The sequence below is a fragment of the Podarcis melisellensis genome (genome assembly GCF_964234715.1).
Source record: "Podarcis melisellensis genome assembly, chromosome: 7".
NCBI lineage: Eukaryota > Metazoa > Chordata > Lepidosauria > Squamata > Lacertidae > Podarcis > Podarcis melisellensis.
In genome coordinates this window covers 32,777,192-32,921,370 of record NC_138539.1, presented here as the reverse complement: position 1 = coordinate 32,921,370, position 144,179 = coordinate 32,777,192, and the positions used below count along the sequence as shown (strand labels likewise).

Here is a 144,179-nt window from a genome sequence, read left to right as displayed (position 1 = left end):
GTCTCTCTGTTCTTTTGAAGCCTGGGAAAGTACATATCAAAGTATTCTAAGTGCCAGAACTTCACACCCGTAGACACTGCTGCTGTCACAGAGAATGCAGACAAGTGGAAAGATGTCTGGTGCTTAAAATCGCACCATCCCTTGAGCTCTTCTTGGGACTTGAAAGGTAGTTTGTATGAAGGTAATGATTACAACCCCCCTTCCTTAAAAAAAAAGAAAAGGAAAAAGGATGGAAGGGGTGGGGGAAGGTGACTAACCTCTTTGACTCTTTGTCTCTAGTCTCTTTCAGTTTGGGGACCAGCAACCTCAGGTAACTCACATGTGACAGTTTATTGTAAATACAGGAAGCACAGGAGACTTGTTCTGTGAATGGTTTTTATTTCCTTTCCAGTGCAGTATTGTTCCCTACACAAAACATTATGTGGCCGAAGAGTGACAGGTCTGAGAGTTTGGCCTTAAATCGCACTTCTGCTTAGAGACATATTCCTGGAACAGACTCTGGGAATATTCTAGTGCAGCTTGTTTGTTTTAGAAATGAACTCAAGGGGGCTTCATCAGCACAGATGGAATATTATCTAAAGACTGAAAACCAACACTTGGGAACAAACCCCATTGAAATCGTTGGGACTCACTTCTTAGCTAACACGTGCCTGTGAGCAGTGCAGCTCCAAGTGTAGGGAAGGGTCAGAGCTCAGTGGCAGACCCCATGCTTTGTCTGCAAAAAGTCAGGGCTGGGCGAGACTCCAGTCTGAGAGTCCAGAGAGCTGTTGCCAGTCAGTGAATGCAAGGTTGAATGAGATGGACCAATGGTCTGACTTGATATATGGCTGTCTTCTCAAGAGAACTGAGGGGGTCTGACGTGACGTCCTGACATTGTGCAATGTCATGAGGAGCCAGGGATAGAGCCAAATGCCCGCTGAAATTTGAGGGGGCCCAAACTCCTAAAAATACATGGGGGGGTGCCTCTGCCCCCAGGAGCCGGTACCTATGGTGTATGGTAGCTTCCAATGCTACTCATTGAAACTCTCATCCTAAACAGGTTCACTTGGAAGTATATAGTCAATCCTGAGCAACCCACAACTATTGGATGGGAAGGATATGATGGTAGAGCATCTGCTTTGCAGGCAGAAGGTCCCAGGTTCAGTCCCCACCATCTACAGGTAGGGCTGGGAATGTCCCCTACGTGGAAACCCCGAGAGCCACTGCCAGTCAGTGCAGATAACTGAGATAGATGGGCCAATTGTCTGACTCAGTATAAGGCAGCATACTGTGAACCCAAAGAGCCACTCCTGCCATAGCCTACACAGCCTGAGGGGGTGGCTCTTCCCTCTTCCTCAGATTTCAAGAATGCCATTTTGGAGCCCACAACAGAGCCAAAGTTCAAGTAGCTCTGCTGGAGTCAATGCTTGAACTATTGGGCAGCGCTCCCTAACTATGTGCACTCCAGATTGTGTCTGCAGCATCAACTGAGCCTCTTCTGTTTGGATCCTCATCTCCAGCTTGGAACACCGCCTGACTTACTTTGGAGCTCTCCGAGGTCCTGCCTGAATTCCTGCTCTGCAATTCTGGCTCCACCTATGAACTCTTTGTGAATCAGGATACTTCCTACAGAGCAAATTGGGCACTGCTGGTCAAATATAAACTCTCATTGAATCAGCCTACAAATGTGTTGTGCCAATGAATAAATTGTATACTTCTGAATAGGCTGACAAACCCCCATGCCAAAATCACCCACAAGCCATGATATTACAGAGATGCTGTTGGAATGGTGTTTTGGCATTAGAAAGACACTAGTTTCAAGGCCCAGGGCTGGGGGGGGGGGGCAAATTTGCATTGTATTCCTTGCATACTTGATTTTCTTCTGTCTGCAACAGATTGCAAATATATGTATTGGATAATTTCCACTGAGACTTGTAATAGGGTATTTGTAAAAAGGCTGTCATTTTAACGCAAGTCCTCTAAGTCCCAGCAGTACAAAAATAAATTTCCTCCCCACTCCTAATTTTTTTTAAATGCGTGTGAACCAGTTAGTTTTTTGTCTTTTAAAAACCTATCCTGCTCATCAGTCTAAATATTCCCTTACTTCCATGCTACCAACTTCTTAACTAGGCAACCTGGACAAGGAATCAGTATTTCTTGATGATGAAATACTGCACTCTTGTTTCTTCACCCAGCTGCATGCTCAGAAAGTCCTATTCAGGATGAAAAAGTCATCATTAAAAGTACACACTTCATTCTCCTCCTGTCATAGAGATTGTGATGATAGAGCTTTTTAGATGAAAGGCTGATATACATGGCCATCATGTTTCTGATGGCTCAGTTGTTTTCTTCTGACCTTGTTGACTCACTGATTATTTGTTTGCAACAAGGAAAACCTGCAACTCTGAAAATTCTGCATTTTATTCAACAGTTACCTAGAAAGACTTTCCCTTTTTCTTTTCTCAACAGCTGTAATGGTTTTGCTATCTTGGCTAACCGCAGAATCTGTATTCCGTAGCAGGCGAACGCTGCACAAAATTGCATGTGGCTGTGAGCAGCTCAGGAGCTTGCCAATCTGATGCCATCCCCGTTTTTATTCTCCAGTGGAAATTCCCTCCTCGCTGACTCGGTGCCAGAGTTCGGTTCCCCCTTTTTTCGAAAGAGCTCATATTTCTCCAGCTTCAGTTTCTAATTGGCACTCTTTGGTTTATCACAGGCCATCTGTGGAAGTAGCAGTTCATGCTGCAGAGTGGGGCAGGATAGGTTTTGGCATGCATCAAAGTTATCAGCAAGGCATAACAGAGAAACTGAAAGGAGGAAGGGAGGCAGCACAGTTTCTGGAAAAGGTAGCAGCAGCCTGACTAAGTCAAAAGCTATTAGTTTAAACTTTTGCATCACAGCTGAGCTGAAATAATAAACGCTTCTCATTTGGATCTACTTTTTCCTAGCTGGGAGAAGCAGCTGAAAAGTGAAAGTGCCTAAAGCCAAACAGTGACACCCAGCAGAGTTAGTCTGCAGCACCCGATAGCACCCGTTTTACAGGGCCAAATTAAGATCTTCAGGGGCCCGGAGCACAGAAAATACTATAGTGCCCCATAAAACCCAAACCATAAAATAAAATTGTATTTTTCAAACTGACACAAAACTTACATGTATGCTTAGATGTACCGTATTTTTTGCCCTATAGGACGCATTTTTCCCCCTCCAAAAATGAAGGGGAAATGTGTGTGCGTCCTATGGGGCGAATGCAGGCTTTCGCTGAAGCCTGGAGAGCAAGAGGCGTCGGTGTGCACCGACCGCTCTTGCTCTCCAGGCTTCAGGAAGCTATCTGCAAGCCTCGCATGCCCGGCGGGAGTTCCCGCGGGCTCACAAGGCTTGCGGGCAGCAGCCTGCAGCCCAAAGCACGGGCACCCTCCAGAGGGTGCCCCGTCCTTTGGGCAGGTGTCTGCAAGCCTTGCGCGCCTGGGGGGAGTTGCCACCGGGCTCGCAAGGCTTGCAGATAGCAGCCTGTTCTGGGGGCTGGGGGGGGGAATTTTTTTTTTATTATTCATTCTCTCCCCAAAAAACGAGGTGCGTCCTATGGGCCAGTGCATTCTATAGGGTGAAAAATACGGTACTTGCAGGTATGACAGGGCCTGATTTCCTTGCATTATTTTGATCTTCGTTAGTAGGACACCCCCACATTTAGGTGGGAATAATTAGTAAAAAGAGAGCAGGAAGAAATGGGGGAAGAGTGTGTAGTGCAAAAAGTCCTGATTTCCCCCATGATTACTACTAGGATGCTTTTTTTTGAAATATCAAATGTCATTCCCCTTTGCTGCCCCTAAGTAAGTGCTTGACTCTCTTATGAATATGGTTATTGTAATATTGATTGATTGAATTTAATATGTGCATTGTGTTGCAATATTTATGGAATTTTTATGATACATGCTGTACTTTAATGCATCTTGGCTCATTTTGTATATGATTTGCATTTTGACACATCTACATTTCTGAAATGAATCTTCCTTGGAGATATTACACTTTCATCCTACACTTCTTTCCAGTGCCTCAGAGTCACTTACGTGGGTTCCCTCCCTTCAGGGCAATGACCTGGCAGAGATCTGCCTAACTTTAACAGTGTATTAACACTATGTGCCATAAGCTTACTGTCTTAACCCGAGTCTGCCCATGTTGCAACAAGTCAAAGATAAGAGCACCGGCAGTTAGCTATTGTTATGATTTTGCATGTTGTCCTGCTTAAGATATTACCTCATGAAAGCAGTTTGCCATTGTGGTTTGGCTCCCTGGAGGCCACTAATTCACTTCACAACAAAGCATATATTTCAGCAAGGCATGTCCTGAATTCCTACCATCTAGAGTTGCAGGTCCTCTTTACTCATGTCTGTTACAGAGCCCTTAACCACACTCAACTCTGTATGAATTATGAATCCATCAATTAGTCCCAAACCACTTAGTCACATTCTTGAGGTCCAGCTTTAAAGCTCATCTTTTTAGTGTGCCTGATCTTGGAATTCCTCTTATCTTTCTTCACCAGCAGCTTAATTCCTGTTGCAGCTGGCCTAGGCCTAGAATTCAATATGTATTTCATAGGCTTCGTTAACAAGCTGGTGCAGACCTATGCCATCCATGTGACTAATCCAGCACATAACAAGAGAGAAACCCAGTGTGATGGAAGAACATCAACTAACAGGGCTTTTTGGCAAGAGGTGGAGAGGGTGATAGAGTCACAGCTCTCTCTTTTTTGTCCCATCTTAAGACCCATCAAAGCCTCCAAGTTCCTGCAAAGCATATCTCCGACATTGCTTGTTGACAAGTGGTCCATATTTGTCCTACTCTCTTCCTGCTTCACGTAGGATACTGTGGTACCTAGGATGGTAAACCTCTGCTTGTGCCACAATGGTTAGAATTTATGGTCGGATCAGGCTGCATATTGAACAAGAAAAGTCATGCAACTGCCATGCACTCAGAATGCTGTGATATATTTTTGGCAAGACCTCAGGTTGCTGTCAAGATCCCACGTTCAATCTCTGAGATGCCAAAATATGGCTGGGAATTATTCCTCTCTAAAACCCCAAGAGCTGTTGCCAGTCAGTGCAGGCAATACTGAGGTATATAGTCTGGTCTCTGTAAGGCACTTTCCTACTTTCCTAGGTTAGAGAGTGTTCTTTGGGCCAAAGCACATCAATCTCAGGATGCAGGGATGGGAAAGAACCTTGACCCCGAAAAGGATGAGCAGTGCCAGGCTAGAAAGGCCACCATATATTTTCATGCTTCATTTTTCCCCTTAAGACAATTGTTATAATGTGTTTAACACATTAGAGGACAATGCCTACAACCCTTATTTGTAATCACATCAAAATCCAATGTGGTGTTCACTAGTAAAACATGCATAGGATTGCAGGGTTGAAATACCTCCATGTATTTAAGCCTCGGCTGTATTTCTCAGCATTGAAAGCACTAAAGCAGACATGGATTTACATGACTGCATCTGTGTAAATTGTGGCTCTGGATCTCATATGATCTTCCACCCACTGGAGAGGGAAACACAATCCATTCCGTTAGGCTCGTTAAAGGTGGCTGGATGCAGCAATTCAACAGTACTTGCTTGTGTAATGGTTACACGCAGGAAAAACGAGGTGTTAAGCTGGGAAAGCTAATGTGCCTTAGCCTTACCATCTGGAAATGGGTTGGAATGGACACTGTTTTTGATTCAAAGGGAAGGAAATGGTAGCCTATCGGAATGACGTTGCTCCACAATATCATTATCCCACCTCAGCTCAGGAGATGTCACGAATAAAATGCTGTAACCATCTTACACATGTACAGGCCGAATCCGAAAACCAGCACAAATGCAGCTTGAAAGTACATAGCTTCCAACCACTTCAAAAGGAGAAGCGGTGAAGGGAGGGTGGAGGTGGGGAAGGGGTGGTGGTGGTCCAAGTTAGGGAATTGTTTGAGTTGCTTGATTTAATAGCTCTCAGTGATTGAGCTATAACAAAACCACTTTATCCCTGAGACAACTGAAATCATGAAGTAAACTCTGGAAACAAACCAAGGATTTTTGTGGGGAACTCATGTGGTCCCACAGAGCTCAAGGACTTGTAGGAAATGTCTTTGAAATCAAAGTTTATGAATCACTAGTGCCTATAAAAATTGCCTGCAGATGTTCTAAAGTGCCCCTCTGGTTATGGTTGCCAAAAAGGTAAACCAAGGGTGGAATACAGTAGATGTAAAATGAAGACCTGTAAGAGTGATCAGTTTCGTGAATGCAGTGCAGAAAAATGGCTTCATTACTTTCCCCTTTTGGGTTCTTGTTTTATATAATGAATATACAACAGTATATGCTCTGTTCAAATTACTGTGTGCTCTTCAGTGCAGTAGGCAATGTAGGGGCCATGGTCTGGCCTAATCTACCAGAGGCTGTTACACAGAAACTCCTCTGTTTATTCTTCTTCTTAATTTATTTATACCCTGCCCTTCTTCTTGACAGGGACTCTTGGCAGCTATTCCCCTTTATCCCATAACTGGTGGCAGCACTTGGGAGACTAGAAGCTGTGATGGTTTCCTTTGCCAAGCCAGATCTGCAGGTGTTGATGATTTCTTCAGTAATGTTGACCTCCAGATTTAAACTCCAGAACTCATGATCTTATTGTGCATAAGTTCAAATAATCATTTTGACGGCCGCTGATTCCCAGCTAGTGGAGTTTGTTTCAACAACTGTGAAACTGACTGCAATATCACTGTGACTGAATTGTCCTGCTTCTAACAATGCGAGTTGGAGTCATCAATTTACCTCTATTAATTTACACCTCAGGACTCACTATCCCTAGGTGCTCTGGAAACTCTCCCACAGCACCCACAAAACTCTGTGCTCCCTTTTATTCAATGCTGCTGTTTTGAGAAGTACAAAACAGACCACCTGTTTGTATCAAATCTTGGTATATTTACTTGCGGAAAGCCCTCCCTAGGATTTCTTGCAATTCCATGGGTATCAGTCAATGAAAGAATAGGACAGGAGGGAATAATGCAGGGTTAGCTACCCTGAACCACAAAGATGGGGTAAGCTATAAGTTGAAACTCCACACATTTTATTTATTTATTTATTATACTAAAACTTCTAGCCTGCCTTATTTTTCGAAGAAACTCAAAGCACCTAACTGATTAAATAACAATACATTTTTATCCTGCTCTTCAACCTCAAGGGTTCACAGAATGTCCCCCAAATCCTAAGGTTAAATAAATAATAAATCCATCAACATACTAAATAATTATAACATGCTAAATGCCTGCAATACACAGAATAATCACAAAGCAGCAGAACAGTGAAGACAACTATTAAGACCAGAGACAGGTAAGGTTTAAAACCATTTGTTATATAGTATCTAAAAATGGAGGGAATTTTTAGACGTTTTAGTCTTCACCTGATACTGAAAGGACAGCTTTTTCAGCACCAGCCAAGGTGTCCTAGGATCCTTTGCAAGGAAAGATGGGAAAGAAATTTAATAAATGAATAGATAAATTCCAAAGGCAGGCCACCATCACTAAAAAAAGCCCTGTATTGGCAGGGGAACCCATAGAATCAAATTCTCCAATATTTCTCCAATGAAAATAGGGATGTCCCATTCCATAATGATAATTTTACTATTTATACCTCATACATCATACTACTGGATTGCCCCAGCCACTCTGGGCAGCTTCCAACACATATAAAAACATAATAAAACATTAAACATTTAAAAAATCTCCCAAACAGGATTGCCTTATGACAGCTCAGGGGTCAGGTAACTCCATACCCTCCAACATTTCTCCAATGAAAATAGGGACGTCCTAAGGAAAAGCGGGACATTCTGGGATCAAATCAGAAACCAAGATGGCTTCTCTAAATAAAGGATGACCCTGGAAAATAGGGACACGTTGAGGGTATGTAGAAGGATCTGTGAGAAAGATCTAAACACTCAAGTAGTTTCATGCAGGATCAAGCAACACTTGAGGTAAATGATCTTTGCCCACAAATAGCTTTAAATATGAAAATCTGGGGAAATATGAACTATGCTTGGAAGCAGATATACATATATACACAATGATATAGAAGGGGTTAAAATTAGAATGATCTAGTAGCTTTAAAGAGAAAGAAGAAGGAGCCTCTTGAGGAACAACTGTAAATGAAAATAATTTTGTTCACAAAACTGTGTTTTATGCAGACGCCACATTTGAATAACAAGCTCTTTCACAGTGGTATCACATCAGGAGTTCAGAGGACTTCACTGAATTTACTTCCAAAATAATTAACATAACAAAGAGGGTCTTGATCGTTTTCTGCGTATGGCAAGAAAAATACAGATGAGAGGCAAACTTGTCCTTTGTACTAACATTGGACAAATGGCTGCATACATCTGAAAGTAAAATCTGGCTGGGAAATAATTTACTGCGTTTAAGTGAGTGATGAAACAGCATGATGTAAAGTCTTAACCAAATTGATTAGGCATGTGCACATGACGCTCAAGATATGCAGTGAGGTGCTTAGGAATCTGGATCAGTTGGTGTATTGAAAAAACATGGTGCAAGTTACTAACCACTCCCTTGAGCATCCATATCAAAGGCAAGGCTTTAACTGTCATTTTCATGTAGGCAACTGGATGTTGTGCAGCCAAGCAAGACCAGGGTGGGGATGAGAGCAGGGGAAGAGCAAATGAAATATATTCCGGGTTCCATTATTTTTAGGAGGTGCATGCATGGCAATCATTTGTTATTTGTAAGAAGCGTTTTTATTTGAGGCAGTTGCAGTGTTGGGCAAACACCATGCTGTGCGTGCACAAGTTCCCAGGTCCAAACCCCAGCACTGGGAATGTTCCTCATCCCTGGAGACCTTGGAGAGCTGCTGCCACCATTGTAGACAGTACTGGGTTGGATGGACCAATGGACTGGACACAGTATAAGGCAGCTTCCTGTGTTCCTTGGAATGGGAGGCAGGGATAACACAGCTAATCTTGCACTGCTTTGTTTTCTGGTACAACAGTCCCATTTGACAAAACTTTTCCCATGGCTGCAGCCTATATTGCCCAACTACTGACTCTACCATCAGTCTGCAACTCTGCAACTATCGTATTTTTCGCTCTATAAGACACACCAGGCCATAAGACACACCTAGTTTTTGGAGGAGGAAAACAAGAAAAAAATATTCTGAATCCCAGAAGCCAGAACAGCAAGAGGGATCACTGCACAGCGAAAGCAGCGATCCCTCTTGCTGTTCTGGCTTCTGGGATAGCTGCACAGCCTGCATTCGCTCCATAAGACGCACACACATTTCCCCTTACTTTTTAGGAGGGAAAAAGTGAGTCTTATAGAGTAAAAAATATGGTATCCCATTGACAATCATTTCATTCTTAGCTTAAACTTTAGAGGCTTCCTTCAAACTATCCTGGGAATTGTAATGTGGGTGAGGAGACTAAGAATTCTCCGCAAATATATTAATAACTCTTCTCAAGAACTACAATCCCCAGGCGTGAGCAAATGGCTGCTAACAGGTATGATTCTGTAGTGAAGATACATCATGCAAATTGGTTCAGACTTTATTTTTTAAACTGGGCGGGGGGGTGTGTGTGTGAGGGGTAGGGAGAAGTGCCTAAATTCAATGGCAAAATCAGTTGTGAACAGCATATGCATTCTGAAATGTGTAGGTTTTCCTGCAATCAACATGGAGCTGGTAGTCAGGAAAGTGCTGTGCCCTGTTTCCTTCTCTGCTGCGATAGAACCCAACCATTTAAATGTGCCATTCACTATTGAAGGTCTTGTTTACAACTAATCCAGAATGCGACAGCTAGACTGGTGACTGGGAGTGGCCACCAAGACCATATAACACCAGTCCTGAAAGACCTTCATTGGCTCCCTGTACATTTCCGAGCACAATTCAAAGTGTTGGTGCTGACCTTTAAAGCCCTAAATGGCCTCAGCCCTGTATACCTGAAGGAGTGTCTCCATCCCCATTGTTCTGCCTGGACACTGAGGTCCAGCTCTGAGGGCCTTCTGGCAGTTCCCTCATTGTGAGAAATGAGGTTACAGGGAACCAGGCAGAGGGCCTTCTTGGTGGTGGTGCCCGCCCTGTGGAACGCCCTCCCATCGGATGTCAAGGAAATAAACAACTACCTGACTTTTAGAAAACATCTGAAGGCAGCTCTGTTTAGGGAAGTTTTAAATGTTTTATGTATTTATCATGTTTTTAATATTCTGTTGGGAGCTGCCCAGAGTGACTGGGGAAACCCAGCCAGATGGGCGGGTTAATAATAATAATAATAATAATAATAATAATAATAATAATAATAATAATAATAATGTCATTTAAACAGGAGCACATTGGGTGCCTGACTTTAAAAAAGTAAAGTGTGAGTTCTTCAGCTGTGATAAGCAAATATCAGAAGAGCTCATGAGATGCTACTCTGTAGTTTGGGCCATTGTATTGCCAGAACTACCAGAGCTATTTCTTTGTAGGTGCTTCAGTGGTTCAAAGTCAGAACTTTTAAAAAGTCTCCTGGAAGTGCTTCTTCTAGAATTTGTTGCTAGATGGAGATATCAGACCTGTTTATGTTGTGATAAAGTTCTGTTGTGTTTCAGAGGCCTACCTTGTTGCTGTGTGCTCTCCTGCATAACACATGCATTATGGACTCACAATCTCTTACGACACAAACAGCTGCAACTTTGTGTTTTGATTTCAGGATCAGCAGGAGCTGGAAAAGTGGGAGGGGATGTGCACACAATGCTTTTCTAGCTTTTTACAAATGTAGGGGTGTATATTCTTCTGTGACCCAATCCATCAGACTAACCTTCATGTCATGTGCAGAATAGCATGAGGAAGGAAGTTAGATTCTTTCAGTTTAATGACTGCATTTAAGTACCCTCAACTATAATTCACATGGTGGGTGGATTCAGGGTTGTCAGTTTCCATGTTTGCAGCACCTTGAAAAAGGTCACAGGATGCAGTGCGGACTGTTCCTCTTCCTTACATGAAAAATAGTATTGAATTGCATGAACAACTACCAGGCTGGCTGTAGCCCAGTCATTTGTCTACTGATCTTTTCCAAGGTCCACTGAGTCTACATAGAGTGACTTCCCCAGAATAACTGGTCCCATGGGTGTGGGTGGCTGGCTATGTACACACTCCACCCCCACCACAGCAATGTTTAATTTTATGCTCTATTTGGTGTGGGATACCACATGAAGCTCTAAGAATTCTAACAGGATAAACTGCATGAGTGTCTTTGCAGAATCAAGGACAAAATTGTTGGTGGCAGGAAAAATATATATATATGGAAAGGAGAATTCCCTGGATGCCAAGATCCAGGTTGGGGGTAAGTTGGTGAGAGACCCCTGACAAGAGATTTACGCAGCTAAGTAATGTGTGGAAATGCAGGCTGTTATACCTTTAAAATATACCGTTGTGATTTCCAAAATGGTCCCCTCTTCCCCCATCATAGAAAAAGACCACATGTTTGGTAAGTTAAAAATGATTTACTTACAAAAATTTCCATGGTCTGGTTGATGTGCTTTTCCATTCATCAGTCAGAAAACTCAGGCAGTAAAACTTGGCTTAGTTAGAGTGATGAAAGTTTATAAATCATTAGTATAGAAACTCAAGGAAGGCTTGTTGGAGCCATGCGGTCTGAGCTTGGAGCAACCAGCTCAGACCTCACATGTTGAGCTTCTTGGGTACACTGAAGGGGAACAATAGGCTTAATTACCCTCCTTACCAAGGTGAGGTGGTGTGACCTAGCTAAGCGGTTCCCAGACACGTATACAAATCTTCTTCTTCCAAAGTGGTTCAAATGGTGTAGTTAGGAAAGGGCCATAGCTCAGTGATACAGTACATAAATCCCATGCAAAATATCCCAAGCTCAATCATGGTCATCTCTTGAGAGGGCTGAGAAGAGCTTCAATCAAAAGCCTTTAAGAGCTGTTGCCAGTCAGTGTAGACTAGGCAGTCCCATGCTAGATAGACCTGGCGCCTGGCTCAGTATTAGGCAACTTTCTATGACTGTAACCGAATTCTCAGTACAGGGAATTCTTCTTTTGTGCGGGGTTATGTTATGGACCCCTGCATGCATCAGTGGAGCCTGCGTAAAGTGTTCCACACGGCTCCTGCCCTGCCCCCAATCTACCCTTCTATTGACATTTTTGGATCACTTCTGGGTTCGGTGCAATCACACATCATTTGGACATGTGTCAATCAGTTATTGCCTGTATGGAATAAAAGGCTCAATATCTCTTTAACATTTCGGCCTAATGATGAGGCTTTCCTGTCAATGTTATATGGTGTCTCCCTACAAAGTAGACCCCAAAGCTTTGCTTGTGGGCGCTGCTGAGATCCATAACTGTGGGGCCACCCAGTGCCCAAGCTCATATCAAAGACATGCCTGTGTGACTCAGTGCAGCTGGCAGCAGACAGACGCAAACATTTCCCTTGTCTTAATTCCCCCATTGACTCCTGGGCGTCCATTTTGAAAGGTTTTTAATTTGAACACTCTCGATGGGTTTTCATTATAAACCCATGCACATAATACAGACCCAACCTTAACCTGCCACCCCAAATCTATGTCAAATGTTTCACTTAATTTAAGTGCCACTCAGTCAGCAGTGTATGATAGGAACTCAAAAGAGATGGCTACAGACTAATTGATGGGTAATCCCCATTCTGGAGTGCATACAGAGCCTCGGAAATGAGGGTGGAAATAGCCTTTGCTCCTTCTAATCCACTCCTTGTCTTTTCTTAAGACAGCCTATGTTCTGTGCCTCAAAGTATTTTCTTGTTTGCACCTTTTCTTGTTTGCACCTTTTGTCAGATGAGTCCCATTTCCTAATTACCTTTTCATTTGAAAAATAAAAATAAATCTACTAATATCCCACCTTAACCTTTGACTCCTCATTTCCCCCTCATTCACTTCCGATTTCCCATCAGAATCAGATCTGAACCATAAGATTTGAATCTTATAGGTCAGAAGATTGATCTACAGAATGTGTTTTAATTTACTATGCCAAGATGGGCCACCTGGAAGGTAAACCTTGTGATATATTGGAAATGGGACCCCTCTGATAAAAGATGAAACTGCAAACAAGAAGATGGTTCAAGTCAGCGAGTAGAGATCTGGTTGGCAATTTAATTCATTGAAATGGTAAATGCTTGTCTGCACTCCTATGTGTTTAAATTAAATTGGTTGGTAACTGAATTCTGGAGCATTCTCTAATAGTTCTCATGTGATTGGCTAACGTTGGACACATGGGAGGTATCTAGTGAAAGAGACACTCTATTTTATGTGAGGCAAGATGACTGTGTTATGGAATCCACTGTGAGTACTGCTAAGTTGAATAGAGTGTTGGAGTGCTTCTTCTCCGCTTGAAAGAAAGAAAGCAAAACTTTCGGAGAAGGTAAAAGTAGAAATCTCTCATAGGAGTTGCAAGGCATGGCCTAACTGAGCTCCAGAAGGCTGAGTGCTGAGCTTGTGAAAGAGAGAAAAATACAGTTGTTTGGAAGTTAGAGGAAGAGGCTGTAGGCCCATGCTTGGAGAAGCATGTGACTGTAAATCACACCTCAACGTTCTTAAGATATTTACTTTGATGCATGGCCAAAAGTTTTGAAATGTAGAGGTGTAGTACACTGGCCATGAGTCCTAGTGCCAGGTATCTTCTTGTTCAGATGCTAGCATACAGGACCCCCATGACATTTCTGGATAGTTGTTGGATGATTTTTGGATGGCAGCCAACATAATGTAGTGGTTTTGTATGACAACCAGTGCCAGATTTACGTATAAGCTAAACAAGCTATAGCTTAGGGCCCCACTCTCTTGAGGCCCCTCAAAAATTTTAAGGAAAAAAAAACTTTGATAATATACATATTTTGTTATGTGCAAATGGCTTTAGATACCTATTAGGCCCATAAATTACCATATAGCATATATTCAACGCAAAAAACAGTGATAATTTGTTGTTGACAAAGGACAGCTGGACATATAAAGGGCCCCATTACCTTCAGTAGCTTAGGGCTTCATCAAACCTAAATCCGGCCCTGATGACAACTCCATCGGTCCCGGCCAATGGCCAGGGATGATGGGAATTGAGGACCAACAACCTCTGGACAGCATCCCATTGGTTACCCCTAGTCTACTGTATCTTGGACCTTTTCAGAGCATTCAGTAAGGTGGGGATGGAGAGGTTAGAACTCTTATTGTTACAGCCTTCCAGAAACAGAAGAATATAGCCTCGGAATACAAAGTGTGCTTGTGAGTGACAAAGCACAGCTGCAGGCAACAGAGATGGCTGCTCAGTTTTAACCTAGCATGAGCACCACAGGAAGCAAGTTACCGTCTATTATGGATTATCGTATGAGCCAAACAAAAATCAATGTGACTATTTCTGTTGAGAATTACATACAGATTTTTATGCATTTTCAAAAATCGATACCTTATGGGTGTTTTTTTACTTTCACCAGATGTATATTATCCAAAGACATTGACATAAAGTTTCTGCAGGCTTTCATTTTGAACCTTTCTATTATAGTCTCTTCTTAACAAAACGTCTCTTCATTAAGTGATTCCCAGAAGTACCCAAGCTGTGTGTAATGATCTGAAAAGCCTGCATTATACATTGACTTGGAGCTTCCATTATTAATAGGCCCTTCTCATGCCCTTCTTAGCTGATTGACATCTATTTGAGACAATTAGATACCTATAAACTGCCTTAACTTGGCATTGTTATCTGAAGGTCTAGGAACATAATTATGGGGCTGCAAGTAACAACCCACTGGAGCATGTGAACGGAAGCCAGGGGAGCCCCATTAATGTCAATGGAACTGGGGCTGCAACCCTAGGCTCCATCTGCACCATACATTTAAATCACTGATACCACTTTAAACAGTCATGCTCCCTTCCACAAGAATCCTGGTTTTGGTAGTTTGCTAAGTATGATGAATTGTTAGGGGACTCCTTATTGGCCCCATACAAAACAGCTTGCGTCTGAGCACCTGAGCTTAGACTGCAAACCTATGCATAAATACTTGAGGGTTAAGTCTCAGTGAACTCATTGGGGCTTACTATTGAGTAGACATCTATAGGATTGTGCTGTTGGTGCATTGGTCAGTCTAGCTCTGTTCTTCTACATAAAGACGCATGTGAAAGCTGCACATAAATATTTTATATTTGTAATGCTTGATGCAAAAAAGAAAAGGAAAACAGTGGATTGTAGTCCACAATATGTCACAAGTGAGCTGTGCTTGCATGTTATGTAATAATTTTTTTTTTTAAGGCTGAGGAAGTTGAAGAGAAAGTTGCATTATTATCACAATTTTCTAACACTTATTCCTGAGAGCGCCGTGTTTTTGAAAGAGAAACGGCATTATTTGTAGAGAATCTCATTTCAAGGGACAAAAGGTTTGCTCTGCAATATTCTCACCTCTATTCTATGATAAGGAATCAGGCTCCAACACACACACACACCTGTGCAACTTTGTCACTACCGAAGTTGCCTTCACAATATATAGTATGTCAGTCAACACAGCTGAAATCTGAGATTGGATGGGAGAATGCATCTGCCCAAGAGTGCGGTATCAAAAGCTCTCTGTTGAAGTCTTCCTTGCATTTCACTGTTTTCTATTCAAGGTGCTGCTTTGACCTTCCTGTTAAACCAGAGACAAGCCCCTTAGTCCAGAGGTTCATGAGAGCAGCAGCACTTGTGGATAATCTCCCTCCCCTTTCCACCAATGAACATAAGATCAACGGGAGAAAGGGAAGGGAGCTTTCACCTCCCTTACCATGGTGGGATCTTCACAAGTGGAGCCTTTCATCACTGTATGAACAGAAATAGGTGGGATGCCGGCTGCATACAGCAGCTTTTGCACTAGCAAAGGGAGCCACCCACATGCACACCTATGCTGAGTTAGGCTTTGTGTGTGAATTAATGGTGCTCATTTACTTTATAACTCAAAGTGGATGGGGACAGACCTTTCTTCAATGGGCCTTGCCTTTTGCACTCATTATGTGTTGTTGATGATGATGAAGGTAGGGATGGGAAAGAAATTAAGTTCAGTTTACATTTCAAGTCGAATGTGCTTAATTCACACTTTGCAAAACAATAGGTGAACTTAACTGCCACTATCTTTCCAAATTTGCACACCTCTGAAATTTGCATTGCAGTTCGCCGGCCAGGTAATGTGTACAAAAAATGCCTATACTGGGGTAAAGTGTGCATAAAAATGCAAATGTGATTTGGGGAAAACGTGCAACAATTACATTATGTTAGGGAAAAGAACCTTTAAAAACCCCCACACCCCTAATATTCTTAAGAGGGTCTCATCTCCAGTCTTCAGAGAGTGGCTGGAAGTGGGGACGAAAAGGTCCTATATGACAAAATTGAATTTTAAAATGTGCATATTAGGAGAAATTTGCACTAAAATGCTGATGGATTTTGATATGAAACATGGAGAACTGAACTTAAGACTAGAAAACTGAGGAAGCAAGAGAAACTGAAACCGATAGATTTATCCATCTCAAGTCTGAAAATACTTCAGTGTTAGCACAACTGCTCTAATGAAAGTGCTTCTGAATGGGGGCTTGCTAAAATGCTGGCAAGAGCACACGTTTCCTAATCATATAGCCATTTGAACTATTTGCACCCTCGGATTCAAGGTCAGTTGTTACAAGGCTTGGTTGGGCGGCTCAGTAGACACTGCTGTGTGTTTCACTTTCTGCTACACCTTCTGAGCCAAGAGAGATGACAAGAAAGGGCATTGCCTCTCTATAGCAAATGCTGCAGGGAACCTCAGTTTTATTTCCAGCTAATTGTGAAAATGTAATAACTACGGGAGTGTTAAATAGTTCTAGATATCTATGCTAGGAAACAGTGCATATTATTTGCAGCATAAGCCTAAACCCCACTCTGGATATAGGAACAGCTATGATTCAGTATAATACTGTACTGTGAAACTTATAGTACAGTCGTACCTTGGATCCTGAACGCCCTGCAACTCGGACATTTTGGCTCCTGAACGCCACAATCCTAGAAGTGATTGTTCCGGTTTGTGAACATTCTTTTGGAACCCAAAAATCCAACGGGGCTTCCGCAGCTTCTGATTGGCTGCAGGAGCTTCCTGCAGCCAGTCAGAAGCCACGATTTGGTTTTTGAACATTTTGGAAGTCGAACGGACTTCTGGAACGGATTCTGTTCAACTTCCAAAGTACGTCTGTATTGTGTTGTAGTATCACCTAAAATGCACAGGTCTTCCTTGCAGAGATTCTGCTTGGGTAACCCCCTCTCTCTGATGGAAAGAAGAGCACACATGGAAGCCAGTTGTTTGGCATACCTATATTGGACCACGACTCTCATCAGCCCAGGTGTGTAGCAGATAACTGTTTCCAAATGCAGAATGCTGTTGCTGAGTCGGGGCACTTATGATGAATTAAGCTCCAGTGATATAGATAGGGATGGCTACAATGAAATGGGATGTGGCTCATCATGCCAAAGAAGCAAATGTTGTTGATAGTTGGTGAATTGTGCTAATTTGTATTGAAAATGTTTTCACTATTCCCAATGCAATGGCTTGCAGAAATAATGTTATGCTTTGACAAAACAGCATTGAACCATAAATTTTAGCCATTTGAGCGAACACAGGTTTTTCATATGAGGCATGTCGGCTTATGTCCTAGTTTGTATGCAGACTATAAGGATTTGCATAGGAAAATATATATGGTGGCTCTGAAGTTAACCAATTACTTCAGCTCACCTCCCAAAGGGCACTGTAGAGTTGAAAAGGGTTCAGGAAAGGACAACCAAAGAGCAACTTTTTTAATGAGAAAAGGTTGCAGCATTTGGGATTTCCTCAACCTGGTGGTCCTTCACATGTTCTGGGCTACAGTTCATTAGCTCCAGCCATCTGAGCTGTAGTCCGAAACATACGGAGGGCCTCAGATTGGGAGGGGCCATCCCTCAGGCTCACCATCCAAAAAGACGTGACACCCAAGGCAAAAGGAGTGGGAGGGAGGAGGGAAAGCAAGCTCAAGCAGAAATTCTGAAAAGTTGTAGTTCTCAAAGGTAACAGGAGATTGTCAGTGGCAGTTCTGCCTGCCTTGCCCTTGATAACTCTGGATGCAGATCCAGGAAGTGAGCTGGCAATGACATACAGGCTAGGAGGACAAGGCAACCCTGCTCCACAGTTCTTCCCTTAGACAGCATAGCATGCATATTGAGACCACTTAAAACCAGAGGAACACACTGGTTTGAGAGTCTCTCTCACACATACGGCCACCAAGCACACACCACAAACTCTTATACTGGCTACAATAGAGAGCTGCTTTCAAGCCTAGTTTCAGCAGGGGGAGGAGGGACAGGAACCCACGGGCACCAGAGAAAGCCTTTGCGGGCACCACACTGGTAACTCCTGCCCTAAAGCAATATTAAAAAGAATAAAAATGTATACAAAATGGTGTGTTCATAGAAGGAGAAGGACTTGTCACTAGTGACCATGCCCAGAGCCTAGCACCTGCCGATCAGAAGGTTGGCGGTTTGAATCCCTGCAATGGAAAGCATGTCAAAGTGAAAGTAGATAAATAGGTACCGCTCTGGCGGGAAGGTAAATGGCATTTCTATGTGCTGCTCTGGTTTGCCAGAAGCAGCTTAGTCATGCTGGCCACATGACCCGGAAGCTGTACACCGGCTCCCTCGGCCAGTAAAGCGAGATGAGCGCCGCAACCCCAGAGTCATTTGTGACTGGACCTAACGGTCAGGGGTCCCTTTACCTTTACTAACCCATTTGACTCCCAGTCAGGGCAGATGTGCTAGCTGGAGGGGTTGGCATTAGTGGGCAGCAGGGTAGACACACAGAAAATGGAATGGAAGTATAACCCTATGAAACACAGCCCCCCCCCCGACACAGCAAAACTTGGCCTGTTGAATTTTTGCCTGCCTTGCAGCTATTAAAAGCACACCACCCCTGTTTTTTTATTTTAAGCAACCCTTTTGGAGGCTATAAAATAAAGGGAAATGAATGAACTAAAATAGGTGTGAGGTCAACCTCTTGGCTCCACGGCATAGCCTTGTAATGTGGGTTTTGTGCCAGGGATTGCTAGAGGGATGGGGGGGGATGGAACGGAATCCTCCCCCTTCATTCTCAGCTATTTTGCAGCTGCCGCTGCTTCCTCAGAGCTGTCACAGCCCTGCTGCTCCTGCATATGTGCTCTGCAGGCCAGAACGACAGGTGAAGCCACATAGCTGAGGGCTCGCCCCGGCCCGTCGCACGCCACTGACAAAAATGGCCACACAGGCTGGGCTGCCTGATGGCGGCCTATCCCAACTACAGCTCCTCCTTGCACAGTGCACAGAATGGCTGGCACCAGAGTCCACCAACTGGTTCCTCTGTGGCCTAAACTGCCACGAAAACCTAAAGCAGGAGGGAAGCCTCTGTGAGAAGCAGCAGAGATTGGTCCAAGGGCAAGCTATTTGCCATTCTCAGCCTGCAGGGCTTTTGGCTGAAGCCTTCCCCTCCTTGGACAGCTATACAAATAACCCTTCTATATACTACCCTAGCTCATTTTCCGCTTCCAGCTGGCCTACCCATCACCCCGCCTCCCCAACCAGCTGGCAAGCCATCTATTAATCCAGCTGCCAGGCCGCAGCCAGCAAGTCTCCTATAGAGCTCTCCATTCCGTGTTCTGAGGAAGGGGTTCTTCACCTGAGTGAGACATTGCATACCCTCCAACATTACTTTGACAAAAATCAGGACACACGTCTTTACTTGCGGCACTCTAGTGGGAGCCAGGAGAGGAAGAAGGGGGTGTGATGGAGGCAGGTTACCCTGGGTGTCACCACTGAGGAGAGTGACAAAATGCCAGGTGGCACTCACCACAGGGCCTGCAGCGTGCCCGAGCTATGCGTCTCTCCTGGGAGTGACGTGGTGGCTTGGGAGCCCGCAGGCTCCGCACTGCCTCAAACGGTCTGCCCACTGCCTCTCCCTCAGCTGTAGGGCGGCTGAGTGGGAGGAGGTAGGCAGGCTCCTCAGAGACCCCATGGAGCATGCTGCCCTGGCTCGCCCTGCCCCGCAGGTAGCTGGCCCTGCCCCCGGGCGCAGGGCACGTGCGCCGCCTCAGGCGCCCGAACAGCTTGCTCCACCACTGGTGGGAGCCAGCTGACTCAAACATCTTTTGGTGCTGCTGATTCATGGGACATCACAGCAAGCACCGGCTCATGTTCCTCCCCGAATTTGATGATGGTGCTAGAGACGGGAAACGGGATCAAATCAGAAGCCGGGGTGGCTTCTGTAATTCCAGGATGTCCCAGGAAAATCAGGACACTTGAAGGGTTTGGCATTATGGGCAAAGTAGCCAATCAGAGTGACTGCGTTCTTGCCACATAGACAGTTACAGTACTTCCATTACCTCCCACTGGCCTGGTTTGCCTAGTCCTAGGCTTGCATGCTCAGGCTTAATGCAGGCCTAGCTGGTGTTGCCTCAGCAGCCCTAATGATGTGTCGTCCCCAAAGGCCAGACTTTTTGAGATGAGGAAAGAGATGGGGAAATGCACTGGGAAGGGGGGGGGGATAATGCTTGCTTTGATGCAACATCACTTGAACTCCCAGGAAACAATGCATTAAATAGGCAATGTTGTCTAATCTCTCTGTGAATAAATCAGGGTGAATGTTCAATAAACAGGTCATATGGAAGTACTCAGGGAGAAAGAGAAAGAGAAAGAGAGATTCTTCTTGACATTTGTCTGCTGTCTTCACAGACAGCTCCCTATTTCAGAGGTTGCTGATCCAAACTAGTTATTTATCAGAATTGGAGTTTTGCCCATTATTCCTCTTATTCTTTTCTACAGCACAGAGTTTCACAATCTAAAAAAAATCAGACTCGGTGTTATTGAATCTTGGCATGAAATTAGGCAAAATGAATTCATGCAGTTCAGTGAAAAGTGATATGCTGCAGTAGTGTATAAAATTACTAGTGATAATCATTTTCATATTATCTGTACTTTAGCTTTGCTGTGATACATTTGCTGTCTGTTCTGGCACGGATACAACAATGTTCTGTGGGCAAGCACATGCCTGACATTCCAGCATTTGTAATTATGGTTACATGCACATTCCATAGCGGGTAAGTGCCTGGATACATGGGACAAGTGCTGGTGCATTTCTATCATCTCTACGTCCTGAGTACTCAAAACGGTTTGGATATTAATGAAACACTTGCAAGGCAGATAAAGAAAGGAAAACTCAGAACCAGCATTAAAAAATGATGTAGCAAACAGATATCACTATATGCACAGTTTCTCATTCATGTGGGTCGGTGTGCATTTTTTTATTTTATTTTTTTGCATTTTCTTCTTTACTCCCTGCCCTGTTTCTAAAAATATTTCTATCAAACAATCCCCAAGTCAAATGTTATGCTTGTAAATCCATTCTAAACAATTTACATCAGTTAGCTGTCCTCTACTCTCTGTCTTAACAGATTGTTCCTCCCTAACAGGAGTTCTTATGAGCAACTTCTTCAGCTTACATCTGAAAAGCATTTAAATCAATGGAAATGAAGTGTAGGTGAACATGTGTCCATTAGTAAAACAATTCACATTTTCTGGGTCGGATTCAACGAAACAGTTGTGCTAGTGGAAGATGGTGTGATAAGTCTTGCTAGTGCAATGGGACTCTCTCCCTCTCTTTCCCTGAACCCCCCAATCAGCTTGGGGGTGTCAGGAGAACTCCTAGAATTGCCCCACTGGGTGCAGTGGGGGCAAGAGGGGAGATCATTCCATCAGGCAAGCAGGAAATGCTTGCACTGATAGAGGACTCTCCTGAGCATCACTTTGGATTCCATCCTCCGATATCATGCTCTCATAGATAAAACTTCGCATGTTCTACATTCATAAACACACACATAAATTTAGTACACCTACCATTGGTTGATGAATGGAGAACATGCAACAGAGACTGACATCACTCCATGCAGCTGGCTGAGGCTGTTCTAAATTACATGTTGCTCCTTTTGTCCCTATGGGGTCTATCCTGGCAGAGGACAGCAGTAGCATTTTTGCTAGCTGTGGATCCTACACATAGAAATGGTGCATGAGTGTGTTTCTACACACAGCGGTCTTTGTGGTTTTTCGCTGTTTGGGGCTTCAGCTTTTCATCGCTCCTGGCCATTTGACTGAAACAAAGCAGCTGTTTCATTTGCAAAACTTCACTTTCCTTCACCATTATACTGTTGTAAGAACTCCTACGGTAACCACCTGACATGCATAACTCCAGGAAGAACTTGCTCCTCTAGCTCTGGGGGCCATTCAGATTTCAATGTGTATGAGATGGACAGAGGGATTTTGGGGGGTAGGAGGGGATGAGATTTAACAAGATAATATATTAAATATTTTCATAGGAGCATAAGCTGCTACCTTATCTTGAGTCACTTGGTATTGCCCACACTGCCTGGCAATTGAGTCTTTCCTAGCCCTATGTCAGGAGCAGGTGTCAGGAACAGGTCAACAATAACTCTCACAGCATCAATTCATCACAGCATCATTCAAAGGAACCGAAACAGTGGAGGCCTAGTGAGCACAGCATCTCTTCCTGGTAGATCTTGCCCCAGTGAGGCAGTTGTGAGGACTGAATGTCCCCACCTTCCCTAAGTCTCCTCTTTCCCTGGGTCCCAAGCAATCTGAGACTCTGTTGCCTTGTCTGTATTTTCTCCAACCACTTCATACCTCTTCTGGTTTTGGGAGACATGCTGGGCTGGGGGTGGGGACACAACTGTTCTCAGCAGCCTGCCTCATCTCTGCCTCCTGCCCCCCACTCTTCGGCCTCTGCTTCTCCCTCTGATCTCTGCCCTAGACTCTTCCTGATCAGAAAACCCTGTTACCTCTTCTGCTTCCATCACCTCCTTCTCCCAGTTTCTCCCTCTAACCATTCATCATCGTCCCACCACCAATCACCTAGCTCTGGACCTTCTTCCCCTGGGGGTCCCCAGCTGGTGTGTCCCACCATTCCTCTAGCTGGAGACACCAGGGAATGATTCTGGGATCTTCTGCAAGCAAGGCAGATGTTCTACTAACACCTTCTCTCAAGCTTAAATTATGAGGGGTGGATTTTGAGAAAGTTTGTTGTTGTTTGTTGTTGTTTTAGCTTTTTATGCCTCATAATAACTAGCACAGGACAAGCAAGCAGTGGTAGGTTCCTCCACCCCTTTTTGAGAAAATGTATTTATATCCTGTATCACATACCATTCTGGCTCGGCTATGATTTATAGCAAATGCCATTACACACGTAAAACCTGTGAGCTGCTAACTTAAGTAGGCTTTTCCTGTAACGACTATTATTTGATTTCTTACATTTATATCTTACCTTTCATCTACCATGGAACACAAGGCAGCATTATGTGTGGTCCTCAGAGGGTCTTCCATCCAGACACTGACAAGATCCAGACTCACTTGGTTTCAGCAAGGTGGTTGCCTCATCTGCCATCAACCTATTCCTTGGGAATAAATTATTAAATCTGAAACAAGGAGGTTTACAACTACTCAGGTTAAATAGAATGCATTTTTAACAGCAACAGCAACTAAAAGTAAAAAAAAAAATCAAAGCACAGAAAACAAAACAAAACTACAGGAAAACAAAGTATGTCTGGTCAAATATGCCCTATCGTTTAAAGAGCTGGTCTTAACTTGGTGCCTAAAAGTCAAAGCATAGGATCCTAGCAAGCCTCCAAAGGGAGGATATTCCATAGAACTGGCACCACAACTGAATAGGCCCTGTTGTTTGTGTATACTCACCAAGCTTCATTAAATAGGAGCACATGGAGCAAAGTTTCAGTTGAACAGCGCACAAAAGGAGAACCTTGAATAAGTTTTGGAAACTTCAGTTGTTCCAAAATGCAACAGACAAATAACTAGCTAGGGTTCCATTTCCAACTCTCATAACCTCTGTTTTAAAACAGCTGCACTGGTTGCCATTTTGTTTCTGGGTTCAATTCAAGGCGCTCACATGAGTGTTTATAGTCCAAAATGGCATAGGTTCCAAGTAAATGAAAGATGCCCTTCATTCCTATAGACCCTTGTGGGTGTTTTAATCTGGGTAGTTCCACCACCCTCAGAAGTTAATGGGATCACAGCCTCTAAGAGGTGTAATTCCCTCCCTATAGAGATCTGTTTGGCACCTTCATTGTATAGCTTTCATCATATGCTGCAGACACACTTCTTTGACACCTGAAACATAGAATTTTAGGGCCCACTCTACTTTCCTGATTGCAAATTGTTTTCAAAGATTTTAATATTGAATTTTTACGTTGTTGTAGTCTGCCTGTATGGTGACCAGGGCTGGATTTAGGTTTGATGAGGCCCTAAGCTACTGAAGGTAATGGGGCCCTTTGTATGTCCAGCTGTCCTTTGTCAACAACAAATTGTCGCTGTTTTTTGTGTTGAATATATGCTATATGGTAATTTATGGACCTAATAGGTATCTAAAGCCATTTGCACATGCAGAATGTAGGCACCCTATATATAGAAATGAGCAAACCAGTGATATTTTAGGGAGCAGGCTAGCGGGCAGGGCCCATTACTTACATCACAGGAGCCTACACAACACGAAACACTGTTGCTGTATGTAGGTTTTAGTTTATTTGTTTTTTATCTTATATTTTGGAAATGTACATCCAGATTTTTTTCCTTTAATTTTTTTGGGGGCCCCCAAGAGAGTGGGGCCCTAAGCTATAGCTCGTTTAGCTTATACATAAATCCGCCACTGATGGTGACATATGGGCAAGAAATCAAAATAATAATGATGATGGTGATGACATGTATGTGTCTCTCTCTCTGTGTTACTTTGGGACAATTAATATGGTCTGAAATATTAGGGGAAGGAGAAAGCTTCCCTGCCTTTCCTAAATGGCATATATTCATATTTATGTGAAAGGTTGCAAGGCTCAGTATTAATACAATAATCTAAGATAGTATTTATTTAGCACTTTCTCGAAGTCCTTCACTTACATTATCTCTTAAGCTGGAATACTCATTCTAAGCCAGCTTGGTCCCATGAATGATGTGGGCACACAGATCCTCCACTTATCTCAACTTTGCATTTGGGCTTGCTTTGCTTTCCCTTTTTTTCTTTCAGTCATCTGTAATCATTAGACCATAGGCACATTCATGCAATGCACCTGTTCCGCTATCTATTTTTGACACAGTGCCGTCTCTTGTATAGACTGAGCTGTGGATTAGCGGACAGTGAGGCAGTCATATGATTTTGAGGCTGAACTGAACAGCGATCAAGTGGGAGAAAGAATCAGGTGGCTCTTCAGAGAGTGTCACGAGGTGACAACAGAGGCCGGGGAGCTGCTAATTCAACGTTTGGGAATTTTTAGTTTGGAGGAAAGGCAAGTAAGAGTTGGCTTGATAGAAGTTTATAAAATTACTCATGGCATAGAGAAAGTGGCCAGAGAAAGGTCTTTCTTCCTCTCTTGAACTCGTGGACACCCAAGGAAGCTGAATGTTGTAAGTTTCAGGGCAGATAAAAGAAAGCACCAATTCACAAAGCACATGGAACTCATTCCCACACTCCCAACTTGGGTGGCTTTAAAAAGAGGGTGGGACAAATTCCTAGAGGATAAGGTTATCTGTGGCTACTAGCCATGAAGGCTATGCTCTGCCTCCACAGTCAGAAGGAATATCCTTCTGAATACCAGTTGCTGGAAACCACAGAAATGGAGAGTGATGCTGTGCTCAGGTCCTCTTCACGGGTTTCCCATGGGTTTATGGGTAGTGTGGGAATGTTAAGGATAGTAGGAGAGGATATATTGATTAAATAATATCCTTCCTCACTCACGCTAGTGGCGCGTGGGTGGCGCTGTGGGTTAAACCACAGAGCCTAGGACTTGCCGATCAGAAGGTTGGCGGTTCGAATCCCTGCAACGGGGTGATCTCCCATTGCTTGGTCCCTTCTCCTGCCAACCTAGCAGTTCGAAAGCATGTCAGAATGCAAGTAGATAAATAGGTACCGCTCCAGTGGGAAGGTAAACGGTATTTCTGTGTGCTGCCAGAAGCGACTTAGTCATGTTGGCCACATGACCCGGAAGCTGTACGCTGGCTCCCTCGGCCAATAAAGCGAGATGAGCGCCGCAACCCCAGAGTCGGCCACGACTGGACCTAATGGTCAGGGGTCCCTTGGCCTTTACCTATATATAGCAGAGCTAATTCCCCTTTACACAGCAAGAAGCTAGTTGCAGATTCGTTTGAATCTCTTTAGTTAAGTAATCCAATCTGGCATGCCCAGATTGGAGTATATTCCTGGTAAGACCCCTTTGATTCCCTCTTAAAAGAATAAAGACACAAGAGTCTTCCTTATACGTAATGAAAAGTTTACTCACATTCAGTTCACAGTATCATCCCTGAAGGCAGGCTTTAGCTTGTAGTTATAGATACAGTGTGGCTTACATCCTTGTAAGGATGGGTCCATGTGCTGCTGGCAGCCAGCCAGCATTGCAGTCCAAGAGAAGAAAAGGTATCAAAAGAGGAAGGTGGCTGCGTGACTGGACCTTTTGTGGGGTCTGCAAGGGGCACACCCACCTACCTGGTCACATGCAGGGGGAGGATGCTCCAAACTAGGTGCAACAGGAAGTTCAACTAGCTGGATCAACACCCCCCTGTCTGTGTCCACTCTAGGCAAACAGGAAGTGTTGTACTTGACTGTGAGAACAGGCCACTGTGAGAACAGGATGCTGGACTAGATGGACCATTGGCCTGATTCAGCAGGCTCTTTTTACGTTATGTTCTTACTACCTTGGCACATGGCTGCTATATAACCAGCAGCACCCAGTACGGGGGAGGGGAGGGGCAACAGTTTGCATATTTTTTAAAACTCAGTCAAGTTTGGTTCACATTTGCTTGACTTATGACTACTGGTGCAGAGAAATAGTCAATGGCTGGGAAGTGGGAACACACAGGACTTGTTAGGGTTCAAAACACATGCTCAATATTGGGTATGTCCTTTTCACAAAGGCATGATTGGTGGACAGAGGACTAAGGAGGCTTAAATCAATACTGCCTGTCTGTGGACACAGAGCTAGAGCAGTGCTGTGGAGAATATGGTTTCAGATAACCTGATATGGTCAAACCAAACAGCCGTTTAGCTTACCGTAGTGCATATTTTAGTGCACCAAAATTTGAAGGTTGGTACTTCCATATTAAACCGAAGGCCTGCAGTCAAAGATTGAGCTCAAGTCAATATGTAAACTTCAGTCTTCTCCACCTCTGCTTCTTCTACTCCTCATAAGAGCATAAGAAGATCCCCTGTTGAAACAGGCAAAAAGCTTGTCTCCTGCAGCATTCTGGTCTCATGGTGGCCAACCAGAGATCTTTTGGGAAGCCAGCAAGCAGGACCTGAGCAGAAGAGCACTCTCTCCACTTGCAATTCACATCATTGGGTATTCAGCCATTGTGACTAGTAGCCACTGGTAGCCTTATCCTTCATGAATTTATCTAATCCTCTTTTAAAGTCATCCAAGTTGGTGACCATGACCATCTCCTGTGGGAGAAAAATCCATAGTTTATTTACGCACTGTGGCTTTTCTCCATCCTGAGTTTTCTAACATTCAGCATTCATTGGATGGCCTCGGATTCTAGTGTTATGATAAAAAGAGAACACTTCTCTCTATCCACTTTCTTCACACCATGCATAATACTGCACACCTCTGCCATGTTCCCTCACCTTTTCTCTAAGCCAAAAATCTTCAACTGTTGTGAACTTTCCTCCTAGAGGAGTTGCACCAACCTCTTGGTCATGGCGATTGCACTTTCCTACACTTTCCCCAGGCTCTTGCAGGAGAAACTTTCCCACAGACCACAGTGACTTACTGGGTGTATAAGGAACCCCAACTCTGGTATAAAGTGACTATAATGGCATTATTCCATCACAGAAATGTAATGTCCTGTAAAGGATTTGGACTTCTCCGGTACTTGGAAAACACAGAAAGTCTGGGTTTTCTTTTGAAAAGACCAGTTTAGAAAAATATTCTCTCTCTAAAATCTCCCATAGTCTAAACAAATGATATTCACCAAAAAGTACCAACTCTGACAATGAGCGTATCTGATAGTATAAACAAAATGCAAACATCTGCCAGTCATTTGTAAAAATGGTTTTGATTTGACTATATCAAAATAAGAAGGCTTTATTTATGTTTTTATTTTCCAGCCCAACTCATGTGGTTTTTACATATGTAGCTTTAGAAATCAAGCACCATTAGTAAAATGCAAAAGGCATGTTGACAAGGTTGCTATAATGGAAGAATAGCAACAGAGCATGTGGATTTTTTAAAAAAAGAAAACCAAATGCATTGTGTTATCATGATTCACGGTGAGAGCAAAATCTGGGCTCTTTGAAAGCCAGTGGGGATTTTGCTCAGTAATATGGAATGAGGCATGGCACTAACTCTGAATGCATCTATTACTAGTCAACAATGCTTTTCCTATATGAGAAATAAATGTAATCCTAAAATGTTATGGCAACAATGAAACTCAATTTCATAGTGCGGTCATGCTTGGATTAGAGGAAACTCAGAGAGAAACTTGCCACAGAGACACAATTCCCAGCACCCTTAACAAACTACACTTCCCAGGGTTCTTTGGGGGAAGTCCTGTGCTTTAAATGTTTGTTGGATGCACTTTAAATGTATTGTGTTGATTTGCTGTGTAATCCGCTATGTTGCAATTTCCCCCCATTAGTTCAAGCAACAGAAAGCAAGTCTGCTTCATTCTCTGCCGGACAGCCCTTCATGTATATTGTGAATGAGTCTGAGGTAGTTCTAATATTTATGGGGCAACCTTTTTAATGAAATTGTCAACAAACGAAACCCACTCTTGCTTCAGGCACCTCAGGGACTAGTTAATCCACAGTTGTGTTTGCCTGTAGTAAATCTTCACCTGCTTCAACACCTCAAAATGATTTGCTGTCTCTAGGTGTACTAACAACATTCTTTATGTGAGAACTTTATGGCTTAGGAACTGAAAAGGGGCAGCTGGCTCAGCAGTGATCAATCGGTACTCCAAACTCTTGGTCAGAATTTAAATATGCAGAAAAACCAACTGCACTTCTCTTTTTGTCATTTGATATAAAGTAGATGGTTCTCTCCATGTTCCCTGATTACTTAGGAGATTTGTCTTATACCATCAGTTGCTTTGCAAATCCCCTTTTAATAATAGAGCATGCTGAATTGGGACCATGTTGAGCACAGTGGAATGTTGAGAATGTTTTGTTTTGATTTAATCCAGCTATAAATCTGAAGGATGTGACTCTGCCCTGCATCCTGCTTTTGAAAGTGCCAACACCAAAGAAAATTAAAACGTGCTGAGCCAACTGAGATGTTAGCATTGGCAATTCGAGGTTCCAGGCCACCAGGCATGGCAAGATGCAAGTCCTGTGCAGATATTCAAATCATGTGCAGTGATCATCTACATATAGTTGTTTGGGCCACATGCCTCCCACATTCAGCCTTTGCTTTATCACAATCAATTCATGTACTGTATAACAAAACATCAGTTCAATTTCTCATGCCATGACTGTGAAAATGAATTAGAACCTGTTTGCAAATTGTATCTCAAAATGCAGTTACCCCAAGGTAGATTATTTTACAAAGTAGAAGCATAGAATCATTAAGTTGGAAGGGACCATGAGGATAATTTAGTCCACCCCCTGGAATCTTTCACCCAAAGTAGATTATGTTACTTCAGCTTTTTTTGACACTTTCCTTCACATATATGTCATTCATTCTTCTGCTCACCTTACTTCTTCCCCATTCTTCTTCCTCTTATTGTTGAATATTCCAGGAGGTATAGTCCCACTAGTTACATCCCCACTACTTATGGATAGACAGGCTAGTTAATAATAATAATAATAATAATAATAATAATAATAATAATAATAATATATTTATTTATTTATACCCCGCCCATCTGGCTGGGTTTCCCCAGCCACTCTGGGTGGCTCCCAACAGAACACCAATAACATTAATAAAAAAGTATCAACATCAAACATTAAAAACTTCCCTAAACAGGGCTGCCTTCAGACGTCTTCTGAAAGTCAGATAGTTGTTTATTTCCTTGACATCTGACAATTCTCATCATACTGTGTGGATGAAGTGTTAGGCTGGCTTATTCAAACTTGAGGGAAAGCTGGGCTTACTCCATCCTAGAAATGTTTGATAGCATTTGCATAATATCATATATACTGTTGAATAAAACTGCTAAATAAGAAAACTGTCCATTAACTGCCCTACTAATATGTGTTAATTGCCCCACTTATGTGAGCAAACATATGATACCTAATCTATTGTCAATGACCACTTTAATGCTCCGTTAAATAACAAAATGTGTTTAAGGCATAAAAATGACAGTCAGCATTGCCGAGTATCTGGGACTTGGCCCTTTCGCTTGACGAAACACAAGTTTTGCTACTAGAAAATTTGACTAAAGGAGTCTATCAGTGGTGATGCAAAACACAGTCCCTTCTCCTGATACGTTGTTTGTTTTGAACAGCACCCATAAAATTGCTGTTCACAGGGTGGTGTGATGCCTTCTCTGTGATTTACTGTTCTTGAAACCAAGAGACTACCTTGTGATTTACACAAAGAATGGGGCATTTGACATTAGAGGGACTAATTGCTTTCATTTATCATGGTTCCCAGAACTCTTTCAGGAACATTGCCTCAAGTCGTGTACCTTCACAAATGAACAAAGCCCAGGCTAAAAGGATCAGTGTGTGTTTGTGTGTGCTTTCGCACAGCACAGTAAACTTATAGTCTAACCAGAAGAGGAAAAAGCTCAAATGCAGGCCTAGGAGGTGCAAATCAGACCTGCAACAAATGCTGTTATGTAACATATTTGCCTATAACAGGAATGCTCCTGTTCACGGTTCCAGGCAGCCACCAACACCTATCATCTTCTAGTAAAAAGCCATTCAGTAAGCAAATCAGCTAGCTCTGGAAAGAGAAGATGAACATCATTTCACATTAGCAAGCAATCAGGTTATAAGTTTATTTTTTTGATACACAAATGTCCATTAAAATATTGTTGAAAGTAAGGGAAAGAGTGGAAGAGCTTGGAAAGAAGAAGAAGAAGAGTTTGACTTGATATCCCACCTTTCATTCCCTTTAAGGAGTCTCAAAGTGGCCAAAAATCTCCTTTCCCTTCCTCCCCCACAACAAACACTCTGTGAGGTGAGTGGGGCTGAGAGACTTCAAATAAGTGTGACTAGCCCAAGGTCACCCAGCAGCTGCATGTGGAGGAGCGGAGACGCGAACCCAGTTCCCCAGATTACGAGACTACCGCTCTTAACCACTACACCACACTGGCTCTCAAGGAGAGGAAGAGGAGGAAAGGGTCTTTGCCTACTGTGATGCTGATCATCCTCAGTGCTTTCCCCAAAGAATCAAGGGAATTGTAGTTTGTGCTGGAAATTGTAGCTCTGTGAGGGGGTAAACCAGTTCCTAGTATTCTTTGGGGAAAGCCACATGCTTTAAATGTATGGTGTGGATGTGAACTTTATCTACACGCCATGAAAAGCTTCACCAATGCAATTTCCACCAGTCATGCTGCTTTTTATTTTAGTTAATACTGTGGAGGGAGGAAAACAGCAATCACACACTCTGCTGGGCCTGATTTTCAGAGCAAAAGAATTTAAGATTGTCTGGAAGTTATACAATCTGACCTGACAGGCTTTGCTGTAACCCCAGATGGGATTTAATTACACATGTAAGAGGAAAGACGCCCTGGCGCATGCTCAGAGAGCCTCTCTGCTTTGCAGATTTCAGAGCTGAGCATTTGCGTGGAATGTGGGTTGACAGGAGTAAGCTCTGGTGGATCCTGGCTCCAATCAAGATCCACTACTCCACGCAGATGTGGGTGGTGACAAGAGGCCAAGCCTGTGCTGGGAAAAAACTGATTTAAATTATTAGGTTGCTTAATCCTTAAACAAATTTTGGCAATGAAGCAACAGAAGATTACCCCCTCCACCTCTGTACAAAGCCACTTAATCATGCTGGAAATTAAAAAGGAATAATGAGTCAGACTATTGGGCTGAGGTCAAGTTTCAAAAGAGCATTATGTGCTAGTAACAATTAATGTGCCACCTCCATTCACAAGAAACACAAAGCCCTGCTGGATCAGACCAAAGGCCCATCTAGCACAACCTCCTGTTCCCGCAGTGGCCTACCAGATGTCTGTGGGAAACCCGCAAACCGGTTATATAACACACTCCCCCCATTTGTGACTCCCAGCAACAGCTATTTAGAGACAGCCCTATCCTCAGTAAATCTGTCTAATCTAGAAACTAGAATAACTAGGGCCATTTTGTTTGCCTATTTATGCACATGGGGTTTGGAGATTTTCACAAAAGGGTAGAGATGAACAAGTCCCTTCACTGCAGGGATGGGGAACCCAGGAGGCCTCCAGAAGGTGTTGGATTCCACCTCCATTAGCCCCAGCCAGGACAGCCAATGCTCAGGGGTGACAGGAACTGTAGGCTGATAACATCTACAAGGTCCCAGGTTCCCCAACCCGGGTATGATCGCTTCCAGGCATAGTTACGAAAAAAACAGCCAGAACTATGGAAGAGATTCATCTCAAATTACCAGCTTAGGCTGTGCCACCTTCTTCCCATGCATGGTGTCACAACAAGTTAAATTCATTTCATCTGGTGTGGTAATGTCTTCGTTCATTCGATTCTGTGGTTTTATGTCAATAATGTTTTGTACACCAGTGGGTTACAATAGCGCAAGATACGCCCTGATCCTGTGTTCCCTGTCCAATATGCAGGGAAAGATGGAGCTCAAGTCCCTGAAATGTCATCTCCCTCCCCTTCTCTAGTTCTTTGTCTGCATCATTTGTAAACAACTCACTGTTATTTAACTTTTGGCACAGATCTGTGTCACATAGCTCCTCCTATGTGTGAGTTCTGTTGCTTCTGGCACAAAAGAAGATAGTTGTACGCTTGCAGAAATACAGCCCCACCTAAAAACTGCTTTTCAGCTTGTCTTTTGAGGGAAAACTGTTAGCCAAGGAAAGTGCAGGAGATATTTGCAGGTACCGAAGAAGGTACCAAGTCATGAGTTAATGATGTTCTCATTTGGGTTAAATAATAGAGGGACATAACTGGGACAGGGTCAGAGCATCAGGTCTAAAAGTGAATGTGCACATAGTAATTTCAAGGGGTGGGTGTTGGGAAGAGATGTACAGCTATATAAACTGAAGTATTTATTTAATTAATAGGACATGGCACAGGTTTCCAGCCTGTGCAGACAAGCCTTTTGTAGTATTGGCATACAAATGGATAAACTTCTGTTGTACCATGAACCCTTTGGGCTCAGAAGATTATGAAGAACGATTCTATGTTTAAATCTGTTTAAACTTTTATTGGATATATTAAAAATTCATCTCCTGGACACTTACTAAACCTGTTGCTTCGGGCATTCAGCTGAAACTCGGCTATTATAGTACAGGCCTGGGGAGCGTCTTGTAAAAGTTTTAATTATCACATTAAATAAAACATCAGCTGTCTCTTTATGGGGTACATCAGTTCATGCAGCCTTTCTCTTGGGTTTTAATAGCTTCATAAAAGTAGCCATTAATAGAGCGCTAGATTCTTTGTATGATTGTTTAGAGTGGGTTGGAGATGCGCTGCTGCCTTTACTAAGTAGGGGGGAAAACTATGCTTGGTAGGGAGTATCTGAGCATCACCAGTTATTTCACTGTTCCTGCCTGAGTAGACAGAACTCACAGGGTGATGTTGCTGGTACAGGGTTTCAGTGGCAAATTCCACCCCAACCTACACCTGTATGTCTACACTTTGTATACATATGAGTTTGTCAGTGTGGTAGAGAATGCTGTTTTCAGCTAATAGATTACACCAGGGGTGGGGAACCTGTGGCCCTGCAGTTGTTGCCGGACTACAATTCCCATCATCCCTGGCCATAAGCATTGTTAGTTGGGACTGATGAGAATCATAGTCCACTCTTAAGCTCAAATTGGAATGGGCCTGAGTCTATGAAACTCTGGAACAAAGGTCATCCTGTTTTCTTCTTAGGCAGGACACAGTTTCCATACCAAAGTTACCAAACACTGTAATACAGATCATATTTATTTTACTTGAGATATGAAGACCCTAGAAAACTTGGTGCCCAGTGCAAGTGAGTTTATGGTTTCTGGGGAAGACATCTTTAAAGCAACAAAACATGCTAATATGTCACTACTTAGGTGTCATGTTCTTCACTTCCTTAGCTACAATACATTTGCAGAATCCCACTCATCCCTTCCAAGTTCATGTGTATAACATAATGCATGTATATGGCACTCAAAAGAAAGCAGTGCTCCCTTTTTCTGACAGGTTTTTTTCTTAATTAGGCTATAACAGATAACAATTGCAGTAAGAGGAAAAAAGACCCATTGAAGCCAATGGTATTCGTTCTGAGTAAACCTCCATAGGATTTTGCTCGTTAGAATGTTAATTACAACTAGGATGGAGGGAAATTTGTGGTTTGTTTTGCATTTTACTGCGAACCTGCCTAATTTGTACTTTAAAAAAATATGCATCTATCCTTTGAATTTTTCACTTCTCTGAATTTTGTAATGCAGGTTTCCAACCAAAATGTGTGTACAAAATGCTTATATTAGGGGAAAGTAGGGTTTAAATGCACACAATAGTGAAAAATTACCAACAATATCATGGAAATTTGCTTGCAAATATGTGTATATTGGGAGAAATATGCAATGAAATACTGACATATTTGTGAATTTCTGCAAATTGATGAAGAAATGTGGGAAATTGAACTTTAGATTGGAAAAATGAGGCAGCAGCTACATTTCATTATGCTTCCAGACTGGAACACCTGAAGCAGCATTAGGTACTGAACATTAATTGTATTATATCTTAATTGCTGTGAGATGCTTTGTGTGGATGGATTCAGAGGTGAACAGAAAAGGGGGTACTCAGCTTCCCCTTGCCATTGAAGCTCTCTTTCATTTGGCAAACGCTCTGCTGGATCCAAGTCTCTTCCACTGTGCACATTGGGATCCAATCCTCAGTAACTCAATGACAGAAATATATATAAACCAGCTTATATAACAATGCCGAACCAGATAGCATATATTCTGTATACCGTCATGTAAAATGCAAAACATCAACTAACACCAACATTTTCTGCTGCCCATGTCATAGAAGAGAGCTTTCCATTTATGCTCTCAATATGAGATTTCTCAACTTGCTGCAAAAACAAGAAGGGTCAGTGCTGAAGGAAAGAATTTGCTGAGGTGAGTGTGCGTACCTGCTTTGCAAAAAGCTAGGGATGCTTTTTGCACCTTGGAGGGCCTCAAAAGAAGGTATATGTCAGTAATGTGGCACACGGACACATGGTATTTGAGTGCAACCCTCCATAAATAAACAATATATCTAGATATCAACCAATCTATATGATAGTATCAAATTATATATGTGTGTGGTGTGTGTTTACATATGTATATTCATACACACCTTTTATTCTTGCCAACAAAGAGTAGAAACAAAGACTGTGATCTGGTTGTTGTATCAGAGCATGGTGTCCTTGTGTTAAAACATACCTTTACCTCTGCTACTGGCTTAGAAATGCCTAAGAAATATACATGTTTTTAAAGGGCACTGTGCCCTAGGGAGTACCGCTAGTTTAGGTAACACATGAAAAGTATTTATGAGTCTTTTTTATGAGGTGGTCAAAGCAAAGACCATCGAGTATGTAACATAAGACTGGCTAAAGAAGAAAGGTTTTTCAAAACCACATTGGAGAGTTAAGCATGAATGGAATTTTATTTCAATCTCTATTTAAATTAATGATGTTTTCAGATGGGGACTTGAATGATAACACAGATCAAGGTAATCATTCCAAAGGCACAATGCACAGGTCTACTATTGAAATAGGAGTCCCTAAAACAGGAGAGAAATACATAAGCAAGGTAGTTTTTCAACAGCGAGGGAGTAAAGTTTTTTAGCTACTCTATGTGTTCAAGCTTGGCACAGAGACTTCAAGCTTTCCAACAAAGCTATAATTTTTCCAAGTAATTTATATACAGAAAAATTAAAAGTTTTATTGTTTGCTGTCTCAGCACCCCTCTAAAGTAGGGTGCCATTATTCCCATTTTACAGATGGTGACTGAATGATCGCAGTGGGTTGTCTCCAACATTAGTCAGAGTAGACCAATTGAAATTAAGGGATATGACTAACATAGGACCATTAATTTTAATGGGCCTCCTTTATTAGTTTGGATGCAACCCAGAAAGTCACCCAGGGCTACACAATAAGTCTGCAGAGAGATGAATTCTTATAAATCAATCTGCTCTCTTCCAAATTACTCTTGCTTGAAAGGAATCAAGTATATATAGTTAATGCTACTAAAACCTGGTTCCTGTGAACATAAGGGTAGGGTGGAGGGAAAGAAAGATGAAGGCAGTTATACACAGCAGTGACAGCTCTCCTAGAGCCTTTGATGGAAGAGCACAGTTTTTATCGGCACTTTTGGCAGGTGTGGCTACTTATCCTGTAGTTACTTCCTCTGGTCAGAGTCAGGTTGTGATGCCTAACCAAATGCTTCTCTGACATTCCTCACCAGTTCAAGATCCACTACAGGCACATGTACCAAGATGATAGTTGTTCAATATCCTTACTCAGTTGAGGGTCTTTGTACACTTTGCCTCACTGAAGAACTGTGTATCGTATCTACAGGAGTCCTGGAGAAAGCAGGCTATCATATAATGAGCATGTTTAACATAAAGGTCCATGTTTAAGCCTGAGTTCAAATATTTTCATTAGATGCTACAACATAATTAGACTAAACCATCAAATCAATTGTTGCTTTATTCGGTTTCAGATGTTTTGCAAACTGTTTTACTGGAGAATTGTGTTTCATTTTGTCTTTTCTACTGTGCAACAGCACAGGTGCTTACCTGAACAAGAGGAATCTTGCCTGTAAAATGGTTCCACACTGTAAAATTCACCTTTGGTGTTTCAAACACATACCCTCCTACATTTCTCAGATGAAAATAGGGACGTCCCATTCCATAATGAGAATTTTACTATTTATACCCCACACATCTCACTGGGTTGCCCCAGCCACTCTGGGCAGCTTCCAACATATATAAAAACATAATAAAGCATAAAACATTAAACATTAAACAAAACTTCCCTATAGACATATTGGGGATCAGATAACTCCATACCCACCAACATTTCTCTAATGAAAATAGGGACATGCTAAGAAAAAGCTGGACATTCTGGGATCAAATCGGAAACCTGGACGGCTTCTCTAAATCAGGGATGTCCCTGGAAAATAGGAATGCTTGGAGGGTCTGCAAACATAGTCTCTCACTTTAACCTCTTAAGTTCAAATGTTCCAGGGTCACAGTATTTAATACTTCAATCACACAATAATATATTTTGTTCCATTCTAGATGCAGTTGAATGAAGTACCTGAAACGTATAGGAAAATCTTTAACTCTGGATATTTTCCAAAGCTGCTTAAACACTCTTTCATCTGTCGCAGTATGGAGTCTAAGCTTTAAAACTTGTGTATCTGGCATGATTTTGAGCTCTAAAATTGTCTCTGGTCAGGCTTTTCTTTAACTATACGAGTAATGCTCAAAACATGCTGGCAAAAAAAGAGACTATTCAACATGACACACAGCCTTAATTCTTAGACTGTGGCTTTCCTTTGCATGTTTGTGGTATTCTTTCTAAAGAGTACAAGGACATGGAATTTGTAAGCCTCCAACTTCCTGGTGATAATCCTCCTGAGCACATGGTTTTTAAATCCAGATGACAAACTGATTAGTGATACCTTTATAGAAATGTAAGTTTTATTTGAAATAATGCCTTAACATTGTGTTAACAAGACTTCATTTTTAAAAGCTTATAGTGTAGCCTAGTAGTCTACTGTGAATGACTGTGCTAGGATGAGACCCAAAAGCCAGGGCTTTTCCGGCTGTGGCTCCGATCTGGTGGAACACTCTGTCACACGAGACTAGGGCCCTGCGGGACTTGACATCTTTCCGCAGGGCCTGCAAGACAGAGTTGTTCCACCAGGCCTTTGGCCAGGGCACAGCCTGACCCCCTCCTTCGGCAATCTTCGCGGAGCTCTGGCCCAATGGTAGCCATTGGTTTGATTTGAATTAATTTTATAATGAATGATTTTAGAGTGTTGTGTTGTGTTGTACTGTTGTACTGTTTTATTGTTGTTAGCCTGAGCCCGGCTTTGGCTGGGGAGGGCGGAATATAAATAAAATGTATTATTATTATTATTATTATTATTATTATTATTATTATTATTATTATTACCAAAGCAGTGACACAAATATAGCACCATGAGTTGACCCAAAGCACTCTAGCCGCCCAATGCTGTGAGTCAGTGCTGCTTTGTAGCTATTGAAAACACACGTAAATGTAATAGGCCATATATGTTGCCTTAGTCAGTGGTCCCATCTTATATAATACTCAGACTTACTAGTTCACCACGACTGAGAATTCATTACAAATAAGCTTCATGTAAAGTAAAGGTAAAGGGACCCCTGACCATTAGGCCCAGTCATGACCGACTCTGGGGTTGCAGCGCTCATCTCACTTTATTGGTCGAGCGAGCCGGCGTACAGCTTCTGGGTCATGTGGCCAGCATGACTAAGCCGCTTCTGGCGAACCAGAAGCAGCACACGGAAACACCGTTTACCTTCCCGCCGGAGCAGTACCTATTTATCTACTTGCACTTTGATGTGCCTTCAAACTGCTAGGTTGGCAGGAGAAGGGACCGAGCAACGGGAGCTCACCCCGTCGCTGGGATTCGAACCGCTGACCTTCTGATCGGCAAGTCCTAGGCTCTGTGGTTTAACCCACAGCGCCACCCGCGTCCCTAAGTTTCATGTAGCTGTTACATATAGTACTGGTATGTACATTCTTTATATCCTTGTATGTTACATTGGAATTTATGTAGCTATCATACTACAAAGTGTCTATGTTTATATGATTTAGAACTATGCACAGCTGATGAAGCCCCTTTGGGCAAAGCAAGGGAATATCCAGGAATCCTTGTCTTGTCTGCCTGTGCCAGCATCCATCAGTGCCAGTTTCTTTTGTCTGCCAACCCAATCATCTTTATTGGACACTTAGAAGATTATTTCATGCCACTCTTCTAAGGAATAGGTCAGACAGAAAAATACAAGAGAGATGAAGAAATTAGAAAAGAATGTACTATGGCACTGACTATACAGTGGTATCCCAGGTTAAGAACTTAATTCGTTCTGGAGGTCTGTTCTTAACCTGAAACTATTCTTAACCTGAAGCACTGCTTTAGCTAATGGGGCCTCCTGCTGCCGCTGCGCCGCTGCTACACGATTTCTGTTCTCATCCTGAAGCAAAGTTCTTACCCAAGGTAATATTTCTGGGTTAGCGGAGTCTGTAACCTGAAGTGTATGTAACCTGAAGCATATGTAACCCGAGGTACCACTGTGTAGGACTTGTATTTTGTACATACTGGACTTAGTGGTCAACCGAAAAGTTATATTTTTATTATATTATGTCACGAAGTTGGTTGTGACATTATGAGAAGTGGTATCTAATTTTTGAGAAGTAGTTCTAGTAAATAACTTTGTAATTGTTACTATACGGCCTATTACGTTTACGTGTGTTTTCGATTAGATTCGCGTAATATAGGCATTCTGGTGGGTTATGGCTTTGTAGCTATTGCCAACTGCAGCATAGCACCATGGTGCAATACTAAGTGAAAGGAAAACAGATATTGGGGACCTTAAGTGCTCCAGAGTGGAGGTGGCACATCTTGGCATTCATTGTAAAGGCATTTTGGTCAACATGGAAATAAAAACTATTATTATTAATATTATTATTTCTTAATCCCCCTTCCTCTAACCTTTGTTGAGTTGCATTCACTACTGGGTTTGCACCACATGTGCCTCTAACCTGTTTCATAGTTTGAACTCCTCAATGTACCAAGAACTTGCACCAGATCGGAGAGCGGGGGTAGATGAGCCCTCCTCATCTTGACATAACACAACAAGACTAAGGCATCAACAGGTGTGCCAGCCAAATCATTGGAAGCTCCCCAAGAGCAGTCAGGAATACCTCCTGAGCTGGACCATATTAATAGGTTCCCCATCCCACTGGCAGGGGGGAGAGAGGGATCAGCCACAGCCAATCCAAGCCTCACCAGGGAATTGTCCATGGCAATGGTATGATAACCATCTTCCCCAAAACTGGATGCTTCCCAACCCAATACGTTGTGAAGACCAGATCAATGACAGTGAAGTCCATCCTCAATTCCAGGAGGCTGGTACCAGTGCGGGTTGATCCACTGTGGTTAATGGGGCACAGGCCTCATGCTGAAAACTTCAAGCAATTTAGTAATAATAGTAATAATAATTTTATTATTTATACCCCTCCCATCTGGTTGGGTTGTCAGATTTAAAAAATTCCCTCCTCAAAAAATTCCCTCCTCAAAATCTCAAAGCCACACACTCTTTCCTGTCCCCTACATATTTTATATTGGACCTCATGGAGGTATTTCTTCCATTTTCCTGTTCTCTACATCACTCAGCAACAAGGCCTCTCCCATGAGTTGCTAAGGAGAAAAACCATATGACTTATTGGACTGGTTGAAATTCAGCCCTACTAGAAAGGCTCCCTCTCCATCTGTTGTTAGGAGGCCTATCCCGTAGAGCCACTGTAGCATATATGGGAGGACTAATTGAAGAAGGTAGCCTTAGACTATGAGAATCCTACATGGCAATTTATTACCCTTTACTATTTTGGTCACAACCATTACCTATTACACCTAAAGCAGAAGAGATGGAGTATATAAGCATATCTGTCTCCTGTTCAATTTCCAAAAACTGTCATAAATGACCAATCCCTGGTTGTATGCATAAACCATTAATTTGATGTATGCATGCTTCTTATGAGAATGTTTTATTTGCTTCTTTGAATTTCATGGTGCTGTGTACTGAAAATATTTTATGGGCTAAAATAAAATATTTATCTCATTTTGAGACACCTAAGCCAAATCACATCACTTTTAATTTCCTGTTCTATACACACATACCTCTATCCTGGTCAAACTGCCCTGACATGAGCAAAGTATTTGCTCTGAATCAGTGTGACATTTATACTTAATGCTTGCAGCTAACAAAAATATACAGATGGTTGGAATATGCAGATCATGCCTGGACTGGATGCTAAAAAGTTGGGACCAGAGCTATGCAGAGCTGGCAGGATTTGGAAGGTAACAAAGAGGTAGTAATGTGTATACAAGGGAAGGGTCAAGAAAACAATGAGGGGATATTCAAGCTCGATGGTGAGGGGCATTAGAAAAATAGGTTAAAGATCATGCCTTTGGATCTTCTTACACCTAGGCACTTTGTGTAAGCACAGATACGTTTTGTGTGGGTATATCTCACAGTATAGGCATCAGCTAAAAAAAACCCCTGCAAACGTCCTGTGAGGTCACTAGTCAATTTTTGCAAGGACAGGGAATGGAAAATTCTAGCATAAGGGGAGGAGGGCGATAAAAGGGGGGGGGTGAGAAGGTAAGCGAATGTGAACACCTGACACAATTAGGTCCAGTTGTGTCAACTGAAGGTGCAGCTTCAAAGAAGAACTCGCTGGACAACAGAGAGCAGGATGATCTGCCTGTTCCACTGATGAAGTCTTGCCTTGGGCTGATGTCATGCTATCTCCTGTTGTGGTTGAAACCTTGTGGGCATTTGTTTTGAATTGGTGTATGTAGTCTTGTAGGCATTTGCATTGCTTTCTGATTTGTGGTCTGGGGTTCTGTTTCTGATTACTTGGTATGTATAACATCGGCTAAACTCTCAAACCAACCTGTCAGTGCTTACATTGTCATTTTGTTTCGTATATTCTCAATATGGATCCAGCAATGATCTTTATTCTTTTTAAACAAACAGAAGTGAAACTAGCTTTTTAAAATGAGCAAAAAACCGTGTGTGTGTGTGGCCTTTCAAAATGAACTCCTACCAACCCTCCTCCCCACAATTTGGGTTATATACTCTGCTATCAGTACAGAAAGTTACTACCTGCTTTGAGCATCTGCACTGACTGTTTCCAGGCTCAGTTCAAATGCCATCTTTTTCATTTAAAGTCCTAAATGACTTGGGTCCTGATTATCTCAGGGAACACCTTCTCTCATGAGTCCTGCCGCCCACCACTTAAGTTCTTTTGCTGAGGCCCTGATCAAATCTCCTCCTCTAAGGAGACTAGCTTAGCCCTCAACAGGCCCTTTTCTATATGAATATTGTGCAACTCTGCCAAGAGACTCACAGCAAATGCTTGGGTTGGCCTTTGTAACTCCAAGGGAAGTTGAAATAAAACAAATTTGAAGCACACAATTCTTTTGGGGACTGAATTATGAGAACATATTTTTTCTTTGTTAATATTGTAACCTAAATTTCAGCCAGGGAACTCAAGAGCAGCATATTTTTCCTTACAAGAAAAGCTTATGCTGATAGGGTATAGTTTAACTTAAAAAATAAGTGGATGTTTGAACTTGAATTTTCTTTCAGGTGCAAATCTCTGGCAACTGTAAACAGTAGTCTGAGCAAATATGTATTAAGGGATGGGAGAAATCAAATACATCCAAGATAAAACTCTTTAATATGTCACAAATCAATTTTATTAATTTAAACACAAAATGAAGGAAGGAAAATTTCTGTACACAGTTGTGGACACAACACACTTTTTGTACAATAAGGCCCAGACAAACTTTTTTTTAGTCAGCATGTTGACTACAAAAAATTGAAACAAAGGGGGGAAAGTTCATCTCTATTTTGCTTAAAGCAAAAAAGGGGAAAAAACTAATTACAGCCCCTGTCATTAAAAGATTTGTGTATATGTGCTAAACTTTACAGACTGTGAGTAGTCCCTGAATTGGATTGCTCTTGGTACATAAAGTTATTGAAGGCTGGGGGGCCATATTTAAAATCAAACAATTTGAAACAATCCATAACATAATTATAAAGTGTAGCAGCAGTATGCATCTTCCACAAAAATAGGGTGTTTACCTCACAGTTACTATGTTTGCTTGTAGCTGGCTTAAAAGCTGGTTTATGTTGCAAAAAACAACAAGAACTTTAAGAAACGACTAAAATAACTGCTGCTGAAGTCTAACAAAGACACCAATGAAAAAAAGTACCAAGGTTAGGCAAAAAAAGGGGGGGAGCCATTTAACCACATGCAGCTGTATCAAAGGCCTTCCCTTAACCACATTTACAAGATTAGGGGCAGGTTGCAGGATCAGGTACTCCCTTTTCCCAACCCTCTGATCTGCAAATCTCACATTGCCACCGTAATAGAATCCTGTGCATGTACTCAGAAATAAATCCCACTGGGTTGAATTGGGCTTACTCCCTGGTAAGAGTGTAGGATTGCAGCCCAGTAAACCCAACTGAGGAAACTGGTTACCCCTAACCATAATGACATTGATGCTAATGTATTCCTTTACCCCAGTTACCAGCAGGAGGGAGGAATTCTCTCTGGGAAGGGAAGAGGATGTTAACCATGGTTAAGAGAATCACACTGATAATATTTAAAGAAAGTGACTAGATTTTTCATGATCTTCATATGTTACAGAAGATGGGAACAGTTCAAATGTAATAGAAGCTAGTTACAAACAGTCTTAACAAAATTGGCAATGACTATTTTTACTATGCCCATTGCCGGCAATGGACCAATAGAAAAATCTGGTTCCTGGTTAAAATTAAGGATGCACCAGACATTTGCCAGTTTCTGATTTCATATTGTGGGCCTAAAGGTAAAAGAATTGTGTGCCAAAATTCTCACACTCAAAGTTTGAAGGTTTTACAAAATCAGTGTTTGCTTATTTTTGAGCTGCATAATAATTTCAATACTTACTGTAAGCCACATTTTTTTTGGGGGGGGAAGGTACTCTCACAATAAAGGTAGGAGAGGCTGGGGGCATGAACTGTTTCAACAGCTAATGCAAACCAACACTCACAGCCATGCTTTGCCCCATCCACCTGATATTTTACTGGGTTATCACAGTGTTACATCAGTTTGCTTGACAGCTGCTCATTGCGAAACTAGAACTGTCATTACATTCTGCCCGCTTTTCAACAGATCTGTGTGAGGTTTAAAGCATTTTAAATATTCAAGCAAAAAATTATTTCTTGAGAAGAAAAGGACTGAGATGGCAATAAGTTTCTTATGAGCCATAGTTAATTTAGTATGTACTCACTAGATCTCAGAAAGACCTCTCCCTTTGCACTTGAAAATAAAGTGGTTGCATTCAGTTTTAGTTTTTCAGTGCATGAACACTTTGTTCCGATTTTTCTGTAAGTCAAGATATGTTACATGACATACTTTTAAAAAAATCCAGTCCTCTACCTTTTTGGGGGGTGGGGAATCAACAGATAAATTATTTACTTCTCCCACATTCAGTGTTTAGCAGTAAAGCCAATTAAACGAAATAGATCACTGCAAGACTATACCATTTGTACTCAGGTATAATACCTGAGCAAAAAATGACATCAGTTGAAAGTACACATGTGTATTTAAATTGCTGCTTCTTTTGGCAAAACACACTGAAACAGAGCCAGATCAAGCCTTCATAAAACATAGGTATTTTGTCAAGAAAACTGGCAATTTAAACACGTAAACCATTCTAACCTGATGTGAGGCCCATATATTTTGCACTTATAGGCAAGTACAAAATGTAAACAAGAAGCCCATGATGGGCATGGTGCAAGTAGGGGAGGTATGTTTAGATATTATAGATTTGCCAATGAAAAAACCAGAAGAAAGAACAGAAAGAATAAAAAGTGATTCCTTATTGACACTTGACATCCATGCTTTTGGTCTTGACAAATTGATCTAAAAAAAAAAATCAATTATCTACATATTTATACACAATACTTTCATAAGGCACAGCACAATAGTTTGTGCATACACTGCCTCATATTTCACCAAAAAGCCATTACTACCTTTCAATAGTATTTGCCTAAACAATATGTAAAACGTCATCCATTCATTACAAATTTACACCAAAACATTCTTCCTGTACACGATTGTCTCAGTGATGTACCTATTTGCTTAAATTAGACATACTTTAAACTACTTTGCAATGTGCTAAAATTCAAAATCAATTTGTTATCAGAAGGCAAACACTCATTACAGCCTTTCATTTATCATACATTTCCACATTTAGGTGATGGTGCCAAAACAGAGTCTGTTCATAAATAAGTAAAGATTTACAGAGTACCCTGGGTCTGAGAAACTAAAAGAGGGAGAGAGAAAGAGAGGGGTGGGGGTGGAGGAAAGTAAACCTTTTCAAGAAATGTATGCATGGGAGTCTTAAAAAGAAAAGAAAAAGCTCAGTCTTTTGTTGTGCAATCAAGTTTGTTGTATTTAAGAAGGTGTATGTGCGCCACAATGAAGAATCTAGAAACCACAAAGCACTTCCCAGTCTCTTCACAGGTATGAACGTTTCAATGTGGTGCATGTGATAAGGACACACTGTTAAACATTCTCATCATGGCTTGTTTTCATTAGATTCACAGTACTAGAATCAACAGCTGTTTCTGAAGACGAGAGACATGCTCCTCCATTTACTGCTAGGGCAAAGGTTGAGACCAGTTGCAGCTGTACATCAACATGATGAAATCACAAATTTCTGTAGCCCAGCAATGACACAAGTTGCAGGCACACTGTCCATGGGCGCAAGGGAAGTTCTGGGGTTACAAAGTGCTACTATAAGTACTCCAGTTCCAAGGCATGATGAAGGGCCATAAGGTCAGAGTGACTTGTGATCCTCCAGAATGGCATGGCATGCTGTGAAAAATAAAAACACAATGTAAGGATGCAAAGCTATATGTTATTTTGCGAGTATAGCTGTGCTTGGCCCATTTCGTATTGGAAAGCAGGCAGATGAAAATGCGAGAATGGCTGCAAAAATGTATTGATTCAACATTAAAAATACATCATAAGATTCAGAAGCAAAACATTAGGATGTTTATAGAGGCAGGACATATTGAAACAGACCATATAAAGCGAATGCAAAAAACCACAGTGCTTAGCTGCCCTTTCTTTTTTTCTACACAGTGTTTACTACAAATGCAGACCCAAATTCTCTATTAAGAATTCTAGCTGTTGAGCTACAAGTGTACAGCTGGAGCCAGGTGCCCCCTGTGGCCAGAAGGTAAAAGCTGTAGTACAAGGCAAGACATATGGCCAAAGTCGGCAGCATCAGCACCTCCACACAGGTAGCCTCTTTCTGCCAATACCCAAGGAAAAAATGGGATGACTTAACAGTGTGGTGAGAAATGTACTTATGAGATCATATTGGGAAGAAGTGTGATAAAATATTCCTCGGTTTCAAAGACATACTAAGCTGCATTATGTATTCTTGCTCCATACTAATGTTCTCTGAGACTAATTTGATAGCTGGCAGTAGCTTTGTGGTCAGACATCCTAGTTTTTTCTCTGAAAGAATGCAACAAACATTGGGTAGATTAAATCAGGGCTGTTGATGGTTACTTGGCAAAGGAAACTAAGTTTACTGGGTTGTATCCAATGGTGTCCCTCCACGAATGGAAGATTTTTTTAATTCAGTAGAACGAGGAGGAAGCTATTTTCACTGATTCACCCTCTCACTGCAGTCATTTGCATCACCTGCCAAATTGTCCATAAGGTCCTCCAAGGGAACCGATGGGGACCATGATGGGGCTACATGGGAGGAGGGAATGAATATGCAAAAGTCACCTTCCTTCCTTCCCTCCCTGTTCCACTCAGAAATTCTGCACTGCGTTAAAGAGGTTTTTGTCAACAGAGACACACAACCTAGTTTGTTTTGGTGCACCTACATATGATATGGTGTTTAAAGACCTACAGAAGGGGAGCTTCACAAAACACAACATATTAATAGCCAACATAGCGCCGTCCAGATGTTTTCAGACTCCAACTCCCATCATCCCTGACCATTGGCTTTGCTGGCTGGAGATGTTGGGATTTGGACCCCAGCAACTTCTGGTGGCTCCCATGTTGGCTACCCAACATAAAAAAGTAATAGCAGGAATCCAAACAGCACTGCAAAAGCATGGAGTGCTGCGACTCATGGGTGTGGTGCATTAGTAGCACAATGCCAGTTTTCATTTCAAATTGCACTCCTTTGCATCATGCTGGAATTCCATTTCAGAGGGTTCTCCTAACCACCAAGAACAGATTTTCAGAGGTTAAGATAAGATAAGATAAGATAAGAGGTTAAGATGCAGTAGAAAGGTGGACTGGAAAGACCCCACTGTTCATATGGAAATCCATAAGCTGTCCTTGAAACCCAGGTTAAAGGCTGCATTCCTAACCATGTCTACTTGGAAGTAAGTCCTATGAAATTCAATAGTGCTTATCCCTGTTAAGTGTGGTTATGACTTCAGAGGTTTCCTAAGTATATAATTCTTCCTGTTTCATAATTGATATTTCTTCAGCACAGCAATCCTTTAAAATCTGTACTAAAATACATAGCTGAACAGCCTCATTAAAGAAGCAAATCTGAACTGCTTTTTCTTAGAAGGAAAGAAAGAAAGCTAGTTTCTTAAACTGGAAACCTACGGAGATAGAGAAAATCTTTTCTTTGTCCACAAGACACATATTCCAAAATGATGCAGCATTTGGTGGCAACACATTTAATAGTGTATTGTTTGCTGCCAAAACATGCTTGCTTAAAACTTTCTGGCAGGTGAATTAAACAGGTTATTAAAGCAAAGAATCAAAATGTATCACTGTGTTGCCCAAATCATTTTCTGGCTAACTTTCTCCCAGTGATTCGTATTATACTAGCATTGTTCATGTTGACATTGTAACAAATTTCCCAAATGAAATATCTTAAAGATGAATGTTTACGTTTCATTCTACTAGTTAAATAAAAGGAAAATTTTGAGTTACAAGTGTGTTTGCAAGACACCTGAATAAACCAAAGATATGAACAACTGGGGTGGGGGAAGGGAGATACACAAATATCATTCACAAGGGGTGAAAATGTGATTGGGAAACCATACTACCCTAAAGCTATAAAAGCAGGACTTTTGATGTCAGTGAAATATTTTATACAAATAATAAGAAAAGATAGCCATAACCTTTCAGAGAGAAAACATTCAAGCTATCCCATGGGAAAATATTTGACATTTAAAATGTAAAGGAAGTGAAGTATGTTTTGGATTCTATTATTTTAGATGTGCACAGTTCATTTTAGAGTATGCAACAAATAGCTGAATCCTTTTTTTAAATCTTAAGCTGCTATAATATGAGAGCCTGGCTTGCATGCCACATTGCGGCAAACCATGACTTAAGTGCAAACGCGTGTGCTCCTGGAGAGAAAGCCGTGGCAACTTTGCTTCTCCGTGGTCATTTTGCTGCTGTGTTGCACCAAGCAAAACCCTGGCTTGGCTTAGGGTGTCATCCACACCTAAGTTTATGGGTTAGCTTTCTCCAGACTAGCCACAATCTGTAAACCAAGAATGAATCTTTATTACAGCATGTAGTTAGAGTTAAATCGCAAGCCTGTGTTTGGATGACACACTAAGCAAGGTTATGGCATGGCTCAGCAGGGTTTAGCAGCAAAGCAATTGGGGAGGGGTGAAGCAGGCTTAATCTTATTGCATGTTCATGCTAAGGCATGGTTTGGCTTGACCAGAGAAAGAGGCAATCTATATGCCATAAATGGGGCAAACCCTGATTTTATCTACTAGCCATTCCTGCAGCTCTTGTATTAATAGTAGGAAGTCGGAGTCTGTCTAAGAGAAATATGGAGATTTCTGGCAAAGAAAGGAATGGACTGGTTAGGGCTATGTTTTCCTCCTCCCAACGCCTTTTTGCTGTCCTTTGGCTCACCCAGGGCTTGGGCTCAAGCTACTCCACTTAGGAACCTAGGTTGTGGTCAGAAAGGGAAAGATGAAGCAGCCCAGCATAAGCCCTGAGTGACAGCAGAAGGGAAGTTGCCCAAGTTAATCCACTTCATTCTCCAGCCATATTTGTCAGTACTCCAAGGCTGGCTCCTGTTTAAGAGTCTAAGGACAAAACAAGGCTTTGCTGGGTACATCTAGTCAACAACTGCAGCTAGCCAGATGCCTGTGGGAAGTTTGAAATCAGGGCATAAAGGTAACAGCTGTTGCAGTATCTTCTGTCCCACCTACCTGGCATTGAGAGACACAGCATGCTTGGACAGCATCCATTTAGCTATCATGTCAATCCACAGCTATGATTTTTGTCTAGCTGATTTAGAAGCTGCCTTATGGTCTAGCTACACATTGCACAGAAACACATGTAACAAAACTGTGATATCAAGAAGGGGTGATTTTTCAGCAGAGAAGCAGCAGTGCGGTGCATTTGAGTTTGGGTGCTTTACCCCTGTCTCTCATCTGCCACTTTGTTAATGCAACCTCTCTTGTAGAAAGCACAATCTGTGCTGATTTCAAACCAGCGCATGTCGGTACCTTGTGTAGGAACATTAGTTGAATTCATTACAGTGTTGCTTTCAGAAAACAAATGTAAAATCAACATATTCTAGTGTGGAAAAAGCACAAAAGTGGTCTCAGCTGTGCCCCAACACATCTCTGTTTCAAGTCCTAAGAAAAAACTCGGAGCGAACCAACAGACAACAATGTAACAACAGCCACAGAAAGTGGCATAAACTTACTGATTCACTGATTGTTAGTAGTTTACACAATGGTCCTCTTTTTTTACTGTTCTACATAGAACAAAGCTCAATACTTTTTGCACACTTTGCTATTTGAAAAGTAAACATGCTCCAAGTTGTCCCATATCCCCCCTGTGGCAATTACTAATTTTATATTACTGCAAACTCATAAAAAGAACCTGAGCCCAAATGTATTTGAATCTGTTTGCAAATGAAGAAGCTGAAGACTGCAATTTGGGAATGGTTTAGGTTAATGACCAAATATTCCAGTAAACATCTACTGCTAGGTTCTATATGTAATTTTAATAGCATTTATGTGTAGGGATTTCCTAGCACAACAATCTCTCTCCTAGGAGGCAAATACAAAGACAGTGAACTCTATGCATCGTATCCCGAACTCCTCATAATCCCACCTGCATCAGCTGTTCTATGAACTAGTCCAGATACGTTTTCCCCATTTTATATTACTGCTTAGTCTGAATATTTTAATTGTCTTATAAAATGAGTCTGCAGGAAATAACAGCTTATGGAAAGGTGACAATGCCATGACTTATTCACGACAAGTGAAATATAAGAGTGTGTTGCATCCTGAGTGAAACATATTTCTTTTAATCAATCAAAAGGGATGCCTTAAAAATGGTGCATTTGAAAGGATGCACATTCTCTTTTTCTGACAGGTTTGGTTTAAGATTGCAAAAAACAAGCTCTCTGTTATGTACATCTAGTTTTTTCAACACACTACAACATGTATAATAATTTTTGTTATACATGGTAATATATGAAAAAAAATCAGTTCCTCAAGCAACTGATTTTATAGTTTGGCCCACCTAAAAGTTGCTTGGTCCAGCCCATATTTTACCAGCTTCCTTGCAAAAATACTTTGTCAAAAGCCTTACTGAAATCAAGACACACTACACCCACAGCATTCCCCCGATAGATGTACACATCCTTTACATATAATGCTCCTCCTCCACCCTTCCCATTTTGTTCTATTCCTATGAACAGGTTATACCTCTCAATTTCTACATTCCAGTCATGAGCCTTATCCCACCCTGTTTCAGTAACACATATTAGTAATGCCTATTATTTACCACCCTGTATTACCTCAAATTTGTATTGCTTGTTTCCCATGCTCTGTGCATTAGTACAGAGACAACTGAAACCACAAGTCATTCCCTCTAGCAGCTTCCTTTTTGTAGTTTTCTGCCCTTTAGCTTGTTTCTGTAGTACCACATCAGTTTCCAGTCCATCAATGCTGCTATTATCCCTAGTGCCAGTTGTTCCCCTGTTGTCTGTAATATCTGAAAGTTTTTAGATGGTAAACTGTTTTCTGACACCATCATAATAAACTGCACAGATAAGCGACTGTCATCAGAAACAGATCTGGAATAGAGTATTTGATTGGTTGGCCAGGCAGCAACTCACACAGGGAAAATGTGTTTTCTGGTGTTACACATTAAACTCTCTAAATAATTTTTTTTAAAAAAAATGTACAATGGCATTTGTCAGTCTTATATACTGACAATTTTGAATGCTTGAGAATAACTGTGTGTCATACCATCACCACCTTTCCAGTTCACTTACTCCCTCACGAAGGAATACCTAAAGGTGCACTGAGTGTTTTCAGCATCAAATCTGAGCTGGCTTTAGGCAATGGATGATGAGACATAGCCAGGAACTAGACATAGCCAGTGGAGGAGGAGCTGGCTTTTGGGAGATAGCTGCTTCGTTAACTTGACTGACAGCTGGTGGTTGGGATGGGAAACTGGTTTGACCACTTGAACCAAGGAACAACTGGGACTGTGTGAAATTAGTTTGCATAGTATGGAAAAGTAGCTCACTTCAAAAGTCAATTTCTCTTTTTTAGTTTCGGCTATTTAGCTATTCAGACTGAAAGCTCAGTCTACGTTAGAAAGGAAGCATGAAGTTCTTTGGTTATATAACTGCAGTGGTGTGCCATAGATGTGTTAAAAAGGGTGCAGCACTGGCTCCAGCTCGCCTCTCCCTGCAACTCTGTGCCAGCTTAGGTCAACAAAACAGAGAAAGTGCATTTGCTGTGGTGGGCAGAGAGCCAGCACAGTTTGTTCTCTCCCCAAAAGAACAGGAAAAATTGGAGGAAAATCTCCCTGCTGGCAGATATGGGACTAACAGAACCACAGGGTGTCCTTTATTATTCTGGGCTTGGGGCAAAGCCACAATTGAGACCTTTAAGTTAAAGGCATATAAATATAGCCACGGGGAGCTTGAAAAGTGGTATTTTTGAGGTGAGATAAGAATCTGAATGGATGTAGACACAGGAAGATGTTTTTCTTAGGCACAAATACATATAGTTAAAAAATTCCTTGTTAATATAATCCCATTGAATTCACTGTTGCTTTGCCAGGAGAAAATCTAGATGCTTCCTTCTGTCCTAAACTGGAAATTCCTTCCGGCAACAAACAACACATGAAAGGAATGCCTCCGGAGGATGTTTTGTACTATCTGTCCATTCCACAAATGTAAAAGTTTTGTGAAGGAAACTTACAGAAACTGCTTATTTAGATTAGGCACTGATATAAGTGCACAGTTGTTTTGGCAAAGGACTTTTTAATCACCAGCACATGGAATTCAGTACTATTCATAAAAAATAAGGGTGGGGGGCCTCTGGATGCTACTGAACTACAACTTCCATTGCCCCTAACAATTGGCTGTGCTGGCTTGCACTGGTGTGAGTCAGAGTCTACCAACATTTGGAAAAACAAAGCTTCCCCACCCCTGATACAGGATATAAAAATGAATCAAAATGTAGATATTTCTCTTACTTTTAGATATTAGTTTAAAAATGTAATTCATTTAGGCAAGAAGGCTTAATAAATTAAGTCATTTATATGGCCCAAATGCACATGGTGTTCAGATAATACTCCCCTCCTTTCCCTGAAATTTTCTTATCTGTTAATCTTCAGGATTTATTTGATCTTTCACACAATGTAAAAGGCACTACTGCAAATCCAGAGGAATCTAAGCACTCATTTCCATGTTAATTGCTTCCAGGAAAAAAACAGATTACAATCCTGCTAACCCAGAAAATCATGAGAGTTTTGTACAGCAATTTCCCCATGATTTTCATGGATCACAGCACCACTGCTCATGTGATGAAATTTAGGGTGGTATTCCAGAATACAGTTTCCATGGGTGAACTGAAGCTCACATGCTAAAAAAGGGTGGCAAAATGTCTATAACATCAGCTGTTGTGTCACATCATGCCCATTGGTATGAATGAAATTTGGGGTGACATGGGGGCATGTCAGCCTAAAAACCACAGTTCTGTATAACACAGGAAAACTAATAAAATCCATGAGCATGAAATCCAGAGCTACAGCCACCCCAACAGATGACTGCCCGGTCTCTACATGATTACCTCCAGCAGCAAAGATTGTGTATTAATGAGATGCTTAGAACCTGCAATTCAAAGGAACATTGCTGTAGAAATGTAAACCTTGACTTATTACCTTCTTTGATCCTTGTTCTTCTTCCACACCATCTCCTATAACAACATATACTACTTTTCTTCCAAATCTTTGAATTATGCGCTCAAAACAGCTTTCTTTTCCTAAAAACAAAAAAGCATAAACCACCAGAGGTGGTGTGACCGAAACCATGTTGCATTTTACTTTAAGAAACCAACTAGTGCAGCTAAAAACATTTTATATTATACCAATAACCCTATCCTGGCATTAGCTTAATTTTTTTTGCATGAATGGTCACTGAAAATATCACAAGGCTCTGATGTAGCCTACACTTCAACTTATTTCCCTTCCCTGGCTTCTTACTTTTCTGGTATTTTAAGCCAATGCTGGTCAAATCCACCAATTCACCATGGATATTCACTAAGGTCCCTATTTCTCACGTTGCCAATTTCTTCCAGGGAAGGGACTCAGTGGCATGGCAAGTCTACTATTTCTGCATACGCTATCCAAGTTACTGGTGTGCACCCATGTAAATATTCGGAATTATTGAATTAAAAAAACCCAGGTTTTGAGAAGAGAACTTGTGTATGTATGTGAATATGAAATGGCTAGTATAGGTGCACCCAGGGGCAAAATGAAGTGAAATGAAACAACAGAGCATGAGAATCTTATTCTGAGGGTCATGCGTTCGAGCCCCACTTTGGGCAAAAAGATCCTTACATTGCAGGGTGTTGAACTAGATGACTCTCATGGTCCCTTCCAACTCTTCAATTCTATGACTCTATGAATGGAATAAGGGAGGGTAATTGCACACATAGCTTTGAAGATAATTAGTTGGAACCAGAGTTCTCCTTCATCAAACAGAAAGGCTCCTTCTATTCACAGAAAGGACTGAGATCTAGTGAAAGCTATCTCTGAAGGAAGGGATGTGAAGGCAGTTTTTGCCAATTCCCACTGGACCCTCTGTGCCACCTCTCATGCTGATCTAGAGGAACTCCCAACCATACAAAACAGTTTTTCAGGAGACACATGACACTACAGGGGAAGGAGAACTTGGTGATAAATCACCTCACCCCCTTCCTTCAGCAGGAGCATCCTGTGAGCAGAACTCATTCATAGGAACTCTGGATCCAAGCTTATGTTTCTAGGTAGAGACTGAGCAGTGACTGGATATAAGTGCATCTCTATCAACCTAACTTTCTTCACAGGATTGTTGTAGAGAAAGTTCAGTGGCAGAACATCTGCTTTGCATGCAGAAGGTTCCAGGTTCAATCCCTGCCACCTCCAAGAAGGGCTCATAATGTCCCCTGTCTGAAACCCCTGCCAGTGCCTGACAGTCAGTGTAGACAATACTGAGCTCTTAGAGAGACTAATAGACTCAGCATAAGGTGGCTTCCTGCGTTCCTAAAATCAGAACGGTGAAGAACTTTGTACACAAAAAAAACCCACTATAAAAATGAATACTATTTTAAGGACATCGCCCAGAATGATGATATCTCTGTCTATACACAATGATTAGTATCAAAAGAACTACATGATATTTCAGAATTATGTTCCTTTAATAGTAGCTCCCAAAGCCACAGGGAAAAGTTCTATTTTTTAAAGGAGGATTCACAGGGCAGTTTCTGGTATGGCAAATCAGCTTTCAAAGGGGGGGGGGGAATCAACAATCTCAGTGGGTGTAAACAAGTTCTTGGGCACTCCTAAGGTAGCTCTTTGGATACTGGCCTATATATAAAAATAGCGCATGAGAAGCAGTTCCGGAGTCTCCTTTTGACTTAGTATTTTAGTGGAATAAGGTACTGTACAGTTAAATAAACAAGTAGAATGAGGAATTGTTTATAAGGTTCTCCTTAAGCATTGAACTATGAGCAGAGATAGATTAGAAGCACACATCACAAAATGAGTGGCAGATGGATTAATAGGGCAGACTAAATGAGATTTTCAAAATTAACTTAATCAATGTTTCTTGTTATTAAGACTTAGTTTAATAATCAGAGCCCCAGGAAATTCTGAAAGATGCACAAGTCTGTTGCATGTGTAAACAAAGCATGTGTTTCTGTATTAGTAAAGAGACACTTCTATCTCAATCATTGTGCCATCTCATTTGAAATTATAGCTTCAAGCAAATAGGCTTTGTTTGTTGTAAAAATAACTCACCTATTTTAGTTGCACTGTAAATATTTTCTATTGGAAATACTACACCTAAGCCATATAGCAAGACTTTTGCAAGAGCTGGAATAAGCTGAGTAGTCGTCACTAGAATATTCACACAATTTGTCCTAGAAGAAAGGGAAAGTATCTTTCATAAACCAAACAAAGACTGCCATTTTACAAGCATATTACTATTCTCATTTAAAACCAGGAAAGGGAAAGGTAGGAGAGACAGACTGAACCATAGTTAGAAAACGTCCACAGGCAGAGGAACAGCATTTATATAGTACACCTGTTGTTGTTGAAGCTGTTGCTCTTCTGATGAAGCATGTCAGCGCTGGGACGCTGCACTGGCAGAGCAGCATAGACAGGTGCTGCTATATTAACACATAGGCGCCGACTCCATGGGGCCTGAGGGGGCCCGAGCCCCCTCAAAAATTCGTTTGGGGGGGCTCCGCCCCCCCAATAATTTAACAAAAATCATTACCGTAAATTTCGCTCTGTGCGTGTTATTGAGCGAATGTGTGGTCCCTGGAGCTGACTCGCTGGAGCGCAGGGGCTTTCCTGCATTCTGCCTCAGGGTCTTACTGCCCACCCGCTTCTGTTGCTGCGTTTGCTCAAACTCAACAAAGAGCAGGGAATCCCCTGCCCTCCTGGCAAGCAGAGGGTTAAGGAAAGGATCGAGTCCTTCCTTCTAATTCTTTCCTAGTCACACTGCGTGCAGGCTCCAGGTGGGAGAGAGAGAGAGGGCTGGCTTGGGGGGGGGACTTTTGCCTTCCTTTCCTCCCCCCCACCCCGTTAAACTCCTCGCCTGCATTCTTAGCCAGCTGCTTCTCCGCACACCCCTCTTGTGCTTCTTGTCCCTTCTGTGTTTTTCCTTCCCTCCCCATTTAAAACGTGGTGACAAAGCACGGATCCACATGGATCCTCAGGATTTTTGCATTGGGCTACTCCAAACTCACTGTCAGATATTAAAAATCTTCATAAAATAGAGAATTAAATACATACAGAATGTTAAATTTTCAGTTTCGAAATATTAGTACTAGTTTAGTACTGTATTTCTATATTACAATAGTACTGTATTAGTTATTTTCAAATACTTAAATATTTTTAGGGTGTAAGACCCAATTAAAGCCCGTTATTTACATACAGCATTACAGTATTTACATACAGTATTAGGCATACTGTATTAACTTTATTAACTGTATTAAAGCATTAACTTTGAGATATTATTTTTATTTAATGAACCCTCAGCCTTATTCAAAGTAAGCTTAAATTAGCTATTTCACTTATTAATCAAAGTGCTATTACCGTGCAACAGCAATATTTTATGTTTTATTCTTTTAATGATAGTTTAGGATTTATTTAAATATCATTTCAGTCTTTTCAGAGCTATATATTCACTGCTCTGTAATAGTCTATAAGCATAATTGTTACTGTAAATTAAATTAGCTTTTTACGAAAATACCGTGCGTGTTTATGTTTTGTTTCTTTTTTCAAAGCCAAAAAGTGTTTCAGGCTTGTCGAGTTTCCCGGAGTGTGGAGTTATAGAGAGTTGAGTTTTCGGGGTTCTAATGTTGATCATATGACTCTAAAATACTTTTAAAAAACTTTAAAACTCACTAATTTTCATCTAAAATTTAGAAAACTTCCCGGGGCAGGACCCCGGTATGGGCCCCCCCAATATTTTTTATAAGTCGGCGCCCCTGTATTAACAAGACTAAGGGCACAATCCTAGACTGAAAATCTGCTGGCTAAAGGATTCAGTGGAAGCCGTTCTATGCCAGCAGAAATCCAGACCCTCCTCCACCATATGTACCACCTCTACCTGCAGGGCATTTCCACTGGCAAAGATATGCCAAGGAATGGTTTGTGAAATCACACTTATATAGAGTCAGAGGTGCAATTTTGTTGTCTTCTTGCCTGGGGCAAGCAGTAATTGTTCCCAAGTTAGCAGCCAAATTACAAACTGCCCCTTTCACCCCTATCTGCCTGCCTGCTCTCTCCCTTGCTGCGGACACTCCTGCTATGCCACGAGTGGGGAAACTTTGGCCTAAATCTTGCTGAACTATGTCTTTCATCAGCTTCAACCTACACGGCCAATAGCAGGGGTCAGCAACCTTTCTCAGCCGTGGGCCAGTCCACCATCCCTCAGACCATGTGGTGGGAAGGACTATATTTTGAAAAAAAAAAAAATGAACGAATTCCTATGCCCCCCCAATAACCCAGAGATGCATTTTAAATAAAAGCACACATTCTATTCATGTAAAAACACCAGGCAGGCCCCACAAATAACCTAGAGATGAATCTTAAATAAAAGGGCACATTCTACTCATGTAAAGATACGCCGATTCCTGGACCGTCCGCATTGGGCCGCATCCGGCCCACGGGTCTTAGGTTGCCTACCCCTGGCCAATAGTCAAGAGTGATGGGAGTTGTAGTCCAAACACTTCCAGAAAGCCAAAGGTTCCCCATCCCTCTGCTGCACTACAATCACATCCCTATTGCAGAACAAATACTATGTTGTTGAAAGGCAAAAGTGAAACTCTTAATATGCACTTTTAGGGCAACATCACTATACAAATATAGAAACCCGCCAGATCATTCCAATTTAATTTTCATATTCCAGGGAGCTACAATTGGGATTAAAAGATCAGCTTCCTGCTAATTACAAGCACAAGCTTTATGGGGGGGGGATGTATATTAGTGGTAAAGATACATGGTGTCATTAGCGGAAATGCCCTAATTTATATTTCATGTTACTATGTGTTGCTGCCCCAGCTTGAACCCACTTACCTAGAGTGAATTAGTGTGAGTGCTTTTAGTGCAAGTGTTAACCAAGAATCTGTAAGAGCTTCAATTTCTGCTCTAAGCTGCAACCATGCTTCTCTCTTTGCTGGACCCAGAAGACCTGCAGGGAGGAAAGGAGCAAGCACTGTAGTATTTGCATTTCAGCTAAGATCACTTACCACATCTTACAGATCTATAAAGTGTGCAGCTCTAAGTAGCTGAGTAAACACAGCCATGTTGAAAAAGATTCAGAAAGCAATGAGACTATTAAGCAGCATGCAGTATGACGGGCACTTGCCTCCAACATTATTTTTGTAGGTGTTGTAGATTTCTTTTACTCGTCTGTATCGAAAGGCCAGTTTTCTCATCCAGTCCACTCCTCCACGCACACCCGTTGCTAAGCATAAATTAGCGCTGGTAGCTGCTGCAGGGAAGCCATCTGTTCCGAAGTTATAGGTGCTGATTTAGTTGCAAGAAATTAAAAAAAACAAACAATAATCAGACTATTCCAGACCAAGAACAACTGAACATTACATGGGCAATTTAGTTGAGTTGCAAAAAGATCCAAAGGAACAACTGTACAAAAATTATTATTATTTATTTCAGTATTTCATTTTTAGTCGCCTTCTTATATAAATCAGTATGGATTTACCTTAAGTCCTGGCCATTGTCATCTGATGAAACATCATCGATATGAACTTGGTCACATTCCTACAATGAAAGAAGGTTGCCACTATGTTTACTTTCATTTGACAATTACAATACAAAAAAATATTTGTGCCAGAGGATTTTTTTTTTAAAAAGCAAACCTGCAAAACCAACAAATTAATTTACTTTTTATGTTGCTGTATTGTAACAAGCATGCTCTATTTTTAGATGTTATTCTTCAGTGGAATTGGTGGAAAATATTTGCATATTTAAAAAGGAGTGTAGTTGAAACAATTACCATGCTTAGTTCTGTACATGTTCTTATAGCCTTTCAGGTACCTTCAGACTTCAATCTACTCAAAGCTGTTTCAGGCAATGTATGTGCATAACTAAAACCAGACATTTCGGTAAATGTAACATATTAGAAAAATTAAACCTGATGCTAACCACCAATGAAATTATGACCTCTGATTGCTGTTGAGCCACACACCAACACAGCCTGAGGCCAATGTTTCAGAATACTGCAGACCAAAAAAAAAAATCTGTTACTTGTTTTCCATTCACTTGAGAATTGTGAGCTTCTTTCTCCTGGCTACCCAATCTCTTCTTAAAACATGGAATTAGCAAATCCAGAGTGCTGCAGGAACACTTTTAAAATCTACAAAGTAACTCTTTCCTTCCTTGAAACCTCTGCACACAAATTAAGCCCCACACCTTTATATGTAGGTTTATCTGCCTGAAAATTGCCACATGAGCGCATTCCATTTGCTTCAACATTGGGCAGGAAAACATCAGTTGCTACGTAACATTTGGCACTTGATGAGTAAATAAAACACCTTCCAAAATAGCACTTTCATTTGAACCTAAGCTCTGTTTCTCAGATATTTAAACAATTGTCTGTGACCTCTCTTAAAGAAGTGAAGGCCAATAGCAAAGATGGTCCTTTTTTAAAAAAGAACTAATACATTGGAGCCATGTATTTTTGTGTGGCTGGTTCCCTCTGAACAAATTTCTCTCTCTCTCTCTCTCTCTCTCTCTCTCTCTCTCTCTCTCTCTCTCTGGACTTGGGAGGGAGGGAGGGGAGATAGAAGTGGAAAGAAATTCAAAACAGCTGTTCCCTAACAGAATTAAAATCATGACCCTTAACCCCTGTTCTAAAACATCTATTTTCCAGCCAACCCTCTCCCAGCAAGCAGTGAGCTCCAAGGAGGAAAAGACTTTGACCTCATAACCTTCTTCTCCTCTCCTGAGGTCAACAACCTCAGATAAGAAAAAAAGGGGGGGAATTCTATGTGGCCTCACATGATGGCTATGAGTCTGAGTCTTTTGAACACAGATTGCCTTTTGAGAATATAGCACAGAACAGTGGAACACAGCACTGGCACCAATGTGTGTGTGTGTTAGGGGGAGCATGCAGAGAAGCTGGAAGCATTAAATATTACTGTTCAATGCAAGTTTGCTGGAAGTTTAAAATGCATACTGCCAGCAGCACAGAGTTAGGTTTACACTGCAGTAAAATAATGGTTGAAAAAAGATTAATTGAATGGCAAACATTTTTCATATATAAGTTGTTTTTACAACTCTCTGAATTTATCCTTACAGTGGTACCTCAGGTTACATACGCTTCAGGTTACATACACTTCAGGTTACAGACTCCACTAACCCAGAAATAGTGCTTCAGGTTAAGAACTTTGCTTCAGGATAAGAACAGAAATCGGACTCCGGCGACGTGGCAGCAGCAGGAGGCCCCATTAGCTAAAGTGGTGCTTCAGGTTAAGAACAGTTTCAGGTTAAGAACGGACCTCCGGAACGAATTAAGTACTTAACCCGAGGTACCACTTTATTAACATTAAAACTGTCTTACCAAATTTATTCTAAATATGAAAATCAGGAGCAATGCATAAAGGGAAGCACAGAAAATCCATTGCTAATGGCAAATTATAGAGATATATGCCATCAACACTGTGCTGAACCAAGATTTTATTTGAGGCAGGCATTTGAAGCAGCAATAAAATTAATGTGCACCAGTCTGAGGAGAACCAATTAACATATCTTGAATAACTTTACCTGTGTGCACACCTACATATATATGTGCATGCATGTACACACATACATGTATGGAGTTTGGTTACTCATTATTTTTACATACATGTTTGCAAGCAGAATAGTTCTTCATGGCATCAAAGCAAAATAACGGCAGGGAAACAGAAAGGACAATAATGCAATATGATTTATAAAAACTCTGGCAAAGCTGAAGGAAAGGCAAGAGTTAACAAGGGCAGAGCTGCTCCCATCTGTTTCACTGTTTTTAGCTGCCTGGTGAAAAGGAATAATAGTATACCTAGAAAGGGGTTAAGAGAATCTGGAACATAAGCAAAATATCAGGTTAGAGCCAAAGCTGCTTCCCTTCACTTGGAACCCGCAGCTCTTCCAAGACCCAAAACTGGATGGAGCAGATTTTGGAGTGTGATGGGGTCTCCAGAGGGAGTCAGGATCTGAGTGTGACATGTTCTGTTAGTTGCCATTCTCTTCTCTACTCCACTAACCAACTGTCACATCTAGCTAAGAGGATTAAAAAATATATGACTACCTAGGGATAATAGGATTATTATTATTACAATTTTACCTTGGAAGTCGAACGGAATGTGTTCTGGAAGTCTGTTACTTCCAAAATGTTCAAAAACCAAAGCACGACTTTGGAAGCTGCGGAAGCCCTGTCGGATGTTCGGGTTTCAAAGAACATTCGCAAATTGGAACACTGACTTCCGGGTTCGTGATGTTTGGGAGCCAAAACGTCCAAGTACCAAGGCATTCAGAATCCAATTATTCACTATTACTATTACTATTATTCAAACTCTGAAGTACAATCAGAATCCTTAAATTATATAGGCTTACAAACTGAAACATGTTAGTCATAATGATTCCCTTTTCAATCACTGGAATGAATTACTATTGGCTTGCTTATGACAGCCTATGAATTATTATTTTTGTTGCTGGGACTGATCTTCTAGGTCAACACTATAGCCTCTGAACAATCGCATAAAGATAAAATGCATTTTCCAAAGTGTGGCAATAATCCACACAACTAGGCAGTAACATCTCCCAACATTTGCCACTTTGGGAAAGTGACACTTTTTAAATTAAAAAATATATTTTTTAAATTAAAAAATATATATTTCATACTTTTTCAGGCGTTGAGTAGGAAAAGACAAGTGGGACAGATTAGAAGTGGAGTGTTCTGGATAGGAGAGAGGGAAGAATATTCAGGAACTGTAGGAAAAGCAATTCAGAACAAAAACAGTCAGAAAAGATGGAGAGAGGTAACACCAAGAAAGGAATGAAAGAGAAGTGGAGAAAATGAAAAGAGGCACCATGACCAGCTCAGTGGATGAAGGGGGAGAAAGGTAAACAAAAGATAAAAGTCTGACGGGTTCTATTTTAAATGGCCCTGCAAAGATATAAAATCTAGAGGTAAATCCCAGGTTTTCGAAAGAGAAAAATTCTTTAACTGCTGGGAGAGGTGGGAAAAAAATTAAACAGCAAATTCAGCTGATAGAATCCAATTACCCTCTAATTCTTAATGAATCTATTGTGTCTATTCTCTAAACATCCTGTGTTTGTTTTTGCCTTTTGGGGATTTTTGATCTAAGAAGGAAGCATTCAAAGCATTGTTCAATGTAGGTTAGGTATAATTAAGTGTCAACAGGTTTACAAGACTTAACTTCTGAAAGCTTTAATTTGCTGAATTGGGACAATTGGGATTTGAGTCAAATGAACTTCAGTGGAATGACTGACAGCCTGTCAATCTCTTCTCTTCATTGCTACACTTCTGAAAATTCTGATGTACTAACAACTTCAAAGGCTCACAGAAAATAAACAAGGAAGAACTGCAATGGATAACAAGTGAGGTTTTAAGATATGTATCCTGCATAGATATATACAAATAATATATGTGCTTTATTTATAATTGTAACAGGTCATTGTAACAGGTTATTACATTGTAATAATGTAAAAAAAGCATTTAGTTTTAAATAAAAACATTAAAATCTCTATGAAATTTTCACAAGAAATACAATTGTCTCTGATGTGTATGTACAACTTACATGTCTTCCAATCCATGCAATTTTTTTTGAAGATTCTTTATCTATGAACTGATTTTAAGTAGAATAGTTGAACAATGCTTACAGTAGTTTTTAATTTCTTATTAAATATGCTGTTTTAAATGTACAGTTTATATTGAGTTCCCTTAGTAATGTTCTCTTTTGAAATGTTGAAGATTTTTTTGTTAACTTTGCTGCGTTAAATGTGCATTCTGTTGTTGACCCCCTTTGCAATGTTATATTTTGAAATTTTAAAGGTAATTAACAGGAAGCTAAAATACTATGTTGCTTTGAATGTATACTTTATATCTTACTTCCTTCTGTGGTGTTTTATTCTGAATTGTTTTATTTGATGTTTTAATGTAAGTTGTAAATTACTTTGAGATTTTTTTCTTAAAAATATAAAGTGGTATCGAAATAAAATGAATAGTAACAACAATAACAACAACAACAATATATACCACAAATGATTTAGCTTTTTAACTAGAACAAGAAACTAAGACAACAGAAATTGTATTTTAAATCCATCAATTGTATCTATTCATGGATGTTGCCTTGAAAACGTTTTAGTTGAAATGGTAAATTATGTTTTACACACTATCTATATCTATCTATCTATCTATCTATATCTATCTATCTATCTATCTATCTATCTATCTATCTATCTATCTATCTATGGACTCAGACCAGGATCTTAGGATGTAATAATGAAAAGAAAGTTGCCTCTGGTAATATGCAAAATATCTTTCCTCCATCACAGACTAAGCACAAGCCCTACCACATTAATAAACCACTTTTTCACATGCTCACATGATTCACACAACTCATTGAATAACTTTTCATTGGACAGATCAGACAATTACATTTCCCAACTCTTGCTTTCAACCAATTGAAATAAACACTTTCAGGCAGGTGGCAAGTTGGTAGCTGGACATGAGTCTGTACGCAAACATTAAACTGAGGCTATTTTTGCCTATAATTACATTATTTTGGTTCTTTTTGTCATTTTTCAAGGTGCACAAGTGACATGATAACATAAAATACATTTTATTATTCAGTATACTGCAGTAAAATCAAAGGGAAGAAACCTGTAACAATGGCTCTTAACTTTGCCAAAAGCATGTCAGCTGCAATGATGTAATGGCTCCACTTTTATACTTCAAAAATTAAAAAAGTAAAATCAAGTCATTTGTAGCCTCAACGAGCAGTGTGTGTAAAGGCTTTGGACAAGTTTGCACATAATGAAAAGGGACAATATGAATAACTTTATAAATATATCCTCTGAGAATGTGAAAGCATTACAGGCCAGAGTTCCAAACCTGCTGATTACAGCTAAAATACACTTCCATGTTTGCTTAATCTTCCTAATTTACCGTGAGAAAACTAACACCATGCTGTCAACTAATTGTTTCAGTGATTTGCTTTACAAAGTAAAATGAGCTGAGAGAAAAAAACAAAACAAAACTCCTTCAGAGCTAGCTCTTTTCCTTTTGCCTTTACATCAGGGTGTCCTTTGAGACTGGCTGGATGTTGGCCAACTCACAGGAAATGATCAGTGGATTCTCTGTTCCCCTTGTATCTGTCATTATGCAATTATCCCCACTGCTTCACTTTTTTCCCTACTGAACGAACAGTAGAGAAAATTGGTCCAAATATGTGTGAGAACAAGCCGTTGAAGGTTCAAACCTATATTTGTATGTGCGTGCATTTATTTTGTTGAAAAGAAAAATACAGCATGTTTGTTCCAACAATATTCTTCCCTTTACTTGCCTCTTCATATGCTGCAATTCATTAGAAAGCACAAACTTCAAGAACCTTGTGCACCTAACTGAAACAACACTTAAGCATGTGCTTAAACATTTATCCCTTCTCCTCCTCTTCCTCTCCAGCACTCTCTGTTTTTTATTTCACTACAGTCAGCTTTTAGATGGTGAACGCCTCAGGACAGTTATAGGTATACAAATATGGCCCCATAAATAATCATAATCACAAAACGCAAACAACTTTATTTTGGAACTGTTTGAACTGTCTACATGTTTCAGTGTAGCATTTGTCTTTGATGAAGCACTTAATTTTAAAACCCATTCATGGAATATCCAAGTATCAAAGCCCTGCACCTGCAGGGAATTCCTACACAAAACTATGAAGGAAAGGATCCCATCCGCACTTGGAGAATTTCAAAGCATGTGAAGAATATTCCCTGCTTGCCCAAGGAAAACAAGGGACTTATTGCACATGTTACAGAGCCCTATCAGAGTTGTTGGAGTTGGGCTTTCACTATGATCCATGAATGAATGTGCACTTATTACCTGTGTAGTGGACCCAATCCTGATACCTTCATTGTGTTTGTGCTTCCAAGCATGGAGATGTGAGGGGATTGCTCCTCCTCCATTTCTTGTATCTGGCAATATATCTTTTCCTTAGGGCATCCATTGCTATTTTGTTCAGTGCCGACTTATCATTGGCTCACAATCTCCTTCTCTTCTTCCTCCTCTCATGTAATGAGTGAAACCATCACCTCCATGCCCAAGGTAATTTGTTAATATATAGGTATTAATTTACATAAAGAAATGAATATCCTTGGAGGATGTGCCAATGAAGAGCCTTAAGGGTACTGCCTCCTTTTCCCATTCTGTCTGCCATAAAAAGTAACTGTTTGGAAACCTGCTGGTTAATTTCCCTTCTGGTTCTGCACTTCCCTCCCCAGAGAAGCCAGTGCTGGAATGTTTATGACAACATTTTTAAATGCTGTAGACAGCAACATGGTTAGGACCTTGGAGGAACTCCCCATCAGTGCTCACTTGCCATCTGGCATGTAGGCATTACATATAAAATACAGTTGTTTTATGAGAGGGAACTATATTGAACTAATTAGTAACATGTCATGTGTCCATTAATTTCAGTTGGTCTACTTTGAGTATGAGTTAGTTGGAAATTGTAGAGTGCATTTAGTAGTGTTGGATGTAGTGCCGTAACAAAAGATGTTAGTTATTAGGAAGGATGGAAGTAGTGAACCAACTGAGGACTTATTTATCAGGCAGTCGCTGCATTTTGTAAATGGTTATTTGATGTGTGATGACACCTGTTTTGTTATTGATAACTGGAATGTATAATTTTATTGAATTTCACAGGTACTGTACTCCTCCTCAGGATTATTTTAATTTATAACCGGATAGCAAATTTCATTAATAAACAAACCTTTTTTGACATCTGTTTAGCAAAACCAATTAGAAAAAAGTAAAATAAGGTAGCTAAAATTGACTTATTTTGCATTTAAATCTCTAGTTCTTATTAGTGCTTATGCAGCATCTATTTGCTGAAATAGATTTGTGCAAAAGCCATTCCAAAGATATGTGCAAAAGCCATTCCAAAATAACTGGAAAATTATTTTTAATTGTACCTCCTTCGTCTCTATTCAGGACCACTGCTGACTTCCTGTTAGTTACTGACAATAGAAGCTTAAGTGCTTCTGCCTAACCCATCATCACAAAATTCCTGTTAACATACAACATAAATAAATCCATGTGAAAAAGGAGAGACTACAGTTCGCAGGTTCTCAATACTAGCCCTCAATTGGCAGAACCTGTCATCCCTGTCTAGTCTGCACTTTGTGACCTGGACATTTCCTCAACTTTCCCACAATAATTATTCTGTGCAAAGAGTAGGAAGAAAGGTGCAGATTACCTGTGGGACAGGCACAAGATATAGAGAACAAAGAGAGCTCTTGAAATCCATTTCATTCCGTCTGACAATTTGTGGATTAACAGTCAAGGAATTAAAACTGACCTTGAAAAGTTTCAAAATACTTCCAGTTAAATTCAGTGTAATGAACCTACACAATTTACATTCATACTACAATGCCTGTTAATGAAAGGCTAAGACAAAAATTAAATTACATGAAAAGGTTTGACCTTTTATGTAGTAAAAGGCAGGATTTTCCTTTGCAAACTGAATACATGCAGAATTTAATTTAAATTTAGGTGAGGATGGGAGAGAGTGAACGAATAAAATTTAACATAAGCAACTGTAGAAAGCAGCTATTCTCCCTGTTTTACTCTCACTCCTTCCACGAGAGGAAGCACTCCTCGCATAAAAATGACCAAAAGATCTGCTACTTTTCATTGTCTGAACTAACAGTATTCTTCATTGGACAACAAACACCATATCAATGTTCCTTTTTCTGAACAAACTGGTATGGCCATGGGCATTTTCCTGACAGATTTACAGATTACACTGTACAAAAAAATTTCTTGTGCACTCTTTTACAGCAGAAAGAGCAATCAATAATTTCCCATTGGAAGAATTCAGCAGATTTATCAGTCAAAAAAAGAGAAGATTATAGAGAAATGTTTTTCTCCCTCTCTCACAATACTAGAATCTGGGGATATCCAATGAAGCTGTATGTTAGAAGAATCAAGACAGCACCTAGATAAACTACAAAATTAGTCAAGGCCACCAACTTGGATGGCTTTAATAGAGGATCAGACAAATTTGTGCAGGTTATCAGTGACACAGTGGCTATGTTATACTGCTGGAGGCAGATTGCCTTTGAATGCCAGTTTCTGGGAACAGCATATGGGGAGAGCCTTGTTGTGCTCAGGTTATGCTTGTGGAGTCTTCTGGGCATCTGGTTAGCCATAAAGAACCAGTGACCAACTGGTTGTTCTTATCAAGGCTTGTTTTCAGGACAATTTATTAATGGACAAGCTCATCTACCTACCCCTCTAGAAACTGTCACATAAAAGTTGTTAGGAGTCATGCAAAACTTGAAATATTATATTCAGTATGGAACCCATTTTATAGTATCATTTTGCTGAACTAGTAAGAGAAAGTAATTACAGCTTAAACAATATATTTGAATATGCTTACATTGCGTAATGTTATGTTATATATGTGAAAAACTTTTGAGTTATACTGTAACCAATTAACCCAGAAGCCTGTCTCTGCTACATTAATTTGGGCATAAGACAGTTGTGGATACCTTAGTAACAGTTGCAAAGGTAAAGGATATTTCAAGGTAACAGTCTGAAAACAGCTAGTGTGAGAAGCCACTTGTTCATATATGGACCAGGTGGATGATAAAAAGCAACTGTATTGGCTGAAGGGGTCAGTAACTTTGATTGGTGTAAAAAGGTCTGTAAAGAATCAGTGATTGGTCACTAAAAGACCAATAGGTGAGAGCCCTGTCGAGGCAAGAATGTGATTGCTCAGAGGAGGTTCTGATGGGACGGGAGGGGGACCAGGAGAACAAAAGGCAATACACAGTCAGTCAGTTGTTGACTGGGAGAATATAGAACTTGGTTGGAGAAAAACCTAAGACTGGCAATCTGAAAGCAGAGCTGGTGGCTGGAGAGAGCAAGAACCTGTGGTGTGAAGTTGTGGTGAAGCTTCAGGTAGGCAGCAGAGTCCATCACCAGATGGCTTCAAGCAGAGGTCTGACCAAAGGGTGAATTTCAGCAAGCAGTCCATGAAGCATCTGGACTATCGTAGAAGTCAAAAGCAGCAGGAAGAACTATTGTACAGCATCTGTTCCTAGTTGTAAGCAATTGACTAGAGTGAAAGTCAGAGAAATCTGGCCAGAGGGATAGGCTACTGAGAGCTTATTTGACTTGAGAAGACTTTTAAATACCAGGCACTGTAACTAAATGTATTGAACCCTGATTAATTCATAACTGTACAATTAAGCAATCTTATTCTGCCATCTGAAAAGCAACACATTATTTCTTTATGTAAATAATTCCTTTAACATACCAGTCTCTCTCTCTCTCTCTCTCTCTCTCTCTCTCTCTCTCTCTGTGTGTGTGTGTGTGTGTGTGTAAAAACTTGTCTTTAGGAACCAAACCACTGGGTTTCTCTTACAGAAGGAGGGGTTGTTTAGTGGCAAAAGTTAAAGGTTTTATAGATGATGCAAAAACAACAAAGAGTCTTGCGACATCTTAAAGACTAACAAATGTATTATGGCATAAACTTTTGTGGAAGCTTAGGCCATATTGAATGTCTTACTCTTTAAGGTGCTGCAAGACTGCTGTTTTTCTTTTTTCTTTTTTTGGGGGGAACACTGCTACTTCTCTGGAAATAGTTAATGCAGCATTCCTTAACAGTGACATCTATCTGAGAACTTCATTATACACTATGGTAAGAAGTTCAATAGAGTCAGGTCTCAAAGGCATTTCAAAGGGAAAATAGGAAATCTATGATTGGCTGTATTTGTTTGTTTCATTAATTTTTTTTCCAGGCTATGTTTAGAAGTATTCATTTTACTGAAAAATTCCATATAAAAATAAGACAAAGGAAAGTATGATAAACCAAATATTTTAGGATTTCAATAAGTTTCTAACTCATTTTACATCTCACCTACTGATTATATTTATTAATTAAAAAATCTTAACACCACTTTTACGTTTAAAAATGCTCTAGGTAATTGACAATATAATAAAACAACTACAATAACAAGATTGTCTGATTTAAAAAAGAGAAAGGAAAACAGAAGTGATTAGATCAAGTCAAATGCCTGCCAAAAAAAGGGGAGAGGAACCAGTTTGCACAGAAGTGGAAGATGATCAAAGAGTGGGTGATATGGGTATTCCTTGGTAGGAAATGCCAGAATTTAGGACAAGTCACAGAAAGGCCCTCTTCAACATTCCAACGAAACACAGTTCAGACGCTGGTTGGAGGTGAAAGAAAACCTCTGCAGAAGGTCTTAATCTGAATGGGCAAGCAGTCTTGTATAGGGGAGGATGATCCTTCAGTTATCTCAGTTCCAAAGCTGTTGAAAGGTCACTCTCAGCCTTGTGGATTGGGCTTAAAAATGAATTAAAACCAAGTAAAGCTGTTGTAAAAAGGAAGTCATATGTTCTTGATAACCAGTTCCAATCAGCAGGCTGGGTGCAGCACTGCATACCTAAAGAGGTTTCTAGACACCTTTCAAAGGCAGTTCCATGTATAACACTTTGTGGTAGTCTAATTGTGATGTGAAGAAATTGTCTGACACCATGTCAGATTTGTTTCCTCTAGTGTGCATACTAACCTAAGCTCAACAAAGGTCATCTAGGTTCAGAGTTGGATCCAGAGGCACTACCAAACAGCAAGAATGTGCATTGAGAAGATGTGTACTCATATCACTAGATCAGCTGTTCAGTTAGGCACCTTTGTCTTGTCTGCAGTAAGCTTTAATTTATTTGCTCCCATCCCATCTATTACCAGCATCCAATACCAGTTCAGCACCTCTACATCTTCCCTGAAATGACAATAGAAAGGATAGCGTGGGATGCCACATTACAAATTCTTGGATTATTTCCTCCAGCAGTTTCATGTATATGTTAATCATCATAGAGAAACAAGATAAAACTCTCTGGGTGTCAATAGGTGACAACATGCTTATCTCACCTCATGACCTTCTGAAATTATCCTTCCAGGAATTATCAGAACCAGCACTAATATATATATATATTAGAACAACAGATTTTGGTTAGTAACCCTTTTCTTAATTAAAAAAACCCCCAAGCTAAACCATTCAGCTAACACATTCTGTCAAGGCCATAGCGTACATAGACTTGCTGTCTTAATTGGTTTTAAATTCTTTTAGCCCATACTTATAGACTACAGCAAGTAAGCCTGATTGATAAGACATGGGATGAATTCTCTTTCTTGTCATTCTCTTTCTAGGTTTTCACTGAACTAAATGAAACTCACATAGAGGTTTTATTGTAGTACTCCTGAAACAGAAGAAGACTCTGGGGGCCCTGGATCTAAAGCTCATTCTGGAAGCCTGAATTATACCACTCCTCTTTATTGTTTTCAGTCAACTTTGCAAATAACTCTCTCCCACTTAAATACCTAACAGCCCAACATTTCCCATTCTTTCATAAACATATATAGAAATGGAAGGTTGCCCAGAGAGTCCAATATGGTCATATTAAATTTCAAAGAGTACACTTGTCAAAAATGAGAGGTAAAGTTAAAAAGGAGAGTGAGGGGAGACACATTTATTTAACAAACTTGGGGCATTATGTCAAACTGAATCTGAACTAAGAAATGGTATAAACCTTTATTTTTTCCTGCAGACTGAACCAGCTAGTTCCTGCAGGCCTGCCAGTTACTGAATCACAACTAAACCAGAATAGTGTTATTTACAGATGAAACTAGAATTGAACAACAACAACACAAAGTAATGATCCGACTCCCTATTTAAAATTCAGCTAGAATGTATACCACAGTTTAGAAAAGTGCAAATAAGTTTAAGATGATTTGTTTAACAAGCAAGGTTACAAGATAGAAACAGGATAATGTAGCAGGTAGACCTTTTGGCCCAATCCAGAACAGTTTTCAGCCTAAGCATGGAATGTTGCAGTAGATAGCCACACTCCAGGGTTTACTACTCTACTTCTCTAGTAGTAGGTCCCAACTACTCTGTAATGCAGAACACGTCAGCCTCCAGAACTTCTTCCTCTTACAGTCACTGCAAAACACATGTAATGACTGTTCCACCCCCTCACTTGCTTCCTTCCCACAAACACACACCTATCTCATGTTTGCTTTTAATCCTCTTGAATTCTTGCTGCTCCTCATTTAGCTTCCAATTCCAAGTATGAAGATTATAAAATTCAGCAGCTGTAGCTGCTGAACAGTTCATCTGCTTGAACTGTGCACTTTTCACTCTGTTTTTGTTTTAATAACAGCTCTTCCCTTTTGTTGGGTTCTGGACTTAAGTTAGGATATGTCTGTGGACACAGTTTTGTTTTCTCTCCACCCCCTGCTCAATGCACTTCAGGTACTGATATTTGCAGTGCAATCCCAATCTCCTATCTGAGAAATTATCTCCTTCTTTCTTGGAATTCAGCGATTGCTCCACGGCTCTATGGCCAGGGTTTAGAATTTTTCTGTGGGCAAGAATGGGGAATAAAGTTTTCATGCTTCTTTCTGCAACCACAATGACTGAAAATACACTATCAAATGAACTCTGGTATTTTAGTCATTTAAGCTAATACAGTGGTACCTCGGGTTACATACGCTTCAGGTTACATACACTTCAGGTTACAGACTCCGCTAACCCAGAAATAGTACCTCTGGTTAAGAACTTTGCTTCAGGATGAGAACAGAAATCGTGCTCTGGCGGCGCGGCGGCAGCAGGAGGCCCCATTAGCTAAAGCGGTGCTTCAGGTTAAGAACAGTTTCAGATTATGAACAGACCTCCGAAACGAATTAAGTACTTAACCCGAGGTATCACTGTAAATCTATTCATTGCTAGTACCATTTGGCAACTTGGGCTGCCTGTTTGCAGCAAAAAATAAAATAAAAACAAATCTCAAAAACAAGTCATGCCAGATGAATCTCATTTTTTATTTTTCATTTTTTGATAGAGCAATTAGCTTGGTGGATGAGGGGAATGCTGTGGACATAGTGTATCTTGATTTCATTAAGACCTTTGACAAAGTACTCTATGATATTCTTGCAGAGAAACTAGTAAAATGTGGGCTGGACGAGGTAACTGTTAGATGGATTTGTTGCTGGTTGACTGGTCAAACCCAAAGAGTACTCACAATTGGTTCCTTATCATCCTAGAAAAAAGTGGCAAGTGGGGTGCCACAGGGTTCTGTTCTGGGCCTGCTGTTGTTCAATGTCTTTCTAAATGACTTGGATGAAAAAATTGAGGGGATGTTTGTGCAGTTTGCAGATGCCACAGAAGACAGAATTGGGATTCAAGATGACCCGAATACCTGGCTTGCCAGTAGTACACATGAAAAGGAGAAAGAAAGAAGCTAATGCTAGTCTAGGCTGCATCAACGGAAGTACAGCATACTGATCAAATGAAGTAAGAGTTATGCTCTGTTCTGCCTTGGCCAGACTATAGCTTGAGATTCCAACTAACAATCAGTAATAACTTTCTAATGGTAAGAGTTGTTCGACTGTGGAACAGACTTCTTTAAAAGATGATGAACTCTCTTTCCTTGGAGATTTTAAAAACAGAGGTTGGATGGTCATTTGTCATGGATGCATTAGCAGGGATTTCTGCATTGCAGGTGGTTGGACTAGATGACCCTGGTTGTCCTTTCCAACTCTACAATTCTTTGATACATAGAAAAACAACAAGCACAGTCTCCATTGATTCTAGAATAAAATGTCATGTGTAGGAAGCCTTGAAATTTGTACTTTTTTTGTTCCTTTCAGTGTCTGTTTTCACATATTTTAAAAAAGTAACTGAGGTACAGAGCTAAAAAAAAATATTTATTTTCAAATTAAATGATCAAAGCACATCTGTAAATAAAAAGCCTAAATTTCTAGCATTTGTTATGTGGACATCATGTGGAACTCCAAGCAACTATTTTACACAGACCGACAAACTACTTTGAAAATATTTTGTTAAAAAGCAGTATATCTATCAATAACATAAAAAATAAATATCTAGTATGTATCCTACAGACTGAGCCTAGCTAAGTTGTTTCACAAGTTGTAATGATTTAAATAGGATTTACTTCCAATAAGGTTTGCTTGGAATAAGAAACTTATAGTGTCATATGCATGTTTTCTCTAAAGCAAGCTTGACTTTGTCTAATGGGGCTTACTTTCTAATAAGTGAATTTAGGATTGCAGCTTTTTTTCTTTTCTTTTTTGCTTTGTATATCTCTGCCACATCTAAATCACCTAGCTCAATTACCCCATCAAAAATGTGCACAGTATAGGTATGTTAGCAGGCATGAGTAAGTATAAATTCAGTGTTGATGTAGGTGTTTATGTGTGTAGAAATGAACAAAATACAGTTATATTGGTATGTCTATATCATTTATTTATTTGATTAATTTCATAAAATTTGCAAAATGAAATAGTAAATTTTATTCCTTTATAGAAAAAAACCAAACTCCTCAAACTTATCTACTGGTTATAGCATTACCAAGAAAAAATGTTTACAAAGTAGCAATGTAAACCACTACTGAGCAATCAGATTTGTCAAATGGCTGAAGACCGCTGTTCTCAGAAAACTTAAAGGTAAAGGTAAAGGGAACCCTGACCACTAGGTTCAGTCGTGGCTGACTCTGGGGTTGCGGCGCTCATCTTGCTTTATTGGCCGAGGGAGCCTGCATACAGCTTCCGGGTCATGTAGCCAGCATGGCAAACTAGAGCAGCACATGGAAACGCCATTTACCTTCCCGCTGAAGCAGTACCTATTTATCTACTTGCACTTTGTGCTTTTGAACTGCTAAGTTGGCAGAAGCAGGGACAATGGAGCAATGGGAGCTCACCCAGTTGCGGGGATTCGAACCGCCGACCTTCTGATCGGCAAGTCCTAGGCTCTGTGGTTTAACCCACAGCGCCACTTGGAAGCAAATCCCACTGAAAACAATGGGGCTTACTTTCAAGTACACTTGGTGTTAAATGGTTTGTAAATGACACCTTATCTGGTTAATTAGAAACTCAGCTAAACAGGAACATGGAATGGCACTGGTGTTTACAACCGAATGCCCAGCGTGTTGGGAAATGAGTATCATGGAAAATGTATAATATGGGTAGTAAGTTGTTTTGAGAGGTAGAGTCATATTATGCAAAAGGAAAACTATACACATGAGAAAGTATTTGAATTTGGTGGACGTGATCTGTGCTTCTCAGCAGCTGCATTAGAAAATGCCTCGCTGCTGCCAAGAGATTGTACAGATCTGTCTGCTCCATCATACTCCAAAATGCAAAGCTCAGTACTCAGTGAGTATTTTTTCTGATGGCGGAAAGTCTAAGATATAACAAACACACCATATAGATGAAAAGAGTGAAAATTGTATTCCTACTAATGCACCATGAACACACTGTTTAGGATATTATTCCAGAGGTGTAGACATCCCGAGAGAGAAAATTAAGAAATTAAGAAAACATCTATTCATATACATTGTCACTGACTGAGAGTGTTGGTGTTTATGCCCAAGAGGTTTGCTTTTATCCTAAATGCTATCTCCGCAAACCCCCAGGCCACATAACAAGCCATCTGTGAAGCTCCCTCAACTTAAAAACAGAGTTTACAACATACCAGGTGAGAGGGAAGGCAGGCAGGAAGGGTGGGTTGGGTTGGGGAAAAACGAAAACATTGCAGGGTGGGAAGAATTAGTTGCAAGGAAGCATTTCAGGTCATGCCAGACCAGTGAGAAATGACCAGTGCAGGCAACAAATTCTCCTAGCTGAAGCCAACTTGTATGTATATGGATGCTGCTCTTACACAATACAGTTGACAAACCAAAAGGTCAGATATATTGTATTGCTAGCCCATACATAATTCAGTGCTTTCAGGCAGCCTAATAAGCTGATGCTGAAAACACCCCAGCAGCCGGGGTGTTTATTCATTGTTGCTCAGTGTCTACTTTGATCTATAAAGAAAGAAACTTATATGACCTTACAACTGGTCTGTCTCCAGAGTAGAACAGTGGGTGGCAGGGGGCAGGGAGGACACACAGTTAAATCCATCACTAAACTGAACTAAAGGAAGGTTCATCCAGTGGTGATTAAATCAAAAGTGACGCAAAGCTTTCCCTAGAACTCAATGCAGAGTGGAAACAAACCTGTTTAAGGGGTTTGAAAGGCTCAGATAACTTCCCTGCCATTGTTTTTCATTTTTTTTTCATGCCTCTACACTTCCTGGTTCTGCCTAAGACCAGATGTGCCAAAATACTCTAATAAAGAGTGTTGTCATAACCCAGCAAGAAGCCGGAAACACAGGTAATCTTGTAAGCAGAAAAAATGTTTTCATGTTCAAAACATCTGCACATACTTTTCATAATGACCAAATACTTCTCAAACCCGGTCAGATTGTCTATTCAACTATTTATAATGATCACATGAGGTGTAACTATTACTATTCCTTTTCTAGAAACTCCCCCCTCCTGAAACCTATTGTGAGGTTTTGCAGTGCAGTGCACATTAAAATATTCCACATTTTCTGAAAGAATGTTGTTTTCTGTCCTTTGGAGAGTTAAAATAAAATGTATAGTTCAGAGAATTACTGTGCAGTTGGTATTTCTATTCCAAAACCATTATCTAGAATATAAATGTCCACTCTACCACAATACAGCAGGGCCACAACTAACATAAAAGAATTACAGTATTAGTGGAATAATTTACTAAAGGCACAGCTACATATTATGAAAACAAGGGGTTGCCACTGAAAACAGCATCACCACCACCACTGCCATAATATTCTTAATCACCACCGTTGATTTCAGCTTCTAAACAACCGTCTCAAGGTGATTTACACATAAGACAATTAAAAACAGTTAAAAACACATAAAAAGCAAATGCATGCAAAACAAGACTAAAACCCTAACAAGTCGAAACTTGTGCTAAAGACCCATCTATCCAGCCAGAAAACCCTGTCAGAACAAAAGTTCCCACTTGTTTCTGGAAAGTACAGAGAATGGAAACCTGTTGTATCTCAACTGGAATGCTATTCCACAGAACAAGGGAAGCACACTAAAAGTCCTGCTCTGAACAGCGTGGGTGATCCTTGGAACTTGCAGGAGAAACTTTCCTGCACTCCACATCAATGTACTGGGTTCAACATCCTTTTTGAGGTGCAGCAATAGAACTGCACATAATATTTTTTGGAATGTACAATGTGATCACAAATTCACATGCTGAAATGGACTGACTGAAACTACTTTTGAAATGTCACCATGTTTCAAAAGCAGTTTACAGTGTGAGTTGAGAAGATGCTGCTCAGGAAACTCAGCTCACAAGCCCTGTGTGGCATACGAAGTAAATTCCAAAATTCTCCGTTAACGTTGCCAGCATTTTGTCATAACCACTAAACTTACAGTTAACTTCTATTGACATCAATTGTAGTTGCAAGAAGTTACAAGGCCCTACATATGTATACATGTAGATTTATGGTTGGGTAAAACAAAAGAAAACACTATAAACTATTGGATGTAGGCTTAGGATATGATACTATTTTTTTATAGCTTGCATAAAATTGAATGCAACCAAAAATACATATACAGCCTTGGAAAGTAAGGACCCTTGTTATTTTCTTTTTTGGAAGAATAACAATCCAATACATGTCATTCAATACCAAAACAATAAATGTCTTTAACATTAAATTGCATTATTGAAAACACTTGCAAATGCATGAGTTCTTGCATTTTAAATGTGAAGAAATAAATACTTCACTAAGGAATGAAAGAAAAAATAAAGCACATTTAAATAATTTTATTACATTCTTAAGTTGCCAATTCATCTGTGAGTAGTTTCTTTGCAGATGAAAAGAAATCAAAATATAGGACAGATGTTTGAGAAACCACATTTAAGGTTCCTCATACACTAGCATTTCTCAAATGATATTGGCTCATCTATTAAATAAGGTGTATTTTGCTTGATTTTTTAGAAAAGGAAACATCAGGAAATATTTAAAGGCCAATTGCTGCCAATTAACTTTGATCAGCAAAAGTTGTATTTGAATCTTTTGGATTCTTTTGCCTGTCTGGAATAACATACATTTATAAATTCTAACAAAACAACAACGTGATGATTAATGCCTGTTGGCAGCCCTGCCACAAGCTTGTTTAATGGCTGGATTTTAAATAAACAGCTGTCTTTATTATGATGGGAGCAAAACTTGACTGTTTTAATATATTCTTTTCTTTTTATGATAATAACAACAGAAATTGCCTTTCCCATTGTAAGCACAGACAAGCACTTTACTGGAAGTCTATGCAGAAAGTTCCAAAAAGATGGATACAAAAGTAACAGCATCGACGACTGAAATGGCTTCCCATTTTCCTTTTTCTTTTTCCAGTTCATGCAATAGTTCTACTGCTGAGATCCTTCTGATCACAGAGGTCCCTGCTGCTGTATTCAGCTAGTTCTCTGGTCACATTTCATTACTCACATGGAAAGGTCTACTGACAAGCTGAAAACAACCACCACAATCAACTACGAATGTCTATGAATTGGTCTTCCCACAAGACTTGCATAACTAATGAAAAGAAGTGGAACAAGCTCTATGTAGGCCTGGGCAATATATCAATATATCACCCAGGACTGGTACATGGGGGCATACCACAATGACAGCTTCATTCAGCGGTATATCACTGGTGAAACCGTCACTGTTCTTGAATTCCTCTGCCTCCAGTGCCCAGCGGGACAGAGGGAGAAACAAACTAGCTGGGAGATGGAGGCAGAGGGACTCAAGCGGTGACAGTTTCACCAGCAATATACGGCAATGTTGAAGACCCAACATCGCTCAGCCCTAGTCCTATGCAGAAACACCGTTTTAATAAGCAGTTGAGTCTACCAATCATTCAACATTAATGATTTTCCTTGGGTTAAAAGACAGACTTCCTCCCAGTGGGTTGCAGTTGAGAAAGAGACATACACCTAGTGATCATTAAGAAGGCAGCAAGGTTTAATATTAAATTGTCTGCATAAACAATTATGTTCTGATCTTTGAACTTGCGTACTTTGATCAAAATTATAATAACTGAATAAGATTTAGCCATCAACACTCCAAACAACGTTTTCAGCTACTAAATGTGGAAGTGTAACATATTACAACTGATATTTTGTGTGAGCAAATATATTCATGCAGCCCTTGTGCAGCATATTTCCAGATTATCCAACATACTGTTTTCAAGATGTTGCAGGCCTACAGCGCCTATCATCCCTGACCACTGGCTATGCTGGTTCCAGTTGATGTGAATTGGAGTACCCCTGCCATATTCAAGCAAATAAGCATTTCTGAGAGGTCAAAACAACCCTCACTCCTATGTTGATGGCTGGTGTGTGCAGGGCTAGGATGGCACATAGGTGTCACCAAGGGTAGGGCTCTGCTGCATTGGGGAGGCTCCAGCTGCATCCAGGTGAGTGGAAAGCTACAGCCAATAATTCTACTGCCATCACTCGCAAGTGGAAAGCCCAGAAATTGGATTTTTCATGGGTAGCGAACCACCAGGTCAGGAGCAGACCTCAAACTGTCCAGATCCCCTGAAGGGTCTGATCTTTGGGCCTGTCAGCTACACCAGCTTGGAGTGAAAAGTGAGGAGGAACCCTCCTCATTTTCTGCCAAGGCTGGTATGAAGCAGAAGTGACATTGTGGATCCAGTGTTATTTTCCTCCCTTGCGCCAGCTATGATTTCCCTCTACAAGCCAATAAAAAGAAACTAATAGTAAATTTTGTCTTGATAGAACTATAATTACTTACTTCTAAATCATTAAAGAATAGATGTGTGTCTGCCAAGTTGAAAATCATCTCCTCCATCCTCAGTCCCAAGGAAACAGAAGTAGGGGGGTCCTCAAAGAAAAAAATAACAATTATAGTCGGTAATGTATAGAAAGGAAGCCTAGAATTCTACAGTTCTCTGCCACCCAAACCAGTCTGTTATGAGCCCAGATTTTGCATTTATTTATTTAGGTTATTTATACATTGAAGCCAGATGTGTTCAGAGGGAGGGCTTCTTTGATCCAGCTTCCTACTCCCATTCCCCCTCCTCCTGTTCCTCCAGAGTCTGCCATCCTAGGTCTGACCCCAAAGGTGCTCCAATGAAGTACTGTTGTTGCTGCAGTAGTTAGGATGTGGGATATTGTGGACTAGAGCAGTTTGGGCTACATGGTGTGGAGGGGTATGAAGTGATTTGCTAAAAAGGTGGGCCAGGAAAGATCCTATGCATGAGGGGTTTTTTTGGGGGGTGGAGGTCACTGTAGTCTAATTGAATAGAAATACAAAGCTTCCTTATACTTTGGCAAACCTTTGTTTCATAGGTCCTCAGGAGAGTTTCCTCAGCTCTGCTACATGAGCTCAATTCTGGAAAAATACTAGGAACTGAACCAGAACCTTCCACATATATTCTGAGATAGATCTATGGACTCCTCCCGAAATACTACACAATAGATTTAAGGACTCTAATAAAATACTAATCATTCAGCTATAGCCCACCCATATGGAGAAGAAATCTATAGGGGGTTTTTTTTATTCATGTACAACACACTTTAATTGCTCTACAGACATTACCATAACAAGTTACTTCTTACTGATCTAATAAAATCAGAATGTGCTCAGCATTGTGGTTTGCAAATACAATACAGATGTGTGTGTTTAATATACATTATTAATCTATGAACTGCAACAGGGCCCTAGTATATACATAGGGCATGCAATTTAACAAAATTATTTTTCAAGGTCATGAACATGAAAACATAATTTTGAAAGAATGGGTTATAAATTTAAAAAAAGCTAATAAACTAGATTGGGATAGATATCTCCCACATTAATCAATCATTCCTCTGGCAATAACTTCCCAGAGTGTTTCAACATAAATGCTTTAAATTCATTAAAACAACAAAATACAACTATTTTGTACTTAATGTTCTGATGTGTTTAGGTAATTTTGCTACTCTGAATATATTCATAAAGAAAAATGAGGTTTGAAATCTCTAAACCTAACATGGCTGACCATCCAAGTGGGGGCAAAGAACAATGCTAAGAACAGGACAAAATTTATAAACATAATTTATTTATAATATATGTATGTGTATGTGTATGTATCTATATCTATATCTATATCTATATCTATTCTATATCTCAAAGGAAAGGGTAATAGATCAGAGCTAGAGCATATGCTTTGAATGAAAAAGCTTCAGGGTCTGAAAAGACTTGAGTATGAATTCCTGGAGACCTACTGCTAGCCAGTGTAGACAATGTGGAGGAAGATGGATCAATGAACTGACTCAGTATTAAGCATGTTTCTATATTATATAATATAAATTCCAGTCTGGTTTCTTGTTCCAATTTTAACTACTATTTCCAGGACTACATTTCTTTGATTAGCTTATACCCTTTTCTCCTGCATCACAGAGCAGAATCCTATGATTATGAATAACCTCACTTTCCTACCTAGGGTCTCTGGAACAGCAAAATCCTTTTTTTTTTTTCTACACTACCAAGAATCTATAGAAATAAATTTCTCACTGCTCTCCTAGATTCTCTCTGTTCCCAAACCAAACTGCACTGACTCAAGCAATCTACAGGATAAAGATTTTTTTAAAAAGAAAAAGTCTTGTGCTTGAAATCCCTGTGTACACTGAACACAAGTACAATGGTGTATAGCGTTGGTGTAATCAAATACTACAACCCAAGTCCTCTTTTGCTATTCAGAACCATTAATTTCCAAATAATTACTGGGAACTGAAAGTTAAGGAAAACTACCATCCATTGTAAGTTTATTAAGATTTGTAGTTCAATGTGAATGTCTAATAAGGTATAAAGGTGCAAATCTCAGGTGAATGTTCAGTTTAAAAGGGGAAATACCAGTGTGATAGACAATATATTCTTTTCTTGAACATGGAAGTCAGGGTACAAAAACTATCAGTATGTGATTTTAAAATGTTCACTCCCTTTGTTCTGTGTGTAAGAAGTAGTTGAAAAACAGGAAAGTTCACTTATTGTACGTGTCTTGGCTTATTTTCCAGTTAAGCTGGAAAGCCACAATTGAAGACTTCTGTGAAAGAGGGTTTTTGTTTTCCCTCCCCTCTTCACAGAACATTAAAGCACACATAAGGATCTCTTAGAATTAAATCAGGTAGGCTTCCCCGCCCCCTAGAGAAAATAACTTTTTTGATCAGGATTGCAAAAATTCAAATACCATTAAGGTGGTTCAGACATAATGTTAAACCATTATTTGGAGGTACATGAATGAGTTGTAAAGGAGCCTGGGGTTAGCACTCTTCCTCCTTTTCTACCCTTGCACATGGCAATTTCCTACCTCCTTTCATCTGAACTAGCTAACTATGGTTTTTGTTGTCCTGCAAATCAGGACAACACTAGGATCTGGCAGTGAAATGGGAAAAGTGGAGAGTGGACAACCCAAAATTGCTCATTCATATAGTATCAAACCATGGTTTGATGTTACACCTGAACCATTTAATGTTACAACTTTTCTTAGCGTCTTTTGTGTTATGCAGCAATTGATTTTTTAAAATAGTTTCAAATAATCCTTCATGAAGCACTTGGCATTGACCACTTTGTGGTGAATGCCAGCTGTTAACGCTGCAAGAGGTGATTTGATTAGAGACACAAATCTGCAGAAGGCATCTCTCTTTGTAAACATTTGAAGAATATATCCAGCACTTTCACACTTTCTTTTTTAGCACAGCTGTTGGTCATTTTTTTGAATGAAATCTAAACATCTTTATTTAAGATAGTACTTATATTGCAGAGAATTTGCTTTTGCCCTGCGCTCAAATGACAGTATTTTGTTAATGAGAAAATGCACACACATCCCCTTCAGCCACATCTATTGTCATCATGATTGGTGTGAGAAATGTGAAATGTGAATCTCATGAGCACCCCATGGCTAGCATCCACAACATCAGTGTAATTTTTTTTGTTTCGAAACACATCGGTTTGTCAGATATATTTGTTATAACGCTATCTTTTTTTTTTAAGTGAGCTATTTAGATCCATCTTAAAAGGTCTAAAAATATAATGCATCAAACCTGGAGTTCTTCACTTCCACCCACTACTATGGCAGAATTACTGAAGAAGATAAAATGGTAATTTTGATCATTGCCAAAATTACTATCTCTCCCCCCTTGACTTGTCACTGTAACTTCATTGCTTTGCTTCTTCTCTTCCTCTCATTGAAACAGAGCTGTAACAGCAATAAAGGGACCCCTGACCATTAGGGTCCAGTCGTGACCGACTCTGGGGTTGCGGCGCTCATCTCGCTTTATTGGCCAAGGGAGCCGGCGTACAGTTTCCGGGTCATGTAGCCAGCATGACTAAGCTGCTTCTGGTGAACCAGAGCAGCGCATGGAAACGCCGTTTACCTTATCGCTGGAGTGGTACCTATTTATCTACTTGCACTTTGACGTGTTTTCAAACTGCTAGGTTGGCAGGAGCAGGTACCGAGCAACGGGAGCTCACCCCGTCGCAGGGATCGCACCTGATTTAAATGTGATGCTGGGTATATAAATGCAAATCACTCATGCAAGGTTAGATGTGGCCAGCCTCTTATTTAAATCAAATGCCACTTTGTACATGTGCAGTATTAATACACTTGCACAGTGTACACCTGGGGAGCCCTGTTCACTAATGCTGCATTCACTGGTTTCTGTAACCCTAGAATTACTTTTAAAATGTACACCCGATTTTGGGCAAACTGTACAATGCACATTCATGACACTTCTGAGCAAAAAGTTGTTGTCCTGAATTGGCCAATTCCTTTTTGCTCTGAACTGCATTCTAATGAGCACATGAGGTTTTGTTTGCTGTTGCTTCTTTCATTCGGGGATGAATCAAATTTCACTCTAACACACTAAAGTTGCTTATAGTATGAGAAACTCATGCAGCACAGCAATCTTAACCCTGGCCAGGGAGCAACAAGGTGGAGTAGAGGACTGACTGCCAAATCCCAAAACTTGCTGCATCGAACCAGCCAGGGCATTGAAGTGCCCCCCAGCTCCTGCCCCCAGTTTTTCATTATATAACTGGAATAGCAGAGAAGATCTAGGATCAAGCCCTTTCGGGGATCCCAGCATCCCACCTTATTTTGGAGAGTTCCACTGATAGGAAAACCACCAAATATGGCAGCTACAGTAGAGCCTCTCCAACTGGTGGCAAATAGAGGCCACCAAAGAGAAGACTGCACAATATCCTAATCACCAGCACCCCAGACATCAACATCAAGGGAGAGCAGGATTGCACTGTCGGCAATACAATATACAAAAAACATACACCACCCTTTTGATGAGAAAGAAAAAAACTCCTCCAGCAAACACTGAAAAGCTTGATTGTGCTCTTAAACATTAATCTAGCCTTTGTAAAAACAGCACTTCATACGAAGAACAAGAGAAGCAGAGATTACATTGACTAATATTTTAAGGGTAGCGTGCAGTGCTTTATCACATCATCATTCTGAAGCATGTCAGAGATATACACATGAGCCCATTTATTTAAAAGCAGGATAGCTTTGACATACACACATCAAAAGTTATTTATTCAATTCTCTATAGATTAAAGTGCTTGATCTATCTTAAAGTATTGGAGGCAATTTCAGTGCCTTTTTTTTCAATTAAAATATTTTTTTACACTGAGTCATACAGTGCAAGCACTCTTTTTTTTGGACATCTGCCATAGCAAACTCCCTTTCATAATCTTATACATAGTTCTTTGCTTTCACTCAATAGGGACAACACATTCATTTCTTTACTAGTATAGTATATATATTATCAATTTAATTGGGGTGGGAAAGACTTCCTCACATCCCAAAGTCCAGTAGTGGAATTATGGGGCAGTAATGCTATTCAAGGGAAGAAGTTTTAGAATATTAGGAGAGGGTGATAGTTGGGCCTAGCATTGTGGGAGCAGCTGCAGCACTACTCGTTCTGGTGCATTGGGATACTGTGAAAAGTCCTAGACTGTGTGGGAGGAAGCCATGCTGCAGCTGTTCCCATACCAGTATCAATCCTTGGAGAACAGGAGAAGCACTATAGCTCAGTCCTAGAGGCTCTGTTTCCATGCAGAAGGTCTCAGGTTCAGTCCATGGCATCTCCATGTAGGAATGAGTCCCGCCTGAAACCCCAGAGAGCCACATCCAGTCAGTTTGGATGATACTGAGCTAGGCAGACCACTGGTTTGACTCAGTATAAGGCAGCTTCATAGGTTGAAAATTGGACTAATGTAATGGGAAGAGCCATAGAATATGATCTTCCTGCATGATATGAGACTTCTTATGTCATAGGGCCCTTGCAATCAGGTCATTTATGTGGTTAATCCAAATAAATGTGGTTAACCCACACTTTCTAGTGCAAATAGCCCATCATTTTTCCAACTGCAGAAAGGCCAATTAAAAAGGTGATGGGAAATTAAACTGGAAATTGCAGGATAGCAACCAAGTGCTGATGATGTCTTATAACCTCTGTGTGAACGTAATAGCATGAATGTTCAGCTGGGAAACTCCCAGAGACAGTAATAAGAATTTAAGGGTAACTCTGCAAATTAAGGCCAAAAGCCTAACTAGTCCAGCATGGTGTTTCTGACAGTGACCAAACAGATACCTATGGGAAGCAATCAAGAAGAATATGAGTGCAATAGCCATCTTCTGCTGTTGTTTCCCAGTGGCTGATACTAAAATCATGCAAATATTGGTTGGTTTGTTCGTTAATAGAATGTAATTATTTAATTCCTCACTTCTAATTTATAAACCTGGTCAAATAACTCTATAGGATAAAACCTTAACCACACTGGTTTGGAAATAAGTAGTGGGACTTACTCCTGAGGAAACAAGCATGGGATTACACTGATAATTAGATCAAAGCAATGTATGATCTGACAATCTTGTATACTACTAATTTTGTTTTTGTGCCACCAGCACTGAAAACCTGGATGGGTACCATTAGACAGTTCTCCTACTTTACTTTTTACTTCACTACCACACCATACTATAGATTCTTTCTGCACAAAGACATAGACATTGACTGTCATGGTACTTACTCTCCCATATCTGTTAGCATAGGATCCTGTAAGCAAGGAATGGAAAATGATGATTGTCTCATCCAAATCCCAAATGAATACTCTCTGTAAAAAGATAACCAAATCAATGGGTCCCTCTGTAAAGTTGATAATTAAAATAGGAAAAAAGCTTTGATCAATGGATGTACACGTGAACAAACTATTCTGAATGTTGTACCATAACAAAGCTATCCTTTCTTACTATTTTAGAGAAACCCATACATTTCAGAACAACATCAATAAGTAATATAACATCTCCACATTAACGACATACTTTTCTACTAAGAATTAACATTTGGAGGTGACTGGTTTCCTATTCCTGCATTAGATTTAGGTAGGTGCCCTTCCAGCAGGAAGCAGTAGAAGTGTTGCAGTAATGCCCTGGGTAGCTATTACCTCTCAGCAAGCAGAGGACACAATCTAGGGGCGAGTAATTTTGAAGGGGATGGAAACTCCCTTGTGAGAAAGGTCAAAATATAAGACTAAGTAGGAGTGGAATGGTTTATAGCTAGAGTTTATAATTTTGCTTTGCTTTTGAGGATTTTCATGTGCTGGAATTTGGTTTTATACATCTAATAGCCTAGTATGCTGTAACTCGCCCCAATGCTTCTGAAGAGTATGAGAGATAAATAAATAAAATAGCTACTTCATATACAATACCTCTAGGTCGGAGTCAGGTGGTGGTGAAGGATTATTATTCCTTCTGCCTCGACCACGTGATTTGCCATCTGAGCTGCGACGCAACCTTTCTGCATCAGAATCTTTGATGGGTGTTGCTGGGCTGTGGATTGTACTGTACTCTGCTTCAGAAGAAAAAATTGCTTATATTTTAGTTTAGTTGTAGTTCTTTGATTTTGTTTCTCTTTAAGTATGATGCACTGAAATGGCCACACAAAGTTTTGGTGTACTTTTGTAATAGATTACCATATGTATTTATGTTACTAGTGGTACACTAATTCCTGGAAGTCAGAATTCTTCCTAACCCAAATATATACAACAATGAAGTCAACTGAAAATTCTCCTTTCCAATACTTGGAGGGGTTATTTCTTAAAAAACAAAACATCCTCCAGCTTCCAAGAATTCATAGAACATAAGCCAACCAAAGTTAACCTAAAAGCTCACTGATTCCTGTAAACTTTGTTCTTTGCTCTCACATTCTTTGCTCTTGAAATCAGTTTAAAGATAGTTTAGAATTAGTTTAAAACTATGTCTTCTGTGGAGAACTTTCAGCTTAAATTTTGGAGTGTGGAGGAAGTAGGGCACCAACATCTCTGATAAATATTATGGGGCAAAGAGGGTCAAATGGGGTGGGATAAAACTCACTGCTGGAGCTTCTCCCATTGACTATCATCCAATGGCCACCCTCCTCCCTAAGCCCTCTGGATTGATGCTTAGTGATGACTGGAACATCTGGGGATTATTATAGCTAAATATGGACTTGCAATTTGCAGTCAAGCTTTTCAGTGCAATCCAACTCAGAAGTCCCACTGCGTTCAATGGCGTCTACTCTAAGTAAATGTACGCAGGGTTGCAGCTGGACTAAGCAAGCCTAGTGAAGTTCTTACACATCCTTTTTTTGGCTGTGCCTGTTGCAGGCTGGTCCAATTAAGATGCCCTAAAACCAGAAGTTCTTTGGGGGATCTGCAGAGCTGTGGATACCCCTGAAATGTCCCATTTCAGGACTTCCCACCAGCTACCATCGATGGTAGTTTCAGACCCACCTGGGCAACACTTCGGGTTCTTGCTGCAGTGGAGCCACCACCACCAGCAGTGCCACCAGAGAAGCTATGGTGTGCCATGCTTACCCCACCTACCAGTCATGAACACTGGGATAGTCATGATAGCAAATATTAGCTAAAGTTTGAGTAATGAGCTCAACATCTGAAAAGACTATAACACATCTTGTAATCTGTGTTTTTACTTTTTAATGCTGGTGTTTATAAATTATTTGAGGTGGTAACTATAGGAAAACCTGTATTTAAAAACTCACTGCTGTCCACTTTCCCCTTGCTGAGCCAGTCCTTTCTTAATAAGTGCCACCATACATTCAGAACTCTTCTAAAAATACATTTCAAGTACCAAATTGTGGCCTATAGGTACAATCAAATCTATGCATTTACCTGCTGTAGGATCTGCAACTGCTTGACTTGTGATGCCAGATGGTGGTTCTTGAAGCTGGTATGTCGCATTGGAAGAAGGGGTTGTTGGACTGGTGTTGCTACTTGTCATATAATGCGAAGGATATGGAGAACTGTTATAATACTGTGCATATTGACCTTGGCCAAAGCTGGGGTAAGAAGGATACTCCTACCAGAGTTGAGAAAAAAGCTGTATTAGAGATTTTCCCATCAACATGCTGCTTACTTTTTGGTGTGCGTTCTAAAGTGGAAGTGGAAACAGATGCCTCAATTTCTCTGCCATCTTGGATTTTGCAGAGTAGGAAATCACAAACATTATTTATTTTGCATAAATAGGAAATTGAATTTTAGAAAAACTATATCAGAATTGGGTCTAAATATCATCGTGATAATTTTTTTAAGGCAATAAAGAGGGGCTGTTACAAGTAACATTAAGGTAATACTCAAAATTCTAAAGAACTTCAAGATTTTATGTAGAATTACAGATATGAGTTGTATTATCCTTCTCAAAACACACTTTTGGCACCCTGTCATAATTTTCATATAGTTACCTGTTGCGAACTGTTAAATCCCGTAGAATTTGTAAGTGAATTGTTTCCAGCATATATTCCAGATGATGTAGTGAAACTGCTTCCTGAAACAGAACAAAAAAAGGAAGAAAGTTTATATGAATAGTCAATACAATGTCTCTAAAAAGAACAACACAACAAATCAACAGTGACAAAACAGAATTTTTCACATGCTGGTACAATAAGTAATCTACTGTGTCATAGGCAAGACTATACTGTGAGTGAATGAATGATAAATCATTACTTCCAGGCTTCTAGATTGAAAGCTAAAAAGTTATTCAAATGGAATGTATTAAGAGTAGAATCAGAAGTCAAAATAACTTTGCTCTTATGTTATACCTAACATAATAGAATGACGCAAAGCTTGATCAGTAGAATCAATGGCACAGTTTTCACTATGTGTCTCTTTCAGTGAAGTGCCACTTCAAACTACAGGTGGAAGGTTCCTATGCTAAGAATGCTTCCTCATATAAAAGACTCCCTCCACTATTGAAAATAGTGAAAACTAACATGCTGATTTTCTATGTGAAGAGAAAAAGCAACAAGAGTGTCTGGTGGCACTTGAAAACTAACGTTTATTATGGCATAAGCTTTCATAGACTAGTGTCTACTTCACAAGAAGGCTAAGGTGTTACGGATACACATACACGTGTGTGTGTGTGTGTGTGTATAATTCATTTCACATTGTGGTCTCTGTTTGAAGTTATTTTGTTCAAGGGAGGTGACCATCTATTTTTCCTGGCTTATCAATTTCCAGGCTGTCTGTTATCATGTTTTGTGACTGGCCCTTATTAATGACATAATTATCATCTCCTGTACATTCTATATTTCACCCCCCCCCACCTGTTTACTACACGCCCTCCCAAACTATGTGTATCCGGATAACACGTCAAGCACTGATTAAGTAAACTCTAGTCCATGTCATAATAAATAGGTTAATATTATCTGATTTTACTGAAACAGACGAACACAGCTACTCCTTGGAAATATGTGGAGGAAGCTTTTTATTTGGATAAGCATTCAAATATGAGATCTCCCCCTACTGTCTTAAATAGTAATCCAGAGCAATATCTGCTTATGTAGTTATTCTGCTTATGTACCCTTGTAAGTTTCAAATCACTACAAAACTACATAGATATTGTGGTCCTAAAAAAATTACTTGGAAACTCCACTGATTTATTTGTTTATAAATAAATATTATTAAAATATGTCTCAATGTCACTTTGGTTTTTTTTGGGGGGGGGAATGACACATATCCTGGAAGATACTAGGAACTCCAAACTTCTATTGCTGTTAACGAGACTTATACTTTGTATTCCTTAAAAATGAAACTTTTTATTATTGCTATAATGTTTTCTTCCATGCTATAGAAACACAAAAGAAGTTTTCACCACAATCTATGAACCTTATGGGCTTCTCAATAATGGCACAGATAATTATAGTTCATTAAATGTTCTTTATACAGCCTTGGGCAGCAGTTTTCTCTTTCCTTGAAAAGTTATGGTTGCCCCTGACACTACGAGAATTATTATATGACATTTCAAGTAGAAAGGCCATAGCCTAAATGTGCCTGGACACTGCAATACTCTCTCAACCTTAGCTGTCCAAAATGGACAGATGGGCACTCTTGTTTTAATGCCTTTAACTACAAAGCTGAATTTCTAAAAGGGCAGCAACCTCCTTTTAGGCCCAAAAGCAAATGTGAACATATGGACACTTAATAGTGAAAGTGTATGGAGGAGGGGAGAGGGAATGGGGAATACAAAAAGCTGCAATTTCCAGGAGGCACTGAAGTAGCAAAGCACCCTCATAATCTGCCTTTTTCATTTATCATGATTACAGAATAGCTAAGAACTAAGGTACCAAAAGGAGAACCAATGAGAGGAACAATGGTCCAAAGATATCTGAGAGAATGACGTTAGGATATGCTTGCAACTGTATCTAAGACACACACACACAAGCAGGAGAGTGGTAGAGGGATCCTTCAGATTCCAGCCACTTCCTAGGACAGAGATATCTTTTGGTAGGACTTTTTTTGTAGCTGGCACCTCTCAGGTGGGCACCATTGCCATTATAATAGAACAGGGGAGGCGTTTATGGTGAGTTTTCGCACCTCTTTTTCTAGAAAAATAGCACTGCCTTTTGACTCTTCCATAGGATTGTAATTAAAATGATTTTGTAAAAAGTGACCCTCACTTTTAAAAGTCTAAAAAGGAAATCTAAACTACACAGTATATTGGAAATGTTCCTTCTCTAATTTTGTAAATGCCATATAATGGGATCCATATTTCTGGAGGTGCCTTAGATGAAGTATGAGATTTACCGCATAAATAACTTACATGGTAATCCTTTAGATAAACTAGTCTACATTAACTAGTGTTCTCTCTAAATGCCTTAGAGAAAACAATAAAAAGTTATTTATACTCATGCTCATGAGCCATCCAGTTATACCAACACTTACTATGGATACCTCAAGACATCAGGTTGGATCCTGACAACCATAAGCAGAAACAAACTTGCAGAGGGGGACTTTACAAACTTCCTCCCAGTGGCCCCCTCCACCCTGCCCGAAAAAGCTGGTCCTTGTGGTTGGGGACCCTCCAGAACAGAACAGGATGAGCAAATGAAAATTAACAGAAAGAGAGAATTAATGAATAGTGGGCTCACAGAAGGTGTCAATTCACCCCTTCCACAGCAGTCCTCTCATGTTCAATCTCACCCTGTTCTGAATGATCCTGCAACCCTCAGGACAGATTGCTTTTGAGCGGGGAGTGCAGAAGACTGCAGTGGGGAAAATCCCCTTCTGTGAGCTTTCTTCTGCTTGCAGTTCTCAGGATCCAACCCACTGCCTTTGGAGAAATCAGGACTAGTTGTATATGAAAAAACAGACACACATTAACATTTTAGTAGAACAAAGAGATATTTCAGTAGCAGGAAGAAGGGGTTTCAACTCCCATTTTTTCAAATACTTGCTTTTAGTAAAAGCATTCACCTTCATGTTAATACAGAAAATAAAAATAAATATCAGTGCCTAAGCATTCAGGACATTATTTCGGGACAGTGATTAAAATAATTGTCGAATGTTGCTCAGCAAAGATTCTTGTTGGCTACTGTTTCTTCTGGAACTGTGAAGAGGTCTAAGAGATATCCATATCCCTACTCCGAAGTAAACATGAGTGGGATCATGCTGACCAAGTAACCACTTTATGCAACATTTCTTAAGAATAAACATTTTATTGTTTGTGATTAATTGGATATGTACATAGAAGTAGTCCTATATAGAATCTACCGGTATTAATGTATAAATTTCACAGAAATGCAAGAAAAATATCTAACATCTAAAATAACACTTAAGCAGCAATCCTGTGTCTACTTACTTGGGGGTAAGCCCAACTGAACTTATTGGGACTTATGGCTAAGTAAACATGCTTAGAATTGTAAACTTGCCTTTCTTGCATATTGGCAGAAAGTTCACAAGAGCCAATGAAAACTGTTATTGCACCTAGGCCAGCATATTACAACAAACATCTCTTTCATCTTATGCCATTACTGACTCCTATGGAGAGCAAGTAGGGTCTCACAGACCATAACAAATGTGAAACAGGTTTCTGAAAACTGCTACGTAGACCACCCAAGGACATCAGCTTAGGAGTACTTAAAACATTCTTTAAAGTTTGCCACATTTTAATAAGGTATGTCATGCCACAAAAGTGCAGTGCTATTGTATCAGATGATATACAGATCAACAAAAAAGAGTGAGTGCCAACATCTAACCCAATGAACTATAAAAGTACACAAAAATCATTTTTGCACCTTTACAAATTAAAAGTACATTTTATAAATAAGTAATCATGCTGAAACAATTGGCTCATGAGTAATGCTAGGACCATAACGCTGTGTATGTAAGACTTTCAGAACACTTTTGACAAAATACCCCACCAAAGACTCCTGAGTAAGCTTAAACAAAAAAAATTCCTTCCAGTAGCACCTTAAAGACCAACTAAGTTAGTTCTTGGTATGAGCTTTCGTGTGCATGCACACTTCTTCAGATACCCAGACCAACACGGCTACCTATCTGTTCCTGAGTAAGCTTAGCAGTCATGGGATAAGAACAGAAGTCTTTTTGTTTGTTAAAAACAGCAACTGGTTAAAAACAGGAAGCAGAGAGTAAGAATAAATGGGAAGTTCTTTCAGTGTTTTTGTTGGCATCCGTCTGTCTTGAGATAAAATGGAGGGCACCTCTGGGGGTGAAGTCAAACTGCTGTGTTATAAGCACCAAAGTGACCTCCCCAGGATGCAAACCTGAGCAGTGTGTATGGATATCCTGACAAAACCTCTCTCTCGGCTTTGCTGATGAGGTCCAAAGGAAAGCAGAGCAATGCATTTGGCACGAGCGTGGCTGCAGAAGCTGCCAGAAAGAGGTGTACAAGGCACCATCCAACCCTCTCATGGACTCCTGTTAGGGTTTACTCCTTGGCTTTTTCTTTTCCCGAAGGTATCCCGCAAGGCAGTGGAGGTTTTGGTACAGAGTTCTTCTCCTAGATGGGCTACGTTCCCAGGTTGGTGAGCCCCATCTGCCCCTCACTTCCCTCTACAGCACATGCAGAATCCACCTTCATAACTTTTAGACTCACTATTGGTCTTTTCTGCTCAACCCATTGGAGCCACATGCAGGGGAAGTCCCTAACTTACTGAAGGTTTGACACCCATTAATTTTTTTAGGACAACAAAACTGTAACATTAAAAAACAAAATAAAAACAGAATATACATTACAGGGTCCAGAGCTAGCTTTCCATACGTAAGACCAAGGCTGCATGCCAGCAACAGGCGGAGCTAAAACCAAGGATGGGCAAAGCCGGAGCAAAGGTGTTTTGCATTAACTTATCCACAATAAAGAAAGCTATTTCAGTTTTCACCACCACAACCTCAGATTAGAATTATCAATCCTATGCAGAAGTGAGACCCACTGTACCATTTCAGATTGTACAACTCAGTATTCATGGATAAGAAAGAAGCAAATGCCATTTTCAAACTATTTTACTACAGCTACCAACATATGCAACTTCCCTATAGTCCTCAACTTATACTAATTAGGAGAAGATAAGGCACATCTTTGAACCCTTTGAACCTCTGTGAAAATCGCTCTTTGGTGATTTGTGAAAACTCAGAAGGATGCAAAAGTGCTTGTGCATTTAGAATATGAAAAATGTAGGATGCCGGAATCACGGTCCTGACTCTGCTGCCTTTGCTCTCAGCAATGTTGCTGCTAACCATATCTGAATTGTTATATGATAAGGCCACTATTCCAAAAGAAGAAGACGACAAAATTCAGCAATATTTAAAAATGAGGCTGAAGCAGCTGCCAGATCCTACAAAAGAAGATGTGACTCAGACATAATTCCATTTTTAAAAATAATAATAATAACCAGTTGAAAGAAATCTTATTCTTTCTGTTTAAAACTTGGTGGTAATGTGTCTTAATCCAGACCTTATGTCAGATCATCACCTCTGCCATTCTAAGTTTGCTGTCAGTTCTAAAGGTAAATGTTTCCTTTGCTTACTGGCTAAGGACTAGATCAATACATCCTAAAAGCTATTCTGCATCAACGAAGTCTGATACAGTTAAGACATTAAGGCTTCTCTGCTTCATAACATCTGTTCTAAGGTTTCCAAGGGATTCAACGTGCATAGCTCCCACTGACCCAGTCTAAAATTAGATATCATGTTTCTGGTTAGTTTTGAATCCCTTTCCCTATTCCTAAGGAGAACTGGATTCCATAAGTACCAACACAAAGAAATATACAATATATTAGGCATGTACAATATCAAGTAAACATTTAAATTACTTTGGGGGAGAAACCACAACTGATAGCATCTAATACTTATAAGAACTTCCAAATTATACTGCCAACATTACCTAAATAATTCTGACAAGTTAACTTGTAGGGAATGTCATCTTAAATTTACAGACAAAGAAAACACACCTAAGGGATGAAATTATGTCAGTTTATATTTGTATTCTTGACACAATTTTTCACACTGCTCTGTTTTCTATCACAGCAGAGAACTATGCTGCAAGAAATGGAATTTTACAATAAAGGTCATTGTAATGTTGGAATCACATAATATAATAGCCATGTTTAAAATGCTTATGTTGATGAGACCTTTAAAACTTAGGTTTTAATTAAAAATGCTAATTTATCATCAACATTGCAAATTTGCATTTAAAATCTATCTAGTTTTGCACATAATATACATTGCTATCATCTTCATTTGGCTACCTGCATTTTCAATTATTATTATTTTTTTAAAAACCACAAAACCAAAACAACATGTGAAAAGCAAACGAATTCTAATTACTTTATACAGACCTTGCATCTGGTAACTGTATGGAGCCTGTCCTGGCTGGGGAGTGCTAAAACTTGCACCATAGCTCAGAAAGCCTGTCTGTCCAGGTGACTGTGTTTGTGATAATCCGCCTTCTGTCTTGATGCCTGCCCACAATGCACCTAAATCAGTTAGTGATAGCAAAGCTAGTTGTTCATATTTTAACAGAGGGCATTAAATAAAATCACACAAGTATTCATGTAAGTATGCAAAAGGACACCAACCCATAATCTAGTTAAGATGCACTATCTGAACTGACACAACCTTTCTAATTTAAATTCTTGTTTAATTTAAATCTCGCATGAGCATACTGTAGATTCACCTATTTAGCAATCGTTACATTATCAGTTTAGAAATGGTGGGCAGTATGAAGGAAAAGTGACAGTTTTAGCTTAAAATTGTGAAATTATAGGTGTTTATAAAGCACATTTGATACTATTATACATTTTTTGTTTTCTGCTCATTCAGAAAGACATTAGAAAACTTGTTTTATTAATATAAGTATTTCTTTCTTCTATAGCTTTTCACATGCAAGAGCTTAATAATTAAAGAGGGTCAGAATATCAATAGGGAATTTCATATTTACAAAGTCCAGCATGTGAGTTAAAACTTTCTTAGCTACCAAAGTTGACAAGTTTTACAGTGCAATCCTGTACATGAATTCAAGGTAACTGGGCAACCGCATATACAGGATTTCCACCACCTGGGTCCCAGCGCTTTAGTTGGTTTAGTTACCAGGGGCCAACATTAACACATACAGTAAGCACCTTTTACAACTCAATAGTTTAAGGATTTTTCCTAGACATTTTCAAACAGGGGTGAGAGTGGGAAAATTATCTCTTTTTAAATTATTGCTTGGGCCTATAGGCACATATCCATTATTAACTGCAAAAGGGATACAGCCTTTTTGCCATGTAAACAATACAGATCCCACACCTTTGAGATGTCTCTTCAGACTGGTAACATATAGTCTTTTTTATTTCTTTTCTTATTGAATTTCATCAAAATTCAAACATCTACAACCCTGAAAATGATTTCATTAAATAAATGCAATCCAAAAAATTAAAATGTATTTAGCCTGATAAACAGATAGAGACAAAAATAACATTTTGTAGCCCGCCATATGCATTGGCACCTCACTGTCTGGTTTGCATCCACACCATAATAGGCCATTATTTTATGTTGTGTTGGAAAAGGGTATTGCCTGCAGCCCAGTTGTACAGGTAAGCTTTAACTGCTGCAGAGAATCAGTGACATTCTGCAATGCAACTGAAGCTCAGCCCCGGGTTTCTGAAGTGAGGCAAGACACATGCAGGTGGTGACAGGAAAACCAACAAATCTGTTGGAGCTAATCTGGTGATTTGGCATACAAAATAAAATCACCATGTGGATTATGCACTTGCAATTTTAGATATGACAAAGCTGCATGTAGACCATGTATTGGTGTGTAAGCTGCTTCTCCTTTATAAAAACCCTCAATTATTTTTCCACTGCAAATCATCCACTCTCAAGGGTGCATTGAAAAGGAGAAGCAAGTGTCATGATAACATTGCAAGCAGCTGGGGAGTAAAATTTCATTCCCCACGTGGCAGCTATATTGTGAAAAAGCAATCCTAACTCTTTTAAACCTCTTCTCTGCATTAAGAAGGAAAACTCATGAATGGTATGATGGTAGTGATGGGAATTATGCTGATGCATGAATATATGTATGTTAATATGTGTATTTAACCTAATTCAAATAAATAATAAACTTCCAACAGCATGTCTGATAAAGAAGCAGTAACTGAAAACCATCCTGCAATGGGGAAAATCTGCATTTTAAAGTCTTTTTAACAGTTTTGCTGCAGCATTAGAGCCAAGAAAGTCTTAGCAACCAGCTGTCGGTGGCAATCATCTCCACCAGCCAAACTCACTCTGTTACAAACATTATTTCTCCATTCTCTCATTGTACAATATAATAAAAAGCCTTTGCCAGAGTGTTCCATAAAATGTTTAGTTACTACAGAATAAATTAATCAGTGTTCAATTATAAATTCAGTTCTGATTTGTTATTACAGCTATCTTTGTGATGTATCACACCATATTGAATCGTTATCAAGTATATATAAATATATCAAAATGAGTTTTTAAAATTATGCTGTTCAGAAAAAGGGGAGAAAGAAACACAAAAACAGACCAACTGGCAATATTACAAAAAAAGGATATAAACCCTAAAACAAGAATGTAAACTGTATTAACATAACAAAGTAGCAACAAATAACCAAACTGCATTGTGATCAATTTTCCTATTCTAACAGTTTAAGAATAAATTTCAATTATTTTAAAAAAATGCATTTTAAAAAAATCAGTTCTAACACTACAGAAATAAACCCCGCAGCCAAAGTTTTAATTTTTACTTTCATTTAAAAATAAACCTGAAAGTATCATCCTGATAGTCGCTTTACTAAGATGAAGTTTAAAACAGGTCACAATATTATATTTGCTAGATTTAAGCAAATACAAAAGAAATGAATTTGTAAAGGCCAGTTAAAGAAAACATAACCCATTATTTCCCGAGTTTCGGTCAATTTAATTTGTTGGTTAAGACGGAAATCCTGGTCACACTTTATTAAAGAATAAACCCCAGTGGACTTATTTTCCATTATATAGGGAGATAGTATAGTTCAGAAGTCCTCAATGGTGAGCTCAACAGTGGGGATCACCAAAACCTTTAGGGCAACATGCTTCCAGTTGAGATGAGCCAATGCCCTTCTCAGTCAACATCTAGGGAGAGAAAGTGTAAAGCCTTTTATGAGGCAGTACTTTTGGATATATTATTATGTAGTTCTTTGGCTCCTGTTTCAATTGTTGAGTACTTCTTGGTTTCTTAACTGTTGTTTTAAATAAAATTGTGGGTTGCTTTTATTGGGTATGTTTAATAGCTACCTTGGAAATCTAGTAGGAGGAGTAGTAGTAGTAGGAGGAGGAGTATACTGCCAATCTGTAGATTCCACAAAATATATGATAAAATATATAATAAAACCAGAACAAAACAAAACCAATACCATCCTACAACACATTTAAAAGGGCACCTGATGTTAATGGGACTTAAGTTTGGTTGAATTATTCTTTCTATATTTCATAAGAAATACTTTAATAATTAAAATGCAGCAAGGACATCTACATGCACCATACATGCTAGGAGTGTCTTTAACATTCTTAATGCTTCATAAAGAAAATGTGCACTGATCTTTCTGTTTTTTATACAAACCATAGATATAGCTTGGTTCTTGTCATAGGGCATTCAAGTACCTAATATAGCAACATATACGCACAGACTAGGAACAAAATGACCCTCCTTGCTCTGTTACTCCATTGGAGGCATCTGACAACAGAGGGGGAGGGCGAAATTTTCAGGAGCGTCCTGAAAATCTGTTCTACTGGGTTTGCATATCCTCCAGAACAGATTTTTGTGGGACACTGGGGACTGCCGATGGAACAAGGAATTTTTTAAAAATAACCTTCCCTCTTCTACTAGCGGATACTTCCCTCTGGATCAAAAACTCTTGTGTTTCTGCAAGGACATTAGTTGGAAATAGCCCATAGCAAGAAAGTGGGAGACATGGGGATGTGAAAGTTAAGATGCTGCTAAATACTGAGGAGTGCGATTCCAAAATCATGGAACAATGCTCTACTTCTTTTCAGACCTCAGTGGTTTTGCAACATACTTACGCTTAAGCTACTAAAATGCGGTATTCTGTCACTAAGTAACGCTGCACTCCTCAGCAACACGACTTCACAGCCCAATACACAACTGTTTGTCACCATCTCCCCAAAAACTTAACTCACCGTATGATGGGATTCCATAGGGCTGACCAGGCTGTGGGTACGTTGAATAACCTGTGGCTTGTTGCATCCCTGTGGTAAACTGTGTCTGCCCATATGCAGCCATCGTTTGTGAAGGAGTAGGAAGAATATGCGGGTATGGTCTGCTGTTCGTTGCAAAATGACAGAAAACAGGAAAGCCTTTGTATTAGATAGAAACATGCAAACGTTTTGGTTAAGCTGCATGACAGAATGTAAATTCCTTGGCCACTGTGCAAAACAAATTAATTAATTAAACAATTTTCTACATCTAAAGATACATTTGTAGTTATTCTAAAGTACAACCTCTCTCAGGGGTAAACTGATTTCAATTATGATTTAGCAGATGGATTCAATTATAATTATAAATGAGGTTTAACTCCACTTTTTTTCTTTTTCTTTTTTTTTAAATGTAACAGACATCTTACTTGGACGGGTATATCTGTGGTGGGGGAAACTGGTGAGTTTGTCTTGGGCTGAAGCCACTGCTTCCAATTGCTGTACGGAGGAGAAAAGAAAGCACATGGAAGTGTAAACACACACATCTAACCTAAATATTATTTCTGTTAAAGGAACTTTAGAAATTTAATGAAGTTTAATAAAATTAAAACAGCGCCAAGTAATACTTTACTAGATCCAGGCTAGCACAACAATTCTCAACATCTTTATTGCAAATTGGGTTTTTGCAATTGCTCTTAAGGGACCGTTTTAAAAATATGTCACACTTTAGGCCTTTGTAACACACCCTGTCATATTTCTAGCCATTTAATTAACTCTCCACTTTTCTCACAATTTTGCACTTGAATTAAATGAATTACTCCATGCATGGTTCTTAAATTTAAATGCTGTAAAATGTCAGCATTTTTATACAAGGGTGACATTTTAGTGAGTCAGATATTCTTCAAACCCACAATCATACTTCCATTTTTTCCTTCCCAAGAACTATAGCCACTACTGAAAACAGCTATTTAGCACATGGTAGTGAGGAATGAAACAAATGCCAATAAGAGAGCAATTCTTCTTCAGTGTTTTATTATTTATTCCTTCCAAAGATAGTGTGTGACTTAGGAAGCTGCTTTACACAGAGTCAGACCAGTAGTCCATCCAACTTAGTATTATCTGCACTGATTAGCCGTAGCTTTACAGACAAGGGACTTCCCCATTCAACCTAGATATGCCACCGACTGGACTCAAAGCCTTTTCATCGCAAAGCATATTTTCAAGCACAGTGATGGCTGAAGACATTCACGCTGCTATGGAACCAAAAAGGAAGCATTCCTTTTTGGATTTTATCAGCTAGAATCTTTAAAAAAAAATGACAGTGTACCAATAATGAGACTGTAAAACTGACATATCAAACTTGAAACCTTGTATAATATTTTGTGACGTTTTGGTTGGCCTTTAAAAAGTATTGCAGGCAAAAGTAGTGGGCAGCATCCATCTAAGTGCTCATCAGAACAGACTCACTAAAATTAAGGGCCTAATTTACTTGTGTCCATTAATTTAATAGATCTACTCTGAGTAGGACTAACATGGAATACAACCCATTTTTTTTCAGCAGTAAAACTGCTGAAGCACCTTCACTGTTCAAATGTACACTTATTTTTCTTTGTCTAGATTAGGGGCGGCGGGAGGATCTTTAAGTTTGCAGCAGTAGCTAGCTATGAACAGTGCAGATTGGCTGTTACCTCCTGCTGCAAAAACCGGGACAGCTTTGCACTTAAAAAAATAGGTTCTCACCACAGCTGATAAACTATTGTCTTCACACAAACCTAGATTTTTTGAGGCAAAGCTATCTGCTTTACACATGCCAAATAAAATGTGGGCTTGGACTACACTGAGACTAAAGGGTGCCCAGTAAATGTCACCAGTAACAGCTCTGTATTTCAGCTAAGAAGAAAATATTGCTAGACCAAACTGAGGCTGCTAGACTCACCTGGAACTGGAGCCCCATTGGACTCAGCAGAACTTACTTCTGAGTAGACATGTATAGAATTTCACTATTAATTTCAAAATAGACTTGGCAGCTAATAAGTGACAACCGCTGCCAATAAGGGGAATACACACATGAAAATCCACAGACTGTATGGTTGTCTTTACTCAGAAACAGTTTCCTAATTAAATATCTGAAACATATATGGGTATCATATTTACACATGGCAAATGCTTCCTTACCTGATCCTGAAAAACTGTCTAAAGACCCGTCTGCTGTTGTAGTGGCAATCTCACTGCTGCTCATTGGCTCTGTTTTAACTAAAATATAAATAAAGTGTGTTTTATGTTCACTATGACTGCAATCCAGACAAATTTCCCTGACAGTCAATAAAACTGAACTCAGTGGGGCTTACTTCTGAGTAGACATGCACAGAATTTCATACTTGTGCACAAACACTCATGCATACGTGCAACACACTCGTACACTAATTGCTTATGTTCATATATACTAATGCAGCACTAATTCTAAGAAACACAAAGCTTATTTTGTACATTTATTTTCTATAAACATATTATACACAAAAATATGTACATCTGTCCGAAATGAGTAAAAACCATTACAACAGAATTGTTTATTGCCTTTCTAGCAAGTCTCTGAGGTGATCTACATAACTGCCAAAAAGTTACTGTCAGGTCAGTACAATATTAGGCTGCAATCCTACAGCATTTACTTGGGAGCAAGTCCAATTGAACTTGGGTAGATGGAAACAGAATTCTGCTGTTACTAAACCAATTATATAAGTTAGTGTACAAGCAGCGACCATTTTGCACAGGGGTTCTGTTCCTGGTGTAGGCGGAGCATGCATAACCCCAATTCACCCCCATTCTGCCCTGCCCCCCATTCTGTCCTCTTCTGGTACCAAAAGGACCTGCATGTAGGTAGTGCAAAATGGTCACCGCCTGTACTTTATTCTAACTTTTTACACCTAATCTTTATAACTTTCAGGACATTTCATGATACCGTAACAAACACACAGACACTGCAGTACTCTTAGTTATTTTACATTCTGCTAAACTATACATTTACAGGTATCTTTAATATTCCAAGTTTTGTACATTTCAAAGGAAGCTGCCTTGCACTGAGCAAGACTATTGTACACATTATCAGGAGCTCTCCTAGTTTCAGACAGGAGTTTTCCCCAGTCCTACCTGGAGATCACAGGTATTAAATCTGTATCATTTTACCTGCAAAACATGTGATCTACCGCAGTGCCCCTTTCAACTGTAGTCTACCTTATGTTTCTTAACTAGGATAGTGGCGAATGCATAGTTGGTCTTGCAACGGAAGTGGAAGATTGGGTTTAATTAGCTGTTGCAGGGACCCCCCCCCCAACTCTCTGGAGCAAATCTGGGAAGGGTGTGATGCATGAGCTATGCCCTGTAACTAGAGAGGATTCCCAGAATTTGATTAGCATAAGCTGAGTGTGGGTTAGTACGGCTCATGAGTAAACTAAAGCCCTTATAATAAAGTAAAACATGAATTTATTTATGGAATCAGAAATTTACAGGCACTTGATAAATTAGAATGATCATTATTAATACTGATTTATTAATAATCTTCTAGACATTATAAAACCATTTACACCTGAGATAATTAAAAACACAAGAACAGCAAATGCATTTAAAACAAGACTAAAATACAACGAAACAGACACTTGTAGTAAAAATTATCCAGCTGTGAAAGCCTATGGGAACAAACATGTCTTCAATTGTTTTGGAAAGTGCAGATAGTGGGTGGTGCCTGTCATATATTGTAAGGAATGCTATTCCACAGAACAGGGGCAGTGACACTGAAAGCCTTGCTTTCAGTTACTGTGGAACAGGCTTCTCAGATCTTCAGAACTTGCAGGAGGAAATCTCCCACAGACTACAGCGACATACAGGGTTTATAAGCAATAAGGAAGTTTCTCAAGTAACCTGGGTCCTGAGCTGTATTGAGCCTTATGTTAGTAATCAACACCTTGAAGTTGGCTGAGTAGTAGATCGGCTGCCAGTGCAAATCCTGCAAGCAGCTTCCAGACTAACCCCAAGGGTTGCACCAGCAGAGCGCATTGCAGTAATCAAACTATAAGGTTCCCAATGCATGCACAACCGTGGTCAAGCCAATCTTGATCCAAGAATGTCCATAGCTGTCTTACCAATTAAAGTTGGTAAAAGGCATTCCTAGCCATTGAGGACACCTGGACCCCCAATGACAGAGCTGGATCCAGGAACACCCCCAAACTATATAGGCGCCTGCTTCTTCAGTGAGAGCACAACCTCATCTAGGACAGGCAACGTATCAATTTCTCTGACCTGGGAGCCACTCACCCACCAAGGCTCCATCTTCCCAGGATTCATGACAGTCCAGGAGGAACAGCAACAACATCACACTCCTCCTGTCCCTCTCCTGAGAGAGGTCATCCAGTAGGGTGACCAAGGAATGCCCAGTTCTGAACCTGGGTCTGAAAACAGATTGTAATGGGTCAACCCTCTCAAGTTTCTTGTTCAAACAGGGTATTAACAACTGGGTAGTAGTTGTAAAATACCACTGGGTGGTCCCCCCCATGAATGGCCACACAATCACCTCCACAGTGGCTAGCACCACCCTATCATGAAGCTGCATACATCACACACTGAACCCACTCAACCATGTTTCCCTAGCTAGCTTCAATCAGGCTGCAAAAACTGAAACTGTTCCCACTAAACATGGCTTGATGGAGTATTGGCATCTCACATGCTATGGAGACAAATGACATTGTCCTCAGGCAGGTCACAAAGGGTCTCTGAGGTACCTGGACTCCATCCACCAATATGGGTGTCAATAGCCTATGAACCACATATTCACTAGTTCCGCTTGCTGACTTTTAGAGAACCCAATGGAATCAATGATGTAGGTCTTCTTCATTGTTTTCACCCCCATGCAGTAAGCACAATAGGGTGCTCTCACATGTTTGGTCATCTTTCCAGTGGGACTCCCACCACCTGCACTCTAGCCATCGCCTGGTCTTTTTCATCACATGGAGCTCCCCAGTATACCAGGGAGCTAAATATGCTCCACAGTGTTGGAGAGAATGCTCAAGATCTATCATATCTACAACCTTCTGCATCTTGTCAATCCAGGTCTTCTGCAGGATTGCCAGTTCTAGTCACCAGAAAATTTCACTGGAATCCTTTGTGGTCCACAAGTCTCCGGGGACAGACCATAATAATGGGTCCCACACCCCTACAGGGGAAGTTGATACTATTAGCCCAAACTGCACCAGGTTGGAAGGACAAGCAGTTCAAAAAGCAACCATGACAAAGTTCATACCTAGCCAGGTATTATAGCTGGCTGACTATTTTATTTCATTTGGTTACAAATAGTACAAAAATCCCAAAGCCAACTTGAAAACACTTTTAATTATCACTATACCACACTAGCACCTCTCCTCAACCAATATCCAAAGAGGTTTTCCTAATTTAAAGCTTCCCTTGTGGGTAAAAGTTTGTGTTTCTATTGGCTGAGTGTGTTATGCAATGCTACTGAGAACTGAGAAAACCAGGCCAATGAGGATAATAATTTAAACCTTCAACTTGATGCCACACATTATATGATCCCAGTTCTTTAGACCTGAAGCACCTGTGATACATTAACCCATTCACATCACCTGTTAACTGGATATTTCTGACACAGTGGAGTGGGAAAGGTGTGAGACTTCAAATCATGCATTCTCAGTGTTTCTCAAACTTGGGTCTCCAGCTGTTTTTGGACTTCAATTCCCATCATCCTTGATCCCTGGTCCTGATAGCTAGGTATGATAGGAGTTGTAGTCCAAAAACAGATGAAAACCCACATTTGGGAAACACTGCACGACTACTGGGAATGACACTAGAAGTTTGCACACTAGAGTCTGCAAAGATGAAACTGGGTTTTCATACAGTCAGTTCGTCCTAATTTTTTCATAAGGCCTGATGCACAAAAGACCACCAAGGCCATCAGGAAGAAAATAACACTCAGCAGGCATACACAGCAGCTATGCTATAAGGGCTTCACCTTCTCATATTGCTCCATACCCACACATTATATTAAAATATTGCCAAAGTGCAGATAAGCAATTCTGCATTGTAATCTATTGCAGGACAGGTGTAAGAGTTTTGGAGGATCCCCAAAATCTGGTAGTAAAATACACTCCAGAAGGAGCTCCAAGCTTAAAAACAAATAGATATTTTAAGTGTGGAAAAGAAGAGTTTTGACATACACCCTCTTTTCTGAAACAAATGCCTCAGAATGCAGTGAATGTGCTTAAAACCACTTCTACCACATTTTAGAAACCACACTATCCAAGTAAGCTGAAACTGTACTCAAGCAATGCTGGAATTCGGTCCAGCCTTGAATACATTTTTCCTGTACTGCCAATTGTTTCTTCTTCCAAAACCATATTTATATTCTGATACTTCTCTGAAGAATTTCCCCCTGCTCTTGGCCCTATGAGTTCCATCCCGTCCTTCCTACAGCAGTTAGTATATCACTCATATTTTGTGTGCTGCTGACACACTACTATAGGTCAAAGCTTTGGGAAGAAATAGGCCATGGGCTTTTGGAAGAAAAGTACAAATTCAAACTTCAAAATGCATTAGCCATTTAGCCAATCTTTACAATAAGCCCCAAAATTGATTACTGAAAGACTACTACGGCAAAATTGACCTAATTTTAAGTGATAGGTAAATAACATTTAACATATGTTTCTTTTCTAGGTAACATACAGAAGAATTATTTCTCCCATTATATTCCTATAATCTTAATCACCCATTAGATTCACTCATAAAATGCAGAACTATTACAGCTTCTGATAACAAAGTGTGCCCTCTATTTTCCACTGGAATACAATTTGCAGAACCTCAGGAAAAGCATGGCCATGATGAGACTGAGATGTGCAGATGTCTTTAGAGTTCCAATGCTCAGGTAAATTACTATACTGAGCATCTCATTATTTATTTATTTATTTATTTATTTATTTATTTTTATTTAGCTATACTGCTTAATCACAGTTGTCACAAAGGTTGAAAATTCCCTACCCTGATCCATGGAAAATGCAGGTAGAAGAGAAATCGGGCGGGATGAGGAAGATCCTCCTCTAAATTTATGGAGCATGAAAAGAAGCCTAGCAGGTGGAGATCATCTATTTTACTTTTCACTGGAGTCCCTGGAGCACGTATGAGTGTAGGTGTACCCATTTAAAGCATATTCTGCCTACCTGGCACTCAACTCCTAATTCCTGAAAGAAGGCAAAGCTGGGATGCGTTGTTAGGCTACAGCTACCATCATCCTTGGCCATTAACTTTGCTGGGTGGGGCTTACAGAAGTGGAATTCATCTTGTGAAAGGTCAGAGAGTCTACATCCCTGACATGAAGAATTACAGGATACTATTACTTAAGTAATACTGTTATTTAAGAGAATAATTCCCCATAATCTTTAAGTGAACATTACTTTCTTAATAATAATTAAATATTCATACTACAGAAGGCTGGAAAATACAAAGTTAAGGTCACATTACATTTGGTTCTTCAGTAGGGATGGCACTGAAATGCTCAATACAGTGGTACCTCGGGTTAAGTACTTAATTCGTTCCGGAGGTCCATTGTTAACCTGAAACTGTTCTTAACCTGAAGCACCACTTTAGCTAATGGGGCCTCCTGCTGCCACCGCGCCGCTGGAGCTCGATTTCTGTTCTTATCCTGAAGCAAAGTTCTTAACCTGAAGCACTATTTCTGGGTTAGCGGAGTGTGTAACCTGAAGCGTATGTAACCGGAAGCATATGAAACCCGAGGTACCACTGTACCTGGTTTCATAAACTGACTTGTCCAGATAGTAATGCTTGACTGTGTTACAAATTGTATATCATATCCCTGAAAAGTTAACTTAGAATGTTAAACTATATTGTTAGCCATTGACATCTGATGAATCTCACAGGTTGCTGTGAAACACATGGTCATATGCACATATGCACATCTTCTCTACCAATTCAACCAATTATCCTGATTGTTTAATGGAAATATTTTATGCTTGTTTGTTGTGCCCCATCCAGATTCAAAACGCTTTTTGCTCTCAAATGTGTTCACTTACAGGAGGATCTCTCTGCCATGGATGGTGCTGTGGGGTTGAGTCACGCCAGGTTTAACCAAACTATAGTTCTCAGTGGTTGATACAATATTGCACATGTATGCAGTGTCCTAGTGTTCATGCCCATTAGCATGAAAAAGGAGTTCTCCAGCCACTGTATGCTCTGAAGTTAAGCATTTAGGAACACTGAAGACAACAAGGTGCTTCAGTTTCCAAAGAATGACATGCAAGTTCTGCTACATACAATGAAACTTCAAGGAAAACACATTGGACCACCCCAAATCATTTGCCCATGTATGTGAACAGAAAATAGTAGATTTAGCTGAAAGGCATGACATGGAGCATATCAGCATTGATTGTTGCAGTGTACCTATTTGAGCAAGCAGACTTGTTTTAAATGGAAAATAGCTTGCCAATTCTTTTTAGTGATCTAGCTGCAGTAAAAACCTTCAAAGCAGTTCAAGCTGTGCACATGCTTTCTCTCCATTCATGAATATGGCCCATGTGCATACATCTATAATTAGGTTTTCAGAAATAACATCTGAACTTGGTTCTTAGCAGATAATAGGACCAAATTAGATGACTAATGGCTATACACATCATTAGCACACCCCCTTAAGGGAAAAAAAAACCTTAAACAGTAGTGTGTATATTATTTTCATCACAGCAGCTGTGCATGGGGAGATAAGGGTTAACCTTTTCTTCCTGCTGTGAAACCAATGAAAATTTCCCCTTGACAATGGGAACTTTCCTTCCTAAGAGCAGCTTAGATAGCATTTTTGGCCAAATTGCACTCCACCACACACTGTGGTCCCAATGAAAACTGGGCCCACGTGTACCTATTAACTTAAACACACAAGCACACACATAATTGCTAATGACACATCTAGTACCATGTCTCATTTGGCCCTCGGTTATCCAAAAGCACTACCAATTAAAATAGATTCTCATGGTTGATGTTGACAAAGAAGCCTGATTATACTTCCTTTTGAAAGAAGAGTAGAGGCTAGTAAGTGGAGCTGGGGCAGTGGGGAAGAGAGAACTGGAAATATGGGGATATAGGAGGATAAATACACACTTCCTTCTTCCTGCTGTGTACCATTGCATCTGAGGAAAGTGAGCAGAAAAGAAGACCAAGGCCTATGGTGCACCAGCCATGAGAAAGGGCTGCAAGTGTGCCAAATTCTAGATATCTCTTCCTATCCACCTTCCATGAGAAAAACAACCACCCAGGGCCCCTCCAGATGTCCTTTTTATCACACATCATGATAAGCCATGCTCATGATGCTATTGGGGCAGTTACACCCAAGCCTGATTTCAGTACTAACTTCCTACTGGAATCTTTTAACTTTATGTACCACAAATGTTTTTCGTTATTTCTGTCCCACTTTTTGTGCTATAGCCACTCCGAACAGCAATAATATGGTAGCATTGTGAAAGCACCTCAAAAGAAACTAAAGTGGAATAAATTCACCACTATTATTGTGCCAAGAACACATTGAAGAATGCTGTACACCCACAATAAAACAGGAACACCCATGAGATAGCCATTTCAAATGATATTGAGACCAATACCTTCAGTTGACTGATACAGTATATAAGTTGCTGCTTTTTACAAAGTCAGGCCATTGACTTTGTATGGTCTACAATGACTGGCATAACCTCTCTGGGGGCTTTGACAAAAGACTTTTCCAGCCCTATCTGGAGATGCCAGTCCTACCACAGTTCTGTATACAAAGTCTGTGCTGTATCACACAATTATATTTCCATCCCCCCAACCCTCTAAAAAATAAACCTTCCCCACCAGCTCAGCAGATAGGTCCCCTTGTAAGAATAGTTTCATTATTTCTATTCTATCAATTTTTCTATTTTGTATATCTACAAAGTGTAAATAAACATGATGCAAATGTTCATGGAAAAAGGAGGAAGAAAACATCTGAAAAGGCAAGCTATTTGGCAGAAATAATATTTCCTCCCATCATTTCAGAGAGCATTGTACAAAATTAGTTATAATATGTACTTGTGAAATGTGTATTGCAGTATTGTTGTATTGCCCTTAATAGCCTACACTATTTTTTTGCTGTTCAATGATAAATTAAATTATATGCAATTTCTTTTCACCAGACAATCACCATGACTGATAAGTGGGGTTGAAGGGAAGGAGAGAATGAATTTGTGGGATCAGAGGACAGGAGGGAGAAAGAATCCATGAGAGAGAGGAGAGTTTCGGGGGGGGGGGGAGACCAGCTTATTTCTGAAATCAGTTTAGATCAGACATAAGCTATTTCCTGATTTTTCACCTATTTTTGAGCCAACCTGACATGATCTGGTGGTGGTGGAAGAAGTCATTCAGATACAGCCTTTACCCAAGTAAATGCTGTAAGTCGCTTGCAGACATCCAGGTAACAAGCAACGAACAACAAAAATAATAACGTGTTCTTGCTCAGTATCCTTGTATTTTACTGCAAATGGAAGTGTCATGACTAGCAGTTTTAGATGTTCCGAGTAAAATGGGAGAAATGGGAGTGCCTGATCATCTCATCTGTCTCCTGAGAAATCTCTATGTGGGACAAGAAGCTACAGATAGAACTGGATAAAGAACAACTGTTTGGTTCAAAATTGGGAAAGGAGTATGACAAGGCTGTATATTGTTTCCCTGGTTATTTAACTTATATGCAGAATTCATCATCTGAAAGACTGGAATGGATGGATCCCAAGCCGGAATTAAAACTGCAGGAAGAAATATCAACAACCTCAGACATGCAGATGACACAACTTTGATGGCAAATGTGAGGAGGAATTAAAGAACCTTTTAATGAAGGTGAAAGAGGAGAGCGCAAAATATGGCCTGAAAGCTCAACATCAAAAAAACTAAGATTATGGCCACTGGTCCCATCACTTCCTGGCAAATAGAAGGGGAAGAAATGGAGGCAGTGAGAGATTTTACTTTCTTCGGCTCCATGATCACCACAGATGGTAACAGCAGTCTTGGGAGAAAAGCAATGACAAACCTAGACAGCATCTTAAAAAGCAGAGACATCACCTTGCCGACAAAGGTCCGTAAAGTCAAAGCTATGGTTTTCCCAGTAGTGATGTATGGAAGTGAGAGCTGGACTATAAAGAAGGCTGATTGCTGATGCTTTTGAATTATGGTACTGGAGGAGACTCTTGAGAGTCCCATGGACTGCAAGAAAATCAAATTATTATTATTTGTTTGATGCTATATTGTTTTTAATATTTGGTTGGAAGCCGCCCAGAGTGGCTGGGGAACCCAGTCAAATGGGTGGGGTATAAATTATTATTATTATTATTATTATTATTATTATTATTATTATTATTATTATCCTTTCTGAAGGAAATCAGCCCTGAGTGCTCACTGGAAGGACAGATCCTGAAGCTTAGGCTCCAATACTTTGGCTACCTCATGAGAAGACAAGACTCCCTGGAAAAGACCCTGATGTTGGGAAAGATTGAGGGCACAAGGAGAAGAGGACGACAAAGGTTGGACAGTGTTCTGGAAGCGACCAACTTGAGTTTGACCAAACCGCGGGAGGCAGTGGAAGGCAGGTGTGCCTGGCATGCTCTGGGCCATGGGGTCACAAAGAGTCGGACATGACTAAACGACTAAACAACAACAACGGTAGTAAGATAAAACACACAGTAACCCATAGGCTGCAAGCAGCTCTTGGCTGTTCTCGGTACAGCCTACCAAGTTCCTGGGGAGCCCCATTAACTCCCTCCAGCTCATCGAGCAGCAACTGGATGGCAAAGAAAAACAATCACTCTCCATACTGCTAATAAGCATTAGGATGGTGATTTAAGCTGCTTGATTGTAATAAAACCTCAAAGCAGTTTACAAAACAAAACATTTAAAATATCAAGAAAAAGACAGTTAAAAACAGGTATTAAAAAATTCAAACACTGATTATAATCAACAATCAGCTAAAAACAGATTAAAACATAAGTACCTTCTGCGTGTCTAGATTAGCTTGTCTAAACAAAAAGGTTTTAAGCAGGCACCTGCCATATGTCTACAGGTGGGGAGTTCCTCTATACAGGCAGGGAACTACACTAAAAGATTGATTTCTTACAATTGAAGAACAAGCATTCTATGGCACCTGTAACAGTGCTAGTCCCACAGACTGGAGTGGGTGAGTGGGAATATATAAAGGAGATCCCAGTGATCAAAAGATTACTGTCCCCATGCTACTAATGCAAAATTGCAGGGTAGTGTACCTCCCTCCAGAAATCCCAGAACTATTCATGCCACTGTTTTCATTTTGCTTTTGCCATTTCAGACAGTGATCTTGGCTGCATCAGGATCATTAGAAGGCCTTAAAGCCTCCACTCCCCAGTGATCCAACTAAATATGCCAACTAAATATGTTTTGTTTTATCAGCCATTTACTATAAGCTCTTGTTCAGAAAATACATGATTAACTTACTGAACAACTTGATTTAAGTAAATTATTAAATAATTTATTTTGTTTATTTAAATATGTCATTCTATACCTGCTTACCTGGGAGTAATCCCTATTGGATTCAATAGGACTTACTTCTGAGTGGCATGTATAGGATTTCATAGTAAGCCCTCTTGTTTTAAATCAGTGCAACTTGAAGGCTAGTGAGTACTGATGAGATGTTCCTAATTCTAGCTCTCAGTTGGAAATAATTTAAGATAAAGCAAGACCCCTGCCTTCACTATACATAACAGCTCCACATGGATTGCTGGTGAAAATGCTTAGGTGTCTGATGGAGGCTGCATGCATCATCCATTAGTATGACATGACAAGGTTACTCAAAATAAATGAGTTAAGGTTTCTAAATGCATATCAACCCAAACACTTATTATGTAGTACTATGCCTAACCACAACAGGACCACTCAGCATGAAAGGCTTGTGGATTACAAACATAGCCTATGATGATCCCATTCTTCCTACAGCTTTATACAGGCACAAGTGGGTTTTTTGCTGCTTCAGAATACATTGCTGCATTACTCCCTTATTATTCTCATTACAGTAATGCTGAACTAACAGTGGCAGACGCAGCAGTAAATTGGCTGCATGTACAACCACACAAATCTGAGGAGACCCACAGACCACTGAAGTACTACAATATCTGACAGCACAAATGCATTGTAGTCGTATGCACAATGAACAGTTTATGCAGATAGATCTTTGTGTTTATGGAGATTACTACTAAAAGAAATACAATTGCAGACCTAAATCTCATATTTATTGTCTTTATTCAATTTTCCAAATAGATTTACTATTGATGATATTTACTGAAAATAAACTTCAGGAACAGCTATGTTAGTTGGCTGTATCAAAAATAGCAAGAAATTTTGTGGTACTATTAAGCCTAATGAATTCAGGTACATTGAAAAGGATTCTGACCTGCAAACATTTAGCCACAATAAAATTGTTGGGCTGGTATCCAACATTAGTCATACTCAGTGGGCCAGTTATTGATTTACTGAGTCTACACTGGACACCACCCGTAGTCTTTTGCTGTTGTTTACTAAAAATAAATACATTAATTGTTAAATTTGTTTGACTTATTGAAGTTTAAGCAAAAATATATTGAAAAACTGGAAGACGTTTTTGTCACCCATCACAATTAAGCATCTTCCTTTTGCATGCCCTGTTGCATTCTCCCTGTTGCATGCAGTGACAGTACGTTAGAGCAGGCTCAGCCTCCGAACAACACAAAGTATCCCTAAATTTAATCTGAAATTTCTTCCTGTCCACGAATACCCCATAATTTCCCATTCCTTCTTATACTGCAAGGTTTGATAATGGATGACTTCGCGCTAGCATGTATTAAAATAATAATAATACTGAGCCAGAATGTGTGTATATGTGATATTCAGTGAACATATTATTTTTCTTGGACATTCATAGCACTCTTAATTTATTTATTAGAATTTTCAATTACCTCATTCAAATGCCCCATGTTAGATAACACTTTAAAAGTCCACATAAAACCATTGCAATAAGCATATATTAAAGTATGTGGGTGGAATTCAACAGAGCAATGAAGAAATTGTTCTGTCATTTCTGCTTGCTTGATGGAATGACCTACCCTCTGTCCCTTGTACCTTGGTCGAGGTGGGGAAGTCTTCTGACCTCTCAGAGTGGATTTTTTTTGGGGGGGTGAGAGTCATAGGGGGGGAAGGACAGAAAGCCCCTTTACACTAGCAGGGGTCCTCAAGCTGGCTTCTACTAGTGGAACAGGGTAGCTGAATCTAGCCTTATATTTTATTATTATTCTATTTTCAATATTTAGAGCCCATTCAGATGTGAGAATGGACCAAGTTATAGGGACAGATAGGACCTTTAGTAGGCGCTGCCTTTCTTCCTCTCTAGGACCTGGCAAGGACCCTTATTGATCAACACTGAATTTGTGAGGTGACAGCACCTTCCTCACCATCCCATTGTGATTTGAAAATGAGGGTTCTGATATTTGAACATACAGCATCTCCTGTTAAATTGCTGCACATGTTACTAGGAGTGGAGCAAGAGATACAAAATCTCATTCTAGCCTTTCCATAATGACAGTGCTGTGATTGCATGCAAAGGTGTCTGTATGCTCATCTGCGTAAAATATTATTTATGTAGAGTGTGGGCTCCAAAAGAAGAGTAAGTTTTGAAGCTGAAAATGCTTGAGTAACTTTACCATAAAGGTTTGTATGCTCGTTGTTTATATCTGCACATACTCTGAGAATGCAGAAATTAATTCCACAAATTAATAATTTAAGGGTTCTTAAACTATTTGTCTAACCAATTTTCAAGGGGTGTGGTATCAAGAACTTTGGTATCAATGAACAGTGGCAACACATATAACTTTTCCTTGATCCATTCTGAGAAAAAAATGTATCTCTTCCTAACATGCCTTAGGTTTTAAAGGAGGTAACAATTCTGATCCCCCCATTTATATCTCTGTATCTTTTCCAGATATTATATAGCAACAGGTATTCTTTTTTATGAATTCTTGTATAAAAAGACATGACAGTGTAAAAATACAATAAAATAGATGCACCTTCACAAGTAATGCTTTCAAAGAACAAGATATTACTATATGATTTAACTGTGGACAGTTTGTGCAAACACTGCACTGGATTGCTCTTTCAATTAGAAAAAGGGGAAAAGAAAGATGTATCACACACATGTTTAATAAGCCATTTTATTGTTTTTAAAACAATATTACAAAAAGCCTAATTCCTGCAATAAAAACAAATGCTATCCTTCCTCTTTCCTTAAGATACACAGTAGAATCTAACACCTTGCACCTTCAGTCCAATAAATGAAACATAAAACTTGAGATATGTCTTGCCTATAAAATGACTCATTCAGAAAATGCAAACCATATTCCTTTCAGATCTAAAGAACAACTTTCCCACATGTATTGCCAGAGTTTGTTGCAGAAATAGCTTTTAGGTCAGCTGTCCCAATGTGGGATGTGAAAAGATATAAAGATCAAATACTTGTTGTCTCCTCTTCCAAGCACATATTGCCTCAGAGGCCACCCCAAAAAGTCCCTGACTTCCATAAAAAGTGTTTTGGGTATCATAAACTGATTCAATAGGCAGGTAAACTCAGAAGCTGCAACTTAGAATGCATAGAAACTGCCCCCATAGCTCTTGGATTTCACCCACTGCATTTATTGCCAGGGTGTTAGAATTCTACCACCTAAAATACATTAATTCTTATAAAGCACCCACAGCCACTCCCCAAAAGATCTGCTGGCATCAGAATAATATATTGTGTGTGTTAGGTTCTAAAGTTCAGTGGGTTATCAAGTCCAAGCTGCCTGCCCTACAGCAGGATCCCTTTCACAAAATGGATTCATCTTGCGAGCTGTACCTATTGCTCAAGGGGATATTGGGCTAAGGAGTACAGTGTAACTTTCCTGTGAAAGGTATCTATGCCCAATACAACATTGAGCAATATTTCTCACAATAACACTACATAAGCAGGCATACAATAAAAGAAGTAATTGCAACGAAGCAGTACACACGTAAATATAAATCACATACTTAACACATTCCATAACAGCACATACAACAGCCACATACAGTTATCCATTTTCTATTAAAACAAGCCAAACAGAACTTTTAATATCAGCTAGTCTACCACAGTATTAAAACCAACTGACAACTTTAGCACAGTATATATATATGCTAATAAAGAGATATATATTCTGTAGCAGGTATAGCAGACCAGGTGCACTGCAGACATTATGGACTACAACACCCATCATTCAGTGAGGTTGTTCTTCCTAATTGTGTTTCATAGAATTATAGAATCGCAGAGTTGGAAGGGACCACGAAGGCCGTCTAGCGCAACCCCCTGCAATGACGGAATCTCACCTAAAGCATCCATAACAGATGGCCATCCAACCTCTGCTTAAACATCATATTTGCTTAAGTCACATTTCAAATTTCAAAACAAAAAAAATTCCTTCCAGTAGCACCTTAAAGACCAACTAAGTTAGTTCTTGGTATGAGCTTTCGTGTGCATGCACACTTCTTCAGATACACTTCTGTGTATCTGAAGAAGTGTGCATGCACACGAAAGCTCATACCAAGAACTAACTTAGTTGGTCTTTAAGGTGCTACTGGAAGGAATTTTTTTTGTTTTGACTATGGCAGACCAACACGGCTACCTATCTGTAATTCAAATTTCAAGTCACACTTGCACATTGCTGTACACACCAGAGAGGAGGCAGGGATATTTTCAACCAATGTGCATTACCTGTTTTGTTTCCATGCATCTCCACCATCCTAACTCTCGTCTATGCATATGCAACTCCTGTCTCAAATGTACACACCTCAGCTTAACTGCGAAGTGAATGTAGCATACATTTTTTTGATCAGATAGAAGCTGATAAGGGCTGATGGGCATTGTAGTCCAACATGTATTGAGTGTACTATGTTTGCTAGCCATCGTCTAGAAAGCAATTGAGGAAATGGTTCTCTTTTCTTATTCTGAGAATCATGGCTACTTACATCCTAAAAAGGCACTTCATGCCGTTAGCAGTTTGATTTAAACTCAAATTTGCTTATTCCCTTCAGTATTCACATCTTGCACTAGGTAGTTCTATATTGATAGACTGTTGCCAGAATGCCCACTATCTGGTTGAACAATCAAGGCTTTTTGTGCCAATCATGACATCCCATCTTGTATTGGTAAATTCTGTTCACATTCATTATCCACAAAAGTTATTTCTTGGGAAGCACTTATGCAGTTCCACCAACTACCAATTATTATCCCCCCCCCCCTCGCTTGAGCGAGATGAAAACTAAAATTTCGTATATTCCTAACATGAATTTATGGCCCATTAGATGTGGCATACAACTATTTCTATAACTGATTTATTGTAAGAATGGCTAAGTCTCTGTTAAACAAGTAAATGAATAAACTTCAGTTGCAACTATACTTAATGCTGAATTAAATACTTTCACATCCTGATGCCCTTCTGCAGAAATATGGTGAGGATCATGTTAAGAAAGTAACATTTTCCACATACTGCAACAAGGAGTTTCTATAATTTAGTTCATTATTGAACTAATGCTGCAGGAATCAACACTAAACTTTGATTATACCAGACCACTGGCACCCATCTACATCCCAATTTCTTGCCGTAAAAGGTTAACCACTAAGTGTGAAGTGAAAAATATTAGCTACTAACAGATAGATATCTATCAACCACATCCTCCTGCAGCACATTTGAAAGGAATTAAAGAATATGGGGTTTGGACAGAGCTGTTTTATTTAGTACATTAAAAAAAATCAGTGAAAGCAGCTTGACCTGTCTATAATGACATAAAACTTAACTTTACTTCAGAATTAATTTAAAACACATACTGTAACAGGATTAAGATTGCCATAGGAGTGACATCAGAGTTCACATTAGAAACTGATCCATTCTACCATCAGACGTCGACCACCTGACTATTCAGTGACATCTTTCTATCTCACATGCAGCAAACAAGCAGATTACACATTATGTACATTAATTTCAAGAGAAGCACGTGGAAACCAAACACTAACAGCATATCCATCAATCCTATGATTTTTCAAAATACTTTTATTTAAAGTAAGATTTCCTTTTAATAGTTTATACTCTCTTGCCCGCCTCCAAGTTACTGTTACTATCTAACTGTCTGCCCTAGACCATCATTATCCTCTACCCCCAACAGATAAACAAAAGGAAAACAAATAGGGACAAGGGTAAGTAATACATCCCAGCACACAAAACATCAAATTCATTTTAAGGAGATAAAACAGCTCTTGGTGTATTCCTTAGTTTTACTATATAAGTAATTGTGAAGCAAAGTCCTATCCCGCCTAACAGCAACCGATTTAAAAATTGGCTTTTGTGCTAACATTTTGCTTGAAAACTATATTTATACCCTAACCCTATGCATGCCAAATTGGAAGCTGTAGTGTTCAAGAGAGTTTACCTATGGAAATCATATAAAGGGTTATGACTTTGCTTATTTATCAATGAGGGCAAACCACAGCATTTCCAGTTTTGATTAGATACAATCAGTCAGAACCTTTTAATATTTTGCAAACCTTAAAACGCATGCTAATAACTGTGCATTCACCGTTACTACACAAACCTGCAGTGGTCTGTGTATTAGTATTTAACAACCAGTCTGCAGTGCTGAGCAGAGTCATGTCACCTAAAGGAAAATTGCAAAGAAAATGAAAAAGCTAGTACCTTTTTCATACATGTCCCAAAAGAATACGTACAAAAATGTACAGAAGTTTTCCATTTCTTTTTAAAATTGTTAACTCATTAATTAAAGGGCAGTGCTTCAGGCTGTGTTCCTGCAGTCTACAATCTCTAAAATATAACCTTGATTCAACATCCAGACTAATTTTTGTACCCCTTTTTATTTTTCCTCATTTCCTCATGCACCCACTGTCCCTTGCTCTGGGGGATACCTTGCCTGATAAAGACTTCTGGGGAAATCACAATTTCATAACATATTGGTTGGTCCTATTAAAGGAGTTCTTTTTCTCCTTACCAGTGCACCATTTTTCTCTTTACTTGGAGCCATCACATTAAAACATAACTTTGATGTAAGTGTGTTTATCAACAGGAAAAGTTTTCTGGATTTTGTTAAGATAAAACAGTATGCTTACATTCCAATTTTAAAATCAGAAGTCAGTGGTGTATGCGCACACAAAAAAAGATAAACAGCACAGTCCTCTGCATGTCTGGAATCAAGTCTCTGTGTTTAAAGATCTTTATTCACAGGTAAGTATGCTATGACTACATCCTCAATCAGATGTCTTTATCCAAAAGGCAGTGGTCAGTCATTAATATTGACTAAGGTTGCAATCCTAAAGATACAAATTTGCATTATTTTAATTTAGAGAAAGGGGACAAAAATGGTCTATCTGACAAAATACAATGCAGCTCCATTAGGTTTAGAGGGAATGGAGGCTAAAAGTATAATCTGATAACCCAAATAGTCTTCAGTTAGAACTCAGACCAAAAAAATGTTTTGGGTAAGGAGCTTGGGAATGGTGGGTAAATGGATAACTCATTTGATAGATGTTTCTCATCACTGTCATTGCTATAGTCAAACTTCAGTAAGTGCCCATGAATAACCATTGGAATGTTATCTAGTTATACAGTATTTCATATCTAATAGAAAGGTAAGGCCTGGCAATCTGAGGTGGTAAACTAGTGTGTAAAGGCTCTACCATTTCAGTTTCCAGATGGGAGCTCCTTCATCCAAAATAATAGTAAAATCCACCAGATAGAAAGCTAGCTGACAGGAAGCTGAAGGATACTTTCCCTGACATGCTGTTTTGTCTATGTGCATAAGACTGTTGTTGTATGAAGGATTATTCTGTCATGAAAGCCCCCACCTTTAGTCCGAAGTGGCATAGTCCAGACACACATTTACCATCTCAGTGAAAACTGAGGTCTAAAGTAAACCCATCATATGACAAAAAACCCCACCAACAACTCACCTTCTGTGCCATTGGGTGTCATGGAATTATTATTTATGTGAGAATTATCAAGTTTTGGACCATTGGGAGATTCACTACTACCACTTAGTCGACTATGAGGGCTGGCTAGATCCTGCATTTCCATAGACCTAAAAAAAAAAGTGAGTAGAAAAATTGACTACTGCTTTCAGATCTGACTGTGGAAGTACAACCCATGTCCTACCATTGATTTTACTATTTCATATACATTATTACTTCCTTAGTTTGCCTTACATTTTTGAGTCGTTTCATACACTCATTTCATAATGGCTCTGTATAATACACAATCCTTAACAGATTTAAAATACATTTATACCTGCTTGTCTACACATTTTTATAAAGCACAAAATTAGAGACAAAAATTAAAATGCATTGAAAAGCACATCCCAAGTGCAATACAGTCACACTGTTCGCTTGCATATAATTTACCACCCAATTACGATTTAATGGGCTTCCAAACCAAATAAAACACTTGAAGCAATAGTTGAACCTACGCTCAACTGACAAGGAATGAGATATTCCTGATGTATGTGTTTACTCTGGCAAACTACTTAATTGTTCTTCTGTTTCCGTTGAAACAAATGCAGCATTAAAACATTATTATGTCTGCTCTCTTGTTTGCTTTGTGGATTACATAAAGCGTGCCCAATTGAAAAGGGATAAGGCCAATATACAGTGAATCCATACAGGCATTAGTATGCCTTAGCACTTTGCAGTACTTGAACTGTCACTTAAAGTGAAACAAGAAGAGAATCAGTGCAAATTGTCAATATATTATAGAATATATTGCCTCTCTTGTATTTTAACTGTGCTTACGATTCCTGATCATAATAGCTTTTATAATACTCAACTTCCATTATACTGAATAGAAGATCTGCATAATATAGTTAAGGGGCAATGTTCAAATCATGTACTCTAGAATAAGGGCCCTTCGGCATGAAGAAAGTTTTGGAACACTTGATTCATTTCTATGTAATGAAGTATCAGTTTGCATTAAGCCCAAAGTTTACAATATGTTAACATATTTTGCTTTCGTAATATTTTTGGATTAAATATTATCAGGAAAAGTTTGCACAGTATACTTGAAGCTGTGCACCTCCTTAAGAGTAAACCCCACTCAACTCAGTGGAATTTACTGCCAAGGAAGCGTGCACAGAATTCCATTGCACATTTTCTAACATAAATATGTATTTTACTTTCCACAGTTATATTGCTTTCACACTACAAATTTTCTCACTAATAATGCTCCATTTAAAAATTACCAGTTGGAGTCCTTTTAAATGCTAGACTACTGGTGTTACTTTCATGAGCAAATCCAAACAATTTTAAAATACACAGAAGTGTATACATGAATTATAAAACATTTTAGTGCTGAGTAGAACCTTTATTTAAAAGTGCATATTTAAATTACTTCTCAAAGCAGTGAAACAATATTCTCCAGTTTAAAATGAACAACAATCAAATATCATTCATATGTCTTTCACATGGAGTAAAATAACTTCATTCTAAGTAGTTTTTCCCCCTACAGAAAGGCCACTTTGATCTTATCCTTACCTGCAAATGGATGAAACAGCAACATCTGAACTGGTTTGGGATTTTTGCACCTGCAAACCAGGGACACAAATAGAAGCCTCTGTTATTCTACGTTCATGTCAGGTCTTAATCTAACTAAACAAAGAAATCTTCCTGGGGATGGTAATGCTGTCTTTTAACCAAAAGAGAAGGAGGGGGTTACTGCTGCAGTGAAAGACATATTGTCTTTAAATTGAAGCCTCAACTGTTGTTTCCTCCAGCAGGTCTATCCCCCCCCCCCTTGCCCATGTCATGGGGAAGGCAGCCAAATGACGGGATAGTGATTCATCACTGGCCTATGACAGCTGCACACTGGATTTCCCCTCCCCCAATCAACATGCAAAGCAGTCTTGCTAAGGTAGTTTACGAAGAGGTGCCTGGGTAAGGTAGCTATTAACAGACAAAATATATCTAGCAAAGGGAAGAAGCTCCCTAATGCTCTCCCCCAGCATCCTCTGAAGATCTTTCAGTTTTTGTTATCACTGGCTGAAACACATCACCCTCCCACTCCTTTAACTCTTGACAGTCTCTTATCCTTATCATGTTACTTTTCATCCCTCCCTCCTCCTTCCACTCCGTCATTTAAGTTTGCAAGTCCAGTTTCCTGCCAACTTTGAAGACTGCAAACCAACACTGAAGGATTTAAAGTCAAATGCAATGCTATGCTCCTATAATTTGACTGAAAGTTCCTGAATGTTTATGTTTATCCAGGCCAGAAATTCCCCTTCCTCCTATCTGCACCTCTCCCCACAATCAAGTTAAACTAAAAAGGAAGAGCATACACTTCAGAATGAATGAATACGAGCAGTACGCAAAAATATATTTCTAAAATGAACTCCGTGGTCATGAATTGCTCTTTTGCATTCTCTGTGAATGTACACTCTTTGGACTAGGGTGGGCGAGAGATTCAATAATGTTTGAAATCTAGACCCTCACTGGTTTAGTGCAGTGCTGTTGCATGTTATTAAAAAATGTGTAAGGTTGTGTTTAAATGAATAGCCTTTGATACCAGTTTCCACACACACACACACGCCAAAAAGGCCACTAACAACTGCCAGCAGGTGATAAAGCCCAGGTGAAGACTGGCTGCTGGCTTGAAAGCACAAACAAAACTTCCCCAGCAAGGACATACATTGTCTAAATGTCTGAATTCAGAATTCCACCCAACCTGAACTGACATCTCTTACATGATCACAGAACAAAGACAAGCAAGATGAGGCATTTTAAGTGCCATAAAAGTCATCCAGGAAAATCTCACTTGTGTGCCTCTAGTTTTTGTTATTTTTAATCACAGACAGAATTACTACTTTAGCAGGAGTACACCACTCGTATAAGCAGCCAGACAACATATAATGTTACACACAATAGCAAAAAGCATGTACTAACACAGATAGGAAAACTGTAACTCTCCCCCCCCCCAAAGGTATTTAAAATGCTGCATAGTGTGCTTTTTAATAGACCATAGCAAACCAAATCAAACTGGAGTATGAAATGTGTATTTGCAACAGCTAAGACATTTTTTAAAAAGGAAAATACAAAGGACCCAAGTGTAAGATGGAAACTTTTTACTCTTAACCCTAGACACTGCGGTGGAATGGCTTTAGGATATGTTCTCTCCTTGTACTTCTGTACACCTTTAATAAATTATAGGAGGGAACGATGCATACTTAACAGTTATCTCTTATTAACAATATGGAGGGCCATTTAAATATAATAATTTTAATTGAACTTCTAGTGATATGTATTAATGTTTTGTATATTATTTTGCTGATGTTATAGAATATAATTTGTAAATTACAGACAATGAACAAAAATTGTTCTGAAAATAGATAATGAAATATTCTATTACCTCTGTTATTAAATAACTACTAGTGTGTATATATCTCATATGCTGCAGATATTAGCATATCTTTTTAAGATTCTATAAGCTGTGAGAGTTCATATCCAAGACCTTCATTTTCATTCGTCATACTTCAGTTACAGTCCTTTTCCTTTTAAGGATTATTTAAACCATGTGTTGTGTGTTATGGTATTTAAAAATGATTCTTTAATCAAAATAACTTTAAAACTACTAATCCTTACTTAGATTGGTCAAGTGAATCCACATAGTGGTACAGGAAAAATAAATCTACTCTCAAGAATGCAAATGCAGACAACAATTAGACACAGATGTTGGTGAAATTAGTTACAATTTACAAAATGCTACACTTTACATGCTTTCAGTTTTTTATGCAGGATGCGAAATTACAGTGCAGTGAGTAACTGCACTTAGGATGCCCAGTTTTTGGAAAGCAACATACGGTATGTATGAATAGCGTTTCACCGTTACTGCTACAATAATATGTCTGCATCTACTGTCATCTAATACAGCCTTAACCAACAAAGTATATGGTCTTCTATGGCTCATTAATTATTACACAAGTAGGAAGATTACAGCAATAATTAAAATTTACTCAAGAAAGAATACTTTAAAAATGGGAAGGAGAATTGCTACAATGAGCAAATGCCATGCACAGGGAAATCAGGCCAACAATATTTTAAATAAAACTTACTGCTCCTTATGAATAATCACATGATTACTACTTAGGAGGTGGCTTTAAAAGGCTAAAAGATGTTTGACTAACATTGCCTCTTAGTATTTCTAAAATGAAAAAGAAAGGATTGTGATAGCAAAGCTACTAGCATCTTAAATAACACCAAAATGACATTTAAGTATCTTAAAGCAGTAACGTCTAATTCTGATTAGTTAATGAGATCTTTTAATTTTGGGTTTTTTCTAATTAAATTTATAATTCTTCACAGATGTAGGTTTTGTTGATGTTCAATTTGTCGCTCTCATTTTGTTAAACCTCACATAGTACTCCACCAATCCACTGAATAGCCACATTAAATCTGTTAATACCATGCTCTTCAACCCCAGAAATTATTTCCAGAAGGCAAACTTGCTTTGAGAGATCATCAAACAAGACTTAAGGTACACATTTTATCACATTTTCCCTACCACAGAGCTCAAGATGCAGGAGAAAATTCATGACTTTTGCACTGTTTATTATACTTTGGTAAATTACAAATCAAAAGCATCTGACAGAAAATCATGTATGAAGCCAAAAAGTTAATAATGTTCTGCGAAAAGTAAACTGTAAATGGGAAGGGATTCTAAATCTCAGCACCATAGAACAAATAAAATGTAGGTACTTGTCTAAATTATTGGTTTTCCAGCCTTTTTTTCACTTGCTAGAAGCAATTCTTATAAAATGACTATAATTTAGAACATTTCTTCCAGCTGAAAGAAAAAAATCAAAGTAAAAAATGCTATGCTTATTCAAACAAATATAGCTCACATGTGAGTTAGTAACTTACTTTCAACCACAGTTGTGATCTAAACCAGAAATCGTAAAGACAATGGGAACTTTCTAATCATATTTTTTTTATATCTGAAACTGCATTTTTCCCCACAAAGTTAACATCTTCAACATAAAACATTGACAGAAATGGAAATTTAAAAAATGAAGAAAACCACAATTCTTAACTTCAGTATTTTACAAAACCCTGCCAATCTTCAATAAGAGCTACCTCCAAATGCTAAAGTATTTAAATGCACTTTTTTAAACCATGTGCTTTAAAACTGTAACCATATTATTAAAACTAGATTAAATTAGTGCATCAATCCCCCAAACAGAATATTATAATGATAATCTCCCTAAATACATCTGAAATTTTGACATATCACTGAAATTTAAAAACAGAAGACATATGTCATTGTGACAATGCTTCTGAAACAACATAAATGTAACTTAGAAGTTGCAATCTTAAAGTCTCTTATTTTGTACACAATGGTACTTACTTCCAAGTAAACATGCCCAGCACTACATCATATGTTGCACTTTGTGTAACAACTTTTTAGTTACTATTAAACATTCAACAAAACCCCACTCATTTGTTCCCTCTCATTTGGATCTGTGTTAACCCCTGCTGCGATCACCACAACTGAAACAATGGCTTGTTTTTTTAAAAAAGAAATCTGTCACTGTGCTGGATTTTCAGCTTCCTAAAGCTAAAGATAGGTCATTAAGCAACAAAGCTGAACCTCAGGTAATGCCAAAATTCCATTAATATGTATTTTATACACACGCAGCATCATGCATTTATGAAATCCATAATTCTCTTGAGGCTAGTAGAAAGAAACCTCCAAGAAACCTTAAAATGCAGATTCCAGAAAGTATGCATGAAGGGGAGGGGGAAGAGAGACAAAAAACAAAACAAAACAGTCACACACACACACACCATTCTGATGATCTAAAAAAATTATCCTAAAGCTGACCATCTGGACTTTCCTTTCATTAAAAGATAAACTTACATTTATTATCGGCTTTAAAAGTGACTTCTGCACTCCCCCTCCCCATTAAAGTGCACCTAAAATTTGGGCTCGAGGGTAATTTTATATAATTTGATGGCTGGTTGTTGTTTTTTGGGGTTTTTTAAAGAATATTTTGACGTTCATAAAACAGCTTCAAGAAAAACATTCTTATAAATTTCGTGAGTAAGGAGATTCATAAACATGATGTAAAGTATGCCTGGGCTTTAAAGAGGTCGTTTCCTAACTCGAAGTGTTGAGTTTCCAGCAGTACCTAACGTCATATATAATATTGTCAGGGAGCTGTTTATTTTGCCATTTTGATAAAGCCCTCCTTTAAGGTTCAGCAAAGCTTTGCCAGCATTTAAACATATTAAGCAGGATTTCCTGCTTCGGCAAGAGCTGTCAGTCTCTGCCATATGTCCCCCTTTCTCTGTTCTTCTGAATTCTTGTGCCTTTTAGCCAGGTCTATAAAAATTCATAGAATATATATATAATCACTCAGCATTGTGTTCTTTATTTTCATTGACCCTCGAACACTTTAGAAAACCCAAACACAAGGCACAAAACGCAAGTTGAACACAAATAAAGAGCTGAGAGCCATGTAGCATCTGATTTGTGGGGAGGCTACGAAGCGAACCGGGAAACACAATTAACTGCAAAAAGTGACGTATATTAGATATTAATTGGAGGTGGGAGTTGCGGGGGGGGGGGGAGAGAGAGAGAGAGAGAGAGAGAGACAGACAGACAAAAAGAAAGAAACGTGCAGGAGATCCAGGCGTGGAAGATTACTGAGATTCTTGGAAAAGTACAAACTTGTTTTGCAAACAGGCCACGGACGAAGGTGCTTTTCGTCTGAAAGCAAAAACAAAAACAAAAAAGTGTCCTCTCTCCCTGTTTTGCAAGATGGGGCAGCTGTTGTCAAATCCATGCACTTTTTGAAACAGCCGGGTTCGTACTTACAGTGAACGGCTTTGCTGCATCCACCAAGTATTATGGGCTGCCTTCACGCTGGCGCTTAACTTAAAGCCCAACCAACCGTTGCTCACATAGTTTTGTTTTGGTTGTTGTTGTTTTTTTAAATTCCTAGGTGAAAAGCTCTCTCTCTCTCTCTATAGCCTGGTTTGGGCTTTAAAAAAAAAAAAGTTTTTACTTTTTATTTTATTTTTTAAGTCCCCCCTCGACCAGAAGCGCAGCTCAGTCTGGAGGGGAAAAAATCCGAGTTGAGAGCAGAGGGTGGCTGAGGAGCGAGCGAGAGGCTGACTGGACTGACTGACTTCTGTTGCTGTTGCTGCTGCTGCCGCCGCCGCCGCGGGCTGTGCCTGCCAAGCGAGTGTGTGTGTGAGAGAGAGAGGGAGAGGTGGGGTGGCTGTGGGGAGCGGAGCTGAGGGAGGGCGCTGTGTCTTCGGCGAAGAAATTGAAAACAGCCACCGAGGGCTTTCCCAGGAAGGCTTAAAGTCGGAAGTGGCACCGAGGGGCCCGTCTCCGGCAGCGGCAGCACCCAGCTCTGAGGAGGACGCCGCCGCCGCCGCTCCGAAATTCCCGCTCAAACGTCGCTTCGGGAAGAAGCCGCGGCGCGCGCGCTCTCTCTCTCCCGCTCGGCTCCTCAGCGAAGGCGGCCGGAGATATTATCTGTGGGGAGGCTGAGCAGACAAAGGAGCAGCAGCAGCAGCCCAATCTTCATCTCTTCCCCCTCTCCATATAGGTGGTTTTATATTTTATTTTTTTTGCCCAGTCTTGTAGGTCTGCCTCGAGGCTTCTCTCTCTCTCTCTCTCCCTCCTTATCCCCCTTTTGTTTATTTGTAATGCAAACCACAGCTATTCTCTTGTCCTTAAAAAATAAATAAATGCTAACACAATCGGACCGAGAGAGCCCTGGGCTGGCTTGCCTCAGAGGCAAACCTTTGCTGGCGAGCAGTTTGGGTATGCAAATGAAGGATCCCGCGGTATGCGAATAAACAGCTGTGGGGGAAGAATGCGGCCCGAGCGCGCCCTGTCAAGAAGCGCGCGGGATTTCTCTCACTCACTCATTCTCTCTCTGCTGCTGCTGCTGCTTCTGAGGCACCATCACCACCAAACCATTTATAGCTTCGGAGAAGAGGCACGGGAAAAGCCAGTTCTCCACCTTCCGAGCAAGAGAGAGCATAATTAGCTTTCCTCAGCCGAGAGCCTTGGGGGATATTGGGGGGGGGGGCGGATTTAAGCCCCTCTGAACGGGGCAGTTTCTTTTAAGTGAGGTTTCTTACGAGAAGCCCGGAGCGGATGACAAAACGCGGGATCCAGCCGGGAGAAGCTCCATAAGGAAGGGGACGATCGAGTCCACTCTTTACAAAAATAATAATAATAATATCACGCAACATTCACGTCTGAACTTGACTTGGGCGCGCGTAGCAGATTCGTCCTCTGCTGCGTAAGGAAAGGGGCAAAAATATCCACATAAAAAGTCAGTTCAGAAATATTTAACCTACACTAAACCCTGCCCTGTGCCAACATCAAGCAATCTGACACGATAACCACAAACCTTTCAACAGTTCATAATGTGCAGATACAAATGATGGTGGGCAAAATGAATCATTTAAACACACTTCGACTTGGATTTCATTTTTAGAGCAATTGCACCTCATCCTTATTCATACTTGGTGGTGCACAGTGTCTTTTTACATTAATTGTGTTTTTATCTGTCCTTTGTGTACATAAAAACTCAAGCTAGGAAAGAATCTAGTGGGAATATTTTTGGTAACTGATGTCTTTTTAAAAGAATGATATTTTAATACAATTACCGTTCTTCAAAAAATCGAACTACACATCACCAGAGAAGCAGTGCCCCCCACCCACAATAACAGAGTTATCCTGAGCTATTTAAACCAATCTCACCATAAGATATACATTTATAAATAAGCACAGCCTCCTCCACAATACAAATAATTTTCTCACAAGGAGATAAACACTGTGAATTGTACACATAACTTACTTATACAAGTTCAAATGCCTTAGCTGGTTTCCGACTCACTTTCATAATTTTGTTTCAGACTCTGTTATCATATATTGAGTATAGCCTTACCTTCCATTAACAAACTTTGTGATTGAAAACAACTCTCATAAATAGAAAATACCTTCTGGCTGCAATGTCCAGCTGATACACATTCTGAAGAAAATCTATCAATAAAACTTTCCACCAAGCAAAAAAGTTGTGCCTAACAGTCTTAAGCTGATACACCAAGGGTCTCTATTTGCTTAGCGCTGGCAAAAAAATAAAAAATCATGGGATAGACACCTACCATATATGGAAGGTTAAGGTCAAAATCCACATATTTCTATTGGATCTGTTAATGGAGCCAGTATAAACAGAGATGCTTGCCTTCTTTATATCGCTTAAACGTCATACTCAAAGTGTTCTTTATAATGGTTCCTTAAACTGCACTAGAAATAAATTTATTTGCAATATTTTAATTTTATTAGGCAAGATTTTACTAAAATGAAATCCTTATACTTACTATGACACAAGGAATAGCCATTGCTTTGGGCTTTATTTTCATTCTAAGCAATCTGTTAAAAGAATATGTTATTGATGTTTATCAGCATAAATTTGTTTCTCCAGCACACTGTTAAAATGAAAACATTAGAAAAGTTGGTACACATTGTATGTAGATACCTATTAAACCTTGCTTTCTTCCCCAGAAACACACAACTGCTGGAAATAATTTTGCAAATATGCAAAGAATAAAAAAGTGAGGCAATGTACCAAGCCTGATATATTTCTACTATACAAATACAATACTAACCCAGTCTCTCCCCCCGCCCCCGCCAAAGATACAGTTTTATTAACTACATTAAGGCTGCAAGCCTACATACACTTACATGGGAGTAAGTTTTACTGAACTCAGTGGGGCTTACTTCTGAGTAGTCATGTATCAAATTGCTCTTTCATAAGTTTTACAATAGATACTAAAGCAATTGCTTTCCATGCTTAAATTTTGTGTTGAAATCATTTGAAGGTTACACGATGAATTCAGTCTGAATATATCCAATGTCAAAATCATTTATACTCAAATATGTATTTACAGTGGTTGACAGACAAGTAGCTAATTTTATGTACAAGATAGATATATTCAAGTCTGGAAAGACTAATCTACCTTGGATTTGCAAGAGATTCATTGGTGAACATTTTAATAATCCTTTAGTAAAGCTTTCATTCATACTTCATACAGTGAGTAGAGATATAAAGGATCATAGCTTTGTAGGTCTGTGTTAAACTCCTTATCTGACTATTTGTATATAATTATTTGACAAAATGCCAGTAGAATCTGAAAAAATACCTGTTTCAGCATAAGCATTCCTTTTTAAATGTAATTTACAAACCACAGATTTGCTATTGGAGGCCGATTTTTCAGCAAGGGTAAAATAAGCTCTGTTTGATTTCACTATGAGCCATATTTATATTATCTGAAGCGCCCTTCTTGACTTTATATGAGCAGATTCCTGGGTTCTGCATAGGGAAGTGTGTTGATTTTCATACATTGTTTCTGCTCTTAATGTTACCAAGGTCCAATCAACCCTCTCCAATTCACAGTTCTTGCATGCAACTTATCTGGCACTAAATTATATTAATAACAGTAGGACTTAATCCAACACATGCATTTAAGATCAAGGTGTTGGACAATGATCCTGAAACTTTATAGCCTGTGATCCCAAGCAAGGACATGCTCTTCTACTAATATCAATGGAAATTATTTCTTTATATGCCTTTTAAGCTTGAGAAGTCTGAAAAAAGCATTCTAAAATCCCACTGATATGCTTATTATTTATTTGTCTAATAAATTTTCAGACATGTTACTGGAGAAGACTCCTCCTGAGGAGACATAGCTGGGGTTTTGTTAAAAAAATACAAAATACAATAAAGCAATAAAAAAGTCAAATGGTGTCAATTTTTTTAAAACCACTCTCCAATTCAGAAATTTCCAAAGCAGTTCACAATAACTCATAAGACATAGTAAAATAACATTAATCAATAAATATAGCAGAGAAAAAGTTTTTTTTTAATTCAAATCACATGCCAACTGCTGGTTTGAACTAGAGGTTTTCACCTGACTCTTAAAAATCTACAGGGAAGAACTCTAGCAGGCTCCTCTAGGAAAGGAAAGCATAGAGCAGGCCCCACAACCAAGAAGGCCCTGTTGTATGTCCTTCCCAACAGACACAGAAGTTGGTCCTCTCCTGCAAATCTCAGCAAACGAATTTCGAAAGCCGAAGAGTTTGATATTTAGCAGCATTTTGCATCACTTGCAAAAGGTGAAACGAAGGCAATACATTTGCTTAAGGCATCTTCAAATTATATCCTGCCATCTCTGAAATCCTTAAAGAGCAATTTACTTAATAAATAGTCCTTGTTTAACAGAATCTGGTAACTATGTACTGGAATGCAAATCTTGCAGTATGCAAATGTTACAAATTACTTCCCTCCCACTCATCTTAAGGAGCTGATTTAAACACCTTCAAAAGATTGCACATTCCCAGCGTGATATTCTATTTTTTTTTATCTTTGAACAGAAGCCCTCAAAGCTGTATCAAAAAACTGCTTTTGAAACTCTACTGTGCATAATGGATCTTGACTCTCCTAGTCAGAAATACATGTCAGAATGTGTGTGTGTGAACCATACTCAGAGTAGACCCACTGAAATTAATAGACATGAGTAATCTCATTCTGAATATGAATAATGTTGGCTACAACTATGATTCTATGAACCCATAGTTTTGATGTTTGAATCTTTACTCTCTGTTCCTAAATGACGTATCTTGATCCACCAAGGCAGATCATGTGTATGGAACCATAATTGCACATATGCCAATGCAGTTAACAAAAGGAAGCAAAAGCAATAGCTCTGCATCAGATTTTGGATGCACCTTGATTGGTCAAGAAAGTGGTTCTCATCTTCATTTGCAACTTCTCACCCTATCCTAATCAGTGTAATACAGGAGACTGTGTGCTTCACCAAAAAACATTGGTTTTTGGTGTTAGAAGCCAAGGAAGAAATTCTTTATATCATGGTTGGTGAACCTGTGGACTGTAACTCCTATCAGCTTCAGCCAGCATGGCAAATGGTCAAGGATGGTGGCAGCTTTAATCCAACAACACCTAGAGAGCCACAGATGCCCAGTCCTAGCTTTATATTAATTAATTAATTTAGAATTCTTGACAACCTACTTTTTAGTCAAAAGACTTTCAGAGTGGGTTGCATCCATTAAAGCCTCTAAAAATGAGGCTTTGCGTCAGATGAATCTTCTTGGGAAACAATTCTATAACCTGGGCATCACAAAATACAAGTTTCACCACCCATATTTCCTTTAATGATAGTGAGACCTGAAGAAGAGCCTCCAAGGAAAATCATAATAGAAAAGTTCATGTGGGGAAAATGGCCTTCCATGTAGTTTAGGCAGCAGTTTGTGGCTTTCCTTGGGTCTTTCTCTGGGAATCTTAAAATACACCAACATTCCATGTAGTAGATCTATTGTTTCCTTCTTTTTAGATCCGTCTACCTGGCTCTATGCTTGTAATAATAGCAAGATCTCTGGCAACTGACAGCTCTTTACTTACACTTGAGGAGAAGGGGGACAAGGAACTCTAGTTATTGGAAAAGGCTCACTGGGATTTAGTGATAAAATGTGCAAGCCACTGTCTGCAGTAGAGTTTTGAGGTTGAGAAGGCATGGCTATGTCATTGTATGTTCACTATAATGTGACCCGATATCAAAACAATGCTCTTGGAGTCTGTAGGTATTGTCTATGTCACGCCATTGTAATTCCATCAAGTAAAACATCTTTTATTAGCTTTAAAAGCACTAGTTCTCTCAAACACAATGTTTGTGTCACCGTAGAAGTCACTTAATAATGAACAATAAAATCCAGTTCAGAGCACACAGATTCAGTTAAGTAACTTTATTCTTTTGCATAGTTCCACTAGGGTCTAAAGCTCCTGAACCAAGCATTGTACACTACTTAAATGACTGTAAGACCAAGATGAAAACAGATCAGGAACATTATAGGCTCCATACAAAACACTGTTGATAATGATTTATATTAACATTTTAATGCATTCTCAATATGAGAGGGGAAAAACATAATATAATAATCATTTGCTACATGAGTTGACGGTAATTTGGTTATTCATTTTAATAAAGCATTCAACACAGATAATGAGCACGCTTTGTGACTAGATCATAATTATTATGGGTATATGCTTCCAAATACATTTAATTGTGTGAAAAACAACAGATTGAATTATACTTCCTAGAATAATCAGATCTATTCCAATACTTTATTGGCTCCTTGGCCTTCACCAAAACTATAAAAACAGAAGTTTTGCATGCATGTGGTTATGAAATGTTAGCTAGCCTTTTAAAAATTACTTTGAAATCAACAATAAAAAAGATTATTTTTCTTTGTAAAATTGAATAAAAATTAGCAATGTGTGTAGTGCAGCCAAGGCTAAGTACTTTTAAGGCTGCAATCCTTTATACACTTATCTGGAAGTAAGTCCCATTTAACTTAATGAGGCTTCTGAGTAAACATGCACAAGATTATACTGTAATACAGAGTTTTCTGGAATTCAGTCATTAATTTCAGAGAGTGTTAAGCAAATACTTAACTGTCATTAAAGTCAATTGTATTTTTAAGTGTCTAATATGGACTGAATTGTACTTGGTGGCCTAAAGTGTTTTCTTTTTTCACCAAGGAAAGAGTTAGGCAGCTATTTCAGAAAAGTACATTGTCGCCCATGACATACATTTCATTAATTATTATTTCCAAGAGTGTTGCTTACAATACTCTTCCCTGGAGGCAATTCAAGGCTGTGCAACCAATTTGTCCAAATACAAACTGAACCAGCCAATTTGTACAGATTTGTGCCAAATTTGGATCAGATTGACACAGCTACAAAGCACCACAGAGTGGGTTGCATGTGCCCGAATAAATTTGTAACAATTTGTGCCAACTAAATATTAGTATCTCTAAAGCTAGACAGTCTCCACTGCTGTAATTATTAAGCACGCCATATAAGAAGAATGCTGGGTGGGGAGAGGAAGGAGAGCTGGACAGCTCTAGCTTCCAATCCAGGGCTAGAATCTCACCAAATACCCTTCAATCACAGTGCTTGGACAGAGGGATGGTGGTGTCAAAATGCAGCAAGCTCACCTCTCTTTTAATAAGTTCTGTCTCTTAGGTGTCAATCAGCCAAAGGCCTGGTTAAAGAGGGAAATTTTCTCCTGGCACCTAAAAGGGAAAGCATTGCACAAATGGGGAGCCACTGCAGAAAAGGCCCATTCTCTTGTTTCCACCCTCCCGTTTATTAGTACTTTTGTGTGTGTAAGTCTTGTGAGTACATTGTACACCAGGGGCCAGCAAACTTTTTCAGCAGGGGGCTGGTCCACTGTCCCTCAGAACTTGTGGGGGGCGGACTATATTTTGGAAGGAAAAAAAAATGAATGAATTCCTATGCCCAACAAAAAACCCAGAGATGCATTTTAAATAAAAGGACACATTCTACTCATGTAAAAACACACTGATTCCGGGGCTGTCTGCGGGCCGGATTTAGAAGGCGATTGGGCCTGATCCAGTCCCTGGGCCTTAGTTTGCCTACCTATACTGTACACAGTAAGTGCACAAGCAGCACACATGCAATGCAAGAATACATACATTAGTGTATTTTTAATTTTTATTTTTGAATACACACACACCTGGAACTACCCATTTTGAAATTTGATAGGAATAATCCCTTCTTGAGGGCCGACCGTATATCCCAAGTCCATGCACCAATGTTAAAAACAAAGAAAGTTATGGCTGTTTTGGTTTTCCATTCCAAGTCAATGGCATTTCAGCTGATTTGTTTTTTCCTCCACTGTGGTTTGGATCTATGCGCCAGGTCAGGCTGGATCCTGATTGCCCCGAGTTAGGGCTGGTATAAATAGCTGAATCAGGCTCTGAATCAGATTGTGGAGCTTGTGGGGGAGATGCACAACCACACAACCCAGATCCAACGCAACAATGTCATTGATCTTTCAGTGTAGTCTGTATACCAGCACATGGTGGAGAAAAGCACGTGCTTAATTTGCTGCTATTGCAACCAATCATTTCAGTTTGGATAGTTCATGCCTGGTTATTGTTTGTTTTGGGGTGGATGAACAACACCATCTTGTAGAAGTGTCAACTGTAAATGACAAAGGAGGATGTCTGAATTAAAAGTATAGTTAGATGGATCACTTGCTATATACTTCCCCCCACCTATTAATTGGTTAACTCCAATTAACCGTAGTGACTCACTTCAATACTTCATATCATATACATAATATTATTTTAATTGTATTTACCAGAGATCCATTAGTTTGCCATTGAATACAATGTCAAAATTCCAACCAAAGTCAATGCAAGCAGGATTTAATCTCAGAGTTAAAGTGTAATGATTGCACAGTGGCTGAAATTTCTCCTTTAAATTTTTTAATAATAATGAAAATATAACGAGTTATAATTGGAGAACAATGGTAGGGGTGGAGGAATCCAGCAGCTTCAAAGTTTTACCCCTCCTCCTTCGTTCCAGCAGCATTAGCTCTTTTTCTTCAGTCTCACAAATCGGAAAAAGAGTAACCTCTAAAGCTGTTTTAGACTGAAGGTCAGAATTCAAAGGGTTGGTAACTTAATCCACAGAACACTACAATCACATTGCTATTGGAAACACACTGAGGAGTATTTGCATTCTTGAGGCTTATATTAAGCAATGTCAGTAAGTATACAACCTGCACACAGTACATTTATACACATACATACATATTACACACACACAAACATTTATATTAAAAAAATAGAGAGAGACAGAGAGAGAGGGGGGAAAACCTTTCCTTAGCTTACGGTTGCAAGAGATCAAGTAGCCTAAAGCCACTGAATTTTATTTTAGTGCTCTGGGAGGTGAGGAAACTGGACCGTGTGTTATTTGGTAATAAAAGCAACAGCTTTGGTTTGTTTTATCAAATACTTAAAAGAGGTACCTTTTCCAGCTCAAATGTAAACAAAGGTTAAGATCTTATTTAGTACCATACTTTCATGGTACTAAAAATTAGACAAAATAATAAATAAGCACTCGAGAGACAGTTCTATTAATATAGCCTTCTATTAACCCCCAGCCATTTCAGATTATATAGAATTAAATAAAGATTTAACCCTGTTATGAGAAACTGCTTTTTTCAGGCACAACAAACAGAACAAAATTTACCTGGAAATTTATTTTGCAGTTGAGAATGAGGTGACATAAATTCCAGGGTGGGGGGATTATTTGTATATTTATACTGACCTTCAATTATATTCCCAGTTCTTTTGCTTCAGTCATATCCCCATCCATTTTGCCAACTCAATAAGTTTATATGACAGAATATGAAATAAATTATATGGAAATGATTATTATTATTTTGCCAAATATGAGTGTCTTCATTTTGTTTGCAAATGGGTCCATTTAAGAATTCTAAATGGCATGTCCTTTCCTATAATCAATGTGAATTGTTTTTATGTTTCTATAAACCAGTTTCAGGAGGTATCATAAAAATCAGGGATTCTGCCTTGAAGAATGGAGTTTTATTCTCTTGCAGGGTATTAGTTTAGATGAACAAGACTAAATAAAACGACAAACTACAACTGGAAATGAGATTTCCTTCAGCATTTGTAAAATAAAAGCTGTTAACCGTGCTGATAGAGACTGTCTAGGATTCAAGTTACCTCAGGAAAACAAATCACTGAGAAGCAAGGAGAAGGATAATAGTAGTGCTGCTATCATGTCATCCCCTGCTGGCTGATCTATTGAGCTCCAATTAGCTGAGGCCTAATCGGAAGGCTGTTCACTTTCTTTCCTTGGCCAGTGAGATATGAATTCATTCCCAAACAGAAACTCCTAGGCAGGGGAAAACTAAACAGAACTTAAAATTACAGATTAAAACGTGAAACTTTCGATAACTTTGCTTTATACAGCACAGTACTCATTCAGCAATATTAAGGGGGTAATTTAGCCCAGTTTCTAATACAGTATTTACTCACTTTGTTTAAAGCCCATATTTTTCTAGTTTACAGTAGCATGGGGCCCTATGCCAAAATGCATGCTAGTACTAGTGAAAATGTCTGAAGAACCACAGTTTCGTGTAGTGTGCTAAATCCAGGAAGACCTGCATAATCTCCATTTGATTATGCAACGCGGTGGCTGATCTTAGACTAGCCAGCATATCTCAGCGTGGACTACAAAGGAGAGGAGCTGTGTGCCAGTGGTAGAGCACATGTTCTGTATGCAAAATGTTGCAGGTTCAATCCCTGTCATCTCCAGGTAGGATTGGGCATGTCTCCACCTGAAATCCTGGAGACCCACAGCAAGTCAGTTTAGGCCAGGCACACCCAAACTTGGCCCTCCAGCTGTTTTGGACTACAGTTCCCATCAGCCCTGACCACTGGTCCTGTTAGCTAGGGATGATGGGAGTTGTAGTCACAAAACAGCAGGAGGGCCAAGTTTTGGAGTGCCTGGTTTAGGCAATACTGAATTAGAGGGACCAATGATCTGATTTGCTATCCAGTGTTCTTATGTAAAGGTAAAGGGACCCCTGACCATTAGGTCCAGTCGTGGCCGACTCTGGGGTTGCGGCACTCATCTCGCTTTATTGGCCGAGGAAGCCAGCGTACAGCTTCCGGGTCATGTGGCCAGCATGACTAAGCTGCTTCTGGCGAACCCGAGCAGTGCACAGAAACGCCATTTACCTTCCCGCCGGAGCGCTACCTATTTATCTACTTTCACTTTGACGTGCTTTTGAACTGCTAGGTTGGCAGGAGCAGGGACAGAGCAATGGGAGCTCACCACATTGCAGGGATTCGAACCGCCGACCTTCTGATCGGCAAGCCCTAGGCTCTGTGGTTTAACCCACAGCGCCACCCGCGTCCCTGTTCTAGTGTACTCTGCAGTAATAATTGTTCTACTTACGCCTACCCCACTTAGCACTGCATTGAATTCCACCCACACATTTAATGAGGCTACTATATGTGTGTGTACACACATACTTCTTTGGACTGAGAGGATTAGGTAAATCTAACTAGTACTACATTAACATGCAGACACAAGAAGCAAACAAATACACAAGGCATAGGAGAAAGATGGGTGAGTAACAAGTGGTCTGTGTAAGGCAATGGTGTGTTTTTCAAAGAATGGGCTGCTCAGAGAGCAGTCACCAATGCTGATGTGTGGAGTGCTGGTGATCAGCTCTTTGTCAGGCTGATGGTGAGCCCGAACTCCATGCAGGCTTGGGCACGAGTCTCTGTAGAGCTTCCTTGGAGTGCGCTGTCAAGGCTGCGTCATCTGCAAACATCATCTCTCAGATAAGAACCCACCACACTTTTGTCTCTGAGTGGGGATGTGCCAGGTTGAAGAGACCCCTGTTGCTCTTTGAATGGAAGCATACACCATATTCAGTCAAGCTGAGGGCATAGGACAGCAACAGGGAGAAGGGAGAAGAATAAGCCAAAGAGAGTTGGCACCGCTCTTTATAAGGAAGGTGTAGGATGTCAACATTCTACATATCTGGATAGACTTGGCAAAACAAAATTGTTTTTAGTAGGTGCGAAAAGGAAGTACAGTGATGCCGGATAACAAGGAGTAAAGATTTCTGCTTCAGCAAGCCTGGATCCAGAGATGCAGCAACTGAAAGGGAGTCCTTAAAAGGACTCTTGACCACCAACAAGGACCACCAACAAGTAGGGATCCAGGCAGGCAGAAAACTGGAGGTAGTTGAGGAAAAGCTGCAGAAGAGAATGGAATCAGTCCCCTAGTTCCATGCTGAAATAAAGTGATTTCAGTACGAGTGGTTTCAAGCAGCAAACTGAAGAATTTGGCTGTGAAGCCTGGTGTTTATATACTCCCCTAAACAAAATCTCTGAAGCAAATTCCCAAATTGATTTGCTATAGGGAGGTGTAATTCCTGGGCAGCCTTTCTTGTATAACTATGCACTTATTGGCAGGATGGGCTCCCTACCCTGCAGAGTTTTCTTTTGTGGAGGCCAATAGTGTTATGCACTCTTTAGTTAGCATGATTAAATTAAATTTAGACCGGCCTCCTCTCTGGAGCAATGCCTTATTGTAATACTGGCCTGACAGGGTTTCATTGCCTGAGGTCCTGTGCATGTGAATTGCAACATCATCTCAGTCGAGGTGACCAATTTCCACCAGGCAGGCATCCAGCAACCTCCTTGCTTTTATTGCAAAATAAACCATAGTCAATACTGGAGCGAAATGCCTCCCAGGCTCTTGCAGCTAGCAGCCTGCCAACACTTCCCTTTTACCTTTAAAGAAAGACAAAAACACTTTCTGCAATGATTTCCTTAAGGGTGAAAAGACTCCACTCTCAACAACAGCACTAACAGAGGGCCATCTGAAACACAGGTAGACAGGCTCCCTGGCTTCCATGCTTACAGGAAAGTCCAGCAGTGGACGTCATGAGGCTTTCAGGAAGCATAGGCTACTGGGAAGGCTGCAGAATGAAAACCTCACCTCTTTGCTATTTTCACATACAGTATCTTTGAAGATAGTTTAAAAAAATATGCACGCTATCAATTCAACATGGTTAACTTTTGTATTTGATTTTATGTATGTATGAGTGTAAAAAAACAAAACAATAAGAGTTTTTGAATTATTGGGGAAATGTCACTGGGCTCTTAATGAAATCCACGAGTCTGACCATCTGATATCCCCAGCTTTAGCCAAATCACCTCCCACTTTGCCCCTGTTAAAAGCAGCTGCTTAGGACAGGTATCACAAAATAAAATTGGGGCCTTCCTTCCTTCATCCCCCTTCCCATTATTCAACATCAGCAGTTACATCCCACTTACTTAAATATTAGTGCCAGTGGAGGACTTCCTCTCAATGCAAATAGCAGGAGCAGTGAAGAAGCACTTTTTGTCAGGACTGCAGTACCTGCTATAATGCGGATAATTATCATCCCACAGCAATTTATATTTGCATTTTTAAAATAGAGTTGGGTCATCTAGTCCAAACCCCTGTTCAAAGACATATTTAACACCAACCTAGTTTGGTCCTCGGGATGCGGGTGGCGCTGTGGGTTAAACCACAGAGCCTAGGACTTGCCGATCAGAAGGTTGGCGGTTCGAATCCCCGTGACAGAATGAGCTCCCGTTGCTCAGTCCCTGCTCCTGCCAACCTAGCAGTTTGAAAGCATGTCAAAGTGCAAGTAGATAAATAGATACCGCTCCGGCGGGAAGGTAAACGGCGTTTCCGTGCGCTGCTCTGGTTCGCCGGAAGCGGCTTAGTCCTGCTGGCCACATGACCCGGAAGCTGTACGCCGGCTCCCTTGGCCAATAAAGAGAGATGAGCGCCGCAACGCCAGAGTCGGTCATGACTGGACTTAATGGTCAGGGGTCCCTTTACCTTTACCTAGTTTGGTCCTCAGTAACAGAGCATGCAGAAGGTCACATGCTGAGTAACCACCGGCATCTGCAGGAAGGGATGGGTAAGACTGCTGTCTGAAACCCTGGAGATTGTGTGTCAGTCAGGGTGAACAATACTGAGCAAGATGGACCACTGTTCCAACACTATTTGGCAGCTTCCAACATACTTACATTCCTTTTCGTCTGCACTGGTTTTTTGCTTTGCCATTAAATGACCTGAACAAGCAAACCTTGAATGTCTTCTGCCATGTGAGCACTTGAGGTGCCGATAATCTTCTGGGCAAGACCTTTTTAGGATCAAGCAAAAAGCAAGATTTCTTCCATGATGCTACAGTCGCTTTGAAATTGTCCCTCCCAGGAGGCCTGCTAGGCCAGCTCACTTATAGCTTTTGGCATGCAATGAACATTTTTATTCCACCACCCTTTTTCATATTTTGACTGTGACAGGTATGGGTTTATTGGCAGGTGCTGCATTATCATTTTGGTCATTTGAGAGTGATGCTTTATATTGTGGTCATATGCCTTGATTTTTATTGTTATTGATTTCACGTTATTGTAAACTGCCTTGCATAATTTCGGTCAGAATGGTGGTCTAGACATCTTGAAAATAAAGAAATTAAGTAAATAATCCTGAATGTTTGGGATCATTGAGTCATCTGCTACACGCCTCTGTGCATTATCAGTCAGCATTTTCTGAAAGCTATTTCTCCCCATGGACCGATGGGATCTGATGCAGAGCAAGTGGCAATCAGTAGTTGAAATCCAATGGTTTTAGATCAGCTGAGTCATCAATTGTTTCATTTTTGGAGCGCAGTTCTAATTTAGTCACACTGAAGACAAACAAAACTCAGCTGGTTTGATATCAGCATTTTACTTTAACGGAGATTCTCTCGGAAAAACAGTTAAAAGTGATTAAAAGTGGGAACTGGTTAATTATCCAACAAAAACTATCTTTTAATAATTGTAGCTAACACAAACATTTTCCTTTTCAACTAGCATATACTCTAAACTTAGAAAGTGTCCAGTGCTACTCTGAGAAAAAAAGTTGCAAGAGGTATACCCTATATACAAATTGTACACTGGTACTCAGTCAAAAGCACAAATGCTTAAATTATCCTGAATTAGATCTTCAGTCCGTAAAACAAGCAAAATTAAGATTATATTTTCACTTTAGTTGGGGAATTGAGTAATTACTACAATATGCTACTGAAAGAAACCAAGCATAAACAACAGATACTTATGCTTCTACTGTATTATTTAGAGATATTTTGAGCAGATCATAAAGTAACAGGATTCATAATTGCAAGCAATACAGAGGTGCTTACATTGATTGTAACTAATGAGGTATTGTTATAAAGCCTCGGGCATCTTGCCACTTGTTTTGCATAAATAATGTAAGGAATAAACTTGCATCCTGTTAACGTGGTGGTTTTTTAAACTCATCTGCTCAAAACAGAGTGAAGGCGTGGGTGTGTGACAATAGACCCGTCATGCATGCACAGAATGCTATGCAGATGCCTGTAAAAATTAATCAGTGAAGTGTCCATGTGTAGCTGCTCACCATAATGGCTTGGCCATCATCGTCCATTTTGAGTCAAGCAGATAAGCTAAGGGTTGGATCCTGAATTGCCCTTCCACCCACAACAGGGAATGCAATCCAGCACAGACTCCAGCTGGATGAACACAGGAAGGAGCCTATTTCTGCTAATTCCCCTATAGCTAGGGATGGGAGATCCCATTTTCAGCAGACACAGCAACCCTAACTGATTTGAAATGTTTCTTTTTCACAGCAACAAGACAATATTTCCTCCCTGTCTTATTAACTTGTCTATTTTTTTAACTGACCAGGTAGAGAGCCTGTGAGACACTGGTGTGATTCAGCACCGGGCATCAAGCAACAGACTGGATTCCAGGAAGTTAGATTAAGGCTTCCATACATCCTCCACCCCAAATCTTGGAAACCAATTTGTTAAGGATGCTGGGAGTTGTAGCTCTGTGATGGATGAACTACAGTTGCCAGGATTCTTGGGTGTATGTGTGCTTTAAATATAATAATAATAATAATATAATAATTTATTATTTATACCCCGCCCACCTGGCTGAGTTTCCCCAGCCACTCTGAGTGGCTCCCAATCAAGTGTTAAAAACAATACAGCATTAAATATTAAAAACTTTCCTAAAAATGTATTTTAAATGTATGGTGTGCATAAGATAGTAGCATAGACTGAACTCTCTAGGACCTAGGAGAGCTCCCAGCCTAAAGGGGATGCTGCTGCCACTGGGGGTTGTATGACTCAATACTGGAGAAGTCCTGCGGACAGCTCAGACCCCTCACCTTAACTGTGACTTAGCACCTTAACTGTGACCCCTCACCTTAACTGTGATTTAGTCCTTAACATCAAAAATCTGGAGAACAACACATCCCAGGGCTCCTTGTGTCTGGGATCTAACATTTGCCATATTTACCCATTTGTTCTACTTGTCATTCATTTAAGAATGACTAGAAATGGGTCCTATTCGGTTCAGTTTTCCACTAGTCCTGAAATGTTTGCACATCTCAAATGCCCAAACTTCATAGGATCAGTGTTATTTTCAAAAAGAGAGAGGGGACAGAGAAGCAGGCTATGAATCTTGTTCTTTCAGGCCGGTCTTCCTGATGCTGAAGAGCACATACAGTGTGCTGGCATTGAGTCAAATCCCAGAGAAGATATGGCTGATGCAATCTTGCACTTTGTAAAATGGCTTCAACAAGGGCATTGTAACTGGGTATGTGCAGCTAGACCCTTCATATTAGCACGGGGGGGGGGGGAGAGTTAGGTTTTAGCCAGTTTTAGATCCATGTTATTTAGTTTTGTGTGTTGAATCCCAACCAATATGATCTTAATAAATCTATTTGGAACAAATGTAATAATATCCACATGGATATAACCCTCAACACCTATCTATGCTTAAAAATACTAGCGCATGTCATTGATAAATTGATATTTTACATGTTATATAAAACCGAGGCACCCTCAAATTTCCCCAAACATTTTTAGAACACCTATTTGGGATCATAGCACCTGATAGCTACCTTTTTCTGTGACCAGGAAGCCGTGAGTAGAGAAAAGCCAAAGGAGGGTAATAAAGTTCCCTCACTGGAAATTATGCGCAGAAAAGCTGTTTTCTTTTTAAATTAATTTTAAAAAGCAAAGGGATTAGATACACGCAGCATCCAGATGAATGAATGCAAAATGTAAGGCAAAGAATTGTGTTTTGCAGAGACATATCACCTTACTGGTAAGTAGCTCTCTGAATAGGTTTCTAAATGATTGATGCTGTTTTAGCTAATTCTGACACTGTCTTGCTTTTTTTGACCTTGGAATGAAAATTCGGTCAAAATTCTCAAGAGTAAGTTTGAACCTTTGGCTCCACACCACTCTATCCTGCCATATGAGTCCTTGCCCATTATAGATGTGTGCATACATCTGTGCATATTGCTTCTTAATATGCACATTTGAAAGGCTACAGGAAGATACCCTTTGGCCAATGTCAGGGTCAAGCTGCACATTAAGCACACTTCTTCTTCTTTTTTTTTTAAAGGATGCTTAACATTACCACTTTTCACTTGGAGGAAAAGCAGCTGCTGCTAGTGAAAAGAGGCAATCAGACAGAAAACAGTAAATAGCCATCCTTCCTCCATTCCCTTGCCTTACAATGGAGATAGTAAAAAGGGGCTCTCAAACTTTCTACCCACAAGGCCCACTTAGCTGAAAATTACATAGGCCCACCAGTCACAAAATGGTGGCAGATGGAGGCAGAGTTTGGTATAATCAGCTTGCAGGGACTAACACCACTTTCTAGTGACAGTAATCTATTTGTTTTGAAATAGCTACATTATTTGCCACTGCATTTTCCTTGTGACAAGCAATATCCTATCTCATAATCTTCCCTTTCTATTTCTGTTATTAATAAATAAAAAGTAAATGCTAATCTTTTTATTTGATTTCTTCCCAACATTGCCTCTTTTTACTTCAGAAAGGGGCAGCCTTCCTTCCCCTACCCTGCCCAGCTCCTATGCTTCTCAGACACTTTTACTCAGCATGCAAAGAGTTTCTGGTGCTGGCACTGTCCCAACCAAATGACTATGGCACAGCTAGTGGGTAAAGCAGGCAAATGAGGAGACATTGTGCAGGCTGTGGCACTTGAGACTCACCTGAAAGTGGCCCGTTGGTGGGTCCCAGCTGATAGTTTGAGGCTGCCTGCATGCCCTCCCTGCAAAAAAAGAATACTGGGAGCTGTAGTTTGTTGAGGGTGCTGGGAATTATAGCTCTGTGAAGAGTAAAGTACAGTTCTCAGGAGGATGTTCCTTAAGTGTCTGTGGTGTGTAGACAGCCTGAAAAACACAGCTGTAAAGGATCCTAGTGGGCACAGTGGACGAGGGCACTGACAAACAGAAATTCTCCTGGAAGTTCCCCTGTAATTCCTGCTGCAAGTCTTGCCATTTCTGGTAGTTGATGAGAGATGTGAGGAAGCAAGAGAAGGTAGCAACAGCTCCTACCTCACCCACTCTGGGTGTCGCACAGTGCCACCTTCAGAGAAAATGGGCACAGGAGCCTCTGTCCAATTGCTTGCCCCATCTCTCTCTGGGTGCTACAGCATAGAGGACTGGACATGGACAAATTAGCTCTAGTAGCAACACTAGATGGGGCCGCACATTTTACCTTTATATAAAAAAGGCATCCAGCCACTTCAGTGGGACTCGGGATGAGCACTGGAATGCAGGTGCAAAGGCACATTCAGACACCAAACACAACAACATGAACTCTGCATACATAAGTCTGCTTCCACATGTTCTCTGAAGAAAGCAAGATATTCTTACTGACAAACCAAGACATTTTCAGAGTTGGAGAAACTGTGCATTGATTAGCATATTCAAATTCTTTTCTCCAAGACTTCTGTTTGCTATGCCTTTGAGTGAGTTTATTTTCAGCAGGTATTTTGTTCATTAATTTTGTTTGCATATGTTGATTTAGAGCGGGTTAAACATAGTGTCTTAATGATGCAACTAACCCTCTCACCCAAGTATTTAAGTAACAAGCTTTGTCTGTTTATGTTTTGTAGCAACATGCCTATTGCAACTTTCATTTATACTGTAACTTTCCCCTGTCACGCGCTACTGTTCTCCTATGCAGAAACCACTGGTAGAAGTGAAAAAGCAGGTCACCTAATGATGACAATGTATTTTAAGCATTACAAGCTCTCTTGAAATCCTGCCTTCAGCAACACAGAACGGCAGCTAAATAATTAATTGGGTATTGACAAGGTCCGATAAAAGGGAAGGTCTGGATTGCACTGGGACCAGTGACTTCTTTTCCGTGTCCACAAGGAAGATGAATTTCTGCTTCCTTCCCTTTTTGGAAGATTTGCATACTTCACATTATGT

General features: G+C 39.8%; 1 protein-coding gene and 1 long non-coding RNA gene across 11 annotated transcripts; one reads left to right on the top strand and one right to left on the bottom strand.

Moving 5' to 3' along the window:
• Positions 1 to 43,945: 43,945 nt before the first annotated feature.
• Positions 43,946 to 126,905, bottom strand: EYA1 (EYA transcriptional coactivator and phosphatase 1). 10 transcript variants are annotated; one of them, XM_081919733.1, is made up of 20 exons: positions 125,252 to 126,468; positions 125,105 to 125,143; positions 119,917 to 119,966; positions 118,345 to 118,472; positions 116,976 to 117,038; positions 100,443 to 100,520; positions 98,696 to 98,765; positions 98,253 to 98,395; positions 94,409 to 94,546; positions 88,019 to 88,101; positions 87,450 to 87,636; positions 85,989 to 86,131; positions 85,311 to 85,394; positions 79,023 to 79,112; positions 58,756 to 58,814; positions 58,402 to 58,562; positions 58,110 to 58,224; positions 55,320 to 55,441; positions 53,202 to 53,302; positions 43,946 to 45,857 (listed from the first exon to the last, which is right to left on the bottom strand). In XM_081919733.1, exons 4-20 carry the CDS (start codon positions 118,466 to 118,468, stop codon positions 45,777 to 45,779), a joined length of 1,842 nt encoding a protein of 613 aa, XP_081775859.1. In that variant the 5' UTR covers positions 118,469 to 118,472; positions 119,917 to 119,966; positions 125,105 to 125,143; positions 125,252 to 126,468; the 3' UTR covers positions 43,946 to 45,776. The 10 variants fall into 10 exon arrangements, with proteins under 10 accessions (XP_081775859.1, XP_081775854.1, XP_081775852.1 ...); XM_081919728.1 differs by lacking the exons at positions 125,105 to 125,143; positions 125,252 to 126,468 and adding an exon at positions 126,535 to 126,905 and having other exon boundaries at positions 85,989 to 86,128; XM_081919726.1 differs by lacking the exons at positions 125,105 to 125,143; positions 125,252 to 126,468 and adding an exon at positions 126,535 to 126,899.
• LOC309374743 lies at positions 125,852 to 129,164 on the top strand. The gene is made up of 3 exons (XR_014170706.1): positions 125,852 to 125,993; positions 127,967 to 128,021; positions 129,114 to 129,164. It is a non-coding gene; the product is annotated as an uncharacterized lncRNA (long non-coding RNA).
• Positions 129,165 to 144,179: the final 15,015 nt, after the last annotated feature.

What these genes read in the sequence shown, in the direction of transcription:
- EYA1 (XM_081919726.1), bottom strand. Translation starts at nt 126,648, where the DNA reads ATGTTGCGTGATATTATTATTATTATTTTTGTAAAGAGTGGACTCGAT. An exon ending in GACACCCAATGGCACAGAAG is followed by an intron (nt 117,039 to 118,344) that starts GTGAGTTGTTGG and finishes ATTTTCCTTTAG; the next exon opens with GTGACATGACTCTGCTCAGC. An exon ending in ATACAGTTACCAGATGCAAG is followed by an intron (nt 88,102 to 94,408) that starts GTCTGTATAAAG and finishes GTTCTGTTTCAG; the next exon opens with GAAGCAGTTTCACTACATCA.